The 144,179-nt window shown below is 33.0% G+C and overlaps 1 pseudogene; it reads right to left on the bottom strand.

Moving 5' to 3' along the window:
• Window positions 1–122,239: 122,239 nt before the first annotated feature.
• Window positions 122,240–122,357, bottom strand: LOC120614498 (uncharacterized; annotated as a pseudogene).
• Between the last annotated feature and the right edge of the window lie 21,822 nt (window positions 122,358–144,179).

Genomic DNA, 144,179 nt, shown 5'->3' with positions numbered 1-144,179 from the left:
ACAAAATAGAGTTTTCAATGAGGAAACATTGCTTAACACACAATAATTATGACATCAAAGAAAAACTAGCAAAGAATTTCCTTCTGTTCATCATTGAAGTAAAATCATTCTTTATTTCTATTTGTTATTTATTTATATGTTTATGCGTTTACTTATTTTTTGATGACAATCTAAGATTTTTTTCCAAGACCTTTATCCTTCCTTAATAATATTATTATATTTTAGATATGGAACATAGTTCACACGTTTTTGTCTACATGTTTATCTATAATCCTTTTCAAAATGACTCAGACCTCTGCTGTCACCATTATATACCTATACTGATATTTTCATATATCAGCAAGTCCTCTAGAATACATTGATTCAAAGCAGGAATCCTAAATTGAACATCTTCAAGGTTGATCAAAATGGCAATATCACAGTGGTCTGTTGGCACCTTGTCCCTTGAATGTCACAGAATCTCAATGAGAACAATTCATTTTGGTTCAGTTGCATGCTTTTTAATTCATGATGAAAACTAACAAAGACTGTGTGACAGAACTTTTACATTGTACTTTACTTCTTTCAAAAATTTTGAGATAGTATTCTTAATTTAAAGACTAGGAATCTAAAGTCTATTGGACATTTAAAAAAAGATGGACATCTTATGAATGCACAAATGTATTTTTTTCCATAATGTATGATAAACTGTCTACTTGAAATCTTTAGCTTTTTTTATTTTGAATGACTTGGATATGGATTCATTGGAGAAAAGAATGATTAAGTTGACACTCAAAAGATAAATACTTAGTGAAGGAAGGTAGGAAGGGATATTTTATAAAGAGATAAGCAATTCTTTCACAATTAGAAGGTTAAAAAGATATAGCAGTTTCAAAAAAAGAAACTTAAATACATTCAGGGAAGCTATATTTAATAAAAAAAAAATAAGAAAGCATATTTGTGGCAAAAATGAGCCTGAATATTTAAATAGAGACTAGGAAAATAAAATTTTGTGAGCAAGGATGTGGAGATTTTATTATGACAGACCTACGACCTGCAATGTGCAATGAAGGAATTCTGTCACATATTAAAATGGAGTTTCAGAAGGAGAAGAGAAAGAGCAGGTCCAGCAAGAGTAAACTACTATGAGAAACAATGACAAATTTCTCACATGAGAGAAAAGCATTGATTACATACTCCAAAAGTCCAAAAGCTCAACCAGCCTCGTAGGATAAACACACAAAAAACAAATATATATATATATATACAGTCTCAATCTGATGAATGGAAAATATAAAGAGGAACTCATGGAAGAAGCAAGAGAAAAAATCACACATTCCATACTGGGAAACCAAAGATTGCCAGCGAACCACCAGAAGCTAGGGAAGAGGCATGCAACAAATTCTGCCTCACACCCCTCAGAAGAAACCAACCCTGCCAACACCTCGATCTGTAACTCTAACCTTTAAGACCATGAAACAGTACATTTCTGTTGTTTAAGCCACACAGTTAGTGGTACTTTGTTATGACTACTCTAGCAAACTAATAAATTTGATAAATTTAAGCTAACGTCAGATAAAGTAGATTTTAAGCAAAACCTAATAGAGATGACAAGAAATAATTCACAATGATTAGAGGATCATTATACAATGAAGGTATACAATTCTAAATTTATATCATCTAGTACTGTAGTTTCAACATATATAAAGCAAATTCAAAAGAATTAAAAAGTAATAAGCCAACTCTATATTCATAGTGGATGACATCAGCACAGACCTTTCAGTGAATGATAGAAAAAGCAGAAGAAAACTAAGGATATAAAATATTTCACACACGTGATTAAGAAAATTGACCTAATTGATATAGATTAATAGAATATTCAGCAATGACCAAATACTTGCTTATTACAACTGAACATGGATCAATTATCAAAATTGATCATTTTTTTGGATCCAAAAGCAAGACTTGGTATATCTCAAAGGATGTACATAATCATAGTATATATTCTGGTTAGAAATTAATAGCACAGTAGAAATAAATAACGTATAAGTATAATACATAATAAGAATAATAAGTGAATATCCAATGTGAATTAAGTAACACACTCTTAAATAACCCATTGGTCAAAGTAGAAATCCAGTGGAAATTAGAACACTTTTAAACAGAATAAAAATCCAGCTATAAGATGCAAAGAGTTGTGAAATGTGATTAAAAGCTGTTTTTAAAGTGATTAGAGAGAACATTAGTCTTAAACATATTATTAAAAGGGAGGGTGCATGAATATTCATCTCAAGAAGGTAGACATGAATAGTATATTAAAACAAATAAGAATAAAGGACATGCTGAAGATAAATGCACAAATGAATAAGAAACAAAATGAACTGCATTGAAAAAATCAAAGCTAAAAGTAAGCCCTTTGAAACATAAAATTTTGGATCTCTAATAAGACTAAAGGAAACATAGACAAAGTACAAAAACCATTGTTATGAATGAAAATGGATCATCATTATAAATCATACATATATTAAGAATATATTAAAATATACCATTAACAGCTTTATGTTGACAAATTTGACAGTGGTTGAAATGGAAAACTTCTTAGAACTACCAGATTACCAGAAGTAACACAATATGAACGGAAAAGCTAACTAGTACTAAATGTATTAAATGACTATGTAACAAATATCTTCACACAAATAACCCTCCAGGATTAAATGATTTACCAAATCCAAGTATTCAAGGAAAAACTAACACAAAACGGAGAACAGTTCTTCCAGATATACGAAAAGAAAGAGCATAGTAAACTCATTTGATGATGTCTGTATAAATGTTCTACTGAAAAGTGACCAAGAAATGTTATAAGAAAGAGAAAATAACAATATAATATTTCTCATGAATATAAATGTAAAACAAACTAAACAAAATTCAGCAAAAGTATAATGTGTCATGATCAAATTGGATTCATCCTTGAAGTGCAAGGTTAGTTTAACCTTAAAACATAATACAATTCACCATGTTATTAAAAAAAAAAAGGTCATATGATAATGTAGTAGACAAAAAACTGTCACCCATAAGGTATTCAGGTAAAGTCATGGAATCTGTGAATATTACTTGATGGGTCTATATATGTGATTAAGTGTAGGATCTTGAGAGGAGATCCTTATCCTGGATTATCTGAGTGGGCCCTAAATCCAATCACATACCTCCTTATGAGATAGAGGTTAATATGTCACCTTTGTGATTCAGTAAAAATACGCAGAGGAGAAGGTCATGTAATGATGAAGGCAGGGAGTGGAGTTATAGAGCTACTAGTCAAGAACGCCTGGAGCCTCCGGGAGCCGGAAGAACAAGGAAGGCTTCTCCTCCAGAGCCTTTTGCTGCCCTAGAGATGCCTTGATTTGATAGGACTTCCAGTCTCCAGAACTGTGAGAGAATTACTTCTGTTGTTTTAAGCCATTAAATTTGTGGGAGTTTGTTATGGCAGCTCTAGGAAAATAATAGTGTCATTGTAGATGTAAAAACAACATCTGAAAAATTCAACACCCAATCATGACAAAAATAAGAGTTTAGAGAACTTGGAAAGAAGTTAATCATCTGATGGGTGTCTACAAACATCCTTCAGCAAGCAATGCATTTAATAATAAAATATTGATGGCTTTATTTCAAAATCTGTACCAATTCAAAGTGCCTGTTAAAACAAGTTTTATTCAACATTTTTTATCCAACATTAAATTGGTTGTTCTAGTCAGTGCAGTAAGGTTAAAAAATGAGAATTAGAATAGAAATAAATTATGAGAAGGAATTTAAAAAATAAAACTGATAAAATCACCTTAGAAATTTTTAACAATATTTAATAAAGTTGAACAAATATACGTAACCTATTCAGCAGTTCCACTCCTATGCACATTTACAACAGGAATGCATCCTACATTGACCAAATATACAATGAATTTCCTAGAAGCACTATCTGCAGTAGCCAATAATGAAATAAACCAAATGTCCACAAACTGTAGAAGAAATACATTGTGGTTGATTTGTAAAATAGACTATTTGAAAGAATTATCTATTGCTACTTACAGTAACATATATAATATTGAAGACGAGAAGGCCCACATAGAACAGTACATACTGTTTGATTCCATTTATGTTATGGTAAAAAGCCGGAAAAATTAATTGATGGTGATGAAAAGCAGGAATGTAACTACTTTTGGTTGACTGCAGAGACCAGGAGAGGGCATCAGGGAGCTTCTGAAATGCTGATAATACTGTGGATTTGTGACTTATTTATATGGACTTTCACTTTATGAAAATCCAGTGTCCAGAAAGAATCAGATCATAAGATTAGGTGATCAATAAGAACCTAGATTAATTCCCCAACAACTATAAAATGTATAACAAGAATTTAGACAGTGAAATAGACTAAGAGGGGAAAGATTTATGTCTGTTCATTGCCCTACCACCTTGGACTGAGGGCGAGAAATTGTAGTAAAGAAAAACTGTACAAGCACAGAGAGCATCTGTGTTCTAAGATAGAGTTCAGGTCGTTTGCAGGACCATATAGCTTGCTGGGGCAGAGAAGCAGGAGCAGCATGGTTCCCTCTTCTAAAATCATAGGGATAAGACAAAATGTCAGTTGTTACATAAATGTATCAAATGTAATCAAATCATTGAATTTGAGAACTAATTGTCAGAGTTGTCTGCTATCATATATTCCATAAACTCCATGAGGAGGCAAGTGTTTGTCTTGTTAACGATTTTCATCCCAGAATCTGGCTTGGAGCCTTGCATCAAAGTGCTGATCCCACTGATGTCTGCTCCATTCCCAGCTCACCTGAGTTTATCTAAAGCTACTGACAACTCACAGTCCTCTGATGGCTGCTCATAACAGAGGCCTATGACTCTCTTTCTTCTCTGCCAAAGGACTTATTCTAGCAGAGAGGGGACTTGCTCACTGAGCTACTACACAGAGGCACAGCCAAAGGGCAGAAAAAAGGACACTGCTGAAGCAACCCTGAACCAATGGGGGCTGGAAACAGTTATGTTAATTATTTAGCCTTCTGTTCTCCATTAGGCTGATTCTGAGGCATGTTCACCTGTCATTACTGAGGGTGCCTAATGAGATTGAGCCACAATTGCCTTTATTAGAAAACTGATCATTGCCATATACTTTATAGTTTATCTCACTTCCCTCAACTCTTTGCTTCTATTTCTTGAGCTCTCTTCTCAATTAAAGTACTTGGACTCAAGTCTTGGTCTCAGGATCTATTATTGTAAGGAAGGATCCAACTAAAACAGATATAATGGTACTCAAACAAGGAAACTTCTTATTACTGCCTTTCTACTTCTGATGCTAATACTGCTTAATACCTCTGATGCTAGAAGCTAGCACTGGAGTATCTTTTTAGATATGTGGTCTGGGAGAGAGCTGTGTAAATTAATATAAAAGGATGCTTAACTAAGGTGGACTTCTTACTTTCCCAATTCTTTTGCTCAAGACTGGAGAAGAATTCCAGTGATTAAGAAGAGAAGATAAGGGAATGAATGAGAATGAATGAAAGAGAATTTCTTTATATAATTTTTTATCGGATTCTAGAAGTATTTACTGATAGAATGCTTAACAATTATCAACAATTTTCCTTTTCTCTAAATTTTGCTTTATCTCTTTTTCCTGGAGGAATGAGGATAAAAGAGGAAACGAATCTGTGCATTTTTGCAGTTTTCTGAATCAGTGCATTATATTACATTTGTAGCACTGTTAATAATTGCATACTGAGGTTATTCGTTTTAACTCGGATAATTTTAATTGTAATATCGCCATGGTAACACTAGCAAAGGTGACATATTAACTTACTCATTGTGGTTGGCATCCAAATATGCATGTTTAATCTGGACATAGCTATGATTATGAAGACTTCTAATTGCTAATGAAAATTAGTTTGGTTTTTTCTTAAATCTGTGCAGTCTGAAAATTTCTGACTTAGACTCCTTGAAAAAATGATAAATAGTGAGGGAATTAATTTTGCTACATCACAAACTGCGTTCTGTTAGAAGACAGCGAATGTTAATGACTGTGTAGATGCTTTATCTTATATTGACCAGGACACTAGTTTTTAAGTAAATAAATAAATGCATACATATATACACACATATGTGTGTATACACACATATCACTTAACTGGAGGACTGAAGGAAGCAAACTGTTCAAGATATTTTGAAAATCATCAACATATTTTCCTGAAATCTGACATTTTTACTTGTTTCAAAATGTGCTGAACTTACAAGCTGTTGTTTGTCCTTCATATCAGAACAATAAAATTGTCTCTATTTTAATTTTTTTCTTGCATTGCTCAGAATAATTGATTCACTTAATTTAAAATGTGTAAATAAATTCTGTCAAATTTATGATTATTTGTTTTAAATCGGTACTTGATTACTATATCCTTGATTACCATGTCTCTCTTTTCCTTAGCCATGGGAGTGAACGGAGATGTTGGAGATTTATTTTACTCTTTCACCCCTGAGATTGGAACTCAAACCCCAACTATTCCATGTGGTACTTAGAGTTCCTGGGCCAGGGCATAATCCTTGCTCCCTTAAGAAGTTAATAATTGAAATTATTGTTTAGATTAAAAAAAAATACATTCTACATGGTGTAGAATGAGAAGAAAGAAGAGGGGAAAGTATGTCGGAGTTTGATCCTAGAAATCTTAGCCCAAATGCTTTCTACAGTTCTGGCTATGTCAGAGGTCCCATCTCCACTTTCTTCAGTAAATCCGTCATCATCCCTGTAGCGTTAAAACTTCTTCAAAACTTGCTTCACGGCTTGATCATTTAGCAAACCATTTTTCAGAATGTTATGGAGTTTTTTTTCTAAATTTTGGTGTTTTCTTAAATGGGCCCCATATTTCATTAATTAAATATTCTTTTCATTATTGACATTAATAATTTTTCTATTTTTTTTCCTTCATTTCCCTATGACATTTTTCTACTTCAAACTTGTCTTCCTTATATTATCTCTTACATATGTTTCTTACAGGAAATCTTGATCAGGCATTTCCCTTTTCCTTTCTATTGCAAGAAAATTCATCTTATATTAATTAACAAATGTTTGAAGATAGGAACATGGCAAGAGAAAAATTCATGTTTAGAGTTCCTTTATTTGTGCTAAAGAAAACATTCTACCCTGTACCCGTAGTTAGAGTGTGATTATGTTTCTATGTAATAGAGGTTTACATGGGCAATGATCATTCTCTGAGTATTATTTTTTCTAAGGTTTATAAATATATTAAAACACATATAATTTATATGTTCTAAAATGGAAGAGCATTTTTCTCAGCTTTCACAGAAAACATTGAAAAATTTCAACTTGGGGTACTTAACAAGCCCTTCCCATATTGTAGCTGCCCAAATATCTTTAATGAGCTTGGCAGTGTTTCCATATCCTGAAGAACACAGGAATGTATTTTGATTTTTACTTATTTTACAACAATACAGTTTTACTAAATATCTATATACAGAATAATGTTTTCTCTACATGTAACCCTACTTATGTAAAGCCCTGGTCACAAATAAGAAGAACAAAAGCATAAAAGCATAAAATGAGGACAAAGAAATCATCACAGAGAAATCAAATAGTGTATCATTATTCTGGAGAAAAACAATGCTTTCTTTATCATTGTGTCTTTCCCACTCTGCCTTCTGTGTTCGTGTAATCAATTGCTGAGCTTCATTGGATGGGAGGACAGGATTTTGTTAAGCATGGATAGAGAACTTAATGGTAGAAGAGAATTCATGTGAGGAGTTTGGGTATGTTCCACTCAGCATTCACTCATGTGTTCTGTAGTGTGAAAGCAAAAGAACAAAAAAACTATGTTTCTGGGCTTGCCTGATAGCTAGAATTCTGGATGCCAATTAGATTCCACAAATTGGATTCTCTCATGTGACGTTTGGGCAGTGAATGTGAATCAGAACTCAATTTTTGGCCGCTACAGGTGCTTTCATTTTCCCCTGGCAGTCAACGTTATGATGATGTAGAGTTTTGTTTCAAAAGTGTTTCAATGTCTAATTTCCAGTTTTGTGGGGTTTTTAGCTCCTTGATCGCAGAATCACTTATTGTGAATTTAGTGATTATGTGATTTTTAACATTCATTTTTGTTAATTTTATTCTGAATGCACATAAGAGGTATTCTGGATCAGAGACACTTTTTTTTTTTTTTTAACTAATTCTCTTCACAGTAAATAAGTGCATCAGTTCTCTTTTTGTCCTGGTTTTATCCCAGTGTAATGCGACGAGAGCCAGGGGAGATTATTTTCTACATGAGTATCCAGATGTGCCGTAGCTCGAGGGCAAAGAAATACGATTTTTCTCTGCTTATTGAGGGCAAGAGGCAACTGTCCTCTCTACTATAAGGAAATGTGAGGGCGCCTAGGTTCTGAGTCCAGCCCTTTCAGATGTAAGTATAGTCCATCTGCTTTTATGACCTAGCGAGGTCTGGGATTCATTCCTTTTGAAATATAAATACCTCAAGAGATAGCAGTTCAGTTTTCCTGGCATCCTGGGTCTTCATCGAGGGATATAGTCTGAATCGTGACCATTTGGGCCCCTCAGAGAACTAAGAGAAGTTTTATTATCTTTTTAGATCTAGCCATAAACCAGGCAAATAGCTACAAATGTAATTCTCATGTTATGTGAAGAGTCTCAGGAGGCTAGGGCTTTTGAAAGGAATATTTAGAAATGACAGGGGTTGATTTTATTATTTACTTTAATACTTAAAATCATTTACTATTTTAAGTATGCTATTCTGTTACTTTAATTCCCGCTTCCTTATTTCCCTTTCTGATTGTGCCAGTGCTTTTTCATTTCTGCTGTGTTCTGGAAGTTATTTCTGGAGTCCCAACCTAGAGGCTTTTTTTCCTAGTCCATATACGATGATTTTATAATCATATAATTTCCTATATTAAATTCCGATAAAAATACCTAGAGTGGTTTTCGTTCTCCCCCCAACCCACTGATTTGGATATTATGAATGGAGGCATTTGGTCTCCTAAGGGTTTTATTTTTGTCTTTTTCTGTTTCTTTCTCTGACTCACATTCAATGGATGAGGCTTTTGTTTGGGAGTTGAGTTTGAATCAAGATTGTTGGAGGACCAGGGTAGGGCTCCGAAGAGAGAGTACATTTAATTCATTTGCCATCAGTACACTTAGAGAGACATCTAGGTAGAAGACACAGAGAACAAGGGGACCTGAAGTTATGATGCTAGGTCATCTGTCTATCTTAGTGACTGAGAAGGGGGCAGAAAGTTGTGGAGGAATGCATTGTTAATTCATGGTTTGATTTTTGCTTAATCATTTTGATTCAGAACACGTGGACCAGAGCACTGCACAGAGACCAAGAAAATGCTACCCTCACCCCAAATACTTTCTCATATGCTACCAAATGTAAATTAACTAATATTTTTGTGTTTTTGAATGTTTGTATTTTATAAAATTTCAGTTGGCTTATTTTAAGAACTACTTGTGACTTATTTTTCTTCTCTTTTTTCTAATTTTTTTTAAAGGTAAGTGGAGTAGATGGCTTCTTTTGAAATTTTTATATATAGTCTGAGTATAAAAAAGGGCAGACCATTTAGAAAATAAAAAATGTGTGAACAGAAGCATTTAAGAATCACCTGAAAGGGTCAGAGCCAGGAGAGAAACCTCTATAGATATGTAGTACTTGTTGTATTTACTTTTTCCTCTTTTTTCTTTTTCTACATGTACATATGTACAAGCACACAAAATTATGTGGTAAAATTTACTTTGGCTATTGATTTTTTATGTACCATTACATTGTAACTTTTTACATCATTTTCTTCAAACATATTTTATAATGGCTAAAGATAATAATTCAACTTTTTATGATGAGCATTATCAGTTTCATAGTTTTTACAGGAAAAATATTTAAGCCAATTTTTTCTTTGTGAAAACAGTACAGTGAATTTTATAATGTGTAAAATTCAGATCTCATCTCTGAATGTTTCCTTAGGATAATTTTCCAAGCTGAATTACCAAGTTAAAATGTACACATTTAAAAATGTTTAATTTATATTGCTAAGTTTTCTTCAGAAATGTCATAATATTTTATTTAAATGTTTAACGAAAAATAGCGGAGTATAAAAGCACATATTTTATCAAATCCTCCACCGTAGAGTACTATAATTCTTTATAAATGCTGCAATTTACTATGCAAAAAATGCTGTTATATAATATGTTTTATTCTTTCTTATTTTCTTCATTTTTGGTGCAGTTAAATTTTATGCATTTAAATTTTTTGCTCTGAGATTTGACTGCTTAGATTATATACCCATGTTTGTTGGTATCTTACTCTGTATTCTTCTTGAGTAGGTAGTGCTCATTATATAGTCAGGTTATTTAAGTGGAGATTTTAATATATGTGAAAGAGTTTCCCTGGCATCCTCTTTAATTTTACTACATACAATCATTATTTGTATATAGGGTATTTTAATCATATACACAACATTAGTTTTTTATGGTTTCTAAATTTAATGTTAGCATTTAAAATCTATTATGAAATAAACACTTGTTTAAGTATTCAGCTAGCATGTTTGAGAGTTTAGTTAGCTTCTCTATCCATCTGGCATTTATTTTAGTATATGTTGACAGGTAAGACACTCTAAGCATTTTGGTTTAAATATTTTCATCCCTTGCTCAAGGTTTTGAAATTTAACATGTCTGAGATCTACACTCTCTGATATTTTCCTGTGTATTCAGTATTCTACAGATACTTCACTCTGTTTTAAATTTTGTCCTTCAAATATATGCTTTCCAGGATAGCAGTAGGATCTTAGCATCTCCAAGAAGGTTGTGGGGAACAAGGGAACAAGGATTTAAGTAGAAATAGTAAATACAAGGCTGTTAAAATCATTCAGGTAAGAGTTTGTGAAAAGGTAACCTATGGAATGGGAAAAAATATTTGCAAATCATATATCTGATAAGGGAGTAATCTCCACAATACATAAAGAGCTTATACAACCAATAGCAAACAAAACAAAAACAAAAACAAAACAAAAACCAAAACCCCCAACAATTCAATTGAAATGTAGGCGAAGGAACTGAATATTTTTCCAAGACGATATACAAATGGATCTATGGGTCTCTGAAAAGTACTCAACATCCCTAATTATCAGAGAAATGCAAATCAAAGCTACAGTGAGGTATCACTTTCTACATAATGAATGGTTATTATCAAAAGACAAAAAAAAATTTGGTGAGGATGTGGAGAACAGAGAACCTTTGTGTACTATTGTAGGAATGTACATTGATGTGTCCACTATGGAAAACAGCATGGAGATTCCTCAAAAATTAAAAATAGAACTGCCATATGATGCAGCAGTTCCACTTCTGGATATTTATACAAAGGAAACACAATCATTATCTCAAAAAGAAATCTGCACTCTCTTGTGTATTTTAACATTTTTGCAATACCCAAGACCTGGAAACAACCTAAGAGTCCGTCAGTGGATACATAAATAAAGAAAATATGGCATATATGCTCAATAGAATATTATTCAGTGATAAAAAAGAAGGAAATCCTACCATTTGTAACAATATGGATGGACCTTGAGAGCATGATGCTAAGTGAAATAAGTCAGACAGAGAAAGACAAATACTGTATGACCTCACTTATATGTGAGATCTTTTTAAAAAGTGAACTCAGTGGTTGCCAGAGGAAGGGGTGGGGTGTGGTGAGATGGGTGAAGGTGGTAAAAGATACAAACTTGTAATTATACATTAGTCGTGGGTATATAATGTACAGCACAGTGACTAAAGTTTACAGTCCTGTACCATATATTTGAAAGTTGATAAGAGAGTAAATCTTAAATCTTGCATCACAAGAAAGAAAATTTGTAACTGTGTGGTGATGAATATTAACTAAACTCACTGTCGTAATAATTTTGCAGTATCAACATGTATCAAATCACTGTGTTGTACACCTAAAACTAAGCTAACACAATGTTATATGTCAATTATACCTCGATTAAAAAAATAATGAACAATTTTAAAAAGTGAAAGTCAAATAGACATTTCAGTAGTCATCTGAAAAGTTTAGATGACTTTCAAGCAGGGCAATGGTAAGATTATATTAAACGTCGGAAGGATCACTCTGGCTGTAATAAATGAACTGGAACATGGCATAGAGAAATCATTTAGTAACCTATTAGAATAGTCCAAGAGCGTAAATTGGGGCTGGGACTAAAGGAACTTCTAGTGGTCTGTGTTTGGGGTGGTGTAGCTTTTAGGATGGTTATCTACAAGTTGAATGTTACTTTCAGTTCTTTTCAGTTTTATAAGAGACAAAATGCTCATTCTATAGAAAGGTCACATAAGTAGACCAAGTAATTCTGCACAGGGAACTATAAACTCAATTTTGAGTTTCATATTTGTATGAAAAACTTCTAATAGGATCATAACTGACACAAAAGAAAAGCAATCAAATTATCTTTCAACTGAAGCATATAAACTGGAAATGAAGGCTACACCCCAGGATCTCGTTCCACGTAGCATATAAAAAAGGTATTTAAGAGGAAATTAAATTGAAGTATATTCAGTATAATGTTAATTGATATAGAAAATGTCAACTCAAGTTGCTCATAATAGTTAGAGATGAGCAAATGATTCAAAGTAATTTGGGCTATGATGATATTGATCATTCAAATTTTTTTCACTCCAATTCACTTTACACAGTGTCCTTGGGAATGCAGTAAAATAATAATAATAAAAAAGTAATTTAAAACACACTTAATCAAGTTTTTATTTTATGTGTTCTGGACTTCTTTGACCTTATTACAAAGAAATATACTTATCATAACCTTTGAAAAGTTTATGGAGGTAGTGTTGTCAATTCTGCAGAAACAGATAATGATTTTACACACTAATCCACACTTAATTTATTATTTTGCTTTCTCTTGATTAAATTCGTAACATGTAATAAATAAAAAGAAAGGCAGACATTATGTATAAATACTTATTGTATATTTAATCTAAATCATAGGCATCAAGGTTTGCCTGAATGCTGACATATTCAGTTAGTTCAATATTTCTTATTGAAGTCCAACATGTTATTCAGAGTACTAACAAAAACAGCGAGACAAAATGTCTGAAAACTAGGATCTTTTAGTCAAGTTAAAGAGAAAATAACCATGAAATTACCTTACTCCTTAGTAAAGTTGCAGCAGCTGACCCATGATGACTACATGATGGCAGCATATAGGATAAATGAGAAAAAAAAATATTTGTTGTTGAAAGTTTGGCATTGTTTGTTACTTCAATAGAGCTAATAGACCTGGTAAAAGATTGTGTGAAGGAAGCAGAGGTGTTTTTCAGGTAGAAGAAAAAAGAATATATTAAAACTTGGAAATATGAGACCATTTGATATCTGAAGAACTAAAAGGCAATTAAGATGGATGCAAAATAGTACAAGAAGGGTTTAGGATCATGAAGAATTTCCCTGAAGTGGTAAGATTCAAAGCACTTATCTGTTTTATACAGGGTTCAAAATAAGGAACAAAGCGCAAAAAGTTTTGAGTAAGTAAGTAACATAGCCAGATTTACATATTAAAATGGCCAGGCTTGATTCCAGACAGAAGACTATTAAGAATAAGCAAGATGAGAGATAGTAGACCTGCTCTGGAAAAGAAACAGTCAAAAATAAAGAAAAATTTAGAGCTGTAAAAGTGTATAGCATTTATGACTTGATACTTGAGTTGAAATTAGTGAGAGAGTCTTTTAGTCACTATTTTCTGTTTTATCTATTTAGATTAGGAAATATTCTTGTATTTTTGGCTGTTGCTGGGGTTTGCCTAAATCTCTGCTTCATTTTTTCTTCTCTCATAATGTTGCCTTTTATAGTAGTCATGGAGGTATACTTTTTGGTAAGATCAATTAATTTTTTGATAGTGTTGTTATTGCTGTTTTTGTTTATTTATTTGTGATTTAGTAGCCAGTGGGGGTAGAGAGAAATTATTTCTGAAATTCAGTAAATGGGAAGAACTCAAATTCTCAACAATCTATATTGTTATCATAGTTCAGTGAATATCTACCATATATTCTTATATAGAATAACAGTAGGAGGTGAGAGTAAGCAGGAAATAGTTAGTTTGGTTATGAGAAGCCATGTGGGCTACCCTCAAAAATCTTAGACAATGTCACAGCAAAGATCAGCGTTGTTGTCCCAACATTAACAGTTTCCTACTGGTGGGGTTTGCAAGCCCAGGTTTAGCCTTGCAAATGGAAGGCCCCACATAAATCTAAAAAATCAACACTATTCCATAATTTGACTCACACATGCAAATCTCATGTGTGATGGAAGAGCTAAAGCACAGAAGTGTACAGCCTCCAGGAAAGGTAGAATTTTTAAACCTATAACCTCAGAATTGCCAGTTTAGTCAGAAGTCCTCAAGCATTTGGGGCCAGTTACTATAATTTGCAGGGCTCAGTGCAAAATAAAAATGATGGACTCCTTGCTCATAATGCAGGGTAAAAAGTACAATTAGAGGTACTAAAATAGTAATGTTTTTTTCGCAATCTGTACATTTGTCTTGTTTTTTGTTATTTGCCAAATAATGTTCAAAGTAAAGAAAAATAAAATTTTACTTTATTAGCATAGAGTTTAGTATTCATTTTTATATTGTGCATTGCCAGTTTTAAATGCAAATATAAGAACACTTAACTTGTGTGTGGAGTTACTGAAATTATGCAATTTGTATTTTATAGCCTATATATACTAATATGTTTTATTGTTACCAGAGAATTGAAACACTGCACAAAACTAACTCAACTGTCTTTCACTTCCTGATATGCATACATACTATCACTAACACTCTCTCTTCAGCTTACTGATGAATATGGAAAGGCTGAAAAGAGTTGCCTTATCTTTGCTGATTCTTCTCTGTCATCATTTCCAGTGTATGTGGTTGGCTAAGACAAGGAGATAACATGAGTAAGAATTTGTGATTTGGTTTCTTGGTTATTCATGTCTTAGAACAGCTCTCTCTCTCTCTCTCTCTTTTTTTTTTTCCCTGCATTTGATTCAAGTTCTAGTTCAAACAGAATATGGCCTCTCAGGGTGTAGTGCTCACCTCTCCCACTTGCAAAGACATAGACATAACTCTCTTATCTTGTACTCTCATGAGTCTCACCAAACTCACATGCATTGTGGTTCCATAGGGAAACTGTGTTTATGGGGCATCACCAACACTATCGGTGAAATGGGGTGGCGATGAAGGGTAGAAGACACGCATGTTGTGCTCGTCTCTTCTACAAACATGCGTACTCTGTTGTCCCTTTGGACTTCATTTACAAAATGCAAGTTCAAAGGTAAAATTATTCAGAATTCCAGGACAATGATAGTAGAGAAGTAAACAGATCATAGCTTGTTCTGAGTGTGGGGTCATGTGCTTGTCCATAAAGCACACCTAGCTAGAAGCAGTTGGTAAAAGGCTGCCTAATTAGTTGCAGACAAAGTTCCCTACTAGGGGTCCCCAGTGACTAGAAGTACAGTCCCTGGTGTCTTCTTGCTTTTGCCCTGGTATAACCAGTCCAGAATCTGTGTCTGTTCTTGGGCAACCAGCTCCCTGGGTGTGAGGGAGAGAGGGAGTTGGAGAGAGGAAAGACTTCTTCAGGGGAAGGAAGGCAGAGCACAGCAGGATGAGATGGATCTAACTATATTTTTCTTCCAGTCTTGAAGCTGGATCCTTCAGTTGTGGACAAACAGATACCTTTAAATAGAGGATCTTTGGCATTCTCACCTCCACCCAGGGCCCGCTCACCAGGGCAGGCAGAATAGAGGGCTTTGGGTTTGAGATCCTCTTTCTTGCACTCTCTGCACCCCTCCTTTTTCATAGGAAGGTGATTTCCATTTGATTCTAGATCAGAGAGGAGAATTTCCAGATATGAAAAGTTTGTCATCAACAACATACCCCATTTTGTATCTTCACACCTTCACTGTATCCTGGCGCGGCCCTTATTTGGAAGTCTGTTTGATGCCTGTAGTCTGCCTGTCCTCCATTCTCTTACTCGACCTGAATCCTTTCCATCTTCCAGGTCCTAGCTCCAATATCGAATCTTGTGAGAAACACCAGCGTAAAGAAACTCGCTCCTCCTCTATTATCTTTATTTTTAGCAAATGTGTACAGTCGTTCACCCATCACCAGGATCCAATGTTAGAACCTTTCCATTACACCAACACTTTCCCTGACAATCATGTGCAATAAATCTATTCTCCTGCTTACCCTCAGCCTTACACTGCAGTTGATTTGCTTTCTTTCTTTGTTAATTTGCCTTTTTTAGAATCAAACACTGTGTAGTCTTTCGAACGTGTTTTCCTTCACTTAGCATGATTTTGAGGTTTGCTTATGTTGCAGAATATATCAGTTGTTTGTTCCTTTTTCTTAGTAAATAGTATCCCATATTATGGATATATAGCATTTTGATTATCTGTTCATTCAGCATTCGATGGGCATCTGGATTTTTTTTCAATTTGGAGTATAATTAATAGTATTGCCATAAATACTTTGTGCATGCCTTGTGTGAATATGTTTTTATTACTCGAGTAAATTCCTAGTAGACCAGTGGTAAGTTTACATTGAATTTTTTGAGAAATTGCCCAACTGTTCTCCAAAATGTACCACTTTGCATACTCACCAGCAGTATATGATGGTCCCAAGTTCTCCACATCCTTATCAAAGCATGCTATTGTCTCTGTCTCTAATTATAGCCTTGTAGTAGATATGTATTGGTATCTTATTGGGGGTTTAATTTGTATTTCCCAAATGAATAATGTTGTGAAGCATCTTTTAGTGTACTTATTAGTTATTCATGTATCTTATTTGGTGAAATCTCTATTCAACTTCACCCATTTTTAAATTGGAATGTTTGTTTTTATATTATTATTGTGTTATGCAGTTCTTTAAACATTCCGATAAAGTTCTTTATCAGATACATGATTTGCAAAATTTACTTTTCATTTTGGCTTGTCTTTTTATTTTCTTGATAGTGTCTTTTGAAGCATAATATTTTATTTTGATGAACTCAATTTATCAAATTTTCTCTTTTATGAAACATGCTTTTAATTTGAGACCTATTATTCTAATCCAAGGTTACAAAAAACATTTTCTTGTATTTTCTATAGGTTATATTGTTTATATGTGGTATGAGATAGGAATCTAAATTCATTCTATTTTAATGCACTCAAGTACAATTTATTGAATAGACTACATTCTTCATTAAATTGTTGGTACATTTATTGCAAATGAATACATATAAGAACTTTATTTCTGGACTCTCAATGTTATAACATTCATTTGTATTATATCTGTTCTTATGCCAGTACCACATACTGTCTTAATTTCTGTAGTTTTGTAGTAGGATTGGAAATCGTGAAGTATAAACCCTGTAATTTTGTTCTTATTTAGTGAGATTGGCTTTGCTACTTTGGATATTTTGGATTTCTATATAAGTATTACCATCAGCTTGGCAAGTTTTGAAAAGAGCCTGCTGGATATCTGTAGGGAAAACAATAAATTCATAGATAAATTTGAGGAAAATTATCATCTCGACAGTAGTTTCTTTCAATCCATGAACATTAAGCATTTCTCCATTTATTTAGATGTTCTTTAATTTTACTTAGTGTTTCGTAGTTATGAAAATGACTTGCATGCTTTTGTTAAAATTTACATCTCTGTTTTGTTTGCTTTTCCCTTTTCGAAGATATTGTGAATAGAATTGCCTTCTTCAGTTCTTTATTGGTTTCTTCGTTACAAAGGTATAGAAATAGAATTGATTTTTATATTGAGTTTGAACCCTGGCTAAACCTGTTTATTGGTTCTAATAGTTCTCTTGCGGATTCCTAGAAATGACATTTTCTACATGTGTTATTAAGTCATCTGTGAATAAAGACAGTTTTACATCCATCTATCTATCATCTATCTATCTATCTATCTATCTATCTATCTATCTATCTATCTATCTATCTATCTATCTATCTATCATCTATCATCTATCTATCTATCATCTATCATCTGTCTACCCACCTACCTACCTACCTACCTACCTACCTATCTATCTAATCATCTATTCATCTGTCTCTCTATCCATCCACCCATCCATCCATCTATCCATCTATTAATTTCTGCCTTATTGTACAGGGTAAAGTCTCCAAGGCAATGTTGAATATAAGTGGCGAAAGTAGACATTCATGCCTTGTTTTCAATCTTAGGAAAAAATATTTAGTTATTCACCATCACATATAGTGTAATCTGTGAAGTTTTTTAAGTGCCCTTTGTCAGATTGAAGAAATTTCTTTCTTTCCTAGTTTGCTGAATGTTTTTAAAATCATGAATGGATGTTGGTTTTGTCAAATGTTTTTTCTCTTTATTTATTGAGACTGTGATGCAGTTTAGTTTTGGTACCCTTTTCTATCAGTATTGTTATTACATTTATTGATTCTCAGATTATAAAACAACAGTATATTCCTTGGATAAATTCTCCTTGGTCTTGGTGTATAATCATTTTTTATATGGTGCTCAATTTGGTTTGCTACTACTATTGTTTATGTGTCAGTGTTCATGAGGAATATTGATCTTGAAGGGTATAGTCTTATGATTTCTATGTCTGGTTTTGTATTTGGGTACCACTAGCCACATGGAATGAGACAGGAAGTGTTCCTTCCTTTGTTTTCAGAAAGAATTTGTGAAGGAATGTTTTATTATTGTTATTTTAAATATTTGAAAGAATTCACATGTCATCCGGATTTTCCCTGAACCTGGCTTCATCAAATTTCATGCCCCAAGTCATTGAGCTCTTTCATGTAAGTTCCATTATATTCTTAGCCCTTTCATTGTCTGATTTCTACTTGCCTTTCAAGTCTCGTCTTAAAAGGCATGCCCTTGTAATAATGGGATCTTAACACACTTAGTAATATTAGAGAATTGTTTCCTCTATTTCTAATGCTGCTTGAATGAATTGTGCTGTGAGCATGCGTATTCTTTAATTTTATATATTATTTGATAACGTAAGGAATTTATAAAACAGTAGAGGTTAACTGTTAGGCTCATATTACATAGTAACAGTTTAGTCAACAATTGTTCTTTCATTCCTCCAAAAGCCACCGGTTATTGTGATTTAATATCTTTTGATAAGTTTTGATTTATGTTTTAATTCACTTAGAATCCCTCCCATCCCCCATGTTTATAGGTGACATAGTTTTGTTGGTGCTCATCAGCCGAGTTCAAAATAAACATGAACAGTTGAACAATAGACATTATGGGGAAGTATGGGACACCTTAGCAAAAGGATGGTGGTAGGTGTAGGATCTGTGGTTGTGTTAGATGATTTGGAGGAGAGTTCAATGAACCAGATTACCTTTCAGGATTGAATACGGTTAGGAAGCGTTGGTTAATTCTATTAAGTAATACTGCCTTCCCCCACCCCCCCTCCCAAATTGCACCAAGTGTAGTTAAGAATTCAAGAAAGAATATTGCAGTAGGGGGTTAGGCTTTTGCAGAAACTCAGAGATTGAACTCAGCTTTACTGAAACAAAAGGAGGGAGAATTTTAAATGCTGGGGTGATCTAATGGAAAAGTGCTAGAGGGTGTTGGGCAGGGTATTGGTCAAGGTGATTTTATCACCTATGTTTGTTAATAGGTGTTTATTGAAGAAGTTAGGTTCCTACCCTCCCATAGAGACTAGGAAATAGGAGAGTTTAATCTTTCTTGATGTTTTTATTTTAAAAGATAGGTCCCATATCCTTAAGAAAGACATTGTTAGGTTAGGAAACTGGCTAGAGAGTGGGAGAAGATTTACATCTCAAAGGAGCAGAGAAAGAATTTACAATTAAAAGTTTTCTAGGATGGGAGACCACCTAGGAAGACCAGGTGCTGTCGGAGTAAAAATAAGGGGTTGTAAATTGACAATGTCCTTGCAATCTGTGAGGTCAACCAAGGGTTGCCTTGCCTTAAAAAAAAAAAAAAAGTTTTCTAAAGTAAATTCTCTGAGAAGAGTGAGATCTGGAACCTATGCTCCAGAAGAAAGGCGACTAAGTTAAGGTGAGGGGGACATTTAGGTCCTCTTGGTTGGTATCTTAATAGTTGTTTTCTAGGAAAAACAAAGGCTAAAACTATAAATGAAAAAGAAGTAGCAGTCACTTGTTGTAGCCTGGAAGGGGGCTCTTTGTTTTGTTTTTGTTATTGCCTGCCCAATGTTGAGTGTACTTTTTGTTTGTTTTTGTTTTCTGGAGTATGTGTGTGTGTGTGTGTGTGTGTGTGCACGTGCGCACGCGCACACACACATGCCCGCACTCCCTCAGAAGTGAATCAGATTCTGTTTGTTTTTTCCATCAGGATCGTAGAGTAATTTCATCTAATATTGGGAGTTTGTGAAACCATTTATGTTCAGCAGAACACCATAACAGTTAATGCTATGTCAGCTATAAGCTGACAGCTATCAGGGTTGTTTATTTCTGTGTGTACCTTCATATTTTTGTGTTTACTTTTATATTTGGAAGGAAGAGAGGCATGTTTTTGTAGATTAGTAAAAAGAATTTTTATTTTTTATTTTTTTTCTATATTTTGTATAAATTATCTGTCACTTGAAAGTGTGTGGAATCTCCCGTATAAAAACCAGATAGGACTAAGTTTTGATGAATCCCCTAAACACATCATATGAATTAGAGTGAATTGATTGACATTTTTTTCTACTTTTCCAATTTTTGTTGTTCTTAGTAGTTTCCCATTTACTGATTTTCTTTAATTGCTTTTGGAATTTAATGTCATCAATAATAAACATTTTCCTAGAAAACAGTAATACAGTAATTTTTAAAAAGTAATTAAATATAGATATAATTCTTTTGTCATTTAAAACGATATCACGTTTCCCTCTTTCACTTAATTATATTTGTCACATCTTTTTTAAATAAATAAACAACCTGGCGTGGGAAATTTCTTAACAGTTTTTATAATTCTCTCACTTCAAGAGTCAAGGAATTTATCTCAGATAAGTGATTACATGTCATTTTCTTATGAGATATCAAGAAAATATCATCTTGTTAAAGAAAAAAGGTAAATGCTGTGCATATTTTGGTTGGTGTGGATATATAATGCATGTCAGCTAATGGCTTTGGCAATCAACATATTTATACTCTTAAGTCTAATAAACATTTCTACCCTAACTAGGAATTCTGAAACTACAATTATAATCCTAAACTTTATAATTTCTCTTAGCAGAAATGATGATACACAAGTGAGTATAAAATCAGGCCTCAACTGTCATTTTTTTAGAAATGTCCACCCCTCTCATGGCTTTAAAAGCAATCTATTTGATCCTAAATTTATATCTACAGCCTGGTAGGTGCTCCTCAACTCCATACCATGCACAGATTAGTTACTCAGCATCTCTACTCGAATATCTGATAGATATCTCAAACTTAGTATGCCATTAATGTCACAACCTCCTGATTTTCATAGCCCCCCAATCCTCATCTCTAGATTTCTCTAATAGCAGTTCCAGTCTTCCAGTCACTCAGGCAAAGGCTTGAATCATCCTCGATACCTTCTTTTAATCACATTTTGCTCTTAACCAGTCACCATACCCAAATGACTCCCTCTTCACATTGTATCCAGAATTCAAGGAAATCTACCTGTCGAAGACACTGTCATTTTTTCCCTGGGCTACAGGTAAATCCTCCCAGATATTCAGATGGATTCTACCTCCTCAGTACAGAACACAAGAGCCAATGCAGGCTGCATCTCACTGCATTTCTATTTAAGCTTTCCAGTGGCTTTCAGTTTCCCCCAGAAGAAAAGCCACAGTTGGGCCTCACATGATCAGGCTAGCATTATCTTTCTGACCTAATCTCCTACTCTGCCTCTTTCTCTATGGTCTGGCCTCGTTGTTTTCCTTGCATTGATTATATTCCTGGTTCAGGATCTTTGCCCAAGTTACTCTCCCTGCCCAGAGTTCTCTCCAAGATAACCCACAAGTCTTATTCCTTCACCTCAATTACGTCTTTGCTAAAATTTTATTTTTTCATTTACATCTGTCCCGAAAACTTTGTTTAAAAAGTTCAGTCTCCTCCCAAACACTGGACTCTCCATCAATTCATCTTGCTTTATTTCTCTCCACAATATTTATCACCTTCTAACATTCTGTCAGATTTAAGTATTTGATTTGCCTTTCTCCTTCCACTAGAATGTAAGTTCTACAAAAGGAGAGGTTTTGGCTTTTTTCAAGACTGGATCACTAGCCCAACAATGGAGCTGGGACATAATAGCTGGAACATGTGGGTGGACAAAAGGGGTTGTATGTGATTCTCAAAATCCTTTATGTAATATTCTTTAGATAGGGTTCTATTGACCTGGTTAAAAAAAAAAACAAAAAAAAAACCCCCAAAAACTCTAGATAGCATTCTGTCATTCTGGGTAGGATGTGTGCCAGTAAACAAACAAATAAACAAAAACAAAAAACCACAAGAATCTCAGTGGTTTACTACTATCATAGTTCATTTCTAGCTCATGAGCCCACATCCATAAAGTCAGTGTGGTACTGTCCACATCAACTGCATCCAGGATACCAACCAATCTTGTTAGAAGAATTTCACCCTTAGTGGAAGAAAGCAAAGAAACCATGGCTAACCATGTTCCAACTCCCAAACCTTCTTCTTTGGAAGTATGACTTTGGCTTATATTTCAATGTTAAAGCAAGTCACGTGGCCTATCCTAAGGTCCTTAGAGCAGGGAAGTATAATTCTCTCACAGGAAGGAGAAATAATTGCAAACAATGATAATATAGCCCACAAAAGCATATTTAAGTCATAATGAAAAGGACCCATTTACATGATTTGTATTAACTAACTTATTGTATTTCTTATTTTATACTTTTTAAATTTGGTGTGCTCCTTGTTAATTCGTTTTTATTACATTTTTTTTGGGATATATGAAATATAATCTTTGTGTTTTCATCTTTCATTATTTTGATAATTCGTAATAATCTATACATCTTTTTTCCTAAGCGTGCTTTATCTTTTCTTTCTCTAAATAACAAAGAGTATTCTATTTAGGAAACAAATTTTAACTCACTCTTAAACCTCTAATCCTTCCCTTATGAATGAAAAAAAAAATTTGTCTTTAAAAAAATACCATAGGTGGTTTATAAACAACAGACATTTATTTTGCCCATTTCTGGAGGCTAGGAATTCCAAGATCAAGGTGCTGGCAGTTTCAGTATCTTGTGAAAGGGAAAGAAACTCTTTTGGGCCTCTTGTATAAAGGTACTAATCCCATTCAGAAGGTCATCCCACCTGCATGACCTAATTGCCTCTTAAAAGCTCCACATCTTCATATCATCCCTTTAGGAGTTAGGATTTAAATAGATAAATTTTGTGGGGACACAAATATTCAATTCATAGCATTCTATCTCTGACCCTTCAAAATTCATGTCTTTATCTCATGCAGAATACACTGATTCTATCCCCAAAGTCTTGTTCAAGAATCAGCTTTTAAGTCTAAGTCCAAGTTTCATTTCAATATTATCTAAGTCAGATATGGGTGAAACCAAAAGTACAATTTATTCTGAGGCAAACCTTTTCAGCTATGAGCCTGCGAAATCAAACATGTTATGTGCTTCTGAAATTCAACGATGGGGCAGGTATAGAATAGACACTCCCCTTCTAAAAGAGAGAAATAGAAAAGAAAAAGGTAAGAGGTCCTGTGTAAGATCAAAACGAATTGGCTCTGCTGCCCTCATGACCTAATCGTCTGCCAAAGGCCTCACCTCCTATTGTCCCCATGTTGGGGATTTAGGATTTCAACATGTGAATTCTGGAGGGACACAGACATCCAGTTCATAGTAATAGTTATTAGAAAGTTTTCTTGGATTAATAGTCTAGCTATGACTCACTTATTCTCAAGTAGATCGTTGGTACAGAATATGATGTATCTGTTATATGAGGAAAAACACATGGGATATTATATATTGAATAGATGTTTTAGAAACAAAAAAGTTGAGTATTATATCAAAATTCATGGCCTATAATTTTTGTGCTCAGAGTAACTTCAGAATGGAGGAAGTCCTTTTGGGATTCACACACAGTGAGAATCTTATTTCACAGCTGTCTGGACAATATTTCTTTTTCACAGTTTTCTCGAGCTGGACAAAGCTACTGCCTTCTGTTGTCATGCATTCCTTTATGTGGGAAACAGCCACCAGGAAGACCATTTAAATGCAAAGGATTTTGAACCTTTCTATTCTGAGCCAAGTAGCTCAACCCCTTTGAGTAATCCTGGATAAATTAGCTTCTCCAAGCCTCAGTTTTCCCTCTCTGTAGCTAGGAAATCATTGCAATCTATGTGAATGAATGAGTTAAAGAATTTCTGCTTGCAGAATGCTTCACACCATCTTGGGAATATTATAAGCTTTTCATAAATATTTCTCTGTTCTTATCATCCAACCTGAACACTTTAAAGCTTCTTATTCTTTTTCATTATTTGTTTTTTGCTCAACTTTGAGATCCTGAAATTTGTATGATCTATTCACAATCTATATAGGGAATAATCAGTGTGAAAATGTAGATGGGATCTAAATGTTGAGAGCATAAACTGAGAAGAAAAGAAATAACCTATTGGTAGGATAAGATGAGTGAAATTTTAGAATACAGATTGAATTGGAATTATTTGGGAGATATATTTTTTGTTTAATAAACTATGCAAATTTGCTCAAAAATTCATCTATCAGATAGTGAAAAAAATATGTGACTTCATGATTTACTGCCCATGAAGTAACAATTTTCCTGGCACAGTCATGTAAATGCTACGAACCAGTTTAGAGTCTTAGGGGTATTTGGTTCTGTTCCTAAGAGTTGAGTATTTTAATTGTCACATTTCTTTTACAAATCATGTAAGAGGTGTAAGGATTATGTGAGTTTCGCCGTCACTGGATTATATGATATTTTCTGTGGAAAGAAATGTGGATGTGGTAAATCACTGAAAACAATACTAGGCTAAACAGGAAAGTGATATTTTCAATATCAAATGGAGAGTTATTGACTACATGTTGATATTTAAAGCTATGGAAATAGTGAGGTCAAACTGTTTTTTCAAAAAGCAAATGAGCAAAGGCAGCAGCTTAGAAGGCTTTTATGAGCAAAGGTGACTCTGCGGAGTCATGTCGAAAGGAGAGATGGGAATCAGGAGTATGCACTGCTGCCAAGAGAAAAAGAGCTTTAAAAAGAGAAGTTTGAAATACGGAAGGAGGTCAAACAGGAACCGAGGTTGAAAGATTCACGTTTACCTGACTTTAGTATTTTGTAGTCAGTGACCTTTCAGAAGAACTAAATTTTAGTAGATGAGCAGATAAGAAATGAGATTACAAAATCATAGAATCAGAAAATAGAGACAACACATGTAGATTACTCTTGAAAAATCTGGTAATAGCAGGAAATAGGGACCTTTATTTTCTGTTATTCAGTCTGCTAAATAACAGAAAATAAAGGTTCCTATTTTTATTTATATTTATATTAGTATAAATAAAACTAGGTAAGTCTTAGAAGAAAATAATCAAATACTAGTGGAAATTCTAATCAATAATCTATATGAATTATAGAATTATAAAATATTTAATATTTAACAAAAATTATAAAATATAAATTGTAAGACATTTAAAAAGATTAAGAATGGAGTATATACAATGTTCAATGATTAGAAAACATGTATTGCAAACACGTCAGTTGTCCTCACAATGATAAAGGGAAATTTTAATTCCAGTTATCACAACAGGTTATAGAAGGAAGATTAATCATTATTTTATTCATGAGCAAATTAAAATCACAAGGATATACTATTATACATTATTAAGTATGCAATAAACTAGTAAAGATGTGAATGAAGTAAGGGAAAGCTACTGTGTTGACAACATAACTTGTAGTAAGCACTTCGATAAAAGCCCTCATTAACTTTAAAAAGTGCCTCTCCTTTAAACAGCAGACTTGTATACACGTGGAAGAGAAACTCTTGAGCGTGTGCTCCAGGTGAAATTTAGCAGGATGATTGTAGCAGTTACGTTGTTAACCAAAAGAAAAGAAAATCAAAACAAAAATGGAAATAGCCCACGTGTAAATCAATGATAGAATCAGGATTGGCTCCATGGGCATGTGATCTATGCCATCTTATAGGGCCCCATGTGTCCCTATGTGTGATTTAAGGCTTTGCTGTCACTGTCTTAAAAGTTTTTAGTACTTTTTAAAGTAGGTGCCTCACATTTTCATTTTGAACTAGGCCTCATAAATTAGGTAGCCAGTCCTGGATAGAACTCAAAAAAAAATCATATGTTTACACAGTGGATTATTATTGCAATGAAAATGAATGAACCGTAGCATTGCTCATCAACTTGGATGTGATCCATAAATTAAAATATCCAGTATAATTCCATTTCAACAAATTTGAAAAGCAGAAAAAAAGGAAACTTTTTATTCAAGGATACACAAAATAGGTAAAGAAGCTGTATTTTAAAAAAGTAGGACTATTGGATTTTTAACCAAGGTTATAGTTGAATAGGTTCTTACTAATTCTTGAGACATGATTTATACTTTCTTCTTTTATGTATAATTTATTAAAAAAACATTTAAAATAAAAAAAGGGTTGACTAGAATTAAATGCTATATATCCACGGATGTGAACAGTGGGTCTGGATCTCTATGTGTTGGAGGGTAAGGAAAATTGAGTGGAAGGGCGGAAAACGTGCGAGACGGAAGAAGAAAGATTTAAGAGGGCTCATTTAAGTTGAGTACAGAATTCCAAGTCATTCCCTGGAGCTTGGTTCTTCAGAGAGTATATTTTAAATGATGGATTAGGAAGTTATTTATAATCGCAGTTTGAGGAAAAACAATGTTAAAGGAACTTTTTAGTTTTGTTTAGTTTTTTTCAGAATGGAAAAATTTCAGCAAACTTGAGTTAGAAGAAGCCATAGCAAAGTCAACGTGATGCACTCTTGCCAATATGCCTTGGGCTTGGCATTGCTGGTTTTATTTTTCCTCTAGCAGTGGGCTAGAGAGCTTTCTTTTCCTACTAATGATGTTGACGTTGTCCAAGTTGTCCAACTAATGAAATATTTGACATTCTAGCAGAATCAGCACAGAATAGGAGTAAAACACCATGAGTTGTTGGTAGCTTTGGGACCCATAATTAGATTCCCTCCATACATCAAATTATCCGAGGATGGAGATATCTGCCTACAAACCGTGTCCTGATAACTGGGCATGTAAGATAATAAGTGCAGAACCAAAGATTTCCAGTGTGTCAACTACTTCAGGAGAGGAAGTTAAGCAGTTAAAGCTGCATCCAGTATTTCATACCACAAAGGTCCTGTTTATTGTGCTCGTTAAATTGGTGTGGAAATGTTGGAGTCATTACACACACACTATGATGATTCAAACTACTGCTTATCATTCCAGCTACAGGGTCTTTATGATTAACAGCCTCAATACTTTCTGCAGCTGGGTACAAGGTAGCAAAAAGACCCCATTATCAGTTGGACCCCATTATCAAGCTGGACTTTTTTCCTAGAGCATCATTTAGGGGTAACTGCCTGAAAGGGTAAAAGATCTTGGAGATGACCTGATTTTAAAAAGGAGTCATTCAGTAAATTGAATTCACTAGCGGAATTTTATTAATGGAATTATTTTAGCTTCAAATCCTCCAGGGAGAAGCAGGCAACTAATTAAAAATAACATATTATAACTATTCCTCCTAGAATACTCCAGTAGTAAATTGTGCTGCTATGGTGTCGGATAAATCGTTGTTTTCCTCTAAAAGCTGTCACACAGTTTTCAATATTATGCCTTGAAAGTTACATTTGCATTCATCTTACAGTGGCATTTATAATATGTGAACACCTTCAGCAAAATTTTCTATCTGCCAACTTGTAATTTACCTTTTATAAACTTAGTTCCATATCAGATATTCTAATGTATTTTGCCATTTATTATGGCATCGTGTCCAGAGGCCTATTTTTTTCTGGAATGCATCAAGTAGCTCAACAATCTTATTTTAACCTCTGTGTACTACTTCGATATATTATAATGTAACGTGGTTTAAAAGACATCAAGACCATGTCTGCCTCTAAATATCTTTCCCCCACAACTTGGTCTAAAACATTTATCTTTCAAAGTTTCACTATGGGACTGAAAACAGAATTAAGTATATTATCTGGAAGGTCACCCTACCAATAAACCCGTTACTCTAAATAGCTTTAAATAGGTTCCTTTTTGGTAAGATATTCCAATTGAATTCTAACAGGGATGATTATATTCAATCATTTAATAATTAATTAGTGTTTTGAAAACTGAATGTTTTTAGCAAGGCATTTGTCAGAAAACCAGTATTCTATTGCTGAGACTGAATTCCCTTGAATCTGAAGGAATAAGAAAGAACTCGATACTGTGATGAGGATGCATATCTGAAGGATAATATAAAACAGGAGCCATTAAAAAAAACAAAGATGAATGTCTAATTTCTGTACTAACTTCTAAAGTTAAGCAGTTAAGCACTGCAAAATGATTGTTAGTTAGCCTTTAATTAATTTCTATCTTATGAAATTTGAATAAAAGATTAAGGTGACTACATTTACTGAATACAATGTCATATCTTAGAAATGATATTGTACAACAGATTAACTAAATGAGAAATAAACACATGTCACCATCACTTATAAATAATTAAAAAACTCTAACCATTTTGTTATTTAAGACATTATTTTTTCTATAACTTACAGTTTTATGTTTATAGATATATGATAAAAACAGCTGTAGCAGTTTGCCATTTTGATCTGCTTAAGCTCCTTCTGCTTTACTGAAAACAGAATTCCTCTTTCTTGTAAGAGGTTAATTCCATTTGTTCACAGGCCATAGAATCTACTCTTCTGGCTACAGGTGTGGTTGTAAGAATCAGTCCTATTCAATCAAAATCCCCAATTCCCAGGCTCAATGAGATTGATTCACGATTGAGCACATTGCCCAAGTGAGGTCAATAAGGGCCTGTCTGAGACTTTTCAAGGCTACTGGGAAAGACTCAGACTTGCTGTAGGTGTTGCTAACTTCCTGGAAAATCAGCCTGAAGCTAAAAGAAGGTTTTGTTTGAAGTTTACAAGTTTTTTCTTATTACAGTAATTATATATAGATAAATTTTCCATTTTAACCATTTAAGTGTATAATTCATTTGTGTTACATTTACAATATCATGAAACCATCTGTGCTATTTCCAACAATTTTTTTTTTTTACCACCCAAACAAACTCAATAATCAGTAGGCAATGACTCCCCATTCTCTCCACAAACCTGGTAACCTTTAATGTACTTTCTATGAATGTTCTTTCTTTTGTATATTTGTAAGTGGAGTCATATAATATTTGTCCTTTATGTCTTGCTTATTACACTTAGCATAATGTTTTAAAAGTTCCTTATGTATCAGAACTAGATCCTTTTTGTTACTGAATAATATTCCAGTGTATGCATATACAGCGTTTTATTTATCCATTCATCTGTTGATGGACTTCGGGTTGCTTCTAGTTTTGGCTATTGTGCAAATCTGTTTCTTAGCTTTTTAAGGAACAACCAAACTATTTCCACAGTTGCTGCACCATTTAAACTCTCATTATATATGTACAAGAGTGCGTACATATCATAATTGTTATAATGTGTTGCCGAGTCTATCTTTTTGTCAATATATATATATATTCATCTTTTTATAATAGGTTTTGACTTAAAATTTATATTTAATATAGTCATATATTCATAACGAGCTATTCTGATTCCCTAATTATTTTTTTCCTGAATTATTTTTAGATATTTTCTTTGTGGTTACCATGGGTATTACCTTAATTTTATATTTCATATATAAGAAATTTTGTTAGAGACCAATTTCACTTGAATAGCATGTAAAACTCTGCCCTTATACAACTCTGTTCTCTCCCATCATTTTGTTTCATCACAAATTACATCTTTATCTATTGTGTGTATGATAATATGATATATAATTGTTTATTTGCCTTTTAAATCCTGTAGGAAGTAAAGTTGGGTTACAAACCCAAAATACAATAATTCTGAATTATACTTATGCCCACTCATTTACCTTTACTAGAGATTTTTTTTTCTTCATATGGCATCGAGTTACTGACTAGTGTGCTTTCATTTCAGTCAGGAGGACTCCCGTTAGCATTTTTTGTAGGGCAGGTCTAATGGTAACAAACTCTTCCACTTTGGTTTTTCTGGGAATGTCTTCATTTCTCTCTCATTTTCCATAGACAGTTTTGCCAGATATAGACTTCTCGTTGGCAGTTATTTTTGCATTTCAACACTTTTAATATATCATCCCACTTTATTACAGCCTCTGGGGTCTCAGGAGAAATCAGCCATTTAGCTTACTGAGGATTACTTATATGATATACCAGCATTATCATCTTTTTTCTTAAGATGTTTACGTAGGATATAATGTTTAATGGCAGGATTAATAATGTAGAAAAATTCTGGAACTTGTATAAATTTTCATTCATGTGTAACTTTTTTTTTTTTTTTTTTACTGTGTTGATTTTAGTCTCAGAACCCCTAAGTTATAGGTGTATTAGAAAGGTTTCAAATGTCCTCAGTTTGTGAGGACTATATCTTTACAACCATTCTACCCCATCATGGCCTGGGAAATTTATTTGCTAGATCGATCACCGTCGTAAAGTTCTACCCTGTGCCATAAAAAAAATACATTATTGTCTTTATTATTTCCATTAAGAGGTCAGACCTCAATGCCAAGGTCTAAGTGTTCAACTGGGGAAAATGCCAAAGAATTATTTTAGTTTTATGAATATTCATACATGCTCGGAACATGTATAAATGTTAAAAAGTTATTTCTATGCTAAATTTAATTTGGTCATATTTTTGTTTTAGAAAAATTTATTGATGATAACCTATAGTTTATATATATATAGATATCTGTATCTATATATAAGTGTACAGTAATAATATAAACATATAGTATATGATAATTATAAATATACAATTATATGTATCATTTCATTATATATAAAGCAGAAAATGTATCTCTATTTTCAATTAATTTAGTTTAATAGCATTAATATATTTATATTGTTACATTTTACCAATCTACCTCACATTTTCAGATCATTCATTGACTCAACAGATATTTTTTTCAGTGCCTACTGGGCCAGTCCTGAGGCCTGTTTGCAATCAGACCCACTTTTCCTTTGTTATGCATCCCACGTTGGCTGTGGTTACTAAAAAAGCTGTTTTTACTTGTGGACTGACGCATGGGGCAATGTTTCCCACTGTGCTGGGTAAGCTGTCTGTCTTCTACTTGGGAGTGGTAAATGTGTGACACTTGCAGGAAACTGGAAGGCAGAAGGAAAAAGATGGGAGGGCATTTCTCCTCCTCCCTTTCTCTCTTCATGAGGATCCCCATGACTCCCTCTCTTGCTGGGCAGGCCCAAGGAAGTTCTAGCTTCTGTGAGTTCTTATTGTCACCTACGCTCTGATGCATACATATCATTGCTGAATTTTACAGTAGCACCTTTGTTGAAAAGACATAGGAAAAAGCCTGTTTGGGATCAATAACAGAGAGAATAAGATGAGAGGAAAATGCAAAGCATTGACAACTCCTGGGGGAGTTTTGACCGACATGCAGAGCTGGAAAGTCGGTGGTAGACTATGGGATCAAGATAAAAATATAAGCTGGGAGAAATAATAGATTTTATTTCGATAGGAATGATCTAATCTATAGAGAAAATTCAATAATTTCTATAAAGAAGGGAAAATTGCTGGAAAAAATGTCCTTGATTATGTAGAGTAAATGGGATTTATTGCAAAACGAAGGGTTTTTTTGTGGCATGGATGGTTTAGATGCTGGAATAGCAGGAGAGAAAGGTGAGTTGACAAAGCAGGGATTTTCTTTTGACTTTCAGTTTAATTTCCTCTCAGTGAGAAATAATAGTTTTAAAAAATACATAGATGAATCTACATGTTTAAAAATATAAAATGGAATAATTTGTACTCTTTCCATATTTCAAGATTATGGTATCCTAGGAAATCTCTAGATATAGTCTAGACACAGTGTGCAAAATTTCCTTTAGAAAAATTAAGCAGATAAATAAATTGGAAAGTTATATGTGTATATATACATGTATATGTGTATCTCAAGATATATCACATATAAATACATTTGAGATATATGTATCACAAATATATATGACCTGATATATTTACATCTTCTAATTTTGCAATTTGTCAATTTAGTAAGTGTATGCAATTGAAATATCAGAAAATAAAATACAACATTTAGAAGAAAAGTAATAAAATTTAAAAAATCGAAAAGCAGTAATTATTAAAGAAATATCTGTATTTGCTTTTTAAAAAATCGAAGAACTTATATGTTTAATTAATAAAAGATGCTGTTTTGTGTCTCATGAAAGAAAATGTCTTAAGATTGCCTTTAAATTGGCAGGTGGGGTCAGCTAATGCTAATGATCTTTATCCATTTTGAAATAATTCATAAATTTAAATGTTTAAAATATTATCTTAGGATTTTGAGTAAACAATTTTGTTTTCTTCCTTCACCATTTTGCACTAAATACATTGCATAAATTGCCAGTTGCTGCATAGTATATCATAGTGTTTATTTTTCCGTTGTCCAAATCTTTATTGTTATTTTATAATACAGTTATTAGATTCATGTAAGAATATACATCTGGCTGATTTTGAAAATAGAACAACTACTTTTATTTTAAATTAATTGATTTTTCAAAGAGAGTTTTGAAAGCTTCCAGAGAAGAAATCAGACATTATCACCCTGAATTATTGGACATTAGACTGATGCTTAGCAAAGATCCAAGCAAATCATTCTGAGATATAACTTGGGTATTATCTGAAATATTGATGTAATTTACATTAAATATCCTTGAAAATGTCAAAGTGTTTGTATGTAGGTATACGTGAGCCTTTAGAATCCTGTTACACATTTAGGTGTGCACATGCACACACACACACACACATACACACACACACACACGCACGCACGCACACAGTGGGAGTTTGAATGCTGTTTGAATGAGGAGCCTGACCTGTACGGGAAGCCTTGATTTGGAAAGCTGGTGCTTGAGGCATGTTTGAAATTCTGGACAGCTCAACATACTTACTACTTGGAAATAGAATTCTCAGTATAGTAAAAGAATGAATAAATAATTGAATGTAGAGCAAGTTGTATAGAAAATGATTTAGGGCTTCAGATTACCATGTATCCATTAGAAGAAAACTCTGACTTTGGCACTAGTGGTAGTAAGTTTGAGGTTCACGTATAGGGTCAATGGATCCTGGAAACTCAGTAGGGGAGGACACTGTCATAGGGATATATTGTAAGTTCATTTATTCTAAATCTTGTAATTTAGAGAAACTGCTTTCCTGCCTCTGTAATGCTTCAAAAAACCAGAAGAGACCAACTCATACATTGAATCTGGATAATGGATTTTTTCTCCCAGAATTTACTGTTTTTCTTGGACTGTCTTGTCTAATAACTAACAAAATAAAGAGTAGAGCATCAAGAGGCAATTCTTTTCTCCTTTTGTCTTAGGTAATAAATGTTTACCAACTTGTAATGTCTTTTCTTAAAATGATGAATATATGCCAGAACAAAGCTTTAAAAATAATATGTAAGAAATTGTGTTTGTTTAATTTATTAGGCCTGTAATTGAGGATAATCATTTTGGGTATATAGTATGATATTTGGATATTATGTGTTATTAGTAATTACTAAGAAGTAAACATAAATAACTGGCTTCTGAATTTGTGTGAGTCATTAGAACAGAGATAGTCTGTACATTATGTGAGTAACTTAGTCTAAAAATTTATGACTCCACATAAAAACCTAATTTGTTGTACATTATTTTAGTAGGAAATCAGAGTTCTTAGTATATTCCATACTTTATCCTGGAAATAGTTCCCTTGCTTATGATAATATATGAACTTGACTGTCTACTTACTCAATTATAATTGTACTCTATTATACACACATTTTTCTCTTCCCCAGGAGATTGCCGTTGTTAAACTATAACAGATGTATGCTCTCTGACTTAACCGATAAAATTTATATGAATAATTTGTAAATACAATAGTTAAAATTGTTAACGAGCTAGTAATTGGAAGATTACTTAAATAATGTATTTCTGTTTTAATTCTTAAGTTAATTACCTGCCATATTGAAAGCAAATGAATAGAAAGGAATGATACTTGAGATTGTTCTGTTCTTCATGTTACATTTTGCAACAACTCATGCATTTATGTATATAATCTTTGGTATTCTGGCAGTTAACAAAATATGAATTATTTAAAGTAAATACATTGCATTATTGTTTTTCTCGTCCTTTTCTGAGTAACTGTAATAATGCCTAGCACTCTATTTTGCTGTCAGTTACTGGTGCTAACACTCTACCTACACTAACATATAACACTCATGACAAGACTTTGAACTACTTAATATAGCCTGTGAGCGTCTCAGCAGCCTTTGTTGCAAACATGTGAAGCCTGCCTGGCATGGAGATGAGGGAAACGATCAGACAAGAACCGATGCCCTCACTTCAGCCAACTCTGAGGTGGTGAGTTGTGCCAATCATCACATAGTGAGTTTGAAAGTCACTTTTCTCAAAGTCAAGCCTTTAAATGAGACTACAGCCCTGACCAACATTTATATTTACAGATTCTGAAGGAAAGGGCCCAGCTAACCTATGCTCAGATTCTTGATCTACAGAAATTCTTAAGATAAAACTATATGTTGTTCTATACCACAAAGTTTTAGGGTAATATTTTATGTAGCAATAGGTAAATAATACTTAAATCAACCCTGACATTATGTGGGAAGTAATTGCATAGAGGTGTGAATAATGGAGTAAGAAAACTTTGGGGGTCATCTTGAAGGCTGGCTGTCACAGTCCACCCTTTGTATTCCCTAATTATTTAATCATTCCCATATGCAAATTAAAGTCAAAACCTCCACGGCTTCCATTCCGCATCAGCTCAAAATCCAGAACCTTGTCATCTAAATTAAGTTCCTTGGATAGAGTTTCATAAGTTTAGCTACACAAATTATCTAACCGCTGCATACCCAGCATTCAATGAAGGGACAGAAATATGATAATATAAAGGGTAAAATGGGGTACATAGAAGAGTCGCTGGTCATTGCAGCTTTGAAATTCAGTGGAGTAAGCGTTAGAATGTCCTTGATTAAGTCTTAAGCCCTACGATTAATTCTCTTATGACAGATTCTAGAGTCTGCCTTCTTCTGGGCTCTTGGTTTCACTTTCTGAGTAAAACTCCCTTTTTCATAATTGGTACCACGTGTTTGCCACTGAGTAATTTCCTCAGCAGCTTCCTGACAATAGAATTTAGGGAGTCCAAATCCTTTTTTCATATTGTACTGTTTCTCTCCACTTCAGTCTAAGCTGATGCAATTTCTGTGAAAATATATATACACATATTTAAGCGTGTTGGTCTTCTGTCTTATCATGATTTACTCCATTAGAAAGGGTTTTACAACTTCAGTACTATAGGTATGTTAGTTTTAAGCTGGGTATTTGTTGTGAGGGGGACAGTTATGTACCTTACAAGGTGTATAATAGCTTACCTGCCCTCCACCTACTAGATATCAGGAGTGCTTCCTCTACTTATGATGGACCGGAAACTTCTAGACATTGCCAAATGTCTTCCTGTGAAGGTAATGGAAGTTGCCAGGGTGGGGGTGGCAGCATTTCTCCTGCTTGAGAATCTTTTGTATTAGATCAACATTCTTCAAGATAATTCCTTTTATACGTTGAGCTTCTTCAGAGATGGTTGAGGGACAATGCCCTTAAAATGCTTATGAATTTATTGTTGTCGATGGGATCTATAAGCCACATCCTTTATCTGTATAAGGGCCTTTTGTCTGACTGAATGGTACTTTAGACCATTCTGAGCTCTAACAGAAAATTTTAGAGTCACATTCTTGGTCACCACTGGACCATATTTTCCTGGCGTTGCCCTACATTGCTAGGAAGCCATTTGTTTCTCTAGTTTTTTTGAGATATAATTGACATACATCACTGTATAAGTTTAAGTTATACAGCATGATGGTTTGATTTATATATACGTGAAATAATTATCACAATAGATTCAGCTCTAACAGCCATCATTTCATATGCATACAGTATAAAGAAAGAAATTTTTTTTTAATGTAGGATGAGAACTCTTGGGATTTACTCTTCTAATAACTTTCCTGTGTATCATATAGCAATGTCAACCACAGCCATGATGCTGTACATCACATCCCTAGTACTTATTTGTCTTGTTACTGGAAATTTGTACCTTTTGACCACCTTCCTCCAATTCCCCCTTCCTTTACCCTCCACTTCTGGTAATTACAGGTCTGATCTCTTTTTCAGTGAATTTGGGTTGTGTGCATTTTTTTATTTGTTTGCTTGTTTTTTAAGATTCCACTTATAAGTGAGATTATAAAGCATTTTTTGTTTCTCTGACATTTCATGTAGCATAATGCCCCCCAAATCCATCTATGTTATCTCAGTTGGTAGGATTTCCTCATTTTATATGGCTGAATAGTATTCTGTTGTGCTTTATGTGTTCTGAATATATATATACACATTCACACATATAGTTGTGAAATGTATATATATACAACTTCTTTATCCATTCATCCATCGATGGACACTTAGCTTGTTTCCATGTTTGACTCTGGTAAATAATGCTGCTATAAACATGGGGATATCTTTTCAAGTTAGTTCCGATATGTTGTGTTTTAATTTTTGTTTCAAGAAACATATTTGCTTTCTCTTAAATTTCTTCTATGATTCATGGATAGTTCAAGAGAGTGATTTTTATTTCCAAGTGTTCATGAATTTTCCAGTTTTTTTTTATGTTGATTTTTAGTTGCGGTCGGAGAAGATACTTTGTATGATTTCAATCTTCTTGAGTTTTCTACAACTTGTTTTGTGGACTAACATATGGTCTGTCTTAGAAAATGTTCTACATTCCAATAATGTGTATTCTGCTGTTATTGGGTGGAATGTTTTATATATACTATATATATAAATATATATATATTTATATATATACATAGTGTATATATATATATATACTACATATATATAGTATTATTCAAGTCTGCTGCTGCTGCTTCTTTATTGATTCTCTGGATGACCTATCCATTTTGAGAATGGTATATTAAAATCCTCAGCTATTATTGTATTATTGTTTATTTTTCCTTTTAGCTCTGTTAGTTTTTGCTTTATATATTCAGGTGCTCCGATGTTGGGCTCATCAATATTTACAATTATTTTATGTTCTTGATGAAGTGATCCCCTTTATCATTATGTCATTATACCATTGTGACCTTTTTTGTCTCTTTTTACCATTTTCAATTTAAAGTCTATTTTGTCTGATATAAGTATAGCTATACCTGCTTTTGTTACCATTGCTTGAAATGACTTTTTTCATCCTATATTCTCAGTTTATGTGTATCTTTAAGGCTAATATCTCTTGTGGCATCATATCATTGAATCTTTTAAAAATCTATTTAGCTGTTTTATGTCTTTTGATTAGGGAATTTAATCTATTTTTATTTAAAGTAATTATTGATAGATAGGGACTTACGACTGCCATTTTAATTGTTTTCTGGTTGTTTGTAAATCCATTGTTCCTTGCTTCTTATCCTGCTTTTTTTATGTTGTGATGTCTTTTGGTATCTGTTTGCTTTGACTTCTTTATAATTTTCTTTTGTATATTACTACAGGTTTTTCCTTTATCATCACTATGAGGGGGAGCCATTTCATAACTAGAGCATCTTGCCTAGAGGGGCTGAGAATTTTCAGCACTATAAATTCATGGCTTCTTTTTCTTTATTAGCCCTTCCTTTAGTTTATCCTCTCATTTTTTTGCTATAAGTAGCAAAATAAAAAACCAGGTGGCACGTTGAACACTGGTTGAGATCTTAGTAGTTAGATCATCCAGTTTATTAGATAAATTTCCTACCTTTCCCATGATTTTGGAGGACAATGTTGCTAAACTTTAATTTTGTTGCATAGCAAAGCTCTTCCTTCTCCCAATTAACAATAGTATTACCTCCCTTACTTGAAATCCTCACCTAATCCTTATCAAAGACCATGAATCTTTATGAAATAGCTTCTTCAAAGCCCTTTAATCTTTCAGCATCTCTGCCAAGCTCTCTTTCAGTTCCAAAGAAGTCCTATAATTTTAATTTTTGTTACAACATCTTCCACATACCCAAGTATTAATTATTTATTGCTGCATAAAAAATTATCCCAAACATAGCAGATAAAAACAACAAACACTTATTATTTTAATGTTTCTGTGTGTCAAGAGTTTGGAAAATTCTTAGCTTGTTGATTCTGGCTCAGTCTTGCATAAAGCTGCAATCAGGGCAACAGCTGTTGCTTCGGCTATCAGCTAAAGGCTTTACTGGGTCTGGAGGATCTACTTTCTAGCTCACTTCTATGGCTATTGATTGGCAAGAGGCTTCAGTTTTTTGCCACATAGACTTGTGCAAATGACTACGCCCATTTTGTTTCCTACTGGAGCAAATAATGCAAGAGGGAGAATGGGTTCAAGACAGAAGCTACTATGTTTTATCATTTGTTTATCGAAGTACCATATCTTCACTTCTACGCTATCCTGTTTACCATGCAGTGCAACTCTGGGACAGTGTGATGGGATATTACTTATGAGAATGAATGACTGGAGGCAGGGGTCATGGAGGGCTTGTTGGAGGTTGGTTGAGGAAAATGGAGAGGAGAAATGGAATGGGAGAAATACTCAGTTCCTAGAACCTAGAATGTGCTAGGCATTAAATAAACGACTTGAATGAATTGTGGGACAGAAGAGCCACTGGGAATTTTGTTTTGTTTTAATTTTTATTACCACCTTTAGATAAAACATTGTTAAAAGACATTTTCTAGTTCCTGTTCCTGAATGACTACTTTATTCTTATTATATCTCAGGATAGTAATCATAATAAATTTGTGAGTCATGATTTCTTATATAGAGAATCTCTTTTTTATTTCATAAATTTAGTTATTTCGGATATCTTTGTTTTTTCCACACTTCTTTCTGATATATGTTTGAATATACTTCCAAATAGTCAAAGTCTTATTTCTTCTTTCTGTGATCTACTGGATTTATTTTCTGTGGTCTAGGTATTATCAATTATAAATTATCTGATTCATTTGTGGTTATATGTATTTGTTTTATCTCTTCAAATATTTCGAATTTCTTGAAGGCATGATAGCTGATTTTTATGATTCTTTACTCAACCACATATATCTAGAAGAACTGAAATCAGGATATCTTGAAGAGATATCTGCACTCCCATGTTCACTGCAGCATTATTCACAGTAGCCAAAATATAGAAGCAATGTAAATGCCCATTGACAGATGAGTGGATAAACAAAATGTAGTTTATATACACAGTGGAATATTATTCAGCCTTAAAGAAAAAGGAAATCCTGCCATATATGAAACATGAATGAACCTGGAGGACATTATGTTAAGTGAAATAAGCCAGTCACAGACGGACAAATTCTGCATGATTCTTTTTATATGACGTATCTAAAGCAATAAACTCGCAAAAGCAGAGTAGAATGGTGATTGCCTGGACCTGGGGGTTAGGGGAATGGAAAGTTACAGTTCAGTGGATGTTTAGTTAGTTATGTATAGTTAATGATATTGCATTGTGCACCTAAAATATGTCTAGAGGCTAGATCTCATGTTAAATATTCTTATTACACACACACTCACAAAAAGAATGTGTGTGGACACAGAATATATGAGCAAGTTCTTGGTTCCTAGAATTGGGAAATTCAGTGTGTTTTTCTTTTCCTAAAAACATTTGCCTGAATTGTCTGAGAAGCTGACTCCATCAGTTATTCACATAAAGTGAAGACATTAAAGATAATTTCAAAAAGAGCCCCAGAATCCATATTCAGATATATCTATATAAAATCTAAGCAAATCTAGCTAAATAAGTAACTTTGGAAAGAATAACATAAAAATATACTGATATCTTCCTAAAAAATCAATAACATTTACAAAAAGAGTCCCCCCCCCCTCAAAATCTGGACTCTAGTTCTGATGAAATGTCACCAAAAGGTTCTTAAGAAAATGTACTTTTATATAGCATAGTTTAGTGATTCTTTTGAAACAAACGTCCAAATTTCCACCAATTTAAACATTTATATACGGTAGTAAAATTGTGACATATACTTTTGTCTTCTCATCAATTGCTGCATTGATCATAAAGTGTTGCCCATTTTTATTCAAAGATACCTCGACTAAACCCTAACTATCATCAAATAAAAACCAGACAACCTTGAAGGTGGAGGGAACAGAATTTTTTGTAACACAGGACCATGAAAATTGGATTCAACCTAATGGACCAAGAAAACACTAAAAGTAAAATGGTATTGAGATGCTGTCTCAAAGGGATTGGTGAGATTATTCAGAGGACCCCTTGTTTTGGGTTAACAACTCTGCCTCTTGCCAGCTTCCCCATACTTAAATCTACTTTTATTGTGACCAGTTATTATGTGTATAAAATTTGGATAAAAATGATAAATTGGACTAATAAAAAATATTGAACCTAGATTTACTTGTACATTATAAAGAAAATACACATAAGCTCACACGTACTATGTAATTATATCTTAAAAAATGCCTATTATTATGAAGAAGAATCTCACTTTTTATTGTATACCAAGTAAGATGAATTCCATTTCCTCATATATCTGATGGCAGAACATATCTGTTTCTTTTTCTATCAGTGCACTGAACCTTGAAGACATAATTCAGTAGAAAAGAGAATAAAAATCAATGGTTCAGGTGTGTGCCAAGGTAATATAACTACTGAGAAGTAGAGGAAAAATTGAACTTTTTATACTATTTGTAAGTAAATGTCAGTTTATTACACATTTTATTAGATCATTTTTCCCAGTAAAATATTTTAAGAAAAAAATGTCTTTTTACTCTAAAAAGATTTTTTTTTTGGTATATTTTATATTCTCTCCAATGGTTTGAGTTATCATTTAAACAATTAATAAGGCGTGAAAGAAATGGATTCTAGAAATGATGAAATGCATGTTTGTTCTGTAAGATCAGATCTGAATAGAATCATGTTAATTACTCTCTTCACATGGTAAACTTAAGTAGAAATTATTAAATCAGCCTGCCACATAACTCATTGTTCTGTGTAAGATAATTAAATAAGTAGAGTATCATTTGGTACCAATTGTGGACAATTTACATTGCAAAATACATATAACAGTATTTTTATTCACCCCCCCCCTTATGTGAGTAACCTATAAATAGTGATTTAACAGCTCTGTAGAGGCTCATTCATAAGAAGCAGGAGTAATGTACTCATAAGAGCTTGCTCTTTTAACAGAATGAATTAAATGGCAATACCTGTGATTATATCATAATGATTAACTTAAGTGACTATAATGAAGCATGTAGTGAATTCTTAATAATCCATTTTGGACAAAGTGGGCTACCCTAGTCTACTCAGATCTCATTGTGCTCACAGTGTATTCTGCTAAAAGTGTGTATGATTTCAGCAATGAAAATAATCAGGCTTCACGTGGAACAAAAGTGAAATGTGTAAAATAAATGTGTTCTGGCATATTCATTACTGTTTCCACAGGTAGACAGTTTTCTTATTCTCCACAGTTCTTTCCCACATTTTGTCTCATTGAATCATCTTTCTTGTGCAAAAGCACATTTATACACATGATCTGAATGGACACAGAACATCTTAGCTCTTCATTTCACCTGTTACAATAACTGGCACCAATCTCTGCATGGCTAATTTAGTCATGGTTACTCAGTAACCACCATGAAGATTTGAAAGGAACAGATAAGTCAGCATCATTGCAACCTGATTCACTTGCTATGAAAAGATGTTGCTTTAATATCATACTGGCTATACTAAAAATATACAGCACATCTGAGGTTTATGTTGTAATTAAATAAAAAATAGTTTGAATTATGCATAGGTACACAAGTTTAACGCACAATAAGATATTAGGGCATTCAAAGTATGCAAAATAATTAAAGTTTTTCTTTTGTTTCTATTCTTTCATTTTCTGTAGCTGTATCGACTGCTGGAGTACAGGTTTTCATTGCCTCAGACTTGGCCATATTTTTCATGAGATCGCAAATGAAGCCCTGCTGTACTAGAAAACTCTTGATAAAAAATATATTTTACTTCCTCTTTCTTAAACTATCATATTCACTTTTACTGAATTTTAACCCATCTTGCCTGAAAATAAGACCAAGAAGTAAAAACACAGTCCTAGTTCTAGACTGGGATTTTAATTCTAGGAGTATGGTGTGAGTGTAGCTGTGTATGTAGTTTGTTTGGCTTACACAACGTTTAAAAAACATTGAGTGCATTAAAAGAGGACATGCATACTTCAGTTAGGTCTCCATACTTTCGTTTCATATGGTCTTGAAATCTTTGAGGTGGGTTACGTGAGCTGCAACTAGATACATTTCAAACAATAACAGTATCATAGTCATTAAATATTCTTTTCAAATTTTACTCTTAACTGCCAAGGAGTACTTAGAGGCTAACAGCTGTAACCAAATGATTCTCCACTTAAAATAAGTATAGAATCCAGATGGGAATAAAAATAAGGTTCAACTTCTTTATTTTCCCCATATTTTGAAAACACATACTGTGGTTGTCTAATAAGTCTTTTACTAAAAAACAAAAACAATTATAAAATGATACATATATGTGTTAAGAATATGTAGTACAAAAAGTTAGACTACAAATTACCTTATTAAAACCCTTACTTCTAGCATTGACAATAGATTCTTATATATTTTTATGTAATTCTTATGTATCTTTATTATTTTAAAAGCACACGTTTCATTATATTATGCATACTTGTCTGCACCTTACTTTAATGATGTCCTAGAGATTATTCCTTAGAAATAAAAACAGATCTAGCTCATTTCCATTATACTGTTTAAAAGCAGTCTATTACATGGCTGTCCCTTGAAATAAATCTTTCTCAATTCTATAGGATTTTGCTTACTCTCTTTAGCATCAGAATCCTCCTTATCCTTTTTATTCTTCTCCTCCTCCTCCTCCTGTTCTTGCTTCTTCTCTAATAGGTCAGTCACAAGTCTAACAATTTTATTATGTGACTGTGCCAATAAGTGAAAAAATAAGTTATGTAAATTTTAATCAATACGCAAAGATATGTTGAAAGAAGTTTATTTTGCCCAAGGGAATACATATAAGATATTTTACGTCAAGTGTAATTTTGTGTATATGCACATGTATCCACACATCATAAAGGGAGGGAGAGACTGTAAATGCAATACAGTAAGCATTTTAAAAATGCTTCCTGGAGCAAGGCAGTTATGCTTTGGTAATCCTGACTAAATGAAGGGAGGCAAGTAGCTATTACTTTCCTGGTTACAGGGCGATGCTCACAGCTTCCACAGCAGAGCAGCCATGTGGTATATGGTACTTGGATGGTGTGGACAATGGAGAGAAAACTCAGGATCTTGACAGAGGTGTTGGAACTGTTAGATTCTGTAACAGTTTTCAGTAGTCATCAGTGCTGGGAAAACCGCTTTACGGTGAGATGAGTGATGATCCACAAAAGAACTAATTTAGGGACATTGAATATCATGTAAGCCAAGGTTTTTAAACTTCTACTCTAGGCATGAATAAAAAGTTGCATTAAAGCAGATTTTATCTCAAGAAAAATGACTCGGACGGCTCATTTTGATATTCAAATCGAAAAGTAAGAAAAATTATCTTGCTGGAAGAGAAAGAGAAAGAACGTTTTGTGACTTATACCTATAGAATTTCAAAGATGAAATGAACCAATTCAAAATCTCTACTTATCTCATGATAGTCTCCTATGTGTTCTTCTAAAAGTTTTACAGTTTAAGTTTTCAATATAGGCTATGATCTCTTTTGAATTGCTATTTGTGTAGAGAGTATAATACACCAACGTAAGTGATGCTTTGAGGGGCAGTTATGACTTGAAGTGAAGGAGCTGTTAGCGTCCCATAGATGAATAGGAAGAATCATGCGTGGTTATTTGCCTGGAACGGTCTTGGTTTATGCCTGCTCTTTGTGCAGATTTATCAGTAATGCCCACCTTTTCTCTCTAATGTACTCCCATTTGTCGCTAAGTGGTCATCACTACACACATCTACCTTTCAACATAAGGAGGTGTAGAGCTGCTGAATGACATTTAGATTAAACAAAGGTCGGGTTTAACAAGAATCATCTGAAACAAAAAGAAATAGTTTTCCTTTTTGATACTATCATGTTTTCTGTTCTCTTCTACATCTACTCACCACTATTTATCAGTTTTCATTTTTAAATGTGGTCTAAATGGTGACGTTAGAATCAGATTATCATACCATTGCCAACATCAAAATAATGAAAAAAGAATCAATAGAATGGGACTCTATTTATAGTTGCATTTTTTGTTTGTTTATTTTGTTAACAAATATAAACATTGATTTTTCTCTCCCTTGCATGTGACTGTCTCCAATTAAAAAGATATAATAGTTCGATAAAACAGACTTTATTTCTAGTAACTCAAGTAATATGTGAATTAATCCATCATGAGCAGAAAGCTGGATCAAATGTTAAATAAAGTATTAAAAAATTATTGTAGATATACTCACTCTTGGTTTAAGAATGATCAACTATAACCTAAGGATGTATATGTAACCTTGGAAAAGACCCTGAATCAATTTAAATTTTTGTGCAATAGAAATAAAAATGGCACATGATTTATAAGTACTTATAATAATTGTTGAGAATATTAGTAAATATAAAATACCAGTATGTGATTAAAGTGTTTAGTTCATTTATATTTAATGTAGTTAATCATATAATAGGATTTACCTCTGCCATTTTGATCTTCGTTTTGTATAAGACATGCCATTTTTTGTTTCTCTGTTTCTCCAATATTGCTTTCTTTTGTGTTAAATAGTATTTATTTTCTTATATACTTTTATATCTGCTGTTTATTTAACTGTATTTTTGAGTTATTATCTTAGTAGTTGCCCTGGCTATGAAAATACATATCTTAACTTTAAAACAATCTAGTTTAGTTAAATACCAACTTGATTTCAATATAATACAAAAACATCGTGCTAATATGGCTTCATTCCCATATCTCTCCTTTTGCTATTCTTATAATACAGATTACATCTTTGTACATTATAAGACCATGAATCTTATTGTTGTGTTATATATTTTTCTTTTAAAACAGATTTAAAAAGTTATAAGAATGCATTTATATTCCTTTATATTTACCTATGTAGTTACTTTTACCGGTGCTCTGTATTTGTGTGGATTTGAATTACTGTCTAATCTCCTTATTTTTAGTATTTGTCCTGGGACAAGTTTGCAAACAGTAATCCCTCAGTTTATTTTTCTGAGAATATCTTTGTTCTATCTTCATTTTTAAAAGACAGTTTTGCTTCATGTAAGATTCTAAGTTGACCTTTTTTCTTTCAGCAGTTTGAATGTCATATGCGATGATTAACATTATGTGTCAATTCGGAAGATACTTTTGGATGAGATAAACCTTTAAATAGGTAAACTTCAAATAAAGCAGATTGCCCTCCATAATGTGGGTGGGCCTCATCCAATCAGTTGAAGGCATAGATAGAACAAAGGGTCTCCATCTGCTGACCTTCATACTGGAACTGCCCATTTAGATTTCCTGAGTCTTGAGCCTGCCAGCCTACATGGTAGAATTTGAACTTCCTAGCCTTCATAATCATGGGAGCCAATTCCTTATAATAAATCTCTTCACATACATAGGTGAGATACACACCACACCCACCACACACACACACACACACACACCCTCCCTATTCTACTTCTCTGGAGAACTCTGACTTATACAGATGTTGGTACTGAGAGTGATTCTAGAGGAACAGGATCTTAGGATGAATTTTGTGAATTAGTTCTGGAGTTTTTAGAATTGGCTCTCTAATCTGATTAGATTTTAAGACACTAATGACTCTGTTCCCAGTATTAAAGAGAAACTGTTCATGATGTGATAGGCAATAGAGATACACAAAATATCACCATTGGGTATTTCTAATCAAACATTTACCGGAAGCAAGGATGTGAGTGACATTGTATATGATACTTTCAAATATTTTTGTCAAACTACTACTATAATAGGATTGAGTATTTGCTACTAATGTCACTAGACAAAGCGGAAAGAAACAGATGAGCTCTGGGATTCAAATTCCCAGCTCAAGTGCTGCATAAATGACCTAAAGACTTCTATGTCTCTACTGAAAGATACACTTTTCTCTTGTAGCCACAAGTCTGAGGTTGCTGAAAACCAAATCCAGAATCTAATCTTTTAAGAGGCTGACGGACAATGCAAATTGCATTCCCAGCCTCACAGGGAGTGCCCTACTTTTAAACTGAGAGAACTGATTGGAAAGGAGAAGGATCCTGAAAGTTGGGAATGGGATGCATAGAAAGATACTGACGAAATCAGGGACTTTGAGCCCCTAAATTCTGAGGAATCTTCTCTACCAGTAGAAACAGCCTCTCCACCCCTAGATTAACCCTGCATTTCCTAAGGAAACTGTAATGGCTTCTCCTGAGGCAGTTACCATGGAAGACAGTGCTGATTCTCCTCAGGATCCACCCTCAATCCTGCTCTGCTTATAGACTTATAACTAGACTCGATTTCCAGCAGACCCCAAGGAGAGGCACAAAGTGTGATCCACAAGGTGAGTTACACTCCAAAATTACTACTTGAACTTTCTAATTTATAAAGACAGAATCTAAGGAATATATCCTGAGAATGGATATTAAGGATATTGCATAATGATGAAAGGAACATAAAATTGGATCAGGCAAAATTTATTGGTATGGGCCCACTAAGTGGGGATTTTAAATTTAATAGTATAGATTGGGGAATTAGAAAGAGCTATAACAGTTTGGTTGGTTATGTGACTGAAATAAGGACTGAAAAGTGGCCCAGAGTGAGTGAGCTGGAAGTCCCGGACTTGCCACGGTTTACTGTAGAGGAAGGAATTCAGAGGCTTAGGAATATTAGAATGTTAGAGTGGATTTGTCATTTGAGACCTACTCATCCATCCTGCAGGGTCCAGAAAACACATCTTTCATCATGACCGTGAGAAATTTATCTGTGAGGGAAGCTTTAGCATCTTTGAAGCGTTCTATCATTGTTCTTTCCCGAAGGCCAGACCTTACAGTAGGAACTGAGGTCACTGAATTGGGAAATCTAAATGCGATGGGAGTATTTGGATCCTGTGGTGCCAGTGGCCAAGTGGTGGCACTCAGCCATCAGAGGCAAGGTTGGTGTGGTTACTGTAATGGATGGCAGAGTCCAAGAAGCAATCAGAATAGTCTGACTCATGCAGCACAAGGGGATTGGCCAGTTGATCATGGTGTACCTAGAAACGAAATACATGGGAAGCCTATTAAAATCTTACTTGATCTATATAAGCAGAAAAGTTCCAGGTTGAGTTAACAAAAGTCTAGTCTAAATGGTAAAAGCAGACAGTCATGGCCCATTAATCAGTCCCCGGCCCTGAGCCAGTTTGTAGTCCCAGAACCCCTTGAATGAAGGCAAGCCGGTTCCCCTTAAGAATGGACGTTGGTACAATGCCAAAAATTTGTACTATTAATCCTTCTCCCAGCCTTCCCCAAAGGAACTTAAAATCTTATTATACCAGTTTAAATGTGCATTGAGGGAAGTGAAATAATCAAGTCTTTTGGGGCCACTGGGTACTGGCTCTCAAGTGACACTAGTTTCAGGAAACTAGTTTACCACTCAGAAAAGGGGCTTATGCAGGACAGATGTTCACTGGAGTTTTCGTTTAGATTCATCTCACAGTGGGCCTTTGGGTCCCTGATCCTATCCTGTAATTATCTCCCCAACTTTAGAATGTATGTCATAGTATAGTCTGCATCTGACAGAATCCCCAAATTGTTCTCCTGACCTGTGGAGTAATGGCAGAAAGGCCAAGTGGAATCCACTAGAACTGCCTCTACCTAGAAAATAATAAACTGAAAGCAATACCATCTTCATGGAGGGATTGCAAAGATCAGTGCCACTGCTTGGAGGGTGCAGAGGTGCTGATTCCCACATCTCCATTCAACTTGCCTTCTGTCCTATGCAGAAGACAGGTGGATTTTGGAAAATGACAGCGGAGATTATTATAGGCTTAATCATGTGGTGACTTCAGTTGCAGCTTCTGTATCAGATGTGGTTTCATTGCTTGAGCACATTATCACATCCCCTGGTACCTGGCACGCAGCTACTGATTTGGCAAATGTTTTTTTTTCCAACCTCTGTTAATAAAGACCACCAGAGCATTTAGCTTTCAGCTTGCAAGGCCAGCAATGTGCCTTCATGTCCTACCTCAGGAATATATCAACTCTCTAGACTGTCATAATTTAGTTTACAGAGATCTTGATTGCCTTTCTATTCCACAAGGTATCACATTAGTCTATTACATTGATGACATTATGCTGATTGAACCTAATGAAGAAAAAGTAGCAATTACTCTAGACTTATTGATAAAACATTTATGTGTCAGGAGGTGGGAAGTAAATCCGACAAAAATGCGGGAGATTTTTACTTTAGTGAAATTTCTAGAGAGTCCAGTGGTGTGGGGCATATTGAAGTATCCCTTTTAAGGTGAAAGATAAGTTGTTGAAGCTGGTCCCTCCTGCAACCCAAAAAAGAGGCAAGGTGCTTCCTAGGCCCTTTTGGATTTGGGAAGCAATATATTCCTCGTTACTCTGGCCCAATTACTGAGTGTCCTGAAATGTGGCCCAGAACGAAAGGCAGCAGACTGCCTTTGGACTTCATCTGAACCATCATCTCTCCTAGGGCTTTGCCTGTCAGCATTTAGACTAGGGTTGTACCATCAACTTTTTTGGGTCTTGAGCCTTTGTGCCATAGTGCATATTTTAAAATTCTTAGCCTCCATAATCACATGAGCTAATTTCTTCTTTTTTCTTTTTCTTTCCTTTCCTTCCCTTCCCTTTCATTCCTTCCTTCCTTCCTTCCTTCCTTCCTTCCTTCCTTCCTTCCTTCCTATCTTCTGTCTATGACATAGATTTATACATATACATAGATATATATCTATATACCTATATACTTATATATTCTATATCAATATGTATATCATCTATATCTATATCTATATCTATATCTATATCTATATCTATATCTATATCTATATCTATATCTATATATCTATATATCTATATCTATCTATATCTAATCTATCTATCTAATCTCCTATTCATTCTGGAGAACCCTGACTAATCACCATCTCATTTCCTTTGTTCTTTATTGTTTCTGATGGGAAGTTAGCTCTAAACCTTTTTGGCGTATACTTGTATATGATATGTCCTTTTTCTTTTTTTGCTTTCAAGATTATGTCTTTTTCCCTCAACATTTTTACTATGACGTGTCTTTGTTTGGATCTCTTTGAGTTTATTCTACTTCTTGCATATATTCATATTTTTCAACAAATTTAGGAAGTACTTGACCATTATATCGTCAAATAATCTTTCTGACACTTTCGTTTCTCTCCATATGAGTCTTGTAATATGCTTATGTTGGGATGCTCAATGATGTTTCACAGGGCTCCGAGGCTCTGTTCATTTTTTCATTGTTTTTCTTTTTATTCTTGGGACTAGATGATCTCAATTGCCCCATCTTAATTTTCACTGATTCTTTCTTCTGGCAATTGACATCTGTAGTTGTGCTACTCTAGTGATTATTTTATTTACTGTCCTTTTTACATCCAGAATTTCTGTTTGGCTATATTTATGATTTCTATTTCCTTATTGATATTCTCTATTTGGTGAACTATCAGTCTCATATTTTCCTTTAATTCTTTAGAAATGGTTTCTAAAGTTCTTTGAACATATTTATAATGGCTGGTTTAAGTATCTATTAAGTCTAACATCTGGTCTTCTTCAGGACTAGTTTTTATTAACTGCTTTTATTGCTGTGTGTGGGCCATTATTTTCTATTTCTTTGCATGTGTCATAATTTTTTATGAAAAATCAACCTTTTAGGTAACATTATGTTGCTACTCTGGAAATCAGGTCACCCTTCCGGCCTTCTTAAGGTTTGTTGTTACTGTTTGTTTGTTTTAGTGACCTCTCTGAATTAATTTTGTAAAGTGTGTATTTGTGTGTGTGTGTAGCCACCGAAGCGTGTGCTTGATTAGCCTACTGATTGGCTCATGATTGGTCACAGATTTAAAAAAATGCCTTGAACCTGTATGTCTCCTAGCCTTTGTTGTGGGGGATCTGTGTGTTTGAGACATACTTTCTACCTTCCAGCACACAACTTACAACTCTGCTTTAGTCTTTATTTGCTTCTTGCACCAAGCCTTAAGATCAGCCAGAATGGAGAAATTAAGATTTTCTTGGATCATTCCTGGGCACGCACATAGCTTTGGACATGCTTTTGGAATTATAGATTCCCAAAAATATCTTAGCACTTTATAAAGACGCTCTTGAATGTCTCATCCCCAAATTTCTTCTTTTCAGTTTTTTGGTCAGTTGGGCCGTTGGTAATTGTAGTTAATGTAGTGGTAATATTAAATAATCGCTCCTGACTATTCAGAAAGCACTCTGGTGACAGGACTTTTCACAGAGAACAAGCTCCGAATAAGATACAACAAGCCCCAAGAAAGGAGCTTTACACCAAGGAACTCCATGGAACTTAAATAGTGATAATTCTTAGGGAATCTAGCTTTGGGGAGAATTCTGGACCATATGTCTCCTCTATTGGCTTCTGGACTCCAGGTTTCCACAGCTACTGCAGTTACTAGCGTGTAGGTATTTAAGTCTGCAGTGGAGCTGAGAAAAAGGAAGCTAGATTAAGGCAGATTAAAAGGATATCAAGCTTGCTGTTGTTACCAAGATTTAGACATTTTTCTTGAATGAGTACTCTTTGTATCGTTGGGTTTCTTTAATTTAAATTTCAAGAATTCTGGGAAATTTGCTTTTTCGTAAGTTTTGTTAGTGTTCTTATTACTTTTATTGAGAGGGGGGTTTTTAGAGGCGTTACCTTTTAGTCTGTGTTTCCCCTCCTCTCTCAAGCTTTATTTTCTCTAAGTGTTTACTCTAGAAATACAGTTGTTCATTAAATTTTTCTTTACATGATATCTAATTACTAACTTTGTTTTTATTCACATTACTACTGTTTGAAAGCTAGTTGTCAAGCACAGTGTATATTATCTATACATTGTACAGAACTTTGTTTCCTAACATACTGATTTAATTTTCTATTTCCTTACTACAAGCATACAATTATTTTCCTTTACTTAAAGATAAAACATAATTATTTTCCTTTACTTAAAGATAAAGATAAAATAATTAGCCTGGAATTGAAGACTATCATATTCTGACCCTACTTATCTCTCAGTGCATTGACTACTAATTATCTCAAGACTTCGGAAATAAATTAGAACACGAACTTGACTTTTGATTTTTATATTAATAAAATAACACAGTTAGTTTAGACTAACCATGTTCTGTCAGTTGTGACATAATAGAGAAGGCGTGAAGTCTGAGTTCATTAAGTGGGCGGACACTCAAACATTGGGCAAAACAATTTGAATTCTCTGGTCCTATTTTCTGAGCATCAGTGTACATACTAACCCTGTCGTGAGGATCAAGGATCAAACAAGATTAGATATAAAACGCAATTCAAATGTCATTTACTGTTATTTGTTACATGCTACATATTCTAGAAAAGATTTATAAGCAAAATTTTGATGGAAACTCCCCAATCAAATAAGATAGCCAAGGGCATTCTTACAGTTTAATGGAAGGATCTCGTACTGTGCCCTTAGGAAAGGGTAACGGGGATATAAATGATGTAAAATGGCTTATAGCACATATGATTTTTTTTTCTTTTTGCTGTGTTCTCATGTAGCACAATGGTATACTGCATTCATCCCTGAAAATAGAGAGTGAATGGGCAAACATTGATCAACATTTATAGAGCCATTTTCCAAGCAAGAATGATAATGTTTCTACCAAACGTGAATATTTCAAGCCTAATTTTATTCTAAAGCAGTTTATCAGACTTCTTAGGCTCGAAACGAAATATCCTTTCAAAAATCTGATAATATTCACCCAATATCCAGTCTGGCCTTCCTTTTTATAGTAACTGAAGGCCTACTATTTAGATGACCATGTAGAATAAAGTCTAAATTTGTTTTATTAATAATCTCTCTGAATGTGGTTTTTAATATAATGTTTTTATTATGATTTTATTTCCAAAGTAGCAAGATGCTTGGCGAGGATTATATGACTTCTAAGAAATAGAGGGTTCCCCCCAAATAGACAGCATTTATGTTACTAAAACTTCTACAGGTAATTGTGTCTTAAGATCACAAAGAACAAAAAATCAAAATAACCTAACCAATAATACTTGAGTAGTTCAGAGATACCTTAGCTATATCTTAGATATAGTATGTCATACAAATTGAAAACCCCTACTCCCCCTTCTCTCAAATTGTCACCTTTCTATAGTCTTTCATTATCATTGTATAACACTACCATTCAGCAAATCACGAAAGAATTTATCCATTATATCACACTCTTTTCCCCGCTCTTATCCAATCCATTGAGATTTCCGTCTATGTTATCTTCTTAATAACTGTTTACTTTGTTGTAACCTCACTTCCATCAGCCTAGCCTACATTTATATTCTTAATCTAATAGACTCCTCTAGGCTTCTGAACTGATGTCTCCGAAGGTATTAGTTTCTCATTTCAATTATCCTCTCTACTATAGCTAGTGTGTTTTTTTTTTCAAGTTGCAAATTGATCATGTCACATGCCAACTGAATTCTAATCAGAGCTTTTCCATTCTTCTTACAGTAAGGCCTAAAACTCCAAAGATAAGGGCTAATTGTTCTGAGCCCTTGCCTATCTTTCTAGCTTTATTCCATAATGTGTTGCATATTTGAAAGTTGCTAGAGAGTAGATCTTAAAAGTTCTCACTTTTACACACACAAAATTGTAATAATGTGAGGAGACAGGTGTATTAATTAACCTTATTGTGATAATCATTTGCATTATATACATATCAAATCATTTTGTTGTATACCTTATGCTCACACAATGTTATATGTCAGTTATATCCCAATAAAGCTAGAAAAATTAAAAAGAAATGTAGAGTTGGGAAAACATACACACAGTTAGCTGTCATGAGCAAGTCTGAGTGAGATCCTTCACACAGCTGGTTTCAAAAACTTGGGATCTCTGCACATGTTATTTCCTAGACTTTAAAATTTAAATCCTATTATGTCACTCACTAGCTTTAAAACAGTTATTTTACATTGCCATTAGAATAAAATTAGGAATCCATACCTGTGATACCCTAAATATGTCTTCTGCCTACCCTACCAACTTCATCTCTTATTGCCCTTTATCCACTTTGATTCAACAACACAAGCATTCTGGTAGGTCCAATAATTCATCAAATAATTCTCTCCTTACCCTCATAGTATTTTTGTCTCTTCTACCTGTAATAATTTCCTGAGGGTCTTCTTTTAGTTGTCTCCATCTTCCCTTTCAGGTCTCAGCTTGAATGTCACTTCCTCAGAAAGACCTTCTCTGACCTTTTTATATAAAGTTGAATTCTCCAGGGTACTTTTCACAGTCTATAATTACTTAGTTATTATTTACTTTAATTATTTGCATATTTATTTCTCATAACTCTAGAAGAGTGTAAGAGACTTAAATACAGAGACCAGATCTGTCTTATTTACTATTGTTTTTCCTAGGCTGAGCACCTATTACATCAAGCATATATTTTTTTAGTGATTAAATGTTTTATATGCATTTTAAATATATTTTAATCAAAAACTTAGTAAGACAATAGACTGATAGTAATAGTGCTAAAATGTATAACTCTTCATAAAAGTCATAATTTTATATTAATTCTTAAAATACATGAGATATTGAATTTGCATGGTACTTTTAGATGAATTACATTTAGCATGTAGGACAGACTTTTATTTATTTATTTTTTAAATTTATTTTAATTTATTTTTAAAATCTATTTATTTAAATTAGTTCCAAGTATGCAGTACATTAGTTAGAAATCTATATAGTTCATAAAACGATCCCTCCAATTGCTCCCTCCCTCCCCTGGCCCTCCACCTAGCCATCATATTAATGCTCACTGCATTCCCTCTGCCGTGCTCCCCATCCCTGTGACCAACTATCAATTAATAATTTGTACTTCTTTAACCCTTCACCCCATTCTCCCAGCCCCCCAACCTTCCTCCCCGCTGTCCATCACCAAATTGTCCACTATATTTGTGAGTCTGTTTTTGATTAGTTTGTTCTTTTCATTCCTTAGATTCCACATATAAGTGAAATCATATAATATTTATCTTTCTCTGACTTATTTCACTCAGCGTAATAATCTCTAGGTCCTTCCATGTTGTTGCGAATGGTAAGATTTCATTTTTTAATGGCTGAGTAATATTCCATTGTATAGATGAACCATAATTTCGTTATCCAATTATCTGTTGATGGGCACTTAGGTTGCTTCTATATCTTGGCTATTGTAAATTGTGCTGCCATGAATATTGGAGTGCATAGGTCTTTCCAAATTATTGTTTTGGTTTTCTTTGGATAAATACCCAGAAGTGCAATTGCTGGGTCAAAAGGTATATCCATTTTTAATTTTTTGAGAAACCTCCACGCTGTTTTCCACAGCAGCTGTACCAATTTGCAATCCCACCAAAAACGTATGAGGGTTCCCTTTTCTCTATATCCTCGCTAACGCTTGTTGTTTTTTGATTTATTGATGATAGCTATTCTGACAGGTGTGAGGTGATATCTCATTGTGGTTTTAATTCGCATTTCTCTGATGGTTAGCAACTTTGAGCATCTTTTCAAATGTCTATTAGCCATCTGTATTTCCTCTTTGGAGAATTATCTGTTCAGGCCTTCTGCCCATTTTTTAATTGGATTGTTTTTTGTTGTTGAGTTGTGTAAGTTCTTTAAATATTTTGGATATTAACCCTTTATCAGATGTATCATTAGCAAATATCTTCTCCCAAACAGTCAGTTGTCTTTTTATTTTATTGATGGTTTCCTTTGCTGTACAAAATTTTTTAGTTTGACTAAAATATTTGTTTATTTGTTTATTTTTTCTTTTGTTTCCCTTTCCTCAGGAGATATATCTGAAAAGAAATTCCTATTAGTAATATCAGAGGGTTTTCTGCCTATGTTTTCTTGTAGAAGTTTTATGGCTTTGGGTCTTACATTTAAGTCTTTAATTCATTTTGAGTCAGTCTATTTTTGTAAACTGTGTAAGAAGATGGTCCAGCTTTTTTTTTTTTTTTTGCATGTATCTGTCCAATTTTCCGAACACCATTTATTGAAGAGACTGTCTTTACCCCATTCTATATTCTTACCTCCTTTGTCATATATTAAGTGAGCATTTAGGTGTGGATTTATTTCTGGGCTCTCTATTCTGTTCCATTAATCAATATATCTGTTTTTATGCCAGTACCATGCTGTTTTGATTACTGTAGCCTTGTCAATTAATGTGATACACTACATTAACAAATCGAAATATAAAAACCATATGATCATGTCAATAGATGCAGAAAAAGCGTTTGACAAAATCCAGCATCCATTTATGATAAAAACTCTCAGCAACGTGGGAATAGAGGGAACATATCTCAACATAATAAAGGCCATATATAACAAACCTACAGCTAACATCATACTCAATGGAGAAAGGCTAAAAGTATTTTCCTTAAGATCAGGAAGAAGAAAAGGATTCCCACTTTTACCACTCCTCTTCAACATTGTTTTGGAAGTCTTAGCCACAGCAGTAAGACAAGAAAGAGAAATAAAAGGCATCCAAATTGGAAAGGAAGAAGTAAAACTCTCGTTATTTGCCGATGACATGATACTATATATAGAGAACCCTAAAGATTCCACCAAAAAACTATTAGAACTGCTCAATGAATTCAGTGAAGTAGCAGGTTACAAAATAAATATTCAGAAGTCAGTGGCATTTTTATACATCAATGGTGAACTTTCAGAAAGAGAAGTTAAGAAAACAATGCCATTTACAATTGTGTCAAAAACTATAAAATACCTGGGAATCAAATTAACGAAGGTAGAAGACCTGTTTTCAGAAAATTATAAGTCATTGAAAAAAGAAATTGAAGAAGATACAAATAAATGGAAGCATATACCCTGTTCGTGAGTAGGAAGAATCAATATCATTAAAATGACTATACTACCCAAAGCAATCTATTCAATGCCATTCCTATCAAAATACCAATGGCATTTTTCATAGAGCTAGAACAAATAATCCTAAAATTTATATAGAGCCATAAAAATCCCTGAATAGCCATGGCAATGTTGAGAAAGAAGAACAAAGTTGGAGGTATCACACTACCTGATATCAAACTATACTACAAAGCTACAATAATCAAAACGTCATGGTACTGGCATAAAAACAGACTTTTAATTTAATTCAACTAAAGAGAATTTTGGATTGAGAGGAACTGTAACCAAGGAGTCTCATATACACATAGGCTTACTATAACTGCTGAACCTTTAGGCTTTAAGACATTGTCATAATCCAGTGAGCCTTTTATGGGCCTTGAAAATGAGTGACTATAGTATTTTGTACATGAAAAAAATGTGAGTAGAGTGGCTAGATGGAAGTCTCTCTGGTAGATTAAAGATAGCTGCACTTTTACCCTTCTTATCAAGAGGTGAGATTTATGCCTCCTTCATTATGTCTGGAAGGACATAGTGACTTACTCTGACCAATAAAACAAGAATGTAAATGATTGTGTGCTAAATTCTTGGCCAAGTTATCGAGAGACCGGAAGCTTCCACTTACTGTCTCTTGGAATATTCATTCTTAGAGCTCAGTTACCAATTTCTGAAGAAGTCCAAGCATCCATGTGGAGAGGCCAACATGGAAGAAGCAAAGCCACTGGACAACAGTCCTAGACTAGCTACAGTTACACCTGCTCTGACTGGATGTGCCACCTAGGGAGTGGATTAGCCAGGTCCATCTGAACCTCTCAGGTGATGTCTTAGAAAAAGGATGCCCCAGTGGAATCCTTCCCTTGCAGATGTTTGAGCTAAATAAAGTGTTTGTTGTGTTTAAAGCCGATATGTTTTGAGATGGTTTGTATTATAGTACAAAATAACCAGAATGAATACTTGGATGATTATATCATTATAAGGATGTCAGATCATTTAGAATTTTTTTTTTTTTGCATCTAATTGTACACTTTTACATCTATGCTCAGATACTTTAGATCTCAAAAATACTTGCTCTGGTGAGAAAATAATAATTTGTTGAATAAATAAGTGTATGTCCCCACTTTGTACTAGGAAATCGCTATTAGAAGATAAATGAGATGTTATTCAAAGCAGTAATTTCACTTTCATCATTGTTATTATAAGCATATAAATAGCCCTTGCCCTCTAGGAGAAGGCTTTTATCAAAGTAATATTTGTACATAATGCCAAAATAGTTGAAAAATATAAAAGCAGTCAAATATGTATTTGGTACGATATAGTCAAAAGAAATAGTTGTCATTTTCTAAGCTGAATTTAAGTGATCCTTTTATTCAATTGACAGGTTATTAATTGGCTTGGACAGAACATTATATATAGCCCCAGACATAGGTATGTAGCAAGGCCAAAACAGTTTGATAAACCAATATATAATATTAGTGACTAACACATAAATATGTATTGAAATTACTAACATTAGTAAGGTTTTAATATTTATGGTGACTTTATGAGCAAGACAAATATAAAACTGACAATTTTTTATCTGATTAGAAAATCTTGATTTTTGTAACATATATATTTTCTACAAAATGGTTATAAAGGATAAGAAAAGTTAATGGGCTTTTGAAATTAAAAAAAAAACCAAACTTTTAAATAGCATTGAAGGCATTATTTTGAATTGCCTTATCTTTTCATACCATTTTCTTGTTTCTCTTCCTTTTTTTTGTATCAGTTTCCAGATTTATCGGCAAGGTTTATCAGTGGGTCATGAAAAAAAATTTGCTTTTGGGCCCATAGACATTGTGGGTAGAGAATTCCCAAGCAGAGTTAGCAGAACAATCCAAAACCAGAACTGAAGAGAAATATGACTCTTAAAATGGAGCAGCCTGTGCATCCATAGCACTAGTCCATCTTGGGTACTTAGGAACTAATATTGTCTGGGTAATTTGAAATACATCCTAATGTCGATATGTACAGTACCAACTAGTATATGTTATCTATAGGAATACAGTATTTCAGTGAAGTTGTGTTTGCGTTTGGGCTGGGTGGGAGCAAGAAGCAAAGTCACTGTTGAATAGTTCTTGGGAAACATGATGTCCTTTGTTTTATGAGTTCCCCATATCTTTCCACAAAAAGAGTATAAATGCAGCACCTATGAAATGGAATTCACCAGTACAAGATTGTATGGTTTCTTTTGTGCCTCTCCCCTCCCTCCCTCCCTCCCTTTCCTTTCTATCTCTCCTAAACTCTTTTCCTTGTTCCAATCTTCTTCCATCTGCATCATTCTCTCCCCTTCCCCATTATGTCTATTTCTCCTTCCTCGTCTTCTTACTAGATGTCTCTTAACCACTAGAACTAGAACTTCCCCTGATATTTAGAGAGAGCACCTGCAAGACAAGTACACTTTCTATGTAATAATTATAGCTCTGGTGCACATTTTTATATGCTCTCCTACTCTGCAACTTCCCATGGCCACTGTAAGCCCAAACAGCCCCCTTTAGCTTTGGCCTAGGCTGAAGGAATTGAAGCAGTATAGTCCTCACTTCATTTTCTCTCATCACTCACCCTTGAAAGCAGGACTAGCATTATTTTTATCTCAAGTCCCACATTTCCAGAGAAGAGTTGTGTCTAAAGTCAGTTCTGTCTTTCCTGAGCCACATCCTGCTTGCCCATAAACTTCTAAATGTGAGGCCTCCCGAGACTCTCTCTTTACTCATGTGGAACATAAAAAAGACAACATCCAAAAGTAGAAACCAGAGAAGGAAGAAAGATTTTTGTCTAACTCCAGATTCTTTTTTGATAGCTTCACACTTCTCATTAAATCTTCTTAGTTCATCATAGAACATCTCATTTTATTCTCAGTTATCAAATGTTCTGCATAGTTACAATTCTTTTCAAAAGTCCACGGTTGGAAGAGTATTAGCTAACAGGCACATAGTGTTGGCAAGGTAGCAGGCACAATTTTAAGCAAATTAAATATGTATTAACTCAGTCCATCATTTAGTGATTGTAAGGGCGTGCTTGGAATAGAGTACCATACATGTAGAATTTTATATAGTTGGCTTCTCTCAAGCACAGCAAAATTCCAAGAGCTATAGAAATGTAAAAATATAAAAATATAAAAGAAAAAAAATTGTTCTACTACAAATGATAAATGATGTTAATTTGTTCATGTTCTGATATATAAGGATCAACCGTAGTTAAACTCATGCAATACATGGTTCTGCTTATTCTTGCCCCAACAACCACAAGAAAAGATGATTGACATCAAAATCTGTGTATTAATAATAAGTGATATGCATAGAGTTCTTGCATTTTTCATGAAGTCTCATTTTTTAGCAGAAGTGCTGTCATCAATGCAACTGGTAAAGATCCAAAGGAATTAAAATTTACCTACAAAATATCTCCTTTAAAAATAATCACTGTGTTTTGTGCTCTTAAAAGGAAAATATTACTGATTTTGCAGTTTTTATCACATATATTTTAGGAGTTATCATTTTACTGTTGAAAATATAAACTTTTTTTATATAAAACCTGAATTTTACTCATTTTCTTAATCTTCTTGGTGGCATATTCTAATATCTTATTGATATCTTTAAGCATAAGAAAAATGTAGCTCATTATTATGCAGTGAAATAGTCTTGGTTCCTTTAAAGAAGAATTCTGGTTTAAAGATTTGAAATAAAAATTCTATATGACTATCAATAAAATGCATGGAGATATTGCTTAAAGGTTAATGATGAGCCCAAGGAAACCATTACATATTATTTGTGAAAGTTACTTTAAAAATATCAAGCCTGTACCTTATAACTAGATGTTGAGATTTGTGATAGTATGTGCCCTTTAACAAGAAAGAGAAATAAATAACTTGACCTCCTTGTTGTGTGTGTGTGTGTGTGTGTGTGTGTTTGTGGGTGTGTGTTTGTGATATAGAGACACCTAACATGCATATACACACACATAGTTGATTTAACGACTAAACCAATTAAAAGATAGCAATAATCCAAAGTGAATTATTGAATCATACTCATGAAATTATTTTCTCTTCTGTATTCTGGTTTATGAAAGAGAGCAAAACAATATACCGTATTAACTAAATTAAGAGTTAATTTGTGTGATCTTTGTATTCAACTAAAGTGACAGTGACACCCCTTTACGTGAGTACTTTTTCTTTAAAACAATCTTCTAAGGGATTGTTTGGTAATGTTTACAGAAAATCATTTTTCACATTATGAAAGACTTGAATCCTGACTCTAGGCCTATGAAATAGTTCTTTTTTCAAAGGCTTTTAGTCACATTCTTTTTTGGATGAATGGGTACTTTTTTCTTATCATTTTATATTGCAAAATCCCAAAATATTTTTTAGAAGCAATTGTCATGGATTTACTACATAACCAATTTGACTGGGACTTTTCCGATGGCTCAAAATTGAGCTACTGGGACTCAAGTTGTGAATAAAAGGTAACTAGTTTTTGATAGTCAAGAATTCAGACTTTATAAAAATAGACTTAACTGACTCTTCTCCCTAATACCTTCTATATTTACCTACCTTAAGACCATAAGGCTTTGGCGGAAAGATTATTTATGCTGTGAAGGGTAAGTCTAGTGACTTTACCCAACCTGTTATGAGAAGTTCATCCTTTTCTTCTTCCCAAAATCAAAGTGATCGAGTGCTTCTCAAAGATATTTACTTACAGATGACATGATTACATTCAAGAAGGAAGGCTGCCATTTTTATAACATACTATGCTGAGCTATGGCATTATTAGTCATGATCAGATAAGTTTGAAGGACAAGTCAAGACATGTACCCACTATATTCACCCTAGAGAAAGTTGTCTTCTTAAAATCCAAGGAGTCCCAAGGTAAACATTTTTTGTTAGACTAGCCTGCAATAGATAATGCACAAGCATTGAGTATATGAAAAAATGCCTCCCTCAACTTCTAGTTCAACTTTATCCTCTACTGAGGAAAAGGAGAAGGCATGAGCTAGGGGGCTGCCCAGGCTCTCACTAACTGAGTGATGTTGCAGCAGAAGAGCAGGTATTGGGACAAAGATGACTGACAAGGGTGGCGTGAGAGGCAGCCATTAATATTTGAGAGATCCTCAGAAGCAGGGAGTTCATGATAATAGAAATCTCACATGGATGGTTTTTGAGAATTGAATAAAATATCCAATGAAGAATGCTTGTCACAAAACTGGTGTCCCATAAATGTTAGTTTTTTTTTTTAAATATATTTCTCTACGTGGATTCTGTCAGCAATATCATTCTGCCTTACTGCAGACATAATTTTATTAAAAATGCATTATATTCTGCAGTAGATAGTGAATTTCCTGAACAGGCCCTTAGTCTGCCATTTAAATATCAAATTTCATTATGAGGTGCATTTGAAGGACATTTTAATTATAAATAACATATTCAAGATGATACTAAAGAACTTTAAAAAATAGTTTAATGTTATAAAATATTCACTAAGCTAGTGCTACATGTCTTCATTATGTACACAGTATTCTACCTATATTCTTGTTTCAACTTGTTACATTTGCATATCTGAATAATTCTGACTTCGAAAGACTTTACAAAATGTCCTTTTATTACACAAAGCTGGGGTAGTGTATTAGCAAGGCTGGTGTTATGAAGAGATTCAATAATACTGAGGTTATACAAGGTAGAATTTTGTTCTCCCTCATGTGAGAGTCCAGAGGTAAACAACTTGTCGAAGGTAGATGGTGACATTGATCCATGTGGTCATTCAGGCATCCAGGCTAGTGGAATGTCCCTCTATCTTTATCAAGTGGCTTCCCTGTCGGAGCTTAAGATGGCTGCTACATTGTTACTACTTCCTGTACAAGGAAGAAGGAAAAAGTACAAATATGAACCTAAATTCATACACATTATTTCTACTCAGATTCCACTGTCTAAAACTTATTTAGAGCTATAGCTGGTAGAAGAGAAGCTGGAAAATGTAAACTGTAGTTGGACCATCATGTCTTCCGCTAAAACTCAAAGGCAGGACATTTTTATTGCCAAGTAAAAGAATTCTAGTGGACAATTTGCTTTCTCTTCCATGTAAAATACCCTTCATATTCTATATTTGGTTTGCATTAACAAAGTTGTAATCCTGAAGTGTAGAATGACTAATTAATTGTAGGTTACCATGGACATTTAAAGGATCTACTTAGGTTCCCAGATAAAAATCTTCCCAAGTCACTTACCAGTAGTTTCTAAGAGAGATTTGGCAATGAATACTATTTCCAAGCTTATAGATGAAGGAATTTGTTTGTTAGAAGTTATAGTTATCTATATAATATATGATAATCAGAGAGCAAGCAGGTTTCTCTCTGAGTTAAAAATCAACTTTTGGTTTATCAGAAAGTATGCCATCAAAGATTTCGAAAAGAACAAAATTCATTATTTAATCCTCATGATTTCAATTAGCTTATCAGAGCAAACATATAACATAGACTACATATTAATATTAATGATATAAATATATTAATAATATAAATATGTATGAATATTAATATTAACTTTTTGAGAATCACACTTAAAATGAAGGGGTAGAATAAGAATTTGTCAGCAGATTTTGCTCGTCCAGGAAAGTCATTAAATTATAGAAACTTTTCTTTAAAAGAGAGTATAACTTTTAGACATGAGCAAAGAAAGAAGTTTATCTAAGAGATTCCCAAGGACCACTCTGTAATATTTGAAATGTTTCTCAACCATTATGTCTGTGAATAAATCAGTTAAAGGGCTCAAGCCCTTTACCTCTGGTATTTATATAGAAGGCATGTGGCCTTGCAAGGCTGGCTCCTGCTTTCCTCAGGATCAGAGCTCTGCTCGTCCTGCTGGTCCTGGACCTTCACTCCATGGCAGATAGGCAGCTTGTAGTCAGGCTGTGTTCTTACCATTGGCTTCAGAGCCTTCCCATTTCTGCCTGGGTAGCACTGAGCACCTGGTGTGGGCTTATAACTGTTCTTTGATTTCATAAATTGTTTAATAGGCTATTAAAGTTTGGATTAAAGAGCTTACTACAAGAGGATGTAAGAAAGTAGATGGTTGTTTTTTAAGCCTGGAAGTCTTTTTCATTTTACCCTTTCTGTATAGATATGTGTGTGTGTGTGTGTGTGTGTGTGTGTCAGAAAGAGAGAGAGAGAAATTGTGGCTGGGATATAAAGATAAAACAGTTTAGTCCTCAGAGTTCAGTTTCCATAATCAAATTCACATACAGGATTTTATCACATGGCTATTGTGAAGATGAAATATTAAAATTAACATCTATAAAAGTGCTTGTAAATTGTGGAGTGTCATTTAGATTTAAGGTTATAATAAATTATGAAATCAGGTATAAATCAAATAGTTCAATAGAAGGTGGTGTCTATTAATTCAAGATGACAGTGGGAAAAATCAATAGATTTAAATCCTAGGTAAGGGAATGCATCTATAGCTTTCTAAAAAATCTTAGCCACTGTCGTTATAATATTTTTTGCTTATGCTGATGGTACATATTTGCTCTCTTTAATTTATGTCCCAGGCAATTTTGTGTTATCATAGAGACCAGGTTTTGTAACTTTTTAAAATGGAATTGTTTGGTTGTTTATGGTTGCTATGTTAGAAGTGACGAGCATTCATAACGAATTTTGTTTTATTTAAAACAAGTCCATAATGTACTCAGTTGCATGGCAACAGGAGATATTTACCTGTGTCTGTATTATGTCTATGGGAAGTATTTCTGTTGAAGTCAAAGTATGCTATTCAACTTTTGTAGAACATAGAAGCTGTCATGGAGTATGGCTGTACTTTGGACATCTACATGCCTTTAATACCCTCAAGGATTTAGTTTTCATTACGGCATACTTTAAACGCTGTATTGATAAGAGAAATAATTTCTTTATTCATATCAATGACTACAAACTCCCTCTTCACATTTTTATTTCTGCATTTGAATTAAAGAATACATATCAAAACATCAATTCATCTGCATTCAAAGAGAGGCAGGCTTGCATGAATTACATGGCTTTTTTTTATTTTCTATAGAGCACAATGATTCAGTGTTTAATATAATAACTATAACTAATTTCAGGTAAGAATCTGACACTCTTTAATGAGTCCTGTATAGTCTTGGAGAACTGTGTGAAGCAATGAGGCATTGCCTAAAACATTTAGGAAAGATATTTGTATGTAGATTCCAAATCAAAAATACCTCTTATTTGGCAATTAGATCATTAGCCTTCTACCCCTTCTCAAAACTTTACTCTGGGGAGGTTCGCATTGCCCCACACTTGCATCTCACAGAACGGCTGACAACTCCTGTAAGGTTTCTCTCTCACTGCAAATGGCCAATGAGACCTAAAGCTTGTACATGCCAAGTTGATACACTTCTCTCTAACAGTGATTGTTTATTTCAAAATTAAGTATCTTTCATTCCATTAATTTGAATGTGCTGTGTCACAGAGTCTTGGCACTAATTAGAGTTTGAAGCTCAAAAACAAATTTAAATTCTCTATGTCTGTAGCCCTCCAACATTATTTTTTAATGAGAGAATTTTACCAAAGTCAACAATTAGAAAAACTCATGTACTTTAAGCATGCACAGTGTTTAGATAATAAACAAAGGAACATGTTCTTTAATGAGCACTTTTTTTTCTTCACTGATAGAATTTGCATACTGGAAGCCCGGTCGTGTTGTATTTTCCTTGCTTTTGAGAAGAAAAACTTACACATAGTTACAATATTTAGGGTGTAAATATGCATTTCATGTAGAAAATTACATTTATAGGGAAATGGCAAGAGACTGACTCTAAGAAAAAAGTTATTAGCTAAGCAATTCTTCATACATATGAGATGGCACTAGCAAAAATTCTCATGAGAGAAATTTTATTTCCCTCTAGCCACTCTCCCAGAATCAGCTGCTCCATCCTGCAGACGTATTTTTTATGCAGCGACATTCTTCATTCTGAAGCATTAGGCAACTACCAGCAAAAAAGACCCATATGAATGAAGTGACTTCGCACATAGGAAAAGTCTCTACAGAGCGTTGTCAGGGTGCATGTCCTACTGCTCTGGAAATATTGTGGCAATATGCGAACATCCATTCATTAGTTCTTTCATTCACTACTATTTGATTGAGAACCTGCAATATTCTTGACTATGCTAAACTGTGAAAGATGCTTTTTATATGAATCAGAGGCACTGTCCTTTGAAAACCTAAACTTGAATAATTCAACTAAAAAAATACGAAAGAATAAATATATGCCAATATGATTTAAAGAGATTATGTATTGTACTAATTCAAATTAAATATGTTTATAGCATGTTTAATGCATCAAAAACTACATATTCTTTAAAATAGTAAATAATTGAGAGGAGTACTCTTGATTAATGGCAAGACTATATGCTAACTTTGTTTTTGAGAAAGTGGTGGTGTTTTTGGAGTTTTAGTATTATGATTCTATTAATTATTCCTCATGATTTAAAATTTTAATTAAAAAAATTATTCCTTTAAATGTTGAGTGCTTATTAGGAGAGATATTTTTTAAATACTGGACACTGGAAAATTTGTATTAACATTCTTGGCTAGTATGTTGGTACTTCAGATAGTAGCTAATTTGTTTGTTGTTGCTTCTAAGTCTCTTTTTCAGCCAGTAAACCACATTTGGAGATCTTTTTGTTTTGTTTAGAAAGTTATGAACCAGAAAAATATATCCTGACTTAATTACTAAACGTGTTTCCCATTTTCTCCTCACTTTGAATTCTCAGCGTTTCAAGGCCTGGATTCTGAGGGTTTGGCTTCTGATGGTTCTGGGATCTTTGAGGCTGACATCTAAATATTTACTTCGAGTGTTCTAAAAAATTTGATTAAGGATTAGTGTGTACTTACTCAAGATCCTGCATTCTTTAGTGAGTAGTACATAAATGCAAATGCCGCCCACTGTGATTCCTAAACACACACACACACACTCACACACTCTGCTAGCTTTGGAAATATAAAGCTCAGAAAATATTTAGTAAAAGGTTAATAAATCCCAATAAAATGGAATGATATTATTAGATTCTATAGAATTCTCCACAGATATTATGAATAAATAATATTTATGTTTCAATAAGCTGAGACATTAGTTTAAAGAAATAATGGATCTATTGAAACAGATGTACCTGAAGCAAAAAAAGTTGAGTACCTGAGAGTTGGTTGCACATCACATTTAATTTTAAATGCTGTATACACACACACACATTCTAGAGTGGCTAGCAATTCTCTAAACTCCATTATTCTTTTAATACTTTAATATTAAATTTGCTTAAAATAAGGTTTACATATAAAAGTAACAAGAGAAAGCTAAATCAATACTTTGTAAATATGTCTATTTGTTAACTATGGTTTTTTTTTTTCTGGCCTCTAAAAAATACATTTGGATTTGATGTTAAGGTAGCTTTTAGCTAAAATAAGTAAATAAAAATATATATTACTTTAATTATGGAAAATATTAACTCCAAATAATAAACTCTCTCTCTCTTTTTTTTTTAGTATTTAAAGAGTAATCAAAGAGAGAGAAAAAAAGAGAGAGAGAATATGAATGGTAACCATGCCTTCATCTCTGGCTTAAGAAAAAGAGTAATCTACTTGAATTTCAGATTTTGTCCTCATATTTAATTGAATATGTTGATTTAGAACTGTAAAATTTATTTAAGAATGAGGATATTCTGAATTAACGTAAGAAGAGAAACTATGTACTAGTATTATTTCAAAAAGCTCATATTTCACCTTAGTACCAAATATTGAGGTATTTTATGATTCTAGTACTAATTTCAGTGATGTGTTTCTTGAGTTCAACTTTTTAATAAGTTATATTCACACATATAGACACTATGCATATAGACAGATATCAGACATACAATTAAAAACAAAATTAAAGTATATAAATCAGTATCAAAATCTTTCCCATGTATTCATTTGCATTTTAAAGAAATAAATAAGACAAATTTGAAAACTGTAACGTCAATCAGAACTCTATTAGACATGTCACTTATGGATTTTGGAACATAGTTTTCTTCCCTAGTCATTAAATCAGGTGTTCATGGAAACAACTGTGCTTTAATACCCAAGATATTCTATTTATCCATCTAATCTGCATGATCAACATAGTACTGGGTCTCTCAGGAAACACTGCAAAACTACATAATCATCTTCAGATTTTGAGGCAGACTTTTAACTTTATCTGTATTGGGAATTTTATGTTATTTATGGCATTAAACTCATTCCCCAAGGCAAAGGTCCTCACATTTTTATATATTTTTCTGCCATCAAAGGTTTGTATTTAATGTTAACTAGTTTTGAATGAATGAACCCATTACTTCTTCCCTTAACCTAAAGTCTTTGTGCAGGAATATGTAGGCTAATATTTTTTTCTGCTTTATGAAGTAACACACTAGATATTCATGATATACACACATGTGATATGCCGTAACTCTACTTGTAATAAAAGCTGATACCATTTATTGCCTAAGTATTCAATGAGTACTTACTATGCATGGTTTAAAAGATTGATCAATGTGTGTAGAAATTTTCATGATTTAGTGATAATGTCCTATTAAAAAATTCTCACATACTATATATAATTATGGATTATGCATAATAATCATTTAAATTATATTAATTCCTTTTGTCCTAACTAGTATCTAGAAGACCTGAGTTATAAATTTGCAAGATGTTTAATCTGAGAAGCATAAGATATCTCAGTCTATAAAATAACAGTAAAAAGAAAAAGCTGATAAAAGAATCTATTACATTCAGGTATGATGGTGTGGCCAAATTGAATAGAAACAACAAGATAAATGTTAAATTTATTAACTGTAAACAGCAAAATGCATTAAAGGTTGCCTGGGCATGGAACACTATATATATTCTCTCTGTGTTAGCATACCTATTTAAATTTTTACTCAAAAGGAACAGATATATTTTATCAGGAGAGGAATAGCTATCAAATTGCACAATTACCAAATTCACTGAATGATCTACTTCATGGTAGGTAAGGCAGGGATGCAAACAAACAAAAAAACTTTAAGATTGAAAACATATAAATATAAGAAAAATGGCATACTTTTATCTTAAATTAATCAATGTTTTAAAAATACGGTGAGAGGAGAGACCTGTGAATGAGGAAACTTTTAATTAATTACTCTTAGAGCAGGAAAAGAATACTCTGTGTACAAGTCAAGAAATTTACTAAAGAAAGCACTACACAGTGTTTTATCTTTAATTGTTACAAGAATCTATTTATTAGTACTCATCTTTGGTACAAATATACAGGAAAAAAAACATGAGTGGTATTTTGTAAATTTCAAAATATTTAGGTGAAATAAAAACATAGCTTTCACATCATTGGAGATCGAAAAAAAATTCCACAGTGATGAAGGATCATCAGGATTTCTTTCAATTTCCTCATAGGTGAAATCCACAAATGTGAAATATGGTACTTTACATTATTAATTTCACATTGTAAATTGCATCTAATATATAACTTTTACTTTTGTGAAGTAGATGTATTTCAACTTTAATTCTTAGGAATGCTTAATAAATGCTCAACAGACAATCATTTGTAAGGACCAATCACTGTTAGAACAGCACCACTGTAAAATTGCACAATAGTCATATATTTTAGTAATTGAGACATTTTCACATTTTAAGGTAAATAAAATTTGAGATTCAAATTCCTTAAAATTTATATCCTGTCAAAACTTACAAACAATGACATGATTTTAAACTTCATTGGAAAATGTTTTAATATTCTCAGGTACCATACAAGGATGATAATTTTTTTCTTTCTAGAACAGTGAATTCTCATATCCCTACCCTAACACAGTGAACAGTTGTCTGAGAACGCTGACTCAGAAATGGGGATTCTAAGTCCAGTCATACTCCGTCTATCAGCTTCAGATCTTCTGGAACATCTTTTATAATGTCAGTGAAAGGCATATGGCCTCCCAGTTCTTTCAGCACAATTCTTTCTGGAAATATTTCTACCAGAAGTCCTGAGAGTTGTTGGAATCAAAGTCTAGGTAATTAGTCAAGAAATCAGAAATACTCTAGTCCCGCAATCTCACGCTTGTGAATATAGCTCATAAAAATAAAAGCACTAGCAAGAATAGATTTATAGCATTTTTTAAAATTGATGCCATAACAAAGTACCACACATTTTATACTGTATAAGAATATAAATTTATTATTTTACAGTTCTGTGGGTGAGAAGTCTGAAAGGGGTCTCACTGAATTAAAATCTAAAATGTTCTTACAGGACTGAATTCTTTTTTGGAGGCTCTAAGGAAGAATTCATTTCTCTACTTTTCCAACTCCTACTGGCCTGCCACCTTCCTTGGCTCATAGATCCCTCAGTCTTCAAAGACTGCAAAGTTACATCCCTTTTCTTTTCTTGTAAGCATAGTTACATCTCTCTCTCTCTCTTCTTTCTGCTTCCCTCTTACTTTTAAGGACCCTTGAAGTCCCTTTGGGCCCATCTGAATAATCGAAGATAATCTCTTTAAGGTCAGCTGATTCGCAACCTTACTTCCATCTGCAAAGTCCCTTTTGTCATGTAAAGTAACCTATTCAGAAATTGCAGGGATTAGAATGTCATTTTAGTGTGGGGTGGCTTGGAAAGGGGTGTTTTTCTATGTCCCATGTGTATATAAAAGCAATTTGCCCTAGCAATGTGAGTTTTGTTGTCAGTTTTGTTAGCAGCAATTTCTCATCCTTTACCCTTACCCTCCAGAGCAAATGCCAAGTTTATGATGCAAAGAGTAGGATCTGGGCTCTACTTCAGCCTTCACACCTCTCTTTGGCAAGGTGCTTTATCTAGGGAACAACCCACAAAATGATTATGGTAGTCCTGTGTAAAGAATATTTCGTGCAGCATCATTCATAGTGATAAAAAACAACAAAATTGGAAAACTTAGAGCAAAGTCAGTGTTCAATATAAGATTATATTTGAATAAATTATGGTAGAGCCATGATATGGAATGTTATGTAACTTTAAAAATAATTAATTATAAATATACCAGAAATTAGATGGATTTCCACAAGGTATTCTTGAGTAAAATGAAAATAAGATGTGGAGAAGTATGCATAAAATGCTATTAAATTAATCATATATGTTATATGTCGAAATATGCATGCATATGAAAACACACACATATATGTGCGATAAACATTTTTTTTCATGAGCTAGGCTGGCTGATGACCACGTTGACTAATAAAGTACAGTGAAAGCGACATCGTGCTTTTTCTGGGCATTGTCTGTAAGATAACTGGAACTTCTACTTTGATCTTTTTTGGAAAGCAAGTACCAGGTAAGATGCATGACGTGCCTGAGGCCATCATGTAGTGAGAAGTCCAGAAAACCCTAAAGCCTCCACAGACACACACAAAAAAGTTAAAAGAATTTAGCAAAGTTGCAAGATAAAAAATCAACATGCAGAAATCAATGATGTTTCTATACACCAACCGCAACTAGATAAAAAATAAAACAATATCAATAAAAAATACAATAGCAGTGTAAAAGAATGTAATCATATCGAAAAGAATAAATTACTTTGGAATAAACTTCACCAAAGAGGTGAAAACTATAAAACACTGATGAAAGAAATTAAAGCAGACACAAATAAATGGAAAGACACCCCAGGTTTATGGATGGGAAGAATTGTTCATCATCCATACTGCCCAAAGTAATCTACAGATTTGGTGCAAACCCTATCAAAATCCCAATGGTATTTTTTACAGAAGTAGAGAAAAACAGTCCTAACATTCATATGAAACCACAAAAAGTTCCAAAGAGCCAATGCAATCTGGAGAAAGAACAAAGATGGATGGAGGCATTACACTTCCTGATTTCAAAATATATTACAAAGCTGCAATAATTAAACAGTATGGTACCTGGCATTCAAATATCTATAGGTCAATGGAACAGAATAGAGAGCCTAGAAATAAACCGCCCACATATACAGTCAACTGATCTTCAAAAATGATGCCAGGAATACACAATACATCAATAAATGATTTTGGGAAAATATTGGACATCCACATGCTAAATAATGAGCCCTTATCTTACATAATTGGACCTTATATCATTATTCTCTATATTCAATATTTCTTTTTTTTAATGGGATCCCTAGAATCTTTCCAAAAACTATCAATGTTTTTGAAGTCTTGCTTAAAAAAAAGGAAGAATCATTTAAACCACCTATTTTACTCCAGCTACTGAGATTTTTCTATAGACTTTCTCAACCAACCACTCAAAATAGAATCAATATTCACTGAAACTTTTCTCTTTCTACAAACAACCTTCAACTCATCTGATATGATTTCTCATTATCATCCTACAGAACACATTTTTTCTGTGATCATCAATGGCTCTTTTTCATCCTGTGCTGTACTTTAGTTTTCATCTCACTCGGACTCTCAGAACTCTTCGACAGTGTTAATCTCCTGTTCTTTTCTGAAACATGATCTTTCTTTGATATCCATGACTCCACTCTCTCCTGGCTTTTCTTTTACATCGAAATCTATTTCAGTTTTTACCATTTATTCTGTCGTTAAACACTGGGTGTATCTCAACAGCAAATGCCAGGTCCTTCTTATATCTATGCCTATTTCCTCATTTATGTCTACAGTCTCAAATATAACATGTGTCAATGACTTCCACATTCCTATCTCCAACTTTTAACTCTCGTTCAAAATTCTGAACAATATGCGCAATTTACTACTTGAAATTTTTATCTAGGTCTTCCAAATAAAACAGCAAATCCAATATGTCTCAGGCCCCTCATAATCTTTCTCTCTTGGTAGAATCTCTCCTATGTTGTGTCTTATCAAATGGCACCTCTATACCCATCACTACTTTAGCCCTATTAAATATCATCACTTGAATACTTTAATTCTAATCAGTCTTTCATTTCTCTAACTAGCTCTTTCCTGTATAGTCTCAAATCACAAACAAAAGCAGACTTTCCAAAATTTCAGTTTTGCTAAAGTAATTCTGACTTGATGACTTTCGTTTTGTTTAAGATGAATACCAAAACCATTAACAGAAACTCCAGTGCCCTGTGATTGATCAGGCTCCCGCTTATCAATCTCAAGCCTCGTTCTCAGGCACATTCTCACCACTTCAGTCCATTGATCTTTTTGCAGGTTCTTAAAAGAACGAGCTTTCTTCTACTACCAAGCTTTGCACATGTTGTTCTCTCTCTCTGAAATCATTTCCGCCCCCTTTTCTCATCTACACAATTCTTTCTTTTCTTTCCAAGGTCAGCTTAATAACTGATTTCTTCACGGAAGCTCTTTCCTGGAACCCTAAACTAGGAACAATTCAATATTATATAATTTCACAGCAGTATATATACTTTCTTCGTATGATTTTTAAATAAATTATAACTATACATTTACCTTTATAATAACTTTATTGAATAACATAATTCTGGATCCTGTGCTCAACATTTTAAACCTAGTGCTTGCTGTAGTGTTTCACAGGTTCTAGTTAGAGAATAAATGATTTTTGAATAATTTCACTTAGTAGTAGAATATAAATTCTGATTTATAGGGATAAATAGTTGTAATACATAAGCTAAATTGATCAGCATACTTTAAAACTTGCAATTCGCAATATACAAAATGAATAATAGAATGACTTTGCATCTAGAACAGTCGAGTTCAACCTAATAAAAATCTGTTATTCCACCTCTGAATTATTCCAAATAATAATTGGAAGAAAAGGAGATAATAGATACAAAAGCACTATTGTACTTATGGGAAAATTGGCAAAATTTTAAAATAATTGCTCTGTACCTTTGTATGCACTGTCACACTGATGGAATTAAATATTCTGTTGGTTTTCTCTTGCTGCTTACATATTATCAAAATATTGAAGCTTAAAATAAGACCCATGTTTTATCTCATAGTTTCTTAAGCCTGAAGTCAAGGTGGGCTTGACTGGTTTCTCTGCTTAGGGTCCCACAAGGCTGAAATTGATAGGATGCCAGCAAGACTAGGTTCACATCTGGAGGCTCAGGAGAAGAATCCATTCAGGCTTTTGGCAGAATCCAGTTCCTTGCAGTGGTAGGGCTGTGGTTTCCCTTTCTTAGCTGGCTGTCTCAGGGAGTAACTTTAAATACCTGCAGGCCACTCCGAGGTTTTTGCATGTGACCCCCTTAATCTTTAAAGCTAGCAATAGCATATCAAATCCTTCCCGTGTTTGAACGTTTTTGACTTAGGCTGCCACTTGGAGAAAACTCTTGCTTGTGTGATTACACTGAACACACAGAGATAATCTCTCAAAGAATTGATTAGTAGCTTGAGTTATATTGGCAAAATTTTATCACAGCAGTTATCTAGATTACTGTTTGAATAATGAGGGGCCAGGAATCTTAGGTGATCATTTTAGAATTCTCTCTACCACAGATAATATACATATTTTTTCAATTATATATTTAGTTTAAACATAGTGATAATACTTGAGCAGAGAGAGAAGGGCCTCAAAATTGATTAGAATGTGGAGGTAGACCTAAAGCATTCAGATATATGTAAATCTAAAACAGTTTGGTGACAGTCTTCATTGATTTCTCAGTGGAATTATTAGTTTGCATGAAATAATTACACTTCGAAAATATTTTAATATATTAATGACATTAAATACTATGAATCTTAGAGAATAAAGTCGTTATTGATATATAAGCAAGGATAGCCCAAATTGTGCATAGTAAGAGTCAGAGGATGAAACTTTTTTCTTTCCTATGTTCCCTAAAATGAAAATTGTAACCTTGAGTGATGAAAAGGAGATTATCTGTTAAATAATAATTTTGGCTATATTTTAGAACTTTCGATTTAGTACTGACAGATTTTTTTTTCTGACACATCTTAGTTCCTGGTGTATTTCAATAGACATTGTGAACTTTGGGTTTCACCAACAAAGTTATATAAGAATAACATAAATCATGAAATGATAAATTATGGAAACTATTTCTCATATATTTTCATCATGCTTCAAGGCTGATGAAAATATCTAAGTTTTTTTTTAAGTGGCTCATTTGGCCATGTTTTGCATAAGTATTTGAAAAGAAATGAAACTGCTATAATTTTAAGGAAGCACCTTAAGTTGGCCTTTTCAAGAAAGGAGCTACATCGATCCAGAGTGACAGATCTCAAATGACCTTTGACATTTCGGACCTGGAATTTATAGGGATGATACTGGCATGACGTCCTATTGGCAACGGGACTTTGGAGGAAAAGAGCAGAAATACAAACTCTGTGATACATTCAATTAGTAAGTGAGGTGAGGTGAAATTAATGAATGTAGGCACACATAGGATTTTTGTTGAATGGCTAAATATTTGAGCTTTGTAATGTTTCTGTTTGAAGAACAGAGTCATAAAATGATGAAAATGTATTTATCTGAGAAATTTATCTGAAAATTTCTGAAATTATTCAGAAAATTATCTGAAATTTATCTTAAAGTAGATTTATATTTAATGTCAGTATAACTATTTAAAGATATATTACTTCTATAATAAAAAGAAAAAAGACATATGGTTCAGTGTTATGGATTGACTGATTATTGCATTTACTGTTTCAACTTCCAGAATTTCATTAAGTGGAATCTTGGTTGAGAAACTGATTTCAGGAATTTGACATTATGTATTCAACCATGAATTCTACCACTTACAAAGCATATAACACTGAGACAAAAATATTTAAAATATTTTTCTTCATTTGATAGGAAGCATAAAAGTTGGTGCACGAGTAATATAAATGCTTATCACAGTGCCTAACAGAATAGGTACTCAATAAACGTGGAGAATATCATTATCAACCTATTCTACCTTTATTCAGTAGTAATAGAAAACTCATTCTAGTCTTTCTGAGAAACATATTTTAATTTTTTTCTCATTTAAAACTCTGCCTATTAGTGTGCTTTGTACTTCTGGTTAGAATATATCAATTCATGAAAACTCTCCATAAAAAAAAGTAGAAACTAAATAAACTGAAAAAAAAAAAGCAAATCTTTGAAACTCAACAAAGAATAGAAATTGCAAAGCCACCTAAGTAAAACTCTAGGTCATAAGTAACTGTTTTTTTCACTGGAAAGGTGGAAGAAAAAGAACCTACTATGGGTGGGAATGAGAAAAAATAGCTTAACATCTAACAGATATTTTGTAGCTCCTTGTAGACTGTCTCGATGGATTAGAATCCAAAAGAACTCACTCACAAAGAGGCTATACAACTACCTGTCAACTCTTTCTTATGGGTATTTCTCAAGTACATGGGGGTAGTATATGAAAATCAGAAAGTGGGAAGGTGTGGGAGAAAGGAACACAAAATCAGGCAGAACCAGAGAGAAAACTTGACTTCCCAAAGACTCTCCTGCCTGTCTCCGAAACTAGACCTCGGGTATAAAACAAAGATTGCTCACTGTTTGAAAAGCTGGACCGTAAAGCATAAAAAGATCTCCAGAGTTTCATCATTGCTTACATCTCAAAGACTGAAGGGAAAGGCTTGAACTCACTCTCAAAGATTCAGACCAAGTAGACACATTAGGGTACCCAAGAAGGAAAGAAGGTAGGTAGGGGCCTCTCCTACTTCTCGGTGGCCACTCTCATTCCTTGGCATGTGGTTTCCTCCATCATGAAGTCAGCAACTGGAGATAGAGTCCTCATACATTAAATCTTTGGCATTCTCTTCTGCCATCAGCCAGAGAAGTCAATATTCTTTTAAAATTCTTGGTTAGAAAAAGTGCAGCTCACTGCCAGTGTTCATTTAAATAACATCATGTGTAGGAATGCTGTTTTCTAGGATTTGACATTTTCGGTGATCAAACTACTAAAAACAGAATGCTATAAATAGAACGACGTGGTGTTTCCAAAGACTATCACCATGTTAGAGTGATGCGGAAATAATAATAAAAGAGATATTTCATGGCAGACTTTGAGGATAAGGTTAGGACTGTAATCTGTGAGTTATCCCGGGGTAAACGCTGCAGCTGCAAGTACCACTGGTGAGTATTGTCAAGGCAAATGCAAAAGGGTTAAAGGGCCCACCTGGGAACATCAAACACACAGAAGATAACCTCCTTACTTCAGTGTCAAAATATTAGTGACCCTAATTCTATCTACAACACTTTTTTTTTTGGCTAAATAAGTAATCACAGGTGTAACATGGGTGGAGATGACAGGAGCCATCTTAGAATTCTCCTTTCCACAATGGAGCATTTATTGTAGACACATTCTTAATCATAAAAGTAACTTGTGAGATAGGTAAAACTGCTGTTTTAAAAGTACGAAGAAATGGATTCTGGAAACAAAAAGGATGACCTTGGAAGGGATTCTGCCCCCAGCCACCCTGCCCCAGGCCATCTAGAGCAGACTCAGCCTCACTGATATAGTGATTTCAGCAGAGATTCCATCCAACGTATGATCAATGTCTTACCTACAGGAATGTGAGCTATTAAATGCAGTTGTTTTAAAAGACTGCCTTTGTAGTGTTTACATTTTCTATTAGCAATAGAAAACTTAAAAAATACCCTGTTAAGTAAAAACTATTATACAGATAGTATAACAAAGTATTTTAGTTTTTGGATTATTAATGGAGGAAGACAAGTATTTTCCTTAAGCATAATGAAATTTAAAAAATTAAATCATCCATTTTTATATTATTAGGATTATATTGCTTTGATATCACTAGTTTTGCATATTTTACCATGTTATAATTTATAGGGCAAAAGTAATCTTTTTTGTTATACAATCTCATGAGTTTTTACAAATATACACTGTCATGCAACCAATACAGTCAAGTTATAGAACAATTCATCACCTCGGAAAGTTCTCTTGAACCCCTTTTATTCATCACTTTCTTTTATCTCCAGATTCTGAAAACTACCGATGTTTTCTGTTTCTCTATTTTGATTTTTCAGAATGCCATGCAAATGGAATCATCCAGTATAAAGCCTGAGTCCAGCTTCTTCTAATTAGCAATGTACATTTGAGATTTAGCCATACTGTTGTGCATATTACTTGTTCATTAGATTTATTGCAGAATAGCATTTCATTGCTTGGCTATACCATTTTTTTTAATCCATTCATCAGCTGAAAGACATACTTCTGTTTTTGGAGATCATGGATAAAGGTGCCACCAATATTTTTTGTGTGGGTTTTATGTGTAAATTCGTTTTTATTTTTCATGGCTGAATACCTACAAGTGCAATTGCTGAGAAGTATGGTTAAGATACTTAACCATGTTTACTTTTATAAGAAATTGGTAAGCCATTTTACAAAATGGCTGTATCATTTTATATTTTCACCAGCAATGTAGAAGTTTTGTTACTATGGATCCTTATAGTATTTATCAGCCTGGTTTTTTTTTTTGTTTATTTTTTTTTACATTTTTGCCCATTTTTAAAATGTTTTATTACTGAGTATTGAGTGTCATTTGTGTATTATGGGTACAAGTCCATTGTTAGATAATCTGTTTCCAACTAGTCTGTGGCTTGTCTTTCATTCTCTTAAAAATGTCTTTCATAAATCATAACTTTAAAATCTTGATAAAATCGTATTTATCTTCTTTTTTTCTTTTATGGCATTATGCTCCTGTTTTTGTATCTAAGAAGTCTTAACCCAAAGTCATAAAGATTCTCTTCTGTGTTTGCTTTTAGAATTTTTATAGTTTTTGGGTTCAGAGCTAGGTCTATAATCCATTTTGAATTACTTTTTGTACATTGTAGATGTATGGATCAAAGTTCAATTTTATGTACATGTGTATCCAATTGATCAAGCACTGTCTGTTGAAGGGGTTATGATTTTTTGACTTGCCTTCACATCTTTTTCAAATATCAATTGACTGTGTGTATGCAGGTCAATTCCTGGACTCTAGTATTTCGTTGGCCACTGTGTCTACCTCTTGTCAACACTATCCTATTACTGTAGCTTTATAGCGATCTTGAGGACAGGCAGTGAGTGTTCTCTTCTTTTTTTTTCTTTCATATCTGTTTTGACTGTTCTATTCATTTTATCTTTCTATGGAAATCTTGAACTCAACTTATGAACAACTACAAAAAAAGTGCTGCTGGAATTTATTTAGGTATATTTTAATTTGTTTCATCATTTTGTAGCTTTCTTTCAGCTTACTGATTTAGCATATATTATTTCATAGTTTTGATGCTATTGCAAATGACTGTTTTAACTTTCACTTTCTAAGTATTTATGGTATATATAAATACAATTGATTTTTGTATATTGATCTTATAACTTGCAAGTTTGTTAACAATTCACTTAATAGTTCAGGAGCTTTTAAAATATTCTTAAGATTCCTACAGATTTTCTACATCCAAATGTCATGAAAGGATAGAGACATCTTTTTTTTTCCTTTCCTTTCAACCTCTGAGCCCTCGATTTTTCTCCCTTTATTCTACTACCTGGTACTTTCAGCACAGTGTTGAGTAGTGATGAGAGTAGATGCCCTTGTCTGCTCCTGATCTTTGGAGAAAAGCGTTCAGTTTTTCACTGTTATGTACTGAGTTAAGATTTTTGTGGATACTTTTTTATAAGGTTATATGGATTTAGTGTTCTTAGTTTGCTGAGAGTGTTTATCATGCATCATTGATTTTTTTTTCCATTTATTGAGATCATTATATGGCATTTTTTTAGTCTCACCATGTTTTTATAGATTGCTTTTCTTATGGTGAACCATGTTGGCATTGCTGGGATAATCTTATTTTACTATTAATGTAGTGTCCTTTAAACATATTGCTGGATTCAGTTTGGTCATGTTTTGTGAAGAATGTGTCTGTGTTTATGAGACATATTAGTCTTTAGTTAACCATGTTTGTAATGTCTTTGATATTGTTGTCAGGGTAATTCTGACTTCATAAAATGAGTTTAGATATGTTTATCTTTTTTGTTTGCTTGTTTGTTTTCTAGAAGGAATTTTATGAATTTAGTATTATTTCATCCTTAAAAGTTTGGGAGAATTCCTATTGAAGCAATCTGGGCCTTTAGTTTCTATTTTTTAAAAAAGATTTACCTACAAGCTTAATTTTATTGATCTAGAGCTATTCAGGTTATCTATTTCTTTTTTTAAATTAAATTTATTGGTACGACATTGGTTAATAAAATTATATAGGTTCTAAGTGTACATGAAGTTCACTTGTACATAATATGTCATATGTATATTGTGTTATGTGTTCATCACCCAAAGTTAAATTTTCTTTTGTCACCATATATTTGACCCCCTGTACCCTTATCTACCTCCCCTTTCTCTCCTTCCCTCTGCTAACCACTAAGCTGTTGTCCATGTCCATGAGTTAACTTTGGTAGTTCATTTCTTTAAAGGAATTTGTCCAATTAATCTGTTTTCAAAATCATGTGTTTTTTTTTTCAGGGTATTTATTATTTTAATGAGTGTTGAAGCTGATATTTATTCGAATTCATACGCAATTACATTAGTCTCTCACAAATTGTATGTATATGCTTCCTGTATCCCTTAACAAATAATATTTCTTCTTAGATTTTCTTTTTGTACTTCATATTTAATTAATTATGAATCCATATTCATATTTACGAAACTGGTGCCCAGATCTTAAAGTAGTCTTTTCTAACATTGCGAATTTCTTCTTTTCTCAGCAACTAGAAGATTATCAATTTTATCGATTTTTTTCAAAGAACTCTCTTTTATTTCATTTTTTTAAAATTGTTTTTCTCTTTTAAATTTCATCAGTTTTTGGCCTCATCTTTATTTTCTTTTTCATATTGCAAATTCATTTTTCCATTGTGATGGGGACATTTTTCTATCAAATGATGGGATATAATCTTGAATCTGGGTGAACCTTTGTAATTAAAACCAATAGATTGATGCTTCTTAATGTTCAAGGTTAGATGATAAAAGGTAATATGGCTCCCAAACAGCTCTCTTTCTTTTTTTTTATCCCAGGTAGCTTCGCCCTGTAATACAATTACAGTGTTGTGAGAAAGATAAGTTTATATAGAGAAGTAAGAATATTTGTGTTCTACTTGGCACTCCTAGGTAGGTCCAGGTAATAGTCAGACTTGTGAATGAATAAGATTATTTTAGTCCCAGGCTTCATGTATTATAGCTGAGCCATAGATTTTGTCGAGCAAATGTAAGCCATACCCACTATGAAACAGTCTACAGAAAATAGAGGTAATCGATGCTAACAGTTGTTTTAAACCACCAACTTTGGGCTTATTTTACTGAAATGGATACCTAATACATATGGAGTTACTAGTGTATGAAGCCTATTTTTTTTTTTTTCATTGTTTCACACTTTGATAAAATGTTGTTGATTGATATATTTAGTGTTCAGCCAAGTATGCATATCTAGATCAGAGTTTTACCCAGTCTGAGTTCCAACCTTATATATTCGTTCTGTAATTAATAGGTCCATTTTTACATTTGACAACTCCTGATTTCATCTCTCCTGCTCCAAAGCCTGGGTTCTCAATTTGTATACCCAAATATAAAGCAAGTTTCTGATGGCAAAGATTACTTATTTTTTCTAAACTTAGACTAAAGTATTTTTGGTGAGTAGGTGATTGCTGATTTCAGGATGCCAATTAAAAAATAAATTCATTTTTAAATAGCATACTGAATAATATAATTTACTTGAGATATTTAACACTCTTTGAAAAAAATTCTACAATATAAAGTTACATTTTGAATTTATTTCCAAGTAAATTGGCATTATTGAACCAATTACACAAGTTCTCATGAAGTCGAAGTGCACAGTCAATGACAGATTGTCAACTCGGGCTGCCACAACAAAATATCATAGACTTAAACAACAGAAATTTATTTCTTCACAGTTGTAGAGGCCGGAAGTCTAAGATTAAGGTTCTAGTTAATTCACATCTGGGTGAGGGCTCTCCTCTTGGCTTGCACATGGCCCTCTTCTTCCTATGTGAACAGATTTTTTGATATCACATGGACTAATTCAGAGAACTGAATGTTACAATTATTTGAATGTAAGTCTTGGCATGCAAGTTTGTATTAATAGGCATTTTTCTTTTTGAATTAAATAACCATTATATCTAAATAAAATAATTTAAAAAAATAGTAGTCTAGGCCTGCTTTTTTTTTTCAAAAAAATATATATCTCATTATATCTCTTTTATACTATATCATGATTAATTCAGTTAATGTGATTTGACTTAAAAAAATTTCCCAAGTAAATCCTACAGTGGGAATTGTTATTAATTTTAATGAGTATTAGTTAAGACTTGTTTATTTTCCTCATGTAAATGAGGTGAAACCCTAGAAATTATGTAAATTATTAGATTAATAAAATGTTACGGCCTTCTGAAGCAAGCAGTAACTGTGATCTCTTTTAGATAAATTGGTGTCTGAAGGAAAAGTAAAATGCATTATCATTTCAAGTATCTACTTGATCATGTCTCTGAGGCCAATTTGGCTATTTTGTTCATCCTGTATTTAAAACAATAGCACTTCATACACAATTTATTGCCATACTATAAAACCATATAAAACTAGTCTCAGTAAATTTTTTTTGCTGGAGTAATGTTTAATTATAATAGGAAAAGTATTAAATCAAAGCTGTAGTAAAGGTTTTAGGTCAAATAAACATCTTTGAGCATGGCCACCTTTTCTGATCTTACCACAAACTTCTTAAATTTTTAGAATTCAAGTCAGTTGGGACCTGTCTTGCCATTTTTAATAACTGGCCACTTAAAAGAAGATGGTAATAAATTATTTTTTTTAAGTCATAATAAAATATGGGATTCATTGTTAATGTGCTATTTTCATGGATACATTTCGAATAATTTATCTTTTAACTATTAGCTTATAAGTACTGATTTAAGTTTTAATTTAAATTGCTTTACTGACTATGTCTTAAACTAGTAGCAAGTTGCAGATACTATTTCACCAAATGATCCCTTTAAAATAAAAAAATTTAAAAATTCTAATTTATACTTAAAATTTTTGAGGTCTCTAGGTGATTGAATCTTAACAGATGATCTGTTTAACAGTAGGAGTAAAAGGTTACAATTAGCAAGTTTAAATTACTCTGTTAAGTTTTATAAATTAAGAATGATAAATTGATTCAAATGCATTGCGTAGCATGTTTTCTGCTCATAGGTCTTAATTCATTGTTTTCTCCTGCTATTGTCTGTACTCTTATTCCTATTATATAATATTTTTGGTGTTTTGTGTTCTTCGTTATATATATATATATATATATATATTATATTATATTATTCTGTGATATAATTGAACCTTTGAAAATTCTCAGGAAGAGAGCCAATCTTTTCATTCTTGAAATAACCCAGCCCTTCGGAAAGACTAAAAAAAAATTAATTCACAGTATAGTCATCATATTCTACATTCTTTTTTCAGTGCTTTTCTTTCATGGAGTTCTAGACTATCAAATCAATGTCCTCTTCTTTATGTACATTGTTTTGAGTTAATTCTTGTCTGATCTTTGGAAAACTGTTATTGGTTGCTAGGAGGTTCCATTTATTTTGTTTATTCCCTTTTCATAACAACTTCTTCTTCTACCCTCTCAAAAACAACCATGTGATTAATGTGGAACCTTGACTTTGTAGTTTCTGTATATTATGTATTATATCATCTATAATGTTTATTTTAGTGTTTTTAGTATACAAAAGTGATAGTCTGTTATATTTTTACTGAACAACAGGTTTTAATGTACCTATATTACTGTGTTCATTGCTTTGATCGTCTGCAAAGTGTTCCATGGCATATATAAATTACATTGCATTTATATCCTCTGCTAGTAATGGACAACACTTAGTTTCCCTCCTATTTCAAAAGCGATGCAACAGTGAACAACTAAACGAGTGTCACATTAGAGACCTGTCAAGCATTTCACAAGATTTTATTCCCAGGGGAAAGATTGCTGTTTTATAGGATATAGAAATGATCAATTGGACCAAGCATTTCCAGATAGTTCTCTGCAAGCCTGATCTGTTTGTTCCTATTTCTTCACCTCCATTCCAGTGATTGCCATTGCCAGATTTTAAAATGTTTACTAATCCCTTTGAGTTGAATCTGGTATCTCTACTGGTTTAGTTTTTATTTATCTTAGTACTAGTAGTATGAGCCCCTCCTTTTGAATCATTACTCATTTGGGCTTTCCTTTTGTTAATTACTTGTTTACATTTTTTTTTCGCATATTTTTCCAGTTTTGTTGTTGATTTTAGAATGTCACTGTATATTCTCGATTTTTTTTCCATTAGTTTTCAGTGTTACAGATCTTTTTGCTCAGTCTGTCATTTGCCAATTTTCTTCATCAACCAAATTTTGACATGAAATTAATCACACTGTCAGAGGAAAACCAGATTCGGACAGCACTTAAAGCAGTTAAAAACAGATTTTTTTCAGGAATTATTATTGCCAGAGGGGCAAAGAGACCTCAGCATAGCACTAGGCTCAGTTCTGAATACAAGAAGGAAAACTGAGGATATAGTGCCAAGGAGCAGGGTAGGGAGTTGGTGGAAGGAAAATGACTAAAAGGAAGCATCAGGACTAAGAGAAGGTTCCAGCTAAATAGACCTCACAGGATTCTTGCTGAAGGCAGGCCAGGGTAATCAGATATCACTTAGCATCCATGCGGGGATAAGGAAATTTATTAGATATCCAGGGTGAACAGATATCATCAAGGATGGAGGATTCTCATTAAACTGACTTAGCAAGATTCTTGTCAAATTTGGGCAATGCAAAGACAGATGAGGAAGTCCTAACCAAGGGTCCAGTCAAGCAGAGAGCTCAAAGAAGCCTGACTAAAGTTTGCTCAAAGATAGAACCTTTGTCAATACCAATGTTTTGACATTTTTGAGAATTACTTTTCATCTTTGAGCTATAAATATATTCTCCAATATTTCCTTTCATTAGATTTCTGATTTGACTTTCCACTTTTTTCTTTTATCCATTTGGACTACTAAGGTAGGGATCAAATGATAGATTTTCTAAAAACAAAAAACAAAACTAAAAAGTGATTTAACAGTTCAGTTATGCTTGTTAATTTACAATAAACTTTTGAACATATATCACATTTTTATTCTATATAAAACCGTCTCTGGGTTCTATATTCTTTTCCATTGGCCTATTTGGCTATTCTTATGTGAGTATCATATTTTTTAAATTAGAGTGTAATTTTAGTATTTTATTATGTTTGATAAGCAAGACTCCACTCAAATTTTCTTTTCGAGAAATGTTTAAGTCCATTTATTTTAAACCTTCTATATACTTTTTGAAAAATATAAAAACAGAACTGTGCACAAATCATAGTGTAAGACACACTTGATTTTCACAAACTGAAAATTCAACCATGTAACCAGCTCAATCAAGTGATTTTTACCTTGATCCCAGAGGCCCCCTTCAAGTCCCCTTCCAGTCACTACATTGTCCCTCATTTGTAACCAATATCTTGGCTTCCAAAGTCATAGATTAATTTTCTTTATATATTTTTTAAATAAAATAAGACATGTACAGTATACACTCTCTGTGCTTACTTTTTCACTCCAAGTACTGTTTTTGAGATTTATCCAATGTTGATTGATAGAGTCAAAGTTTCTTCATTCACATCATTATGTCCTATTTCATTATGAAACTATTTCATAATTTATTTTATTGATGTGCTTTTAAGTAGTTTCTATTTTGGCTAATATAAATACTACTGCCATGAATCTTTTGTGTGTTTTCATATGAATATATGTATACATTTTTGATGGATAAATATCTAGTAATGGAATTGTTGGTCACAGTGTCTGCATATTTTTAACTATATTAGATAATCTTGAACTATTTTATACCAATTTACAGATCTTCCAGAAGAATATGAGACTTGTATTTGTTACTTACTGTTGCTGGCATCTGATATATTCTGCCTGTATGGTGCATTTGGTATCTCCCTGTGGTTTTAATTGGCAATACCCTGAACACCAAGGATGTTGAGAATATTTTCATATGTTTATTCTTTGGATCTGCTTTTTTTAAGTGTCTTTTCCAGGATTTTGTCACATTTAGGGGTGGTGGTGATGGTTCTGTCCTCTGTTATTGATTTGAGTGCTTTATTGGATGTACATATTGTAAATATCTTTTTGTACCTGGTGTGTTTTCTTTTCAGTGTTCTTAATAGCATTTTCTGATGAATGGACATTCTTAATTTTGATATAGTTGATTTTGATGTGGAAAGGAATGGAAACATAACAATAAAAGGGTCTTTATTAAACATTTAATTATGATCGATAATGATGCTAACGTGTTTGTGGATTTGGTATGAGTACATTATTCATGTGATATAGGGATTATTTACTATTTTGATAATGGGCGTATCAGTTTACATGGAAATTTAGTAAATAGTTAAATGTAAATTTAGACCACTGATAATTGAGTGAGCAATATAAAGATATGTTTATTTGTCTTTGAAGTTTTCTTAATAGTACTAGATGTTAAAAAAAAAAGAGTTTCTTCTAGAACTTTTATTTCTTATACAACTGAGATTTCAATTTGAGGCTTAGCTAATTTTACATTTGATTCATACATGTCTTGACCTGCCTCAAATGAGTTCCAAATGAACTCTATATTTGAAGTAGCCTTACATGTTTCTTCACCAGCGAGTGGGTAACTGAGATTCATAAATATCCACCATGCCTTCTAGACATTGCTGTTGAATGTCTTTATTAATTTCTTTGTTGTTGTGGTGTGCTCTAGGGGAAAATTAGGGTTCTAAAGTAGAATCTATATAATGCATTATCTTCTCTTTGGAAAAAAATTGATTTTTACTACTTTAATTTTAATCCGAACTGCCTTCAGATTTGAGTGCAATGTATTGTGAATGAAACTATTGAAGATATTTGTACAGCCATGAATTCAAGTTATGCTTCTTATGTCTTTTCGAGTCTATCAAATTTATCCCTTCCCACAGTACTTATTTGCTTTACATGCCTTGTAAATTTTGGCCGATGAGTAGGAATTTGTATTCTCATACAGAAAAATAGTGGTTTACAGCATTCACAAAAGTAGAAAAGAACTTGAAACTATGTTGGAAAAAAATCTGACAATTGCATGTTGCATAAATGATATGAGCCAGAAAACATGAGTTATTGAGCTATAATTTAATCTTTGTGTCACAGTGAGTATATAAAAATAAAACATGCTTTTTTGTTTTATGATATCACTAGAATTCCATGATAGATATATTGTCCTATAACTCAGAGTAGCCTGTTACTTAGTCCATGTTTAATTTTATTATACATAGAAAGACATTATTATAATAAGAAGTGTCCTCAAAGTCAGATAGGAAAAAAACAGCATATCATCATTCATATATCATGATTCATATTTCAGTGAAAAGAGACTACAACTTAGTAGATTAATCACTAAATCAAACATGAAAAGAGCCATCTGATATAGCCCCTTACTTTATGGATAACAAAACTAGGATTCAGATTTTTCTCATATAAACTCCTAAAATCACACACAAAAAGACAGAACTAAATATAATTTTCTGGCTCATTCCTCCTGATGGACTTATAATGGAGGTGAAAGAGGTGAGCGTGAAGGTATAAATTACTTCAAAAAGCAGAGATATTTCGAAGTGCTGATCTTCATATTGTATGAGCTGAAATATTTGTGGCAAGTCCACAGGTTAATTCTACAACCTTAAAGAAAAAATTTGCTGATTCAATTTTGTTACAGAAAATACTTTTTAATATATGTATATTGTTATTAGCTAAAAGGGTGGGAAATACATTTTTCTAATAAAATTGACAAAAATTCATCAGCTGGCTGAGATTTGCCCATAATTGTAAATTAGCAGACTGTTACTGATTTGATTGAGTTTTAATGTGAAGGCTTATTTCATAAATGATCACTGACCTTCTTAAAAATAATGAAGAGATGATAAACTCTGGGTTTAATATTTATTCTTAAAATTTTGCTGGAATATTTTTAAAAAGATAAGTAAGAAAAGATGTAATATTAAAAGAAAAACTACATGATTAATTATAATTTCATTTTATCCTACTACTAGTTTGATGGCCTGATATAGTATTCCACTTTAATAAGAACTATTTAAAATTGATGTGGATTAAAGCTAAATACTTCTTGAATTTATATTAAGTAATGGTTGACCAATGGAAGATAAAACAAATTATTGCTTCACCATGGATCTATTTTTAAATGTAAAATAATACAACTATTAAAATTGAAGATATTATAATTGAGGTTAGGAATAATACAGAAAGAAAATGTCTTTTTTCTGAAATATGTCTTAAAAGATTTAAGATAAAATAAGCTAAAACAGTATTTATTAGTATACATACTAGTAACTGATTTATAAGAAAGTAGCCATTTTTGTTTTAATAATGGATTAATTTGTAGCAAAAATTTGACCTAGACTGAGCAGGTACATTAGAAAACTCTGAAATTCCAAGATTATTTGGTTTACAGTTAATCTAATGATAAGAATATATTGGCTTCCTTAGTAGTATGTACTACATAATTACAAACCAAAATTATCAGAATAAAACTTGCTGTTCAATTGTTGTCATATTCTCTTTATCATAATACAAGGCACTATTTACTATATGGTGAATTAATTTAACTATTCTAATTATTTATGTAATCCTTTGCTGAAGTTTAATTTATATCCCTCCCCCACTACCTTTACTAACTTTTCTATTTGTTAGGTTGTACTTGTAAATTTTGTTAGTAGAGCGGACCCCTGCCCACTTAATATGTGATTTTGCTTTCCATGGTTTCAATTACCATGTTTAACTGTAGTATGAAAATTTCAAATGGAGAATTCCAGATATTTTGAGGGAGAGAGAGACAGACAGACAGACAGACCACATTCACATAACTTATTATAGTATATTGTTATAATTGTTCTATTTTATTATTAGTTATTATTGTTAATTTCTTACTAAGCCTAATTTATAAGTTAAATTTTATCATAGATATGTATTATAGAAAACAACAGTATACATAGGGTTCGGTACTATTTGTGGTTTCAGGCATCTACTGGGGGTCTTGGTTAGCATCCACCACGGATAAGCGGGAGCAGAGTGTAGTTCATTAATGGATGGTATCTCCTTCTCTTTCCATTTATCTATGTATTTATCAGTGTAAAGTTTTATGGTCAATATTAGATATAAAAGTCAGTTTCTAATTGGGGATATTAACAGTGATTTTAGATTCTCATGCTCTAAGTTATTTTCATGCTCTAAGGTAGAGTGCAAAACCTAAAGGGAGAACACAAAAAGTTCTATTACATTTTCTGTAGTTTACTTCTCTTTCTCTTTTGGTCATTTAGAAATGAACTTTAAAGATAAATTATATGACTTAATTTACAAGAAGATAATCTGTGAAAACATATTTCCTTACAAACTTTAAAAAATATTTTCTTGAATAGTTTGATAACGTCATGCGTAAAAGTACACAGTAAAAACAATGATGACCCTTGAGGGATCAATTCAATATTTTATAGTCAAGGAAAAAAAAAAACAGTTGCAGTTATATGTTAATCAGAAATATTTGAAAATAAAAACAGAAATGGTTTGCTTTTTTTTCCAACACCACTGTGAAAAGAGCTAAATTGAAAAAAAGGTAAAAAAAACAAAAAGAAACCAAAACTCTGAAATGCCTAAGACTGAGCCCTAGGAGTAGCCAAGTAGAGTATTGCTTTCAGGAGTAGTCATAAATGCTTTATAAGTTGTTTTGCATGCACAGATACAGTCTCTATTTAGTATTTTGGTCATTGGAAAATAAAAGCTTTTGTATCAATGAAGATTTGAGATGTCTCACATTTATATTTTCAATTCAGTGTAAAGTTAAGTTGCAAACAAATTATGAAAGAAAAGCAAAAATTCACATTAAAAAAGTTCATGTTTCTATAGAGTGGAACAGTTGAAAATATGATTTTTTATCAAACACATTGAATTCTAAAACTAATTCTTTTCTACAGTAATTATAAGCCAATATATTTAAAAAATCTGTCTCTGCATATATATTTTAATTAGAAAGAAATTAGATAATCTTAAAGGTAGCATTAGAGTTTCTTTTAAGTTTTTCTAAATTGACCATAATACCAGATTCTTGGAAAAGAGTAGCCAACTATTTGATCTGAGGCTAGTATGTGATCATATGTAGAATTCGCTTGTCTAAAGCTACACGATGTCAAAATGAAATAAAGTGGAAGAGGAGGATGTGAAGGGTTTTTCTAATGGTAGCTAAAATTCATGGAACCCTTAGAAAATTACACAGTGGCAGTCATACTTATCTCTTTCTTTTCCTGTAGCTTCTGGTAAAAAAAGGCTTCCTGCTTTGAAATCTATTTATAACAGTGATCAGTTCATGAAAAGTTTGTCTGTCTACCTTTATTCTAAATCTCCAAGTATGTTACTTTAAAGTAGGCTAACTGCTGTCATTCTTCCTGTGTTAACAGTGGCACACTTCGTTGATTTGTGTAGATCTAAATATAAATCTGGTATCATTTTCTTTGTGTGTGAAGAATTCCCTATAACATTTCTTGTCATGCAGATCTAACAGTGATATATTTTCTTTGCTTTTGCCTTAAAAGTTTTTTATTTTATTTTCATTTTTGAAATTTGCAGTGGACATCAGATTCTAAATTGTGGTTTTGTTTTACTTTTTTTCCCTTTTTGCCCTTTTATCTGTTAGTTTGGTAGATTCTGACAAGCAGCCGAGGAAGTCTTGAACAGTGTTGCTCAGTATTAAATTTATTTTTCTCTCTATTTACTTTTAAAACTTTATCACCGATTTTCATCACTTTTCGTATAATTTTCATTGTGTTTATTTGACTTTGGGGTTTTTGAGTCTCTTGGATTTGTGGCTTTAGATTGTTTTTGACCAATTTAGAAAATATTCAAATATATTTTTTCTTCGAATATTTTTCTATTCTTTCCCCCAACCAACCTCTTTTTCCAGATGTTGCTTAATATTATCCTCTATATCTATAATGATCTGTTCATTATTTTTCCATTTTCTTTCTCCCTGTAATTAATTTTGAGTAGTTACCATTGTTATACCATAAAGTAGACTAATTTTTTCTTCTACAGTTTCTTCTATTAAATTCATCTGGTATATTTTTCACTGAAGATATTAAAAGTTTATCTCCAGAAATTTTACTTTTTAATAGCAATTTAATAGCAAATTCTCTATTTCTCACCTCATTATGTTCATGTTTTGCTTTAGATAATTAAGCATATTTATAATATTGAGAATAGCTGCTTTAAAACATTGTCTGCTAATTTCATCATTTCTTTCTCTACTTTTATTGACATGTTTTTCTGTTTATGGGACATATTTTACTGTTTCTTTGCATGTCTAGAATTTTGGATGGAAGGTTAAAATGGGAATTTTACATTGTTGATAGTTGGATTTGGTTGATTTTTTTAAAAAAATAGACTTTTGGACATTATTTCTGGCAGTTAGTTTACTTAAGGATCTAACCAATATTTACTGAATAATTGTTATGCTCAAGACACTAAAGTTATGAACATGGAACACACATTTCTTGAATTAAGCACTTAAGGAGAAGACAGTTGTGAAAATACATGATTGAATACAATATAATGGTTGCTATATTACACATTGGATGGGGTCCTATAAGGGTACCTTAGAAACATTATGTTTTAAAAACATTTATTTTTTAAAATTTTATTTTCTTATGAATTTCAAGTATACAGTACATTGATTAGATATTTTCATAGTTTATAAAATGATCCCCATAATTGCTCTTTCTCTCCTCTGGCTCTCCACCTAGCCATTACATTAATGCTAACTGCATTCTCTATGCCATGCTCACCATCCCCATGACCATCTATCAACTACTAATTTGTAACATTATGTTTCTTAGTGAAATTAGGAATAAATTTAATGGAACTAGTACTGGAAATAACTCCTGAAAAATTAATTAGAAATTTTCCAAGGAAAAAAGTAGGAAAAAGACCATACATTTAAGAGACTAAAAAGCAGATTGGCTTTATTATTTTGGTACTAAAACAAATGACAGATGCCAGTGAACCAAAATCAATAATGATTTGAAAGAAAAGAATTGTGACCTAGACATATTAAATTTAGTCAGGTTCTCTAATAAAAGATAAAGATGTTTTTGGGTATTTACCAACTTGAAAAATATATGTTCAAGCCACCTTTATATAACTATAGTGTCTTAGTTCATTCAGCCTGATATACAAAATGCCACAGACTGGGTAGCTTGCAAACAACAGAAACTTCCCACAGTTCTTTGGATGCTGGAGGTTCAAGATCACTGTGCCAGCATGCTCATGTTCTGTTGAAGCCTACTTCCTGGCTCGTAGCCAGCATCTTCTTTGCTGCGTCTTCACGCGGCAAAAGGCGCTGGGATCTCTCTAGAGTCTCTTCTATAAGTCACTAGTCCTGTTGATGAGTGCCTCACCTTCATGGCTCCAGCCTCTCCCAAGGCCTCACCTAATATCATCATCTTTGGGGGTTAGGATTTCAACATATGAATATGGGGGACACAAGCATTCAAATCATAGCATGTGGTTAGCTAGTTATCCCGATAAACAGGTTAAAACAGATGGAAGTAAATTATCCACATTGGGCCATATTGGGAAGACTTTTAACTGAAAATAAGTGACCCGTTAATGCAAATAGCTAGGATTAGACATTCTAGTAAAAAAATTATTTTTAATTAAAAAATAGCTACACGAGTAAAAATATTCTAAAGAATTTGTTGAATTACATGTCTCAGATTTCTCCATCCATAGTATATTCTTTCATTCAGTAGAAAATAAGAACTACTTTGTGACAACAGCATTCTAAAGTTGGTGATCCACTGGTAAACATGCAGATACGGTTCAAGCTCTAATGAAGCTTGCATTGTAATTAGGTGCTAAGCAATCATATAAACAAACAAATCGAAAGTGGGAAGTGTTAGGAAGAAAATAGAATCCTGAAATGTGATAGTGTTAATATATTTAAAGTCAAGTAAAGTAGGTAGAACCAAGATGAAAACTGAGAATGAGAAAACATTAAGATAGATGTATTATCCCGTACAGGCCAGGGTATGTTTCTGTAACAAACAATTCTAATATATCAGTTTTCAACATTACAGAACTATTTCTTGCTCATGTTTTCTGTCCCATTGGGTCAGCAGGGGACTGCGCTCCATAAAGTCAAACAGGAGCCTCACTGATGGATGTTGAAACATTATAGATTCACGATCTGGAACATGTGGTTTTTATTAAGAAAAGGACTCAAGTCGTACATGGACTTTTCACTGTTTGGATTCGGAAGTGACTCACGTTATTTCCCACACATTTTCTTGGCTGGAAACTGTTACATGTTCCCGTTTGAAAGAACATGAACGTGTTGTGGAGCAAAAGAAAATTTGTTACGCATTACTGCAGCTGATCCACCAGGAGCAGGAGATATCATAGGAAAAAGAGAAAAATTTGAGAGAACATGAGATCACCTTTGCTGGCTGCTACTCATTTATGGTCCATATGACAACATAGATATCATTCCTAGAGTGACATGTATAACTTACTGTCTAACCAGGTAACCTTGGGAGCGAAAAGGGGTATTTTGTTAACAGTTAGAGCATCAGGTATAAAGCAAGACTGTCCCTTGCAAACTGGGAACAATGTTCCCTATAATCCTTGGTGATCTAAAACAGAATTCGCAATGAAATGGACAAGACCGCAAAGTCTTATTATAGTAGATTGAGTAGAGACTTGGGGAAGGAGAATATAAGACAGAAGAAAACATGAGTTTAGGGAGCCTTTCTGATAAGTTTTTGTGAAGGAGATCAGAGAAGCAGGAAGCAGATTTGGAGTTAGAGTTGATATTGTGAGTACGTGTGTGTTTTGTGATGACAGAGATACTAGGTACGTTTGTATTTCTAAGGGGAATGATTGACTTGAGATTTAAAAACAAACCGATGAATATGAAGAGTATAATATCTGAAGTGAAGTCCTTAAGAAGTCGTGGGTAAGTTAGGAGAGGGTGATACGTGTTTGAGAGAAGTGATGCCGCTTCTATAACAGGAGACAAGGCAGAGAGCAAAAGTTAAAATCAAGGTAGGTCCAAAATTTCTGTGAATTATATATATAATAACAATATATTATATATGTATATATTTTTTAAAGAACTTGACAGTGAAAAATTGCCAACATTTTATTGTTCCATGTAAGTCAATTAAAATGCTATCATTTATAGTTAAAAGAATTGTATGAAACAGGATATTTTAACACAACATTGGAAAACACATAATTTGATGATAAATGTCATTCATCTAGACTGACTACCTTTAGTTACTGAAAACTCATCCCATTTTTCTTTGTTTTGGAAACCAGCTCTAATCCACACTCTTTCCAATAGCGTGGCATTCTTGCCTTTAGCCTTCTATGTAGTATCTTATTTCATTACTTTATGTACTAGCATTTTATGAATTTTTGCCTGTTACACTAAAATATAGGTTTCTCGAACATATGGAGTTTTATATTTTCATTGCCAAACTGTGGTGCCATATAACAGCCACTCATAAAGTATTTGTTGAAAGAATAATGTGTGACTACAGTTTAAAATCAAATTTTAGTTCGTCTAAATGGCTAATTTGCTTGCTCCTTTTCTTTCTGCCAAAGTACATCTTTGTCTCCATATGCATTTATATGCAGTTCAATTTATATGCAGTTTTACATGCAGATTTATATGCAGTTCATATATTTTCATGTTTCAACATGCTAGCCACATGCCACATATATTTGCCCCTGTCGCCTTCTTTCGTTAGGATAGGAGGTTTATACATTTTGTCTCATGCTCTTCAGAATTCATTAACAAGAATATGCAGTTGAAACTAGCACATTTCGTATCAGTAATTGTTAACACAGATGTGGTAGTTTTTCTTTTCCCAGTAGCAGTTGCTGCTTAAATACATTTGACATTGTGAGGCTAATTTTCACATTTCTCAAGGTGAGACAAAAATTTTATTTTTTGGAACAACAATAGACTACTGCATTTATTTCCTAATAGATGCTGAATTCTTATTATGGTATTTGCCTATGATAAATAGTTTACAGAAATAGCACTATCTTTAGGAATCTGGGATTCTTAACTGACAGCTAAAATTTTCTAATTTTATGCTTTTGCATAAACTTATGCTTGAATCATAATAGAAAACAATTCAGTGACTGCATTTCACATATTGATTGAAGGCGATGACTATCACAATTTTATTTGATACAAGAAAATATGCCAGCTTGACACTTTTGCACAAAAAATGTCCCTGGAGTACAATTCACATGTGCTATTTGAATTTGTTATTGTATGTTCACTTAATTGTGCTTTGCTGACTTTGTTACTTGTTACTGCACTTTGTTCTATATGCCTTATATTTTTCTGTCATAGGCTGAGGCCAAGAAAACAGAGTACAGGTCACAGGCATTCAGTCCATGATAATTATACTGACTTATTTTGTGCCCACGTTCAAATGGTCTCCCCTAAGGGCAGTGTCTCAGCAGTATTTAACCTAGCTCAGGCGCAGGAGTCTTGTCAGGACTGAGACTGAGTCCTCCTTAGAGCTCTTTCTCTCTCGCCTGGGATCATAGCACAGCTAATCTCTCTGAATTTTAGCACCAACTAGAGCATGGCCAGGGAGCAGAACGTGAATCCCCAGGCCAGGCCTTAAGGTACTTCAATATATGCGTATCAGGGAAACTAAGGTATAGTAGAACAAAGGTATTTTGGAGTTAATTCTGTTAATGTTAACTTGAAGAACATCTTAAAGGAGTAAATGTTTCAGAATAAGTGTCTTATGTGTTTCATAATCTTACCATCTTTCATGAATTTTAGATTTTATACTTAATAGTCTCATTCTGATAACTCTGTTAGGAAAAATTATGCAAAATGATACTCTTCTACAAAGATATCAAAAAGGAACTAGGAGAAGATAGCATTTTGAAGATTTTTTTTGAGCGTGTTAAGCTCTCTTTCAAACATCAGGATCACAAACTCTTATATAGCTAAAGATAATTGTCCTTTGTCACTTGTTGATTATGTTTTTAGATATTCTAGGGTGCAGTTAGTTCTTAAAGTCTTTGATTCTGAAATATTTTCTAGGTTTTTTTTTTAATGCCTGTCAATTTCTTTTACATATATAGTTAGTGGATTCTAGATGTTGGAAATATTCCATAAAAAGGAAATAAGATAATTTTATGATGGGATAGAGTGATGAGTTGGTGCAGAATAGCAGTGTGTTCTTGTTTATGTTGATGTCACCATGAAATTTTAAAAATAGAATTATTAAAAAGCAAATTTAAATGAAATTTTGTTTATTATACATCACATTTTCTGGATTAGACTTTCAAAGACCCTCTATGTTTTATTGGTGTGTTTTCCTTGCTCGTTTCATAAAAAGTTTCAAGTATGGATCTCAAAAACTTTATGCTAGGTGAAAGAAGCCAGATTCAAAAGACCAGACATCATACATCTTTTACGTTTTCATTTACACGAAATGTTCAGAAAAGGAAAGCCTGGGGCTCGGAGTAGAAATTGGAGTGAGTACAAATGAGGGGATTTCTTTTCGAGGTTTTGGAACTCATTAAAATTAGATAATTTCGAGGTCTTTTGTAAATATACTTAAAATTATTAAATTGTTATACCTCAATGAGTGTGTTTTATGACATGTAAATTATATCTTAATAGAATTATTAAAAAATACCAAGTTATCAAAGACTCATGCACTATAACAATGAAATTTGAGATGTTTTGGTAAATATAAAAACACTTTTAAAAAGTTCAAATCACTCTTATTTTTGCAATGGCTACCAGTTGTCTTTCAAAATTACTGCAAGATTATATAAATAAGGAAAAAACATCAGTGTAGTGCTAATATTTTAGAGACATTTTTATTAATATAATGATCACATGATATTGAAGGCAGACATTGATCTCCTCATAATGCTAGTTTCTCTCTCATAAAGCAAAAACAGTCCAGTATATGGGGAAGGCCAATCTTAGAGGGACTTCCTCACACTGGATGAATAAATGTTATAAGTTCTGGAAAGTCATAGGGCATACTGACAGTGTACTTCTCAAAATCCCCATTGTTACTAGGAATTCGTGGATCTGTAAAGTCCAGCACATAGGTAATGGCAGTGACAAGGTGACAGAGCAGTGGAGCTTCTTTTGACGAGACGAAAAGAGCTGTAACCAGAGGTTGGCCCATGAAAAAAAATACTAATCACTCACACTTTAAGAAGTTATTTGCCATATATGTAGCAGGTATTGGGCTATAATTTTTATACACAAACAGATCATTAAAGTTAATGATTAAGAAATAAAAGGTTATAAAAGGAGGCGACACTTCTCCTTTTTTAAGACTGCTTGCCAGGTAGGGTTACCTAGATCTAGGTAGGGTTACCTAGGTCCTTATTCAGTGGGGTTCTGAGCACTGATTTCCTCACTCTTATCAGGCTACGGTTTTCCATTTTACTGAGTGTGGGAGCACGAACAGGCACCCTTGTAGATCCGTGAGGTCCAGACCTACTCATCTCTGCCTTCGTCATTTACTAGTAGCCTCACTTTTTCATGATATTCAGGGTCTTTTACCCCCACAAATTAATGCCTTACTTTTTTGCCTATGGGTGCTCTGGCAAGAGGAGTCCAAAATGACTGTGTGACATTAAAAAATACCAAGTTATCAAAGACTCATGCACTATAACAATGAAATTTGAGATGTTTTGGTAAATATAAAAACACTTTTAAAAAGTTCAAATCACTCTTATTTTTGCAATAAAATCACTTAGACTGATGTTTCAGGGGCCTGGAACATCACCTCACACATACAGCCTCTTCATCACCTGTCAGTAGGAGGCTGGTTTGTCCCCATATCAGGAACTTAGCATTATTAGTCTCTGCTGCCAATAGGTTGCACAGTCAGCAGCTACAGATGGCAGATCAGCCTTAAGCAGAAGCTCATGCTTTTGGGTCCACGTACAGATTTCCTGTCTGATACTAGGATGATGATGTTCATGTGCCATTGAGATTACACTTGAGATGGCTGAGCTCAGAGACTGGGGGACATTCACTGGGGAAGCACTCTTTCTTTCCATTTGTTGAGTACCTCTTCTGCAGTATATGCTCTCTGGTGAGCTTTGTACTTTCCTAGGTTTATCTACATTCTTCTATGACAGAATTTCTCTTTTTAGTTGTCCTGTCTTGCTCTTTCCAGGCCCCTGAAACATCAGTCTAAGTGATCAATTCATCAAGTTAATAGTCAGGTATGTTCATGTCCCCTGGAACGATTTCATCTCATTCTGTATTAGGTCATCCCTTTGTGGGGCCGTCCATCTTCTGTTCAGTGACCTATTAAGTTGAGCTTTCTATAAATCGGATTTGGATTTTTTCTTTCTTCACTAGTTGGTAAAAAAAAACTACTCACGAGGCTGTATGTGTGAGGTGATGAAGAGGCATTAATTAGTGTAACCAAAGTCAGTGGGAGTCTTGGTCCCCCTTTTATGTACCCTAAGAGCTGCCTGGACTTGATTGTGTATGTACCATTCCCATTGTATGATAGATTACTTTTGAAAATGCTTGACCTAAGGACTTGGTGATTTAAAAAAACCCAACTCATTATGAGCAATTCTGGGCACAAAATTATTTGATGTCTTATGATAGTTTTCTTGGTTTCTGCCTAGGTCCTGTAATATAACAGGAGCTGATACTTGTTTTTAAATTCAACTTTTTATTTGAGATGATTGTAAATTAACACATATATTTGTAAGAAATAATATAGGGTGATCCTCTGCATCCTTTTCAAAGTTTTCTTCAATGATAATATCTTGCAAAACTGTAGTACAATATCACAACCAGATTATGAACATTGATGTAACCTGCCAATCTGATTCAGATTTTATTAGTATACCTCTAATTACTTTAATGAAGGGAACACGGTCATCTGGATTTCTGGAATAGACTCCAAACTGACATTTCTTTTTATTCTGAAACCTGTTTTCCACATAGCCTCCAAAACGACCTTTTAAAGATGCTGAGCACGTCATATCACTCTCCAATTTTAAATATTCCTATGTCTTCCAATTCCATTTCAAATAAAACCCCAAATCTTCTGTGGTGTACATGATCTTTCCCCTTTTATTCTCTGTACGTTTTAGTCTTGCTCATTTTCAGCCTAGTCAGGAAACTTGATGAACCTGTTTCCCCCCCAAGGCCTTTGTTCTTCCTCTGACCTCTGCTCAGATCACTCTGTCTACTGACCTTTGTCCCACTCTCTCTTTCATCCTGCTGCAGTTCAAACAAAGACCCTCAGAGATACCCTTCTGCCCTATCTCATGGTACTCACTTTCTCACCCTAGTTTCTCTCGACCACGTTGTCTTTAATGGTTCAGTTAAATCATTTATTGTGCCATGAAATTAACTATATTCTATGGTCTTATCATGCATCTCTCTTACCCAGTCGAATTTAAACTCTGTAAGAATAGGGACCCATGCTATCACTTTTATGTCATTGGAACTGTCTGGAATAATTGCTGTTACTTCGAAAGCACTCAGTAAAGGTGAGTTAAATAGATGACTGAATGAATGAATGTGTGGAGCCTAGTGCCCACGCTTTTGTCGGGGGCAACCTCTGTGTTTGTTCACGTTGCCTGTTTTACATGACTCTTTTCAGCAGATATTTTCATTAACTGTCCCTACCAGAATGCAGGACAAAAATCATAGAGAAGAAAGACAGTACTTTTCCATTATTTCCTCTCCCCAATCCCAATTCTATTTTTTTTTTTTTTTGAAGTGGCGAGGAATTTCTGGCAATCCCTAGTGTTTCTCTCCTTACCTTCCTTTCTCATTCAGTATTTCCTTTTCTTTTCTGGACTAGGGTTAAGAGCCTTGCCAGTCTATATATAAAATATACACATTTTATATATTTTAGTTGCTGGTTTTTTTCCAAGTTTCACAGAATGCAGTTTTGTTCCTATTTGGCTGTTTTATAATTTTTCTTTTTGCCTTTTTTGTGCATTTCAACAATTATTGGGAGAGGAAAGTTGTAATCAATTTCACTCTGCCATCTGTTGATAGAATCTCAAATTTTATTTTTAAGTTTAAGAGATTATAAAACTGAAGACATTTCATAATATTCCTATGAGTATGTTAAGGGGAAGATTTCATACAGATGGAAATAATCCTGAACAACATGACCCCAAATATTAGTAGTTTGTTTTTTTCTGGTAATGATAAGGTCATTTTAATTTCTGATAAATGAAAATGTCATTTTAATTTTCTTATTAAAGAATCTCCTTATTTAAGATAACTTATAAATTGCATTTTTCTAAAATGAATTAGACATACTTTAAATATTAGGAAATATAACTATATATTGTTTAAATATTTAAAAAGTTAAAAATCTGCCTAATTTGTTACTTCGAACTGTTCATAGAAAAAAAAATTGATATAGGCCGAATATCTTAAAAAGTTATGTATGCGAGATTTCCAACAATAACTCAGTACATAATACTCTTTTTTAACATCTAGAATTAGATACCATGTGACAATAATTTCACAATTTTAATTACTCGAGGAAAAGATATTATCTTAAACATCTATATAGATTTAAAATGTAAAGGAGCTCCGATTGTGCCTGTGAGATGCAATCTCTATAAATAAATTGTGCATAGTAGGTATTATATTGGTCGTGTTTCTTGAAAAGATATAATTTATAAGAATACAGAAATTGTGAATGCTTTCTAAATCATATTCCAGGCACTGGAATAGGAAAATAAATGAAAGACATTGAAAGAGGTTGAGGGCATGTGACCATGTAATGAAAGCACAATCAATGTCCCATTAATAATTGTACTGCACAGCAGATAAAATTAGCAATGGGAACCCATTTTTTAAAAAACTGGATTTGGAATGATTTGCTCTCGTTATGAGATAAATTGCTAATGAAAAATTGTTCAACTACATATCTCACTAAGTATACCGAAATCAGCTATAAATATAACTTAATTTTAATTATAAAGCATCAAAATATATTTAAAGAAATGAATAGAAAATAAATTATAAAACAGAAATTCAATAAAGCACATACAAGGGAAAAAAACAGTAGGAAAAAAATGTCTGCTACATATCTTAGCTTGGGTTGCTGTAACGAAAATACTACAGATTGTTGTGGGTGCCTTTTAAATAATAGAAATTTATTTCTCACAATTCTGAAGGACAGGACATGCAAGATCCTGTGGTTGGGATCTGGTGATAGCCCTGTTGTAGTTTTCTGTCACAAACTTTCACATGGCAGAGAGCGGAGAGAGGAAGCACAGTTCCTCATGACTCTTACGAGGGCACTGATCCTGTTCACTAGGAATCCTCTCTTAAGATCTCAGCTAATCCTGATTGCCTCCCAGAGGCACCATCTCCTCACACCATCTCAGGGTGGAGGTGAATGTGTGTGTGTGTGTGTGGGGGGGTCATATAAACATTTAGTCCAAATACCATATCATATATTAAATGATTTGAAAGAAGAAAATAAGCATTTTACCAAAAAGTTTCATGAAAGGGAAGTTACAAATGATGAAAAATAAGAATTTGATGTCCTAATTTTGAAATCTTGCTATATGAGATTTGACCCTTACTATGTCTTAAATGTGTTTTATGTCTTAAATCCATTTATAAAATTAATACAAAATAATAAATAGTCAAATAAATAATTAACATTGGCACATTTTAAAGGCCTTACTGTGGTATAATGAATCTGCAATAAGCTGTGATATAAAATCACACAATTTAATAATGTCTGTATAGGCAGTCCCAGAAAATCAAAATAAAAGTCATTAACAAGATAATGAACATGTCCATCACTCCAATGTTCCTTACCCCCAATTATTAGTTTGCTTTTATAAAATGTTATGTAAATGGTATCAGAAATCATATATTCTGTAGTTTTTAAAATCTAGTACAATTATTTTGAGGTTCATCCATGTCATTGCACTTATCAATGAAATGTAATTTTTTTTTAATGCTCTCTTGACCAAGTTTTGAGGTCTGGTCCTAGCTAGAAGCTGGTCAGTTCCATACTCTACCACTTCTCTTGTCAAGCATGCACCCTAATGGGTCACTATGCCTTGTTCACCCCAGTGGCCGGGTAGCAGGTAACATGGGAGATAGCTCCTATGCCCTGGAGCTGGAGAATTTATTCAAATTAGCCAACCCACAAAGAGTCCTGGAAACCAATCCAACTGCACCCCAATTGCTAAACATAATCCGCCCCCCACGACTGTAGCTTTCTGTCACCCTGTACCTCGTGCAACCACTTGCCATGGCCCTGCTGGGCAGTTTTGTCTCTTGGAACTGTAATTAACAAACATTTCTTTCTTTCATCTATCTAGAGTGTCAGTGTGTTGTGTCTTCCTATGAAAAACATTTTAAGTCTTATAAAACAATGTTTTATTTTTTTATTGATGAATAGAATTACATTGTACGGACATACCACAATTTGTTTTCCATTACCCTTTTGATGAATTTTTCAGTTATTTTTCCAGTTTGGGGTAATGAATGAAAGAATGAATGAATAAATATTTGTATAGACACATTATTTTATTCTTTTTGTGTTTATATACTTTCTTAGAAGTCAAACAGTAAAGTCATATGGCAGGTGCATTTTTAACTTTTTAAGAAAGAAACTACTAACAAGTTTAATGGTTAGTTTCACAATTTTATATCCCAACCAGCAGTACACAAGAGTTTCAGTTATTCCATATTCTTAGCAGCACTTGACATTTTTGACATTCTAACAGACCTGTAGTGGTATCTCATTAAGGAAATTTACATTTCCCTAATGACCAGTGATAAGGAACATTTTTTCCTGTACTTGTTATCTACATATTTCTTCATTTGAAAAAAAAAATATTTTACTGAGCTGTTTGTTTTATTTCTTATATTAAGTTACAAGAAACTTAAAACTTTTAAGTCTTAAGTCTTTAACTTTTAAGTTTTAAGTCACCTTTACATATTGTAGACATAAGCCTTTTAGCAGATATGTGATTTGAAAATTATTTTCTCTCAGTTTGTGGCTAATATTTTCAAATATTTTACATTGTCTTTAGGAGACATAGTTCTTAATTTTGATGAAGTCCAATTTTTCATTTTTTAAATGAGTCTTTTATTCTTTTGGTATCTAAGAAATCTGTTTTCAAACATTATTTCTTTTACTTGATATTTTATAGGTCTAAATTTAGATTTATAACACATTTTGAGTCAATTTTTGTTTCTAGGATATGGCTCATGTTGTATTTTATTTTTCATATTGATATTGAATTTTGTTAGAATATAGATATTTAATATTCCAGTACTATGTGTTGAAATATTATTGTTTTTCCAAAGAATCACCATGCACCATTGTCAAAAATCCAATGATCATAAATATGGAAATGAATTTGGCTATTCTGATCCTTTCATTTCCATGTCAGTTTCGGAATAAGCTTGCCAAATTTAAGAAAAGAGCCAAGAATTCTGATTAGAATTAAATTGACTCTGTGGATCAATTTGAGGAGAACAGACATCTTAACAATATAGAGTCTTCTGATACTGAAACAGATTTTCTCTAAATCTCTCTATTTTTTTAAATCTTCATTATTTTTCCCAACAAAATTTATAATTTCCAATGTAGGGGTCTTGCATATATTTTGTCAGATTTATTCCTGAGTATTTCATATTTGCTATTATAAAGGGAACTTAAAAATTTAGTTTTCAAATGTTAATTGCTAGTATATATAATTAAAGTTGAATTTAATATTGTTGATTGTGCACATTTGCTAACTTCACCGTATTTTGTAGATTTCATAGGACTTTCTATATAACAATTATGTAACAATTATATCATCAACTATCATTTAAAATAGTGTTACTTTTTCCTTTATAATATGTATGTATTTCATTTCACTTTCTTGCCTTACCATAATGCCTATACTCTTTAGCATAATTCAGGAAAAAAAGTAAGAGGACATCTTTTCTGTGTGCATTGGAAAAAAATGGAGGTTCTGTTTAGTCAATGGTTCTATCAAATTTTTGATGATCTTGGAATTGTGTCTTTCAAGGAATCGGTCCATTTCATCTAGGTTATGAAATTTGTGGACATAGAGATGTTATGATTTTCTTTTATTATCCCTTTAATGTTTGTGGATTCAATCATAATGTCCACTCTTTCATTTCTGATATTAGTAATTTGTGTCCTCTCTCTTATATTATTATCCTGGCTTACCTTTATAATTGATCTTTTCAAAGCACTAGCTTTTGCTAACATTGATTTTTTCTATTAATTTCCTGTTTTCGATGCCATTGATTTCAGTTATAATTCTTATTTTTTCTTCTACATACTTTGAATTCAATTTGGTCTTCTTTTTCTAGTTTCCTAAGGCAGAAACATAGATTATTGACTTTAGATCTTTCTTTTTTTCTAATATATGCACTGGATTCTACAAATTTCCCTTGAAACACTACTTTCACTGCATCCTACAAATTTTCATAAGTTGTGGTTTTATTTTCATTTCGTTCAAAGTATTTTTTAAATTTCTCTGAAGACTTATTTCCATGTGTTTTTCACTCTTTGCATATCGTGCTGTTGTTGGATTAGTCTATGGATGTCAGTTACATCCAGTTGATCAATTGTGTTTATTAACTGTGTGTCTTAACTGATTTTCTGCCTGCTGAATAAGTTCATATCTGAGAGAGGGGTGTTGAAGTTTCTGGCTATGATAGTGAATACATCGACTTTTCTTTGCAATTCTATTAGTTTTATGCCTCACACAGTTTGACACTTTGTTGTTAGGTACATAACATTCAAAGAATTATATTTTCTTGGAAAATTGACCTCTTTATCATTATGTAATGCCCTTCTTTATCCTTGATAGTTTTCCTTACTTTGAAGTCTGCACATATGAAATTCTTATAGCTACTCTTGCTTTCTTTTAATTCATGTTACCATGGTGCATTTTTCTCTATCCACTTACTTTTAATCTATATGTGTTTTTATACATAAAGTAGGTTTCTTGTCGAAAACATAGATTTGAGTCTTGTCTCTTGATCTATTCTGACAATCTCTCTTTTAATTGGTGCTTTTAGACCATTGATGTTCAAAGTGGTTATTGATCTAGTCGGATAATATCTACCACATTAGTTACTGCTTTCTACTTGTCCTGTTCTTCGTTCCTATTTTTTCATTCCACTTTTTCTGCCTTTTGTAGTTTTAATTGAGCATTTTATATTATTCCATTTTCTCTCTTTTCTTAGAATCTGTACTTTTTTTTTCTTTTGTGAGTGGTTGCCCTAGAATTTGCAATATACACTTACAGCTAATCCAAGTTCACTTTCAAATAACACTATACCACTTCACAGGTGGTGTCTCTTATAATAACAAAATAATCTTAATTCCTTTCTTCTGTCCTTTGTATCATTGCTGTCATTCATTTCACACATATAAGCATACATAGCATATATATGTAGATATGTGTATATATGTAGATGTATATTTTCATCTACAAAATCATACATAATTGAAAATATATTTTGGTATTATTTTGAACAAAATATTTTCTGTTGGATCAATTAAGAATAAGAAAAATAAAGATATTATTTTATCTTCACTTATTCTTTTTTTGATGCTCTTTCTTGCTTTATGTAAATGTAAGTTTCTGACATATTATTTTCCTTTTCTCTAAAGAGCTTCCTTTAACATTTCTTGCGAGGCAGGTCTGCTGGCCACAAATTCCCTGTTTTGTTTTTCTTGAGACAGTCTTTATTTCTTCTTCACTTTTGAAGAATAATTTCCGGGTACAGAATTCTAAGTTGATGGTATTTTCTCTTGACAATCTAAATATTTCATTCCATTCTCTTGTTTGCATGGTTTCTGAAAAGAAGTGGGATGTAATGTTTATCTTTATTTCTCTATAGATCGTGCGTATTTTTCTCTGACCTCTTTGAGGATGTTTTATCTTTGATTTCCTGTAGTTTCAAAATGATCTGAGTAGGGATAGGGCTTTTTATTGTTGTTGTCGTTGTTGTTGTTTGCAAGGATTCCATTGATATATCATCTAGCTCAGAGATTCTTTCTTCAGCTGTGTGTCCTGTCTACTAATAAGCCCATCAAAGGCATTCTTCATTTTTGCTAATGTTGTCATTTATTTATCTCCAGCCTTAATATTCCCCCTCCTCTTCCTTCCTCCTCTCCACCACCTCAGTATTGCGATCTGTCTGCCTATCTTGCCCATCTGTTTTTGCATGTTGTCTGCCTTGTTCATTAGAGCTCTTAGCTTATTAATCATAGTAGTTTTAAATTCCTGCTCTGATAATTTCAACATTCCTGTTATGTCTGGTTCTGATGCTTGTTTTGTGTCATCAAATTGTTTTTTGTTTTTGCCTTTTGGCATGCGTTGTACCTACTGGATAAAAGGAAATGTTCCAAATAAGTCGTTTGTAATATGATGAGGTGTGTGGGGAGGGGCAGCACTTTATAGTCCCAGGATTACGTCTCAGGATGGTGAACTTCACAAGTGTTTCTCAGTTTTTTCTCCCCCCATACGTGGGACAGGATGACTAGAGTATGTTGAAGTTGGGTACAGGCATACCTGAGAGATGCTGCGGGTTTCTTTCCAAACAACCACAATAAAGCAATCATCACAGTAAAGGGAGTTATAATCTTTTTTGCTGGTTGATGAAGGTCTTGCCTTCAGTTTGTAGAAAATGCAACATCTGTGAGATGCAATAAAGAGAAGCACAGTAAAACAGGTGAGTTCCTCTCCGTTAATATCCCAGTAGAGTCAGGCTTTGGTTAACTAGTGTCACTAAAGGGCAAGCCTTGTTAAGAATAGAGTTGTCTGTAGTATTTCAGAATGGTTCCTTTCCTCTCCCTGAAGGAAGGAAGCCAGAAGAGATTTTTCTTTCATATATACTGTGGGAACTTGGTGGAACTCCATTAGGTAAGTCTCATAATATTGTTGACAGGAGTTTTGAACTGTCAGACTTGTTCACACTGAGCCTCCAGCTGTTTCTCAATTACAGTTCAGGTTCTCAGACTGGTTCCTGAGGCAGTTTCCATTTGTGAGTCCCTGCTCCAATAAGCCTTGATTCCCTGTATGTCCCCCCAATTTGGGAGACAGTGGTTTGCTCTGTGTCCTCCCCTACCCCACAAATCGAAGAAGAGTTGTTGATTTTGGGGAGACTCTTTAGCTTTTTATTTTTTATTTAGCTCCTTACATGCAGTGCTGGAAACCCGAAGTCCTGGTGTTTGACTTCGATGCTGTTGAAAAGACATTTTTAAAACATTTATTTTTTATTTTTTGTTGTCGATACACAGATAAATGAATGTGTATAGTTTTATTTCCCTGGATACATCAAAAATTTAGTTATTAATTTCCTCCCTTAAATGTTTGGAAGAAGTAACTCTTGAAAACTATGGGTCTGACATTTCTTACTAGAAGGTTTTAAGTTACAGATGGAATTTTTTAGACTATTGGGACTTTTTATTGCTTTTTGTGTCAGTATTACATGATGTGGTTTTCCAGGGATTTCTATAATTAACTTTCAAATTTATTGTAACAGTTTTTTAAAAATGCTATTATGAACTTATTAATATCTGTAGGTTGTATAGCGAGTGTCCTTTTTACTCCTAATATTGGTTATTATACTTTCTCATTTTCATTTTTGATCAGTTTGACTACAGGATACTGCTTGAGAGTCCATAAAAAAGCACACAGTCCTATAACCACATGAAAAACATGATTAGAATATCTCCATTTTCCAGAAACACATCCCCTCATGCTCCTTTTCAGTCAATCCCTTCCTTTACTCCCTGGGTTCTGACAACCACTGATCTCTTTTCTACGGCTATAGATTCACTTATTCGATAATTTGATATGTATGTTTATAATGCATATAGAACCCTCATGCAGTTAAGTATTTTTTTTTTTAATCTGGATGCTTTTCCTTAGCATAACCATGCTAAAATTCAGTGACACTTTCTTGAGTGTAAGTACTGCTTTCTTTTTTATTACTTAGTGATATTTCATTATGTGAATATATCATAGGCTTTTTAATTCATTCACATTTGGTTCATTTTCAGCTTGGGGTTATTATTAATAAAGCTTCCATGAATATTAGAATATAAATCTTTGCATGAGCATAGGTTTTTGTGTCTTTTTGATAGATATATAAGATGTGACCTGTTGAGTTTTATGGTGAGTGTATGTTTAACTTTCTTAGATACTGAATAGTATTTCTTAAACTGGCTGTGATATTTTGCATTTAACCATCACCATAAAAAAAAATTCCAATGGTTCCACAGTCTCTCAAACACTTGGTTTTGACTCTGCTTTTAATAGTAACCCTTCTAGGGATGTGTAGTGATATTTCATTATCATTTTAAGTTGGATTTTCATAGGAACTAACAGTATTGAACATATTCTTATGTGTTTAGTTGCTATTTTTGTATCTTCACTGATGAAGTTTCAGTTCAAAACTGCCATTTATTTTGGATATTTTATCTTATTATTCAATTGTAATACTTTTTTAGAATACAAGTCTATAACTGAGCATATATTTTGTAAATACCTTCTTCCTGGTTTGCCTTTCATACTTGTGTGCACATCTGTGTGCAGACATCATAGTTGGATGTTTTGGCTCTGTGCCCAGATTTGTAGGATAGCCTTTGTGATTTCCTGAGCATCATTGATGGGGACTATGCTCATCACTTAGGCGGTGCTGCTGGCTTTCTCTGCCGCCCAGGTGGGCTGTATGTAGGATTTTATCCATGGCTGGGGCAGCTCATTGTCTAGGGACTCAAACAGAGCAGAACTGCCAACCATGCTCCTTGGCCAAATGGGGCCACTGGCTCCACTTTGGCAGATGGTGAGAGCCACCGGCTGGACTTTGCTTGGGCACCGCCGCCAGCGGGAATGTAGTCCACTGAGACTGTGAGCCCCACCTCCCTCCGTCTCTAGCATATCCCCAGCAGGCCGCCCTGCTGAATCCCCCCATGATCCCAGTGAGGCAAGACATAGGTGGTCCTCGCGGGAAGTGGCTTGTAAGGCTAGGGAAGCGGAAAGTCCCGTTTGCTTCTCTCTTTCCCCTTGTAACTATAACCGTAGGGGTGATACTCAGAGGGAACTGGACCATGCCGGGAGCGGGGAAATTCAAAGTGAAACTGCTCCTCTTACCCTTCTAATGCAGTTTTTCCCAGTTTTTATGCCCAGAAGGTTACCTAACCGCACTCCTAGTTTCTGAGATTTTCCAAAAGGCACCCTATCTGTGGATAGTTGTTAGTTGGTCTGTCTGTGAGGGGGATTGAAGTCCGTTCCGTTACCTTGCCAAATCACTCTCATCAGGAACTTCAGTTGCTGAGTTTGTCTAGTTGAATGATTCTCCATATTTTGCCCTCGGAGTTACTTTACACCATAAAAAATTATTGAGGACCCCAAAGAGCTTTTGTTTGGATAAAATATATAGATACGTATTGAATTAGATAATAAAACTGAGAAATTTGCTGAATATATATTTATTGATCCATTTAAAAATAATAATAAATCATTACGGGGCAATTTATCATACATAATTTTATGAAATATCACTATATTTTAAAAATAGTGAGAAGAGTGTTATTGGTTTGTACTTTTATAAGCCAACTTTAATGTCTGGATTAAGAGAATGAAGTTGAACTCTCAGTCAGTTCTGTATTGTTTCGTTTAAAGTATATAAAGAATACTTGATCTTAATAAAGATATGTAGTTAGAAAAGAGAAGTACAATTTAACAGCGTTTCAGATAATTATGGCTATTCTTTGACACTGTAACTTAGAAAGTCGTAGTTTCTTAAACATCGATTGCAATATAGAATTTGAAACCTTAGCAGTAAATTTCACACCCTATTTCATCAGCCTGTTTTCACTTTGAATGTTTTTTTTTTTTTTGATGTCTGCTTGATTTTGTAATAAACATTGATCATCTGGAAATATTAGTTCATGGTGTTATGGAGACCATTCAAATTCTGACACTTTATTATGCAGTATCAAAAATCTCATTCATAAATACAATGATGAATCTTATTTGAACAGCCTGTAACTATTGGGAAATGTTCAAGCTCCTGGTAGCAGATAGAAACTTTCCAAACTTGTAATTTTCCACCTAAAAGCTAGAATTTATCATTGGCAACACATGCTCTCAATACTTTTGGAAAGGGAAACTCACTTATTTTCAAGAAAATATCAGCCAAAAGCCTAAGTCTTCATTAATATGACTTTTCTACCACCCACATTTTCAAGTGAAAACATTGTCATGTGAAATGAGAAGCTAGTTCAGCTTATACCTGAAATAAGTACATAAGTGCTTTTACTCTAGGCAATCAAAGAACATCAATTTACAGCAAAAGTATTTTTGCATACTTCTCATTTTGTCGCATATAGTTATGTTAAAATGAACATTCTTTACTGCCATATATGGAAGTTTTTATGTTGTTTTTTAGTGTGCATATGTATTTCAAATGCATGGCAGCGAAGAATAATGAATACTAGTATCAGCAATGCACCTGAATTGATTTGTGCTAAAATACCAGCATATTTATACACTGTTGCTTTTGCATCATGAACGCAAATGCCAATGCAATAAATACACACACACTCACACACACACACACACACTCACACACACTCACTCACATATTAAATCTTAGTATTATTTTAAAAACTGTTTTAAATAAAGGAAACAGATTGGATTTTGAGATTTATCAGTCTGACCCCTTTATACTTCAGGACCTGATGAAATAACCACAGATGAGCTCATGGATATATTGGGTTCACTGTGAAATGGAATTTGGCCAACATTCCATTTATCACATGACCTCCACAGGCCTTCACTCTGACCCCTGTCTAGTAGCAGCATTCTGTTCTTCCAGGGGTTAATGATGATTCCGAGCCATCAATAATGACATGAATGTGTTAGTCTGTCCCTTTCCCATATATTCTATCCATGCCTGTTGGAGGAAGGATTTTTTACTCTGTCTCTCACTTACTAGTGGCTTATATCTAAACCTTATGCACTAATTTGGAGTTATTTCTTTTATATCTATCTGTCTATATACATATGTGTATGTGTGTGTGTGTGTGTGTATGTATATACATATGTATATATATACATATACATACACACATATACATACACATATACATATATATACACACATATATATATATACATACATACACACATATACATACACATATACATATATATACACACATATATATATATACATACATACACACATACATACATATATACATACAGAAACCAAATATGATTTGGCTGTGTATTTTACTCTTTGGAACCCCATGATCAATTAACTAGAAATCTTCCTGTATCAACTCATTTTAGTAACTAATCAGCACTACTGATGATTAGTATAAAGTATCTGGTGATTATATGCAGCCTTTTGCTTCTCTTGCTTCAGGATCCCACCTGTCTTCTACTATCTTTCACAGCCTGCAAGCATAGCCAATGCAAAGCTTTTTTAGGATACTGGTGTTTGCCTCTCCAATTTATTTTTTATTACCTTGTTGAATTAATTGTTTAGACTCTTTTGTAGTATATAGTTAAGATGAAGGGAAGCAGGTCTTATCTGACAATCGACTTGAACATTTCTATTTTATTCATCCTTTCTATTCCCATTATTACTAGATAAAAAGAATATCTGCTGTTCCAACTCCAGTGAGTCCAGATTTTAGTCAACCACCTCAGCAAACTTCAAAACCACTTGCAGATGCTCAGTTTAGTTCTTTGAATCCAGAATCTCTGTTCAGTACACCCTTATAGATATTTCTGGCTTTATTTAAATACATGTTTCTTTTTTATGGTTCTAAAAACAGAAAATCAATTTCTACAGTCACTCAGATTTCTGCTGATGTAAAATAATGCTACAATATTTGTGGCATGTAAGCCTTCTCATTTCAGGTAGAACTTTGCACTTGTTTCCCTGAAGGTATGTAGAGTCTACTTATGGATGTGATGAGAATTGGAATAGCTGTGCTCAGTTGGTGTTCCCTTGTACGGTAACCCCTAGATTAGTCACTAAATGGTTTTTAAACGAGCCAAGACTAGACCATCAGATAAGTCTTTCATATAATTATAGTTGTAGTTATCTAAATTCATCTATAAATTCTCATTTTCATTCTCACAGTCTCACTTTATCCCATAATATTCCTAATTTTAAGTAATTAATTATTACAAGAATGTGTATTAAACTTATAAGATAATTCGGCAACCTTCATTATCTGACCCTATTTTGTGATAATAGCCCTATAATTATAAGAAATATGGTATTATTTTTGATAGTTGAACCTCTCAGGTCTCTGTGCGTTGAGCCACTAATTTAAAATTTTTCACTTGCCATTTTCTTTCTTTAATCTTTCTAGTTAAGGAGGTGATAGCTCAGGCACAATTTTTATTTCCATCAATATGTTTTATTGCAGCAGACATTTGACATTGCTTTTGGTCTTTCAGTGAGTTATCTGAATTAACTCTTTATTCCAGATGATCACTGGCTAATACTAATAGATTATGGCACAGAACGACAAAATAGTCACCTAAACAAAAACCAGATAATAACTGCCTTAAAGAAGCCATTCAGTTAATCAAGTTGATTCCCTTCTTGAAGTGTCTGCAACTACTTCTGGCTCCAATACTGTTCCATTCAAAATTGAGATTGGAAAAGAGCAGATACTCTCAGCATTTCAATAATATTTAAACAAACAAACAAACAAACCTGCCATAACTACAATTCAAGAAAAGGAAAATGGAATAGACAAGCCCTCCTGTTCTGCTCCCACACTTTCCTCTTGTCTAGGAAGAAAAAAGCTAGATACTGAGAATAGTCCCCACCTCTGAAGTTGCCATGAGCTACTCCTATATCTACAGTTTTGTTTATTGGCAGGAAATTTTAAAGCAGCAAAAGGATATCTGTCTTTGTTCTTTGTAAATATTTCATGAATGCATTTATTTAATGTAATCTAATTTGCATCTTGAATCCTAATGAAAATATTTGAAATATAGTTATATTTTCTTGCTTTTATATTTAAAAAAAGCATAGTAGATGTTGAGAAATAACAGTGAATGAACACCTTTTATATTCAACTCACTTACTGTGTCTCTATATCGCTTGTACTTTTCAGCATCTCTCTATAATCTCGGTCAATTTTTAAAATATTAATTGAACAGAAATAATGTTCTAGGCATTGTGATAGTTATAAAGAAATACTGATTTTATGACGGTTTAGCAGAAATTAAATAATTTGAGCAACTGAAATGAGTGGACAAAATACAGCGTGTCAGTCAAGGGGCAGAGATTTAAAATGGTGTAGATAGAGTGGGAGTGAATTTCAGACTGAAAAGCAAAGGAGGAAATTGGTCAAGCTGGTCCCTGTGTGCATGTGTGGAGAGTAGGGCATGAGGGAGGGTAAATGTCTCAGGGAAAGGAAAGAGAATGGATAATATCCCGAAGTCGTGAGAGAATTTATTGTGTCATAGTAGTAATGAAAGTAATGTCATGGACAGCGAGAAGGAAAATAGCTCAAGACAAAGCTGAAGAGGTGGCTATCATATATTATAAAACATGTTGAAAATAAGATTTTTTAACTTGAAAGCAGTGGCATTCTACTGAGAACACTAAGAATGGAAGTGGCATAATATACTTGATTTAAAAAAAAATGGTTGCATAATGAACAACATAATGAAGGAGACAGGGAGATAAAATAGGAGGTTTTTCAAGACGGTGATTCAAGTGAGAGTGACTATCACTAAAGTAGACTGAAAATGACAGGGATGGGAGGAGTGGAGCTCAGATTTAGGAGGAAGAGGATTTAGTTATATATCTTTCGAAAGAATGGGAATTGCAACATTTATTTATAATTAATTTAAATTAATTAACATAATTTTAATTAATATAATTTTTAAAAACTATATTCTCTGTCTGTGTGGAATTATTTGTTGACATCAGTAAAATTTATTAATATTTTGATATTAGTAATTAAAAATATAAATTTTTTGGTCATGAAGAATATTATAAATATATTACAGAATCCTTAATTTTTCAATACTCGAAAAGCAACATATGCTATTTATATGTTTAAAATGAGGTTATCTTAATTTTGTGATAAGGTGTATTTTTGTGTATAAAGATGGAAAAGAGATTCTAACATAGGGCAAAATACGAGAATAGATAAAAATGTAATAGTTATATTTTGAAATTATGTGAAATATGTATTGTTTCTTTTTTGATGATTTAAAATATATATTATGCATTTAAAAGTAAAAGTCAATTTGAAAGGAAAAAGCTAAAGGCATTATTCTTTCTCATTTTTAAATATATTTAAAATATACTACAAAGCTATAGTAATTAAAACAGTATGACACTGACATTCAGACAGTCATATAGTTCAGGAGTCAGCAATGTCCACTGATAGGAAAACTATATCTCTTTAAGCAGACGTATTCTTTTCTAAAACATTACCTTATCCAATATGTCTTTTTAAGAAAGAAGGAAACTTGAATTACAACTTTATTTTAAAAATAAATCTGCTGCATTGGATAAGAATCAAACATTGTAGACACTGTATCATCTAACAAATTCCTCCCTTCAGGCTCAAAATATCAGAGAGAAACAATATTACCAGTTTTCAGGTAGAGTTTATTTTTCTATGCAAATTTTCCTATGACAGATACCATTTCTGGGGGCCCAAGTATGCCAGTTCTGCTCAGAGTATCAGCCTCTCGCCCAGAGACTTGTTACGCTACTGAGCAAAGCTTTGTAGTCAGCAGAACCTAGTTTTCTCTCTGCTTTTTAAAATTCTCCTTTGCAAAACACTCACAAAGACATAAATGAGCTCTAGTAATATAAATTGTATTTCACATTAATTTATTTAGGTCATTTTATTCAAAGCTCAGCTGTTTATTTGGAAGTAACCGATGTGGAAGTCCATCCAAGTGGTATGACACCATCCACTGCCTAGGATTCCTTCCTCTTTGACATAACCAAGTGTGTCATTGCCGCACCTCCCTTAAGATTTCCAACTTTCCACTTACAATATAAATCTTTTAAAATCAGTATGTTATTTACAAGATTAAATGGTTGCTTTTGTACTCTAACAGTTCATGGATCTAGACTGAGGTCTGGTTCTTAGCCCCAAAGAATTGTTTAATCTCTCTTTTATTCTGGGAAAGAGCTTAGATTTTTAAAAACTGGTTACACATGACCTCATCTCGTAAGTCTGTGCCAAGTCTTTGCAGATTTGTATGCATTCAATATAGTTACACTCACTTGGATGACATATCACACCCACTTATTACATGAGAAAACCAGGATTACAATTGCATAATAAGACTAAATCTAGAGATTCTAATTTCAAATCTAACACTTTTTAATCATTTATGCTCCTTTTAGTAATATATAGATTCTTGATAACAGAAAGAGCTGAAATTAAAAATGCCTTCTTAGAGAATTATAGAGAAAATATTTCTTCTAATTTCTCCAGTTTATTTACTTAATTCTGTAAACAGAAGTAGTTGAGGATTATTGATCTGGAGGCTTAAGATCACTAAAAATTTTCTAAATGTACTTAAGATTCAAGCAGAATTGGAATAAATGAGGAGAGAAACTTTTGAATCTTCCTCTGCCTTACACTTGGCTATTATCTCTTCAAAGTCTGAAAGTTGTGACCACAGAAGAGGGTTTTCTTTTGTTCCTATAGTTCATTTTGGCATCCAAACTAATCGCTTTAGATTACCATGCAGTTGCTCACATCCCTCTGGGCAGTAATATGTACAGTTTTGATAATGGGATATACTCAATTTATAATACTGAACTTGTTGCTGATGCTGTACATCAAGAAATAGCAAGGGAAAACTATCCTGGAGAGATAAAACTTTCTGGTCTCCTTTGTTACCTATATAGCTAGAGAAATGCCAGATACTAGAACTTGGCATATTCTAAAGAAATTATTGTAATATGCAGGCTTATAAAATTATCTTGTGTGTCATAATTGCCTGACTTCCATAGTGTAATGGAATCTTTGTGAACAATAAAAAATTTGCAGGATTTTTTTCTTAGTTATGGGACTTTGGATATTAACAACAGAATCTGATTCTGACCACTTATGCTAAAGGGTATAGTGCAATGTGTGGGACATGGGACAGTCTAAAACTTGGCTTTAAAATAATCATAGTAAGAAGAAATGGTGCTGTCATGAAGGAGAATTGATGCCGATTGGCCAAAAGGTCATCATAAAACCTTCTGAGTAGCATGATCTATGTCAGTTTACCTTACTCTGGGATTCTAAGAAGTTTCTCTCTCTCTCTCTCTCTCTCGCTCTCTCTCTCTCTCACACACACACACACACACACACACACACACACCTTAGTGTAGGTACTTTTTACCATTAAGGATTTTGAAAATTGAAAGATTTGGGGAAAATTAGGCTAAGATTTAGGTTGTATTATATAAATAGCAATATATAAAACTGGGAAATTATATATAGTTTAAGTAGATAATATATAAACTTTATTTAAGTCTGAAGAGGTCACAGACAATTTGATATACTGCTGGATATTTAGAACATTAGTTATTAAAGTAGCAGTAAGTTTATCTTTTCTTTCAAACGGGGAAAATGCCCTGACCAGGCTGGTTTTTTATCTGAACAATAATTTATTGTGCTGAGTGCATTCTTATGAAACAAATAATGATAAGAAATTTCATTATACACCTTTTTGACTGATTTGGAATCGCTTGATTAGAATACCTTTTCCACTATCTGATGTTTTGAATGCTTATGCATTATGGATTTGTTACCATTTCTGTGAGACATTTGATCTCTGAAGAGGCCACGCTTTGCATAATTGCTATTCTAGCTTAGTATACAATCACTATAACATTGAAATCTTTTCCTAAGTAGTGGATGGTCCCCAAACTCTTACCATTCTCCCACATCTAAACTACATCTGATAGAAATAACCTCTCTCTTCAAGCAAAATAAACTGTAAATGATTTATTCATATTATTTAATCAAAGAACCATATCCCAGGGATAGATAAATATAATCTTATGAAAAAATCAGTTAACTGACTGAGGAATGTCATAGCGGTTATCGCTGTATAGTAAATCTCAGTTTAGGCTCTGAAGTTGTTACCCAGAATTCCCCCAAGAGCTAGGCTTACACTGTGAACCCAAGTAACGATGCTTTAGATGTCACTGCCCCTCCTTGAGGGAAGAGGATAGAAATGCTTCTGTTCTATGGGCAAAGTACCAGTGACTATAAATGGAATAACAACTTCCCTCTAAGTGATAAGTAACTGATGTTTTTTGTTTGTTTTTTTTTGGTTCCCCCTAGAGGATAGTGCTACTAATTCCTAATTTCTAGGAGAAGAGGAATAATAATAGATGTTTCAGGCCATGTGGTAGGGAAACTGAGAAGCCGTAGCAATGCTAATAAGTATATGCATTGAACACTTACTGAAAATAAGGTTCTGTTTGTAGCACTTCACTTATATAACCTCATTTTATACTCAGCTATATTTACTGTTCTCTACCTGTTTGATAGACGAGGGAATTGGAACACAGAGGTACAAGTCAACTTCCAATGTCAGACACCTAATAAAGGATTTTAAGTCAGATATTTTTATTCTCGAGCTTTCACTCTCAGACATATGGTATTACAGAGGAGGGACCTAGTCCCTAACTATGTAGCCTGGCAGTTTGTATAAATAAGAAGCTTTGAGCTTTGGACTAACCAACTCACCACTTCTTTCTCAACTCCTGGAGTCATGTACCCCTCCACCAGCTGGCCCAAATGCAGGCCGTCAGGTATGTGGTGGGAGATGGATGTGCAAGTAACTCTTGCCTATTGATTACTTATACAACCAATGCACTTGCTGGGGAATACATCCCCACTGCCTTTGACAACTATTTTACCCGTGTTATGGTAGATCGAACACAGGTGAATCTGGGTTTATAGAATACAGATAGACAAGAAGATTAGGGCAGATTATACCTCCAACTTGCCCACAAACAGATGTGGTCATAATTGGTTTTTCCCTGTGTGTCTTGCATCATTTAAAAATTTCTGTGTACAAGTGATATCCTGAAGTGCAACACCATCGCCCCAACTCTCCTGTCATCTTAGTGGAAACTACTTGATCATAGACATGATAAAGGCATAACCAAGAAACTTTATGATAAGCTAATTCCCATCACCACCCACAGGGTTTAGCTGTGGATAAGGGGATTGGGGCTATAAAATAACTGAAGTGCTTGGCTACCATGCTGCAAAATATCAAGACCAATTTTGATGAAGCTCTTCCAGCATTTCTCTTGCCTCTCTCTCATCAAGAAGAGCGAGGGGAAATGCCAGCTATTATAAATATCTGCAACTATCATTCCTTACCTTGTCCCTCTTGGAAAATTTGTACACTTTCCTCAGAAGTGGTGAGGCCTTCGCATTCAGTGACAAATTTTTAAATACAGAGTAGTTTTTTCATGAAACCATTTTGAACCAGCCAGAAATGTCAAAGGATGAGTTCAAATTACATTTCGTTAAAATTTAGCCCTAAAATAAAAAGACTTCTTAAAGGCTTAATTTTCTGTAGCCCCTATTCTTGCTTAGGTTCAGTTGCCAAAATACCCTCTGAACTATGTTGCGTTGTGCGCTACAAACACTAAGCACTAAACTGTTTCATAGCTCTTCGGCTTTAATAAGACTGTAGCTTCTGATATTAGGAAACTCAGACACTTTCTAATTAGTTATCAGATATATAAAGCGAAACACTCACTTTCCTGAAATGTTGCATTTTAATACATTCTATAATTTGTCAACCGATGTTTATTATGTAATTTGAATTGTATGTCATAATGGAATAAATACAACCACTCAGTTCTTTGGATCAGTCTTTTTAATTTAGTAGTCAATTAAAAAAATACTTTATTATCTTTTGCTGAGATTGTGATCAGAGATCTTACTTACATGCTTCCTCTAATGAAGTATGCTGCTCTTAGTTGTAGGTGTCAAGTGTGAAACACATTATCAAAAGATGAAGGCAGTTTTTTGACAAAATATGAAGTGGAGATTAATTTACACAACACTGTGTGCGGAGTAATTAAGCTGAATAAAAGTGTCACAGGTAAGAGTTTTAAAAAGTTAATTTCTGTCAAATGCAATAGATGAAGAAAGGTTGGTATTATCAGTAAGTGTTATCTTAAACTTATCCTTTTTCTTACACCTGTCATTTCTCCTCAAATTGAGTATTTAATTCATCTTTGAACTGAAAAAAAAATGAGGGAAATTGAAAAACTTAATATAAAAAATGAGAGGAATAAAATCTCTCCAGATAAAAAGAATTTATTCCGGTTCAACAACCAGTGGCTCTCATAGTGTGGATTCAGCTGACGGGGAGGTACTTCTCAAAGGTGCTCATAAAAATGACCTCACATTTAGCACACCAGCATAAATATGATATGCTATTACATTTTCTTGGATTTAGAAAAATGAATTTGATGGCATATGTTATAACCAACAGTGATTCATTACTTGGGAAGAATGTATATGGCATATGGCATATGTTATAACCAACAGTGATTCATTACTTGGGAAGAATGTAAGCATTTGATATTTTTCTCCATCTACCAATAATTCCAAGAACTTTCACAGATTAAAAACAAAAAACACAGCAAAAAAGTAATAATAAAGTTTAAAAGAAATAATTTAAAAAAGATAATTAAATTAATCATTTAAACTTAATGCCTTCCAACTTAACTTCCAACTTAATGCTCTAATGAAAGAAACCAGAGATAATCTCTTTGAATACTGGGGATCAAAAAAGCTAATTTCACATTATTTACCCTCAGTATTCATGCTAATCGGTATCAAAATCATCAGTATAATTTGTTAATTATACTTCTATTTTTCTTACAAGTTGCACATTTATTTAATTCATATAAAGTACATGACCTCATTTGCTGAAATCTGAATATATGAATGATCTCTAGTTCATTGTGAAGTACTATGTCTTAGGCAATTATAAAAAAAGACTAAAATTTACAAACACGTTAACTTAAATTTTATATAAATTTGATATCACCAAAGCAAGATAAAACTAAGATTTAGTATTGAAAATGACAATATTAATGGAAAATGTTGATTTGCTAAACCCATACAATTAATTTTATAGTTATATATTTACACATTATAATAATTTATTGACTTGTGATAAATCATTTCTTTCTTATCTTTAAATCTTCTTTTGATAACTTTAACTGTTTATATATGAAATGGTATAAATTCCTTTTACTTTATTTAACAACCCTGGCAATGTTGAACATTCATAAATTATACTAATGTACTTGTCATGATGAGTATATATGTTGAATACTATCATGTATATGATATTTCCTTAATTTAAATGGAAATATAAAAATAAATGGCTGTTAACATTCATCACTTCATACAGTTATAAAACAATTTGTTTTCTTCTGATGAGAACTTTTAGGATGTACTCTCAGCAACTTTCAAATACACCATACAGCAGCGTTAAAAAAAAGTCATCCTTTGTACATTACATAAGTTAACTAAACTTATTGCGTTTACTAACTGAATGTAAGTTAACTAAACTTATCGTGTTAATTATTTTGCAATGTATTTATGTCAAATCATTATACAGTACGTATTATACAGTACTGTATGTCAGTTGTATATAAAATCGAAAGAAAAAATGTCTATTCTGAATAACTCAAATATGATAATTCAGGAAAAAGATGTTTATGAACACACAGTTTATTTGCTTTGGGTTAAATATCTAGGAGTAGAATTGCTGCATTGTGTAATTTTAACTTTCAAATAGAAGAAACTGCCAAAATGTTACCTAAAGTACTATATAATCTTCATTCTGAAAGTTCCAGTTTTACCATATTCTTTCCAATACTTGCCTTTATTAGTTTTTAAATGTTTCAAAGATTGTATTTCATAGTCTATCCACATTTCTAATTCGCCCGAAGAGGGAGGGCAGTAAACCCAGTCCCTGTTACTTGATCATAGATGAGAGCAGAAGTCTTTCAATTTGACTTGTTGAATAATACCCTACCATTATTTTATAAAATAATTAATTTGAAAATAGCAAACAGAATGGGAAATATTGTAATCAAAAGAGAAACAAGAATGTTGACATTAAATTTGTGTGTGTAGGTAGGTTGTAAATAACAGAATCAATATTACCAAAATCAGAACTAATTATTTTAAAAAATAATAAAAGAAGAAACAAAAAAATACAGAGGCAGATAAACCAGAAAATCTGTTATGAGAATAAATGTAGCTAGCTGCAGCAGGAGAAAAATGGTCCCATGAGCAGCATTAATAATTCAATAAATAAAGATAATGAAATTATAGGAGCTTAAGAGGTAAGTGGAGTCTAAGACAGGAACGCTGATACCATTAAGCCCCAAACAAAATATATGTTTCGTTGCATCTTTTATTCCAACAATGGCAATATTTTTGTGATTTGGCAAACGAGGGCTGTATAATATGCAGTTGGTATAGAAGATGGATCAGGAGGATAATTTTACTCTTAAAAGCATATAGGTTGAAAAGATTTAGGCATTTCATTTTCGAGTTTTAAGGAAAATTTTTTTAAAAAGGAAACAAAACTCATAAATTCTCCGAGCTCAGATTTTCTGCAAGGTGTAAATGTATATATGTATATGATGATGTATCAGATCATTTCACTGTGTGGAAGTGATTTTGCAATGTACTTGTCGTGTATTTCAGTTAAAATCAGCAGAATGAGTCTTCGAGATCTCAGCTGCATTTACTTGTTCCTGCAGCTGATTATGTGCTATATTCAATTTATGAAAAGCAACTTTCATTTTCTACTGTCAGTTACTGCAGGGAAGTTAAAAAAACAGAACTGTTTCCTGTGTAAATAATGTAAGGCATTCTAAAAAAGTACAATTTATCAACTTTAATTCCCATAAGGTTAGCAGTATTGATGAAATTTGTCATAGTTTGATTTGGATTTTATTTGGTCAAAATATGATATGTAACATGAAATATTTCTTAAAGATTTAGCAAGAGTTTTTGACATTATGTATTTGTTGAAAATCCTCTGATGTTCAATCAGTTAGAAAACACAGTGCTTATAAGAGTCCATATTCCACCAGCTTCAATTTGGGTAAGTCCAATATAAATTAATTGGCCGTGAGATTTTACAAAGGTATATGGGCATATTATTTATGTTTTAAAAATAAGAGGAAGTAATTGATTTCTCTTAGGAATTTTGAGATTAAATGATTCTCCAATGCCAAGCTGATCTTGTTAGGTTTAATGGCCTAACTTCCGATGGTAGAGATATTTTTTGTATATCCAGGCTGTTGAGTCTCAGGAAAATGAGAAAGTTTATAATAAAATTATAAGATACACATTATTTTTTATTATAAATAGGAAAAGATTAATAGGAATATAAAGCTTTTTAATCAGAAAATAACTTCATGTAAAATAAGACTGAATACAGAAAGATCAATGTCATTTTTTTAAGGCTGTATTTTATTTTATTTTTTAATTTATTATTATTATTTTTTTAGGTGAGGCAACCCTTGGTTGACCTCACAGATTACAAGGACCTTGTCAGTTTACAATCCCTTATTTTTAAATTTTTTTTTTACACCTATAGCACCTGGTCTTCCTAGGTGGTCTCCCATCAAGTACTAACCAGGCCTGACCCTGCTTAGCTTCTTAGATCAGATGGGATCGGGCTTGTTCAGGGTAGTGTGGCCGTAGACAATCAGGCTTCATTTTAAAGGTATGCAAGTATTCCATTTTTATGCATTCAAGACAGAATTATACAGATAGATATATTAAATGGGGATTATGGGTGATTGGAATTATATTCCATAAAAAGAGATCGTATGTTAATGCTTGGATTCAGTTTATGGTTTATTTAAATACCCTTGTTTTGCTAAAGATAACTTTTCTATATGTCGCTGGAAAAGTTTTTAATTTAGTTGAAGAGATACTGAATAATCAAAACACTGATACTTAGGATGGTAATTTAATCTGATTTAATGTGGTAGGGTTCATACTTCTAGAAGCACTCTGATACTGTAATTCAATTTTGGTTGAATTAAGATGATTTCAGTTTCTGATCTGAATAATTCTGCAACAATTATGTGACCCTAATATCAGAAAAAATTGATATTTACAAATGAAGGGAATGGGAAAATTCTTATCTGAAATTTATTAAAAGATAAATATAATTAGGGCAAGGCTAGATATCAAAGGAGCTATCAACATAATTACTGATCCTATAAAATTCGATTTCAGAGATATTTTTGATTCCCACAGTAATTTTCATAGGTATTTGTAACTTTATTTTCACAAACATTAGACTTAACAGAAATTTAAGCTGGATACACTATTTTTTTTCCTTTCTTTTTCTTTTTTCTCATGTCATTTAAACTACAGATTGGCTTGGGTGGCATATTGAATAAAGAAAATAGGTTATGCTAATTTGGCATTATTACCTTAATTGCCCCCATATTAGCATAGAGGTTGAAATGCCAGTGATGGGGTCAGCTAGCCTGGACGTCACATTTGAGACAGGATGCTTACTAGCTCTCTCACTTTGGGCAAGTTATTCAAACTAATGTGAAAAAATACATAAGGTGGGATAATTAAGAGATGGTGTGTGGTATGTATTATTATCAGTCATTCTTATACTGTGCTAGATAAAGAATAGAAGATTTTTGACACTATAGTTATATGGGTTTATGTTTACTGCTCTTACAGGAGAGGTCTTTACTCCAGAATTTCTTAGGAATTGACTTTCTGTGTGTATCTGTCAGCCTTTAGACAAATCAAGAGGTTCAGCATAAACATAAATTTGGTAAAAACTATATCTGAGAAAATTACCTGAAGTAAAATGTGCTACAAAAGGCACAATGTTTCCCCATTTTCCTAGAGGCTTTATTTATTTTCAAACTTTTTTTTTTATTCTTTAAAGCATACAACTCAGGTTTGACCTGAGACTTAGAAGTTTATCTCTAGACATTACTTGAAAATGACTTCACAGCGAAAGCAGCAATATACATATAGGGGTATCTGGGAAAGGAATTAGATTTTTAGGAAAAAAAAGTAACTCTATTAATTTCTCGTATTGCATAGTATGACATCTAGTGTCAGGAGTGTTGCACATGAGTGGCCGTGAAAAACCGATCAGGTCTGATGGACTTCTGCCACAGTGATTTCATTCCTCCTAAAGGCACAGGGGCCCAGAGGGCAGCATTGGGTATTTGTTCATTTACTGTTCAGAGTTCTCATATGGCACCTCCAGGGGTTTTATTTTGTCTCTCTTCCTCTGTGATACTTATTTGATACACTGTGAAGACTGTGATGGGCTGTGTATTACAGTACTACCAGTTCACTGATGACATTTTGATTTATGTGACTTTTTCTGTTGAGCTGGAGAGAAAAGAATCATTTTTGTTTTATTTTTCACAAATAAGAAAATAGATAAAGGAGAATATAACCTTTTAAACTTTATTACAGCAAAAATGTACCTACAGATATTAATATACAATACTGTGTTTTGATCCCTCTGAATTATATATTTATGAATTATATTTTTTATATGGCTTGTTAGTGACTGGTTTAACTAACTGCTGTAATGGATCATTGTCCTCCAGTATTCAAAAATTTCAGTCTTGATATTATTTTGAAAAGTACCTGTTTTTAAAAGAAGTATTATTCATTTCATTAAAATACAATACTGTGCCTAGTGGTCCTTTATAATTACAGAAGTTTGGATCTTACATGTTAGACTTCAGAAATCTTCATATATGTTATTCTAATTATAAGGTTCCAAGTGGAGTTTCATACATGTGAACTTCTGCCATTTTAATAATGCACAATAAGGAGATATTCTATGTTTTCTTTCATTATATAAAAATCTTTTTTTAAGACATGTAGAATATGAGTATTCCTGAGAATGATCCTTAAATATTTTCAAAACATAAAAGTACATTCTAAATGATTAAAATGTGTTCATTATACTCAGTATAGTTTAATTAATATATGCTTTTTTATTATATGCCATCTGGAATAACAAGTTAATCAGATATCGAAACTATTTATGGATTGCCTACCACATATTAGACTCTTTTAACATTTGATTTTCATTTACACTTCACAGGAATTCTTAGTGCTAGGTATTAGCTTTTTAAAAGCTAAATGAAAGAGACACAGACAGTTAAGGTAAGAATAACATATTTTTTGTGTAGGTGGTGGAGTTGGTTTTTCATACCAAGTATTTAAACTTGAAATCTGTTTCTCTCCCCAGTAAACCAGAACTGTGCTAGACTGTTTGCTAACTCTTTGAGTTAACTAGAACTTCTCATTTTCATCATATGAGGTAATTAGTTTTCAACCTATATATTGGTCAGTTTGGGGGCATACAATGAAAACAGCACACGTATATCTGAATGTGGCTGAAGGCATAGTATTTTTACATGTATCTGTATTTTGAGTCTAATATTTCTTTCTACTCTAGCATATTCTATGGTAATTAGAAGATTCTGGAACACATGCAGTTCTGTCACTGGTGTCAAAATGTAATAGAGACTAGGAACTGAGCTGACATGTTGATACATGAAACTGTAAGAGATAATTTCTTTAATAAATCCATCCTTCTTTGACTTGTGATTTGGAAACCGATGGCATGTTTATCTTCAGAGTGCTGTATTTAAATTTCAATGGCTAATCATTTTTCTCTCTTGATATCACTCTTTATTAAATTATAAAGAATTTTATATTTGAGATGAGTCTATCATTTATAAATTAACATTTATAAATGGGAAGACTTGTAAATGATCATAAACCCTTTTCCATTGTTTTTTTAAAAACAGCTTTATCGACATATAATTCACATACCATACAATTTACCCTTTTAAATTGTACAGTTCAGTAGTTTTTACTGTACTGAAAGTTGTACAGTCGTCACCACTATTTTTAAAACATTTCATCGTCCCCAAAGGAACGATGGAAACCACATACCCATTAGCAGTCATACTCCATTCTCTCAGCCTTCAGCTCCTAGCAACAGTAATCTACTTTTTGTCTCCATTTATTTTCCTAATATGGACATTTTGCATTGATGGAATTACATAAGTGATCTTTTGTTACTGGTGTCTTTCACTTAGAATAATGTTTTACAGGTTTATCCAGGTTGTAACATGTACCAGAACTTCACTCTTTTTTATGGTAAATACTATTACATTGTATAAAATACTACATATTTTTATCTATTCATCAGGTAAGGGATATTTAGGTTGTTTCCATATTTTGCTGTTAGGGATAATGCTGTTTTTTTTTTGACATTTACATAACAGTGTTTATGTAAACAAGTTTTAATTAAGTTGAGATATACCTAAGAGTTAAATTGCTAGGACATAATGTTTAACATTTTTAGGAACTGTCAAACTGTTTTCTAAAGTTGAACCATGAAATTTCCAGTTTTTCTGTGTCCTGATCAATGTTTGTTCTTGCTTGTCTTCTTGTTTTTAGTCATCTTCATAAGTGTGTAGAATATCTTGTAGTAGTTTTGATTTATATTTTCCTAATAATTAAATGTTGAGCATCTCTGCATATACTTTTTAGTTATTTACAAATCTTTAGAGAAATATCTATTCAGATTCTTTTCCATTTTCCATGTGGATTGTCTTTTTATTGTTGAATTGTAAGTATTCTTTATACAGCCTGGATGTTCAGTCTCTTATCAGGCATATCATTTGCAAGTATTTTTTTTTTTCTATTCTGTGGGTTTTCTTTTGATTTCTTTGATGACATGTCTTTGCACAAAAATTTTTAACTTTGTTGAAATTCAATTTTTTTAAGTCTTTTTTTGTTTACAGTTTTCCTTATTGTATCTAATAAACTATTGCCAACCCAAAGTTGTAAAGATTTGTTCCTCTGTTTTCTCCTAAGAGTTTTATACATTGACCTCTTATTTTTAATTCTATGATCCATTTTAGTTAATTCTTACAATTGCATGAGACAGATCCAAATTCCTTTTATCTTTCTTCCCCTTTTCCTTCTTCCTTCCCTTCCTTCCATTTGCATGTGTATAGACATTTTTCCCACTACCACCTATGGAAAATAATATATTCCATCCTTGATTGTTTTGGCACTCTGTCACATATCAACTGACCATAAATGTAAAGGTTTATCTGTGGACTCTCAATTCTCACCCATTGATCTATGTGTCTATCTTTCTGCCAATACCACTGTCTCGATTCCAGTCTATTTGCAATAAGATTTGAAATCAGGACAAGTGAGTTTTCCAATTTGTTCTTCTTAATCCAGATCGTTTTGACTAATCTGGGACCCTGGAATTTTCCTAGTAATTTTAGGAACACTGTCAATTTCTGGAGAAGAAGGTCACTTGATATAGAGATGAATTTGGAGATTATTGCCATTCTAACGATATTTCTTCCTGTCAATGACCTGGGATGTTTTTCTATTTATTTAGTTCTCATTTAATTTCTCTCAACAATGATTTTTTGTTTTAAGTGTAAAACCTTACACTTTTGTTAACTATAACCATAAGTATTGTCTTTTTGATGCTGTTATAATTGGAACTGTTTTCTTTCATTTGTGGGTTTTTTTATTGCTGATGTATAGACATACAGTTGATTTTTGGTATTATGAATTTGTCTCCATCATTGCCGGGCTTATTTATTATTTCCAGTAGTTGCTGTTTTCTTTTTTTATGTGAGTGTTTTTTTTCTTACCATTCTGTATGTACAAGATCTTGTCATCTCCAAGTAGAAATAGTTTTTCTTTTTCCTTTGCAATCTAGGTACTTGTTTTTTTTCTTATTCCTGCCTAATTATCCTGTACTCTCCAGCACAATGTTAAATAGAAGTGAAAACATCATATTTCTAATTTTAGAAGGAATGGCTATAGCCTTTTATTATTAAGTATTGTCTTTGTATAACTTTGGTGTCAGGATGATATGGGTGTGGTAGAATATGTTGGGAACCATTCTCCCTCTCCTAATTTTGGATATGTTTGTGAAAGAAGGGTATTAATTCTGCTTTAAAAGTTTGGATGATTCACCATGCCAGGCTTTTTGGCATGGAAAGTGTTTTGATTACTCACTCAATTTATTCACTTGTTATAAGACTATTAGATTTTGTATTTCTTCTTATCAGTTTGAGTAGTTTTTGTCTTACTAGAACAAAATGTCTTCGATCATTTCATCTTTAATATCTAATTAATTGGCAAATATAATTATTTTTATTTCTTTAAAGTCAATAGTGATGTGCTTTCTTTCAACCTCATCTTAATAATCTAGTAATTCGAGTCTTCTCTTTGTTTTTTCTTCATCAGTTTAGATACAGGCTTATCAATTTAGTTGTTCTTTGCTAAGAATCAGCTTTTGGTTTCATTGATTTTATATGTGGCTTTCATTTATTTCTGATTTAATATTTATTATTTCCTTCTGCTTGCTTTGAGTTTTGTTTGTTCATGTTTGGAAACTTACATTTCTTGCCTCTTCCCCATTTGCACAGAGTTATCATTTTTATTCTCCTAAGAATATAACTCTTTACTAGAAATTTCCAAATTATTAATGTCTTTACTAACAGAATCAGCCAAGGATTTCATTTGCCTTTGCATGTAGTTTCCAGATTTCTAGATTTCAGTATCTCTGTAAGCATTGGGAATTTCCCTTAAGTATTTATATTATATTATTTTTACTTATAGTTAGAGAATGATGTTGATAAAGCACTATAACAGTGATAATGATAATGAAATGTAAAGTCTTGCTGTGGATCAAGTGATGTGAAACTTTAGGCAATAATCATTCTGTGATATACTACAAGTACTAGAAATGAAAATAATTATCATTTATAAATAAGTGAAATCTAAGTTAATTAAATTAATTCTTTAAGCAGTGGCAACCTGTCAGGGTAAAGAGAATACAATATTTACTTAAGTGACCTTTTCATGCTCTTGCTCAATACAGATATACATATATTTTACTTTTAAGTAGGCCCATGTTTCTGTTCTTTTTTCTTATGACATCAAATAATATTTTCTGACTTGATTCTAAAGAAAATTTCACTTAAAGAAAATATTACTAATTTATTTCCCGTGTAGATAAGTTTAATACCTAAATTTGTGGGCTCACCACTGAACCAAGGTCTAAACAGTTGAAATTACCTTGATCTCTGAAAATTGTCATCACTTAAAGTGAATTCATAGATGTATGCTTAGGCTTTTTAATAATGTTTCTTTCAGAAATTTCATAATGTTTATATAGGTTGAATCAATAGTATCAGTATTCATGTACCACAATATATTTCATTTCATAGCTATTCTTGAAGATAGGTTTTATAATCCCCCTTTTCCAGGAATTTCCTCGTTTAAAATAACAGGATTGGCAAGATTGAAAGGGATGTAGAAATGACTTTGGTTCTCTGAGTCCAACCTCTATGATCTCTCTGCAGTTATGAGATTCTGCAATTTCACTCTTTTCCAGTAACAAGAATTTTAATTACATCTTCTAATAAGAGATCATAAAGAGAAAATACAAATGACTTTAGAATATATGAATAACATTTTATATAAAAATAATATGGATACAGTTTTGAAAAGCTCAAAAACATTTATGAAGCTAAGACTTTTTGTGAATTTTATCATGGTATTTTTTTTTTTTAAAGGCCTTAAGGGTTATCTAGTTCAAGCTAAGTATTACACACATGTCTTAGTCAACTGCTAAAAAATTTTGCAGTCAAGAATGTAGATCAGGCAAAATAGAAACCTTATTTGGACTGGAGCAGGTCGAACAGCCAAACTGCTAAGGGTTAGACACGGGATTTGTCGAATGCCTGTCATGTATAGATAGCCTTGGGCAATTTCCTGAAATGTCTTCGCTTTAATTTCATCATCTGTAACATAGACATGACAGTAATAGCACCTTCTTCACAGGGACGTTCTGAAGATGTGTGGGTTTCTACATAGAGAATATTTCTCATCGCATACTAATCATTCAGTAAATGATATTATTATTTTAAACTCCAGCCCAGGCATTGTTTTTCATGTAAAAATAAGTCATTTTCTTATAAAAAAATGAATTCACATCCAAGTTAAGTGTATTTTCCCTTCCAGATTTCTGAAAGTGTTGATAAGCACTTTTCCAGATGTCATTGACATGGAGAATTTGAATGTCGTCATTTGAATGTTTTTAGTTTCTCCAGTTGTTACCTTTGTAGAATCTTTTATTATTGATTGATTGATTGATTATGGAGTGTGGAGGTTTTTAGAAAGTGTCATCAACCTTCTTCAACAGGCAGAAGACAATAAGTGTCTGTAAGTAAATGGGGCAAGCAGCAGTAAAAATAAGACACAAAATATTTAACTTATTGCCATTTATATACTATTTAAATTTTACATGCTGTATATTTACAGTGGGGCAAATGCTCTTTTAATCTTTAAAAAAACAAATATCAAACTCTAGACGTCTCTGAACAACACAAACTGTGTAAGCCATATAGATTATTCAGATACGAATTGTATTAAATACAGTTTTTCCCACTCCATCTCCTGATGCAGGACTAGTGAATTATAAGTTTATCACAGTTTGATAACATATCCATATTAAAAATAAAATCACAGTGTGATTTTGTCTGCAACTGGCAACTTTAAGGGACCAAGCTGACAACTCAGACTCCAATATCATAGCCAAGACAAGAGACACTGTATAAAAAGTGTTATGTAATAAAAAACATACCGTAGGCTATACAAATAATGTTTGGATTATACATTCATAATGTAAATACTCATTATAACTGGTAAATTGATTGGCATTTTTGTTGGTTCTTTTAGACAACTTGTGAATCTCTCTCTCCCAGAACATTTGATAGGCTTGCATATTTCTTTTCACTGGGATCTATGACAAGAATAAGAATTGCAGCCAGACGGAATTGCAAAAATCATCAGTTCCATTCAAGATTTGCTTTTTTTTTTTTTAAATAATTGGAGGATATTAGTAGATGGTGTTAGACTAAATTAGAGGTGGGAAAACTATGGCCTCCAAGTTCTCCAGCCCACCACCTGTTTTTGTAAAAAAAATTTCTTGAAAACAGTGATGCATGTTCATTTAAGTATTGTCTGTGAATAGTTTTGTACTAAAATGGTAGAGCTGAGTAGTTGTGAGAGAGATCGTCTGTGCCACCACTCCCAAGTCTGTGTGCTGTGTTTCTAACAATACATTTTTGAGACTAATCTATATTCATTCATTTTGCTGTTTTTAGTATTCTCTATTCTCCATGTATCCTAATTTCGTTATCCTTCTAGCCTTATTGCCGTTATAAAATTTATGTTTCTGAATGTTTTTCTACATAGTTCTTTTAGGGTATATACTAAAGAGTAGAAAGATTTCAAGAAGAAAATTTACTTTGGACAAAATGAGTTTGAGAATTATATTAGGTACACAATTGAAATTGTCAATAAAGTTTTCATATATTAGGCAGGAGTTGAGTAAGATGACTAGTACTTAAGAGAAATGACTTATTATTTTCTGTTTTATAAAATTCAGTTCTTTGATTTACAATGATATCTTTTTATTATAGTTGCTAGAACGCTAGTATTCTTTGTCTCCCTTTACTCAGTATTGAGATTCTTGTCAAATCAAGTTGGTAATCACATTTTTTTAAGTGTTAAAACCCATAGAGAACATGTTGATACCTGATGGAATATCTCTCTACCCCTCAACAGGAAACCCTTCCATTAATGATGTGCACGTGCTCCCACATCCAAAGTCTCTATCCTGTCAGTGAGATAGAAATGCTGATACCTTCTTAATAATTAACGTCCTCCTGGCTTTAACAGTAAGCATCTATATGGAGTCACGATTACTTAGATTTGTTTTCTAAATTGTAGTCACTGACATCTTGAAATTGTCTACACTCATCAGTTATAATTTTGAATATTTTAGTCTCTTCCATGACAACTTTCTGAACCTGCCATGGAATAAATAATATGTATGTATTTTAAGAGTATGTGACAAAATATGTTATACAATATGACTATATTATATTAGGTCAGAAACAACAAAATATACACTTAGGGATATATATGTGGTATAATGAGGAATTATTCTTGGTGAGAAAGAAGATATGGCTGGGGCACAAAATCTGAAATATTGATATTTTTTTCGTAAGTCATTTTATACACATAAAGTATTTATTTTATAATTTTTCTTTGTAGTTTGAATATAAGTTTCAAATATAATTTGATGTAGTTGACATGCTGTATAATAAAAACAATGACATTTGGAATATCTCAAGTATGAATAGATAATTTTCTTAGTTTTCACATGACAGCCCATTTATTTTTCCTTTGGCAGAGACAGATACCAAGATGGACATCAATAACTAGACAGCTAGGGGAATGAGCAGAATACTGACTCATATTTGTAAAAGAAAGAAATGTAGAGGCTAGAATTTAACTTAAAAGATCAGGATTGTACATTATCGCTGATTCGGGTCCTGGCCACCATGTTCAGGTATTGCAAAACTTCTAAATCATTTCATATAAAGATCTCATTGTTCCAGTAAAATGACTGAATAAAAATAAGAGCTGATTTTTATTTTTATGTTATTATACATAATGCTTATTTGGATGTGGATTAAGAAATTCTGTATAAATATAAAACATGCACCTATAATATATGTATATACATTATTAAAAGAAACTGAGACATACTATAAAGCATATTGTTGAAAAGTTTATAAACTTTTTCTTACATCTATTTAATTTACTTGTTCTTAACAATTCTGTTTAGATTCCTCATGAAAATTTATATTTCTTGCTAACCTCATAAGTAGATAAACTCATCTAAGATGGTAAAAAGTTCTCTATTGGGGCTACTGTAATTCAAAATTATTTTAATAAGGTTAATTTACTTGTCTCGCTTTACAATTTAACTCACCTGAGGACTCACACTGGACCTGGTTCGGTTTAAGTTGGACCCAGTCTAGCTTTTAAGTCAGACTCAGTCCTGTTCTGGCTGGTTTTCAGACCCAGTCTAGAAAAAGAAATACTCAAAGAAAGACTGAAAGCTCATAACACAAAAGTTGCAGAACTAGGTAGGATTTGAGAGGGACTTAATCACCCACCACCTCCAGAGATAGCGAGAAAGCAACCAGCTCAGGGGACTCAGCAGGTACCTATGTCTGGTGTCTCACTGCTCCCAGAAGGTATCTGGGGCTTCTTTGGTTCCCTCCTCTGACACCAGAACTATTAAATGATAAACTGAGGACTGTTATAAATTTTGTGAATTTATTTGAGCAAAAATCAATGAATTGGGCAGCATCCAATTTAGCAGATAGAAAGGACCTCTGAGGAGCTGTACAAAATGAGACTTTTATAGGTAAATGTGGGAGCAAGGAAGTTATACTAGGTAAAAAGGAAAAAAAAAAAAACCATCATTATTGCAAAGTTTCTTTCCTATAGGGGATGATAAGGGTCTGTCAGGCAGATTACCTATCTAGGGCTGATCGGTGATTCCTGATTGCATGGTTTAAGATTTCATTTCTGAGAGAGCAGAAACTGTAATTAAGTCTTCATTTGGTGATGTGGGGCTTATTAGTACATGTGAGTTATTTTGGGCCTTTTGTTTTATTTTTTAACAGTGTGTAGGGGAGAAAGTTGGAGTGGGGAAGGAGAGAGAAAGAATGAATGATAAAGCAAATAAGAAGCTTACAATTATATTAAAATAGTTTTCCCAAAATAAGTTGTATTAATTTGTAATTTAAATGATGATATATTTGCAAGTAGAGGTGATTCCAAAAGGTACATAGTATTGTGGAAGTCATTGATATCTAAGCAAAATGTGATTAGAGGCATGAAAATTGTCAAGTGGGAATGATGAGTTAATTCTACCCTTGGCATGCTATATAGAGATCACATAAAACTTAAGAAAGACTGCATTTAAGTAAGTGTTGGCAGTTAAGTTAGATTTCTCAGAGTTCAATAATATATTTATGGAGGACATAATATGAATAAAAGCATGACGACATATAAATATTAATATGAATTAATATATATCACATACTACCCATTAAAAAACTAAGTTGAGATGGAAATATTGATTCTCTAGTAAGCTCTCCATATGCTTCCAGTACCAGGAGCCATTACTTCTGATGAGTGTGATTCTGGGAGGCCCAGTGTAATTTAACAGAATACAGTGATCATTTGTCTAGTAGAATCTTAGAAAATGCTTATGATAACATCACTTTTAGATGTCAGAAAATATCCAGATTTGGATAAATAAATTTAGAATGTTTTAAATTCCATTGTTGTTACTTTTCCGTCATCGATCCTATTTTTCCCACTTACAGTTTCTTAAAAAAAAAAAAAAAATCACAGAATAAAAAACTCTTATTATATCTTATCCAGAGTTCTTGACTGATTAATATTTAATAATCCACAAAAAAGGGCAGGGCATCTTATATTTTACATATCAGTGAAATATTTTCTTATCAGGGAATGTAGAAAATAACAGGACTTCTGTTGCAATTAGCTGGCAATGAAAGGGAAGGAACATCATTGACCCAACTGTGTGACCATTTGCAACTATGCTTGATAATATAATCTGGTAGCACTCAGTGGACAGATGGTTTTTCCTTTGATTATAGTTGCCTTCAAATACTAAATATCTCTAATAAACATCCCTTTCAACTGTAAAGTGTTCAACACTATATAAGCATTAAACTGATTCTTCACTAGCTAATGAAAGTTTACAATTTAAACTTAAAAGTTATGCTGTTTTTAAAAGGAATACACAAAGACTGTATATTCTCATTTACTTGACATTATTGCTTATACAAAGAGTTTTTAAAAGTCTTGCTCAGGTATTTAAGTCATAAAAGAAAATAAAAAACAAAGCCAACAATAACTAAAAACTGTAGAGATAGTTTTAGCTTGTCATTCTTCAGACTGAGAAATGGATAGAAATCATTTACATTCAGGCTGTGCTTTTCCTATTATTCAATTTAAAAACCTAATTTGGTGGGGAATTATTTTCCATTGCAGGGAAAGTATTATAGATATGGCAAACAAATTCTATGACACTTAATCATCTACACCATGCTAGGAGATATGGGAATAAAAATGTATATATTGTATCATTAAACACAAAAATAAAAGAGCAATGTTTAAAAAACTGAATCCTAGAGATGGGCTGTTTTAATTTTCCTTCTTATTAGTTACCTAACTTGTTACCTGGGTTGTTCAAATATTACTGGCTTCTGCCCACGAATAAAAAGAAAAGCATGACCAGTCTATCCTTAGACTCACTAGTGGCTTAGATCCCCATTCATACAAGACCTGATTCAAAATTGCCATCATTATTTAAAAACCCTCTGAGGATACTTTGCCACCTGCTTCACAGCTATTCTGTTCTTTTTCTGCTCTCTTGCTTTGTCCAAATACAGGAAATGTCTTTCTCACTTCATGTAAACTAGCTCTCTTCTCTGAAACTTATTAAATCTGTGATTCTTTCCCAGTACCTTACTGTCACAGAAATTTGTTTCTGTTTCAGATCAGTTTTAATGTAATGAAAAGTTGGGTTTCTTATTGCAGTATTCATTTCTGATTTAAGATTTTATTGCAATAATATTTTAATATAAAAATCAGTCACCAAAAATACTTCTCTACACATTCTTTGAAGTATTTTATTCAAATGCATTTTGAAGAATTAGGGGTGAACATATTCTTGGGATAAGAGTGATTAAGATAACTATTTTTTCAATTGAACAAAATATCAAGATGCCTATTAGTATATTACATACTGGGCTGAGAACTGTGGCACAAGATATCATGGCACAACATCCACAAGTTTAAAGGGATCGTAGAAGAAGGTGAGTTTTTGCCTGCATACGAAAGCAATGTTTCAAAGGATGTAGCAGAATGTAAGAATCTAGATTTGTATAAAATTTGTAAAATTTGTTCAGTCGGTGTAGTTATTCTAGCCAAACAAACCCCTCCACAGGCTAAACACATTGTCGCCATTTCAGAAACTTATATTTTCAGAGTCTACAGTGATTCACTTCCTTGCTACATCTTGAGAGTTGACCAAGGAAGGGACTGATAATTATATGTTGATAAAATTGATAAAATAATAAATCCTTATTTCTTTGACATTTAAAAAACTCAAAGATTTTAAATTAAATTGTACATACTTACTCTGATAAACTTATCCACTGTCTTTCTTTTTGAAAGAGAATAAATAATTGGGCAGTTTTTCAGTAAATTTTTCTCATATACACTTCGATGACTATAGAGTAAACTGATCCAAGCAAGTCTAACTTATAGGGAATTTGATGATCCTTAGTACAAATGTATTGCATGTTCTAATTAATGATACCATTTTCACAAGTATTATTTGATAGTCTACAGGCTCTTAGACTATTTACTCGTCTGATACTTTAAATGAGGAATAGAAGATAATAGCCTATTAGAATCCCTACATTTAACAAATTGATGTCCCTCCCTCCATGGGCCTCAGTTGAGCCGAGCCACCTGAGGTTAATCAAATGATTTAATTCTTTCTTGATAACAAAATGATGATTGATTCAGCTTCAGTTTGAAAAATGACTGAGTTCACAAATCCAGGACTCAGCACCAATATATGGTTTGGCTGTTAAATTCTTTCTTTCTTTTTTTCTTATAAAGAAAAAGAAAAAGTTAAGTTCAAAAAAATTCCATTTGGCTAGTCAAGGATTTCCCATTTCAAAGGTAATTTGTTCTTTGAGGGCAATCATCAATATGTTTTTTTCTTTTTTTTTTTTTCCATATCCACTCCTAGCTTTGACTCAGCAGTCTTGTTTTATAAGTTGTTCACACAAATTCTACCTTGGAAGACAGTGTTTCAAGATTTCTGGTGGGAAGTAGTTTATTTTCTTACTTGAATATTTTTTCAAATCATTTTTTTGAACACCATTAACAGTGACTATACTGATTTTATTATTCATTTTCATTTAAAGTTTTATATTCTAATAACATCTTAAATTTTCAAAATGGTGAAAAAATTTCAAAAATTTTCAACCTTTTATGTTGTAATTTATAAATGACCTCAGCTTTTTAAAATTTCTGATTTTTCACCATCCACTTTTTTTTTAAATACATGATATAAAGATTGCAGTTATTAAATTCCGAGCTTTTCCACACAATATTAGAATTAATTAAGCATTCTTTAAAAATACACACTTATTATGGTGCAAATCCAGGCTGACTTAGTGTTTTTTTAAACCATGTAGAAGGCTATAGAGAAATAATTATTATTTCTCCAATGTTTCCTTTTCCATTTGGATATTTTTCTTGACATTCCATATGGATATGGGATTTTTCATTATGGATATGGGATTTTTCAATACTTTATTCCATGGTAAGTTTCCTTCACCCTGTGTTTGTGCGTGTTGTTATTTTATTTGTCAACTTAGAGTGCTGCTCTTGAATATTATGTTACTTCTGTTTGAGACTATTCAGCATTTATCATCCTTTCTGTTAGTCTATGGGTAGTCATCCTTGGAGGAATATAAAATAACAACAGCTCTATGTTTACATCACCATCTGACAAAGAATCCCTTATTTTCAAATCACCTTTGCCCAGAGGCAGATAAAAGGGATTTATTGAATATTTATTTTGAGTCTATGGGGATTTAAAATAAAATGTAAATTTATTGAAAAGCATCAGGCAGAAAAGAGCTGCATTTCCAGTGTGTTTCTTATGCAACACAAAATATATCAAGTATAATAGAATTGACATTTCTATATGTGGAAACATAGTGTTGAAAGTTTTTTTTTGAAAATTCAGCATTAGGATTATAAATACAAAAATAGATTTATGCAGTGTAATACTAATGGTAGATTTAAAAATAGAATCAGACTTCTCATAAAAATGACATGAATATGAATTCTCAAATATATAATTTTCCCTGAAATTGTCCCTTGGGCAACTCTAAATATTATTTTTAAATGCAACAATTTGGTTTTAAATCATCCTATAATTTTAAAAGAGTCAAGTTTTAATCGAAATTAATTTTTCTTAGGATATACTAAATAGTCATATTGTTTGAGCTTTCTACAACCACTAAGTAGTATTAGCTGTTCTGTACATATGGATAAGTTAACATTAATGTGGTTAATGAACATCAACTTTTTAATAATTAAATATCTCTAGTTATAACTTAAGAATATTTACTTGCTCCCTGACTCATCAGAGATATAAACTCAGAGTGTGTGCATGAGTGTGTGTTGCTCTAAAAACAGGACATTTGAGTATAGATTATTTGTAAGTTGTATAATCAAAGTTTACTGGACACTTCTGCATATATTTCAGAGGAACTTTACATTATTTATGTTCATAACAGGGCTCTTCTTGTTATATATCAACAAGGCTTGGTCCATTTTAATTTTATTCTTGGAGAAAGATGTAATTATCTAATCATATATTCAAGCCCAAAACTTGAAAGTAGTCAAAACACCTTCTAATTCATCCTTCCTTCTTACCCATTCCCATTATTCAGTCAACAAATCACCAGGACAACTGCAGTACTGTTGGAAATCCACATATAAGTTTTGACTCCCTAAAAGCGTAACTACTAGAAGCCTGCTGTTGACCAGAAGCCTTACTGATAATTGAGAGTAGATTAACACATACTCGGTATGTTATATGTATTGCATATTGTATACTTACAGTAAAATAAGCTAGAGAAAAGAAAATGTTACTAAGAAAAAAGAAGAGAAAATACATTTATAGTACTGTATTTATCAATATTGTAATTTTATCAAGTCGTGTTTACAAGGTGAATTGTCTTTCTGCCAGTACCTACACCAATATTGTCTATATGATATAGAATACTGGAGATATTATATGTATTACAGTAGACATCAAAAATAAAAAGGTAATGTGAAAAAGAAATTAATATCTATTTACAAGTATAACAATTTATACATTGATAATGAAGCAGCAGCAATATGATTGCATTATGGTAGCTCAGTATAATCAATATGATTGCTTCACGGTATCCTAGCCTATTCTCTAATGAATGAATCATTATAAAATTTTTATACCATACAGTGTTACAATCATATTCTTAACACAGTATTGCAAAAATTGTTACAGTTTTTAAAAAGCTACTTACCTGAGATGATAGTCTGATATGAATTTTCTCCAATTATGAGAGACATACTGTACAGTAATATAATTCTTTGGAAGCAAAGTTATCGAACAGTAAGAAAACTAACACATTATTAATTTTTATATTAATCCTTTTCTACTTAGAAGAAGTACAGTGTGCTGCAGCATTGTTTTAATATCATGTGTAGGAATGCTATGCTTTCTAGGATTTGACATTTTCAGTATGCAAAAATTACTATATTTTGTAAACTGAAATACTGCTACTAAAAACAGAATGCTATAAATAAAATACTAGATTGATATGAAATTAATAATAAAAGCGAGATATATCATGGCAAACTGGGGGTAAAGTTAGGGCTGTAATCCACGAATTATCTTGGGGCAAATGCTGTTGACACATGCGCTGCTGGTGAGTATTTTCAGGGCAAGCGGGAAATGAGTTAAATGTTGCTCACCTTATGCCTCTTCCAGGTAAGTCTTGCACACCATGTTCTACATGATGAATACTTAGGAAATGATGATGACAGAAACTTCTCATACAGTTCTTTCTATATAGTTATTAGATCTTCTCACAAGGATACAGACACAACAGATAAGCTTATTAACTATAAGGTGTGATGATTCTTTTCTGTTCATTAAGTGGGAGCAGACCATCATGAAGGTCTGCATCCTCATCTTCATGCTGAGTAGGCTGAGGCCGGGAAGGGAAGAGGGGCTGGTTTTGCTGTCTCAGGAGTGGCAGACGTGGCAGTGGGGACAGGAGAGGCTGGCACACTCAGTGAGACCTTACGGAAATACGTCCTAAGTTCTGTGTGACGTTTTTGCTTTTTTTCTAAACATGTTCTTCTATGATCCTATCTTTCTTCCACCATTTGCTTTAGTTTCAGTGCCTGTATTATAGAAGGGTCCAAAAGAAGTCAAAAGCAGCCTTGAGTAATCGGAACTCTTCTGCCAGATTGTCTAATGTCTGTCTGTCTGCTGTGTCTTCTTCCTCACTGTCTGGCACTGGTTCGATGTCCACATCTCCAACGAGTCTTCTGTTTATTTCTCTGGTGTGGTGTCTATTACCTCTTGAATTTCTCCAAGATCCTTATCTTGGTTTACTTCACCTTTCCCCAACCCGCTACACACCCCACCTTTTTTTTTTTGCCATATCCACAATCTCTTTCATGATTTCCCTAATTGGCTCTGCATACATTCTGTGAAGTCATGCACAACGTCTGGACACAGTTTTCTCCAGAAAGAACTTACTCTTTGAGCGTGGTGACTTTCATGGCATTTTCTATGGCAATGAGGCATCTTCAGTGGTGTAATATTTCCATACATTCACATTCTCTCTCTCAGGGTTCCCTTCCTTCGTGGTGACAGTCCTTTCCATAGAGCACTGTATGTAACAAGCCTTAAAGTTCCTCATGATCCCCTGACATAGAGGCTGAATTAGAGGCGTTGTGTTTGGGGACAAGGAGACCACTTCGACGCCTTCAATGACGAATTTATGGGGTTCTGGGTGGCCAAGGTGATATCTGCCAATAGCAAAAACAAAAAACTTTAAAAGATGATCCCTTACTGACACGGTACTTCCTGCCTCAGGGACAAAGCATCAATGGAACCTATCCATAAACAGGTTTCTCCGTGCCCAGGCCTTCCTGTTGTACAGTCAAAGACTGGCAGCTAGTGCTCATCTGTTCCCTTCAAGGCTCAGGAGTTGGCAGCTTTATATGTAAGGACAATCCTGATCATACAGCCGACTGTATTTGCACATAACAGAGTTAGCCTGAGCCTTCCTACCTTAAATCCTCATGCTCATTCCCCTTCCTTACTAATAAATGTCCTTTGTGGCATTTTCCCCCCTCAGAATAGGGTACTTTTATCTACATTAAAAACCTATTCAGGTAGATAATTTTTTTTCTCAGTGATTTTATGGGAACTCATATGTGGCTTCTTGGTCGTCAGAAGCTGCTTCTGTTATCTTGACATTCTTTAAGCCAAAACTCTTTCAAACCACTCTTTGCTGGCATTAAATTCATCACATACCTTCACCTTCTTTTGGTTAAGTTGTCATATAATGAATTCACTTTTTCTCGAATCATGTTATATAGTCTATAGGTATGCCTTTCTCATAGCAGTCTTATACCTACATAAAAGCTGTGTTTGGGGACAAGGAGACCACTTCGACGCCTTCAGTGATGAATTTATGGGGTTCTGGGTGGCCAGAACCCCATAAATTTCAAAATACCTTTTGAAAAGGTATTTTGCAAAAACTGCAAAGTTTTCAGGCCTGTTGATGTAGCTGTAATGAAGGCTTAATGGATTTTCTTCTTTCTTTCTTTCTTTCTTTCTGTTTTTTTTTTTTTTCCCCAATGGTCTTTATACTGGATTCATTTATCTTGAAAGGGTGGGCAACGTCAGCTGTAGACCTCAATCTACAGTGCACATCAAGCAGTTCAGCTTTTTCTTAAAATGGTGTGACTTTTCTCTGCTTCTTAGGAGCACTTCCGGTGTCACTGGGGACATTTCGTGTGGGTCCCATGGTGTTATTTAAGGTGTGGCATTGCATTAAACATGACAAACAAAAACTGAGCTTAGACTTTACTTTCTTTTGGAAATTTTCCCAGATCATCCCTTCCATAGCCTTTTTTGGGGGGGTGCTCCCGTAATCTCAGTCATAGTATATTTAAATACGTTTAAAACTATGTCGTATTTGATCTGCTTATCTACAATTTCACATATAAGATTTTTTCGGGCATTATCTTCAGTATATAATAAGTGCTGAAACAATAAATAAATGAAAGAGTATAAGTAAGTGTATTTGTACTCATGTTGTTTTATATCCAAAATGTTGCTGAGAATTTTTAATTTATCTTTGAGAAACTTTGTTAATTAACATGTTAGCCAAGGAAATGTTTCTTTACTCATTCATTTTAATTCACAGGGAGATGAAAATTCCCAGGACGCTGTATAACCCTGGACTTGTTCTGCTTTTTAATCAAAGTCATAGTTCCTCTGTAGGTCAAAGAATTGCATTCTGAATTGTAGGTGCTCATCCTAAGCATTTTCAGAAATATTATACAGAATATCCTTTGCATTTCCTTAAAAAAAAAAAAAAAAACAACTATAAGAACAAAAGGAAAGTGAACAAATAAAATTACTGTTAAGACTGTGTTTACTATGTTAATAAAAATTCTTAGTGATCTATGTTGGTACAGAAAGACAATACCAAATAGGGTGTTGGAAAGGTTTTAATCTCATTGGATGAGAGAGAATTATTTTCACCATTAATATCATATAATTTTTAATTTATTCCTAATAGATATCTTCCTTATTGTCATACATGGAGAAGTTCCAAGTAACCCACTAAAACCCTGGAAACCAGACATAAACAATATGCACAAAGCAGCCATAGTAACCGGTATGCATGTGCAGACCGCTTCTCACGGTCCTCCAACCACAGCCATACATTGACACTAATGAGTCTTTCATAACTCAACGTCAGTGACGCTCATGTCAAACCCAAGAAAACAAGAGTAATTAAAGTATAAGAAATGCAATTTTGTTGGTACAGTTACTCTTTGGAGGCTATAAATATCTAAAGTTTGTTTGCATTTTCCTCCAGAACCTATGTTCTTCCTTTTCAGAGTGACTTTATCCCATTGACATTTACTATCTTAGAATCATAGCTTCTTATTTCTAAAGCTATAAAAATTATCTAGTTCTAGTTCCCACATGTTAGAAAATAGGAATTATACCATAAAATATGGCCATCATTAATTATGCCAAGTGGTGAAAAGGAAAAAAAATTGACAATATCTGAATGAATGTCTTGCAGTTAGTTAAGGTACACATTTTCTTATTTTAAGCAAAAGTTAAAAGTTAAGTACATTAAAATTAAAATAATTTTTAGGAAATTTATTATTTTAATTGTTTTAATTTGCTTGGGAAAATAATGATTTTCAAAAACCTGATTACATTATTATTACTGTATTTATATAAATTGCTAATATTCCCAAGTAATTTTATATATTCAATTTACATATATAAATTACATTAAAATTACTCAGCAAATATATTTATAAAGTTAAATGTTGTGACTTTTCAAATGCTAATTTTACTTTTAACTTGAAAATTTGATTTTGTCATTCTTAACAATTATTCTAGTCACTCATAGCCATGTTTTGAACTAAATAATATATCTGTCCTTTTACTTTTTTTGCATACAAGCATAGATATATGTACAAACAGATATTTAGTATACTTATATTAAAATTTTTGGAGGATTATTCGGAAAAGTTGTCTCTATAGTCTCCATAGGAGGCTGCAGTAGAAAGAAAAAAAGTCAAAAAATGCTTTTTCAGGGAAAACAGAAAACATTGATGTTTTCTACCAATTTTTAAAATATTAACTCCTTAGAAATGAACATTTAGTATAATTATTTATCAATTATATTCTAATAATGGAGTTTATTTAAAAATAAGTATGAATTTGCACTTGGATTACTTGCTGAACAGCAAATGTACACAATAATTTCTGATATGACAGTTTGCATTTATAATGATTTCTCCGATTTAGATTTGGAAGGCTATTTTTCTCCTGAGATACTGTCTTAGTCGATTCAGGCTGCTATAACAAAACACAATAGACTGGGTGGCTTAAGCAACAGACATTTATTTCTCATAGTTCTGGATGCCGGAAGTCCAGGATCAACGCGCCAGCAGATTCAATGTCTGGTGAAGGCCTGCCTTCTGGTTCATAGATGACCATCTCACTATGTCCTCTGAAAAGAACAAGAGACCTCTCTGGGGTCTCCTTTATGAGGGCTATGCTCTCATGACCTAATCACCTCCCAAAGGCCTCGCTCTCTAATACTATCACACTAGGGCTTAAAATTTCAAAATATAAATTTTGGGAGGACACAAGCATTCCACCTATATAGCAAATACTGTGCTTATGACTTAGAATAGTTCCCTCAGATGGAATGTGACACCTAAGTTATTTCTTTCTTTCAGAAAGAAATCTTATATTCATTAACTGAGTCTTAGTACATTGACTACTTTTTCAGGTAGTCATTCTTTTCCTAAAAAATAAGTGACATTCAAATAGCTAATCATTAGTATTAATCATTAATACTATTATCTAATCTCTAGGAAGAATTCAAGACTGACTTGCAATGGCTTCTTTTGCTCATCTCAATTCTGACTTTCTAAATCCCTCATAAAAAGGAATCCCAGTAAAAGTTAAGGAAACAATATCTCCACAGTCTTCAGAAGAGAAATTTTAGTTTTGGCCAAGAGTGGAAAACTGGTTTATCTTCAATATAGTATGGCCAGCTCTCTCTTTTAGTTCTCCATCTCTGTCACTCTCTCTTTCTGCTAATTATTTTCCTCTATCTTTCACTTCATAA

Source organism: Pteropus medius, unplaced genomic scaffold (assembly GCF_902729225.1).
Source record: "Pteropus medius unplaced genomic scaffold, Ma_sr-lr_union100, whole genome shotgun sequence".
Classification (NCBI taxonomy): Eukaryota; Metazoa; Chordata; class Mammalia; order Chiroptera; family Pteropodidae; genus Pteropus; species Pteropus medius.
Note: the sequence above shows the minus strand (reverse complement) of the source record. Positions and strands in the feature narration are given on the sequence as shown.